We start from the raw sequence: 121,896 nt of genomic DNA, 5'->3' as shown, positions 1-121,896 counted from the left end.
CTGGGAAACGAAGGGAGGTCCAAGTCATTGGAGGAATAGTAGAGCATGTCACAGGGTGATGGGGATTTCTGGCTGCTTTCCAGATTGGGTCTTGCCATGTAATCAGAACGAGGCTTGAAATTTCCAGCGCCCAGTCTCAGCCTCCTACTGGGATGAAAGAAAGGGCCTGGCTCACAAAGAGGAGTTGTAAAAGGCAAGAATTCTTTAGAGACTTGTAGAGGGACTGGATGCTAGATCAGACCCAGTTTCTGAAACCAAATCATCTACTTCTACCTTTTTGTTGTTAGTTAGCCTAACTAGCCTTTCATTCTAGAAAGGTGAGACCCAGTACATCTGGGTGGGGATAATTTCTGTCTTTCACCCTCTGATTTCTTCTACAGACTTCCTCCTCCCACAACTGCTAACTCCTATCCTTTTCATGTGACTTTAATCTGCTGTCAGCTTTCAGCATTTCCCAGGAAATCTAGGGAAAAACAAAATCCACCAGGAAAGTCTCATGATACTCAAGCGTATCATGATACTCATAGACCCAAGTGCATTGCCTAACAAGTAAGGTAAGTAAGCAGGGTAGTGAATATACTACTTCTTCCCAGACTGCTTACTTCTGGATGATGGTGTACTCAAGACACTTCCGTTTTTCGATCATTTCATAGATTAAGGGAAATGTAAGATATAACTGTCTGAAATGCAAGCAACATTAAGAGCTTGAACAGGAAGGGCATAGCTAATGAGAGGCTAGGAAATTAGATAATTTCTTTTATAGAATCATCTGATATTAAGGAAACAGGGAATTTACAAAGAAGGGGATACAATGAAATTAACTATGTGGAACCATCCTTGGAAATCAGTAACCTTTAGACCCAGACCTAACATGACTGGATAGATGAGTGCATTAGGGCTGACCTCTCTAGAGGTTTATTTATTCATTTTCCTCCACATTTGGCCTGGGGATATAGTTCATAACTCAGTGATACAGCACTTGTCTATCTGCAGAAAACCCTGGGTTCAATCTCCAGCACTGCAACAAAGAGTTCTTCAAATCTAGTCTCCTAAGCTTAAGTCAAAGAACCAAAGCTCTCCTGTTTCAGCTTTTCTAAATGCTGGAGTTATGGCCAGATGCTAGCAAGCTTATCAGCTTATGGTGGTGGCATCAGATCCATAAAAAACAAAACAAAACAAAACAAAAAAACAGGTTGAAAAACAAATCAACTGCACTCAGGAGGTAGAGGTGGGTAGAGCTCTATGAGTTCAAGGCCAGCCTGGTCTGGTGAGTTCTAGGACAGCCAGGGCTACACACAGAGAGGGCTATACACATTGTATCTCAAAAATACAACGCAACAAAAATAACAACAAAAAGAGAGAAAAGAAAAGAAGAAAAACCAACCAACTAAAGTCTTGTTGATCTGGAGATTTTAATATATTTATTTGAAAACCAAATTCTGTGAAAGAGCACACTAACAGCTGTGTATCTTCTTCTCAACCAAAGACTCGGGACACAGGTTCTTTAGGTCAGCGTAGGCAATGATGCGTGCATTGAGTAGGTCTAGCGTGGGTTCCCTCACAGACATTTCAGTATGCGCCAGGATAGACATCTTCACTGAGCAGGTGAAATCCTGGAAAAAAGAAAGTGGCAGAAGTTGACATTCTTCATTATTCCCGAAGTTTTTTTTTTTTTTAAAAATTACTATTTGAAACCTAATCTCAGCTCCACTCAGCACCTACAGCCCTGTTACACCAGTTTGTGATGCTCTGCTCTCCAAATTCATAACACATAAGTATTTCGCCCTTTAAAACACACCCAAAAGCTACTTACTTCTAAGCCACTGTCTTGAACTATACAACAGGTTGGTCTCAGCAAGGCAGTAGGAAAGGCTGAAATGGCCACTGTGAGTCAGTCCTGAGATCACAGGACAAGCATGCTGGGCAGTGAAAAGCAGAGCACTCACTCACTACATATCTTCCACTCTCTGAGACAGAATTTTACTTTCTAAATAATGGCAGGGTGAGTCCTGTCATTAATTGCTAATTAACGCATAACTACGTTATATTTGCAACTTGTACATTTTGTGTGTGTTGCTGAACTCAGGACCTTGTATAGGGTTAATAAATACTCCATCACTGAGCTACAATCTCAGCCCTAAATATATTTTTTATACAACTGTAGCAAATGATAGAGCTTCTATTTTCTCCCCCCCCCCCCTTTTTTTAAACAAACGTTATTTATTTTGTATTACGTGGTACCTGTATGCACAACATGCCTATGGTAGTCAGAGGATTATATGCAAAAGTCCGTGCTCACCTCCCACCTTGTGGTCTTAGGGGTTGAATTCAGGCTGCCAGGGACAGTGGCAAGAGCCTTTACCCATGGCCATCTCCTTGGCTACCTACTTTCTTTAAAGAGTAAAAATAATTCCTATTTTTCTGGAAATGTCTGTTAGGTTAGTGAAACTAAAGAAGTAATTACGTATCTTTTATATGTGTTTTGAAATATGTGATTATAAAGGAAAATGAGAGATTAAATGAGTGACAGTTTCATATAATGCAGGCAGTGCTCTTAACTGCTGAGCCATCTCTCCAGCAACCCCCCACCACCTCCGTTTTAAACAGCTGGTGTAATCATCTTTGATCAGTCTGAGGTGTTTGTGGTATAGTTTGACCCCAGGGTCTTTGTAGCTCTACAGAACACGTGAACGTTGAAGCTCCAGTGCCAGAATCATTGCCAAGAGGACAAGGACAGAGGAAATCCGTAGGAGTATGTGTACACATGCCTTTAATTTCAGCATTCTGAAGGCAAAGACAGTAGGATCTCTGTAAGCCTGTCCTGGAACTCACTCTGTAAACCAGGCTGGCCTTGAACTCACAGAGATCCTCCTGCCTCTGCCTTCTGAGTGCTGGGATTAAAGGACTTTTAAGAAGAGTCTACAGACTAGTCACTCTGAGAAGTCAGCAGAGCACGGCAGCACAAAGTCAAAGTAGAAAGAAAAAATGCACATGAGAAGATGGGTTGAGAAAGGGGATTTTTAAAAAAAGATTTATTTATTATATATACAACATTCTGCCTTCATACCAGAAGAGGGCACCTGATCTCATTATAGATGGCTGTGAGTCACCATGTAGTTGCTGGGAATTGAACTCAGGACCTCTGGAAGAGCAGCCAGTGCTTTAACCTCTGTGCCATCTCTCCAGCCCGAGAAATGGGAAATTTTAATGCTATCTGGATAAATAAGGAGCGATGAAAAGGAGGAGAAGTGAAATAGCATTCTTACTTTCCTTCAAAAGTGACTGATGAATACTTACCTGATGTGGTATGTCCTTCTGTATGTGTTGATTTTATTGGTTGATAAATAAAGCTGTTTCAGCCAATGGTTTAGCAGAGTAAAGCCAGGCGGGAAACCCAAACAGAGATACAGAGAAAGTAGGCAGAGTCAAGGAGACGCCATGTAGCTGCCGAAGGAGAGAGAGGCTGGTGCCTTACTGGTAAGCCACAGCCTCGTGGTGATCACAGATTAAAAGAAATGGGTTAATTTAAGATGTAAGAGCTAGCTTGACATATGCATGAACCATTGGTCAAACAGTGTTGGAATTAATATAGTTTCTGTGTGATTGTTTGGGTCAGGGCGGCCAGGAAACTAAAGTCCAGTCTCTGTTTACACTTACCCCGATCCTTAATCGTCAATATATTCAAATGGTTCAGGGGGCTCTGGTTCTTGCTCCTCCTCTTCAATTTTTGGGCCGTGTGCTGCCACAGGTTCCACAAGTTCTTCAATGTCTTCACTGGTGTCTTTCAGAATTATGATGCCTCCAATGGAGAGCTGCATACACAGAGAGGAAAACACAGTAAGCTTCACTCACATTTCACAGTGCTCTGCCATCTAGAGTGGGTGCTCGGTAAGTCGACCCACAACACTCGCTGTGTAAGGTAAAGGCTAAGGAGAATTACACTAGCATAAAACAACTCCTCTTCACCGTGGGCCACAGGACTCTGTTCTATATGGATATTGCATTCCAACAGAAGTGCTTCCCACCCAAAGAAATGCTTACTAACCTCCGTCTGACTGTGGGTAGAATGTTTACTGTCCCAACAAAGCATTCTACTACCTTCCTACCCCACTCAAGACAGTGGTTCTGATCAGCAACTTTATTACCACTACAGAGTTTGTTTCAAATGTGGAAAAGCTAGCCCCAACCTGGAGACTAACCCCACTACCTTTTAAAAGATTTTTAATTTGTTTTTATTTTATGTGTATAGGTGTTTTGTCTGTATAAATGTCTATGCACCATGGGTATTATAGCTGAGAAGCCTGGAAGAGGGCACTGCATTCTCTGGAACTGGAGTGACAGACACTATGTAGTTACAGTGTAGGACTATAGGACTGCCCATTGGTTATAGTAGTTACAGCTACTATGTAAGTTTGGGGAACAGACCCCAAGTTGTCTGGAAGAGTGACAAGCACCCTTAGACCTTTTATATGAATGTATATTATAGTTTTTTTGTTGTGCTCCTACACACACAGCACAACATATATTGAGGCTTTAATTGCTGAGTCATCTCCCAGCCCTGAATTACAGTTTTTGAAGCACTCTTATTTGTGTGATTCAAGAAAATCTACAAATAATAGGTTGTTTTTTCCTCCGGCAATCCCAGAATGTCAGAGAAAATAATAAATATAACAGATATCTGAGTTTTCACTGTAATTTGGAAACTACTGTGATGTAAGTAATGAAAAACCAGATGGAAAGACAAAGGAAAGTAGACTGTAGTAACAATCCTATTAAGCCCTCTCTCAGCCTATTAGCTGATGGTAAATTCAAACACCAAACTAGTCAACCATCCCTGGCATGCTAATCTTATTCTATTTGCTTGCCTGTGTCAAAGGAAATGGAAAGTTGCTCTCTGTAATCAAATCAGTCAACAGTGGCAAGGCACATCTGGAAAAAGCATACTTCTACAAAGCACATTACTGGGAAGGAAAGAAGCACAAGACCATCAGTCAAAGGACTCACATGGGTGAGTATCTCTGCAGTTGAACCTAATCTGATTTGCTCATCAAGACTCTGCCTTGCTGTGCTATAAAACTGGTGTGCCTCCAAGAATTTCTAGACCATTTCCCCCATCTTAACACATGTACTCACACCAAAGAATCTACAGCTCTCTCCCTTAAGAAGTTTGCTTTTCTTGTAAAGAAGCTATTCTAAGAATGAACTATCTGCCTAGGTCACCAACAGCCTAAGAACAACAGAGAATATGATCACTGTCCTCATCATTCATGGCCTAAACGTTTATGTAAATTCCTAGTGGAGCAAATGGAGATGAACCTCCAAGCAGAATAAAATAACCATTTAGAAGAGAACTTACAAGATTCTAGAAACCTCTAGCTATGGGTTCTAACTTCTCATCAGTGTGCTCATCAGAACTAAATGATCTCATATTCTGCAACACAATCCACCCATCTAAAGAGTTATTTATGCTGTATTTTAGATTGATTAATGCTTCTCAAGCTGGAGAGAAAGTTCCTTTGCTATTCTGCTGATTAAAACACCATTAAGAGGGCTGGAGAGATGGCTTCCAAAGGTCCTGAGTTCAATTCCCAGCAACCACATGGTGGCTCACAACCATCTGTAATGGGGTCTGGTGCCCTCTTCTGGCCTGCAGGCATACACACAGAATATTGTATACATAATAAATGTAATTTAAAAAAAAAACACCATTAAGAAAAAAAAAATAAAACACCATTAAGCACCTAAGATGGCGAATTCTTGATGAAGCAGAGTAGGGACATTATCATAATACTTTTTTTTTTTTTCTTGAGGTGGGCATTGAGACAGAGTCTCAGTATATAGTCAAGGTTGGCCTGGAGCTCAGACTCCAACCCACAGAATTCACCTGCCTCAGTATTCCAAGTGCTGGGATTAGAGGAATGAAACACCAATCTTCAGAGTTTCTTTCCAATGTACCATCTGGGAAACATGTTGATGACCTTGTCATTGAGAGTATGGAGTGGGTTAAAGGGCAATTTCTATCTTCAATGTAAATATGAAGAAGTGATCTTTTATTAAGATGAGAAATAATTCACACAATATAAAGGAATGTAAACATCCCTTTAATGTATAAAACTTAATACATTCACAAATGTGTGTAGTCACCTTTAATAAACTTGACAGCACCTGCATCAGCCTGAAGAAATCCACCTGGGACTGACCTGGAAATGCCCTCCCTCACTCTATCACTAGGGTAGAGGCAATTATTGTACTAATTTTACAGATGAAGAAAATGAAATACAAAGGAATTACTAAGTCACACCACTAAACAAAAGGGCCAGGATACAAACCCAGCCATGTTTATCTTCAGCTTGAAACAACCACACAACAATATCCATTTCTTGTCTTTGTCTCTGTAAGCTGAAAATCTAGTCAGGAACACCTTGGCTCCGAAACAAGAGTTGTTTTTAATTTTTAATCATTGGATTGATTAAAAATAAATTTGATTAAAATTGATTAAAAATAAATTTATTCCCATATGATGATTCAGAAATCTCATCTATAATATTTCAAACCACAGACTCAATATCTGGATATCTTGTATGGGTTGGTCTATTGGTAAGTCTTTCTAGATTTAAGAAATCTGGGTCAGGGGTAGCATTATAGGTTCATGTCTTTATCTTAGCACTGAGGAGCCCTAGCCAGGGTAATGTCCCCCACAGGCTTATGTGTTTAAACACTTGGTGCCCAGATGTTGTTACTGTTTTGGGAGCTTATGATCCTTTGGAATGTAGCGCACAGCTGACAGATATAAGGGCAAGCCCTGGGAGTCATATCCTGGTCCTGCTTCCTGATTCCACTTCTTAGTCTTCTGAGATGTGAAGAGCCCTGGCCACTCACTCCTGCTGCAACAAACTCTATGACTGACTATACTGGTGCAGGAGAATTGTCTGTATTCTGTCAATCATGTCCTAAATAAATGCTGATTGGCTAGTAGCCAGGCAGGGAGTATAGGTGGGGCAAGGAGAACAGGAGTATTCTGGGAAGAAGGAAGCTCTTTCCCTAGTCCTGCCCAGACCACTGAAGAAGCAGGATGTGACCTGCTCTGCCGAAAAAGGTACCGAGCCATGTGGCTAACATAGATAAGAATAATGGGTTAATATAAGCTACAAGAGCTAATAAGAAGCCTGAGCTAATGGGCCAATCAGTTTATAATCTTATGGAGACCTCTGTGTGATTTTCTTTGGGACTTACCAGCTGTGGGAACTGGGCAGGACATAAACCCCAACAAGCCGGCCCTCATGTTAGATTATACCCTCTCAAATCCTAAGTCAAAATAAAACCTCCCTTGAGTTCTGCAAGTGAGTCTGTCACAATAATGAGAAGGTAACCAATATACACTTGTTCCTAATAAAAAAACATTCTGGCGTAGGATAAATTGACTATCACAAAGATTCTCTTTTTAAATTCTAAAATTCAATGTATTTATGACAACAGTGTGATTATGATGGTGATCACTTATTTGGCAGGGCCCAGGTCTTGTTCCTAGTTTCCCAGTGCCTGTAAATAATTTTATGTTTTCCTTTCTGGTTTCTTGTGACAGGGTTTTTCTGTGTAACCACCTTGGCTGTCCTAGAACTTGCTTTGTAGACCAGGCTGGCCTCTGCCTCCCAAGTGCTGGGATTAAAGGTGTTTGTGTCACCACATAAAGCTGCATATTAAAGTTTTTGATCTGTGACTATTAGTTAAGAAGATAATTCTGATTTTACAAGTGGAGGGAACAGCAACATTTAACACTTAAAAAGCCTATGATTTGGAATATTAAAATTCAGCTCAGTGTGTCTGGCTCTGTAGTCATGTGCCTAAATCTGTGACACAAGAGGGAAAACAGTTCTTAAGAATTACTAGAGTGCACATCCCAGCACTCGGAAGGCAGAAGCAGAGGGAGATCTCTGTGCGTTCAAAGCAAACCTGATCTATAAAGTGAGTTCCAGGACAGTCAGGGCTGTTACACAGAAAAACTGTTTTGAATCCCTTCCTCCGCCTCCTCAAAAAAAAAAAAAAAAAGTTTTTAGAGAAAAGAAGAATTCTCCACAAATCTATGCGATGCTGAGCTGAGGGGTACGTTCTTGTTTTTGTCAGGCACATTCTTTCTTTTAAAGACACTAGTGGCCTTGCTCTAACATACTCTGGGGATTTATCCTCTTCTGTCAGTCTTACCGAGTCCTACAGACTGATACCGTACCAGCAAATACAGCGAAGAGCCATTGGTAACTTACTGGTTTGAAAGGCTGGTATCTGCAGGTCTCTGTCATTGTTAACACCTTTAGCTGGGCAGGCATAACTCGTGCTGGATTATCCAGCAGCTGAAAGTTTGGTTCAGGTTCTTTTTTCTTTTCTTTCTCTTCCTTCTTTTCTGCTTCATCCTAGGTTGGGAGAAAGACAATCAACAAAGGACCACTTTTGGCCCATATACTTGAGTCTGTCAGCTAAATTTGTAGAGCACTGTCAGCTACAAGGCAGTGGCAGATACACAGTACAACTAAAATGACAGCAGACTCCACTTAGCGGTGGGAATGGTATAACTCGTTTCAAAGGATGACAAAGGTTTTCTACCAGCAGAGATCAGAAGAGGGTCATCCACTGAACTCACTCCTGTTTTGTACTCATCTATCGTTCCCACAAATGGACACTGTTTGTGAAATGCCCTCTGTAAGCTCATGGATGTGAACATTTGGGAACTTTCTGGACATGGGGTCTCATTGGTTTAAGGGATGGGCCTAAGGGACACAGAGTGGCTGTGCTGCCAGCCTTAACTCTCTGCTTCCTGATTAAGGTATAAGTAAGCCATGCTGTACACTAACACGGTCAAAGATGAAGCCCCAGCCACCATGCTTCCTGCCCCGACAGACTGTATCCCTTAAAACCATGAGCCCAAACGCTCTCCTTACTAAAGTCACTTTCAGTTAGCTACTGTCATAGCAACAAGAAAAGCAAGCTAACACAGACATGGTTTTTTAGGGTTTCTTTTAAATACAACGATATGATTCTGTATGCTGAAAGCAGGACAAATAATTGGAAAAGCTAAGCACAAAGTACAAAACAGTCTTCAAGGAATCTGGCCACAACAGGATTAACACGTATGACCACTGAGTTACACTTACCACTTCCATCTTCTCCTCCTCTTTTTTTTCTTTTTCTTTTTCTTTCTTTTTAGCTTTGGCAGTAATAGACAACACAGCAGTGGAAACCTAGAAACAGTCAAATGGTAACAACTGTAATCTCTCACCTACATACTAAGAAACAGCCCAAAGAAAACAATCCTAGAGTGTCTATATCCTGTCAGTAACCACAAACAACAAAACCCCTGGAGAGAAAATGGGACAGCAAGCAGGACATTAAGGTACATCATTTGCTGCTACTATCATCTTTAGCTACCGGTGCTGAGTCCAAAACAACCACTCCCTCCCTTTCCGATTCTTCTTGGGTGTGAATCTGCTTTCATCTACTTCTGAGACACACACTTAAGTGCTATGTTCTTGTTGGCTTTATGGGGAAAGCACTGGGAAATTCTTGGCTATAGAGATGTTCTCATAACTAGATATCCTGAAATGGTAATACACAATAGTTAGCTAGGAGAGGCCTTCCTTGATCAACCTCACTTGAAATCAAAGGGAAAACAAGACTTTGAAAATGGAGTAATAAAGGTGTTGTGAAAGGCTACCTTGAATTTGGTTAGTTGTAAAATTAACTCTACTTATACACAAAACTTAAGGCAAAATCAACAGATAGTCAATGTGAAACATTATCTTAAAATAAAGAACAATTTTCCCCACATAAGCATCATGAAAAGGCTGCTTGTTTTACTGAGTATAACACCATAGCCAGTGTAGCTCTGTAAATGCATTATTCCTTATGTATCAATGAATGTGCTCAAAACCAGTGGTGAAGTTAGTTTTATTCATTTATAAAAGGCAAATTAGGTAATATGCATGAAAATAAATATCAGGGCTGGAGAGATGGATCAGCGGTTAAGAGTACTGACTGCTCTTCCAGAGGACATTGGTTCAATTCCCGCCACCCACAAGGCAGCTCACAACTGTCTACAACCCCAGTTCATGGGGACCTGACACCCATGGCAAAACAACAATGCATATATATATATATAAAAAAAAAGAAAAAAAAATAACTTGAGTTACTATTCCCCTCCCCCCAGGTTTATCTGTATAACAGCCCTGGCTATCATGGAACTCAATTAGTAGGCCAGGCTGGCCTTGAACTCACAACTCACAGAGATCTGCCTGTCTCTGCCTCCTGAGCGTTGAGATTAAATGTGTGTGCCACTACCACCCAGCAACATGAGTTACTTTTGACCACACAATTCCTACCTGCTATTCTAAGTGACAGACACACTTAAACAAGAACACAAATATGTACACAAATACTTTTATTGTAGTCTCATTTGTAGTGTATCGAATAAAAATGTACATCAGATAAAAGAAAGAATATAAATAAAGATATACAGGTGCATTAGATAAAAGAAATAATATAACTATATATATATAAAACTATATATATAGCTATATATATATATATATATATATATATAAACAAATAAAATATAGATATTAGGTACCGACAGAACAGAGCAAACCCGTGCATCACGGGGCTGGGATACCAAAAGAAGAGTCCCTTTACTTTACATGTAAGTCTAATGTTAGCTATCACTACAAGTTTGCTTTTAAAAACCAAACAAGGTTGGGGCTGAGAGATGGCTCAGCAGCTAAGAGCACATACTGCTCTTCCAAGAACCTGAGTATGATTCCCAAAAGCCATGTCAGGCAGCTGATCTCATGTCTCTATCTCCATGGGTGTCTGCACTCAGATGAATATCCTCCCCCCACACAATTAAAGTTGTGTGGCATGATGGTACAAGGCCTTAATCTTTGTACCTGGAGGCAGAGTCAGGTGGACTCTGTGAGTCTGAGGTCTATATGATATACTACCAAGTTTCAGGTTAGCCAGGACCTCATAGTAAGACCCTACTCAAACCAACCAACCAACCAACCATCCCACCACCAACCAACCAGACTTAAAAACTCTATATTTGAGGGGAGGGAGAGGGAACTGGGATTGGTATGTAAAATAAGATTGTTTAAAAAACAAAAAACTCAAACAAAAACAAACAAAAAGCCAAAACGATATCACTTAAACAGCCTAATAAGAACAAATAAATAATAATAATCTCTAATAAAAACAAATGTTACTTAATGAATCAAATAACGTACCTTTTCCTTTTCTTTTTCTTTTGGTACTTCCAGAGGGGCAGGATATGCAAATGTGGATGGTTTACAATTTGATTTATATTGAACTTTCGGCATCTGAAGAAATAAAATACTCTTTTGTTCTCTCCATGGAAATAATATCAAGACTTATGCACTGTTTTTAACAAGCATATGGACACAAAGGAAGATGGAAAGGTTTCATGCAAGTTAAATGTTCAACAACAGTGCTGGGTCCATGTCAACGCTCTATGAAAAGCGCTGTGAATTAATTTTGGTACTCAGTTTCCTACAGATCTTAAAGCTTGCCACTGACCAAGCATCATTTTCTTTTCTGTTTTCTCACAAACCACCCAGTGTTAGTGGGCTAAGCCCTCTTCACACTGTGAGCATGGGACAACCGTTACCTACTTAGTGAAGTTTATATATTCCTTCTGCTCACTAAACCCCCATGATGACTCCTTTTACCATACTTACAAACTTACTAGTCGGTCCACACAATTATGCCATTTTAGTTTGCATTAGTTTTCATATCACATAATCATGCTTTCTAACATGGGCCTAATGGAAAACTAGCTTTATATTACTTATGGAACAAACCTGCTCTCTAGCCTGCATCTTTCTTTACTTACCTAATTTGCATTCATGAAAAAATGGTAATAATCACCACATTTGCTGAGACAGGAACTTATCCTGTTCACTTCACTTTTATTGTGAAGAATAAAAACAGTATAAAATTGTTTGGCAGACTGCAAGTCTCTAAAGATTACAGAGGAGGTTTAAAGACAATGTCAAATATTAGGGATTAGGAAAACAAAATACTGTTGTTTTGAGAGATAAAGATGCTGAATATTTGCAACTGTGAGCAGTTTTAATATTGAAATACTTAATGAAGAATAACTAGTTGTACAGCTTAAAGAAATATTAATATAAGGAATTTTTAATTAACACAAATTTGAGTTTACAAAATTTTCCATTCTGAAAATTTAACAAAATGTAACAGGTATTTAAAGGTTCAGAAGCCTTTGACCTTTAAAGAACAAGATGAATCACCAGGTCACAAGACTGAGAAACACATAATCACAAACCCCATTAAAAAAATGTGATTAAAACTTGTGATAACAGGGCATGTAGCCCCTAAAGCTTTTAACCTTTGTGATCAGTTCTGTTCTGCCAGACTTCCTGATTCCTCCTTGTCCATCTTCTTTTCTGCCACTACTGAAGGGATAGAAGCAGGCAAGGTCTTTGTGATCACAGATAAGCACTAGGGGACCAGTCATGTTAAACACACAGTTGTCTAATCTGTTTTCTACCCAGAAGTCTGGGAACGGATGTGGTTAATAGCCTGGTGACCTCTGCGCTGCCTGTGTGCCTGTGTGGCTGGATCCTCCCCCAGACACTTATCATGTTATTTCTTCTTTTCATTCTATAGACTGCGTCTTTATGAAAGATACATACTTCACTAAGAGTTATGATGTAGTCATAGCTTTGTTGTACAAATGAGACTGAGTTAATTATTGCCAGGAAATTTTTCATCAAACTGTGCTATGCTTAAATATGCCTAAAATAAACGACTCAGGGTTAGACTCTCAAAGTTTGAACCAACACTGGCTACTGAATTGTGCTGAACCTCTTGCTGTCTTTGGATTAAAGTGGCCAAGCATGGTGACACAGGCCTGGAATCCCAGTACTCTGAAGACTAAGGCAGAGGGATGGTAGCATATGCCTTTAATTCAGGTATTCTAGAGAAAAAGGCAGGCAGTTCTCTGTGAGTTGAAGGCCAGCTTGGTTTACATAATGAATTCCAGGCCAGTCAGGGCTACAAAGTGAGACCCTGTTGCAAAACAAAAACCAAACCAAAACACCCAAAATACACAGAACGGCTTATAAAAATCTCTTCGTATTTTTGTACTAAGTACCCCACCCCATCATTTCCTGTCAAAAGATGTGTCCATGGGGGCTGGAGAGATGGCTCAGAGGTTAAGAAAACTAGCTGTTTTCCCAGAGATCCTGAGTTCTGTCATAAAGGTGTACATGCAGATAGAGCACTCATGTACATAAGAATAAATAAATAAATCTTAAAAAAAAAAAGACGTGTCCAGCTAGTAAACGTTTCCTTTCAAAACTTCTACAGACACACACTCTTCTCTGTAAGGGTTCAGTCTGACTGAACGAAAACATGCTACCCGCAAGTCACAGGAACTTATGAATGTGGGCTGCTTTGACAAGGATATCCCACAAGTTCAGAACTCACAAACATACCTTTAAGTCCTTGTTAAGGCCAATGACACAGGTAGGGGTATAAGCCAATGACAAGAAATGTGAAAGGGGAAACCAGAACCAGAACTGGGTGAAGACAAGGACGCCAACCACAGAAGGCATATGAGTGTGCCCAGTCCGGGACTGTAAGGAGATTGTGACATTATGACCACCTGCAGAAAAAGAGAAAAAATATTAGCAAAACAACCCATTAAGATGGAAATAAGTATTTCTAGGTACTGTACTGGTGAATCAGCTGGTGATCTACTTTTTTGTTTTTCTTTGAGACAGGGTCTCAATATTTAGTCCTGGCTGTCCTGGAACTCATTATGTCCTGGAACCAGGCAAGCCTTGAATTCAAAGAAATCCAACTGCTTCTGCAACCTGAGTTCTGGGATTAAAGGTGTTTACCAAAGCACTTAATGGTTTATTTTATGTGCATGAGTGTTTTGCTTACATGTATGTATATGTACTATGTGGGTGTCTGATGCCCACAGAGGTTGAAGAGGGTGTTGAATCCTTGAAACTCAAGTTATAGGTGGTTGTGACCCACCTGATGTGGGTGCTGGGAACGAAATGAACTTGGGTCTTCTGCAAGAGCAGAAAGTGCTCTTAACCACAGAGCCATCTCTCCAGTTCCACAAAAGGAAAATTATAACGTTTAATTCTTGATTCAACACATTTTCTGAGGAAGAGTATGATAAAGAATGGAATAAGCTGATTCTGATCCTGAGTTTGTACTGTGAGAGAGTGAATGGACTGAATTCCACCTGCTATGTCTCTTGCCACACCTCTAGACTACCCCTTTGGGGAATACAGAGAAATACAGCTTGAAAGCCAGTGAATTAGAATTCATCAGGTAAAGAATTGGATTTCTGCAGGATGTAGTGGCACATGACTATCTATGTTTTCAGTGCTCAGGAGGCTGAGATAGGAAATTTGGTTTGAATTTGAGGGTAGCCTGGATTACATAGTGAACTCTCCCTACTCTTCCCACAAAAGAAGCCCCAGCTGAAAGTCACTGAACACTTTACCAAGTGAACAGAACTGTTCTAACTTCTCTCCAGTATTTCTAATGCCACCAACACTACAAGGTAGGCCTTACAAAATAAGAAAGAGGAACAAAAAGAGAAAATAACTTGAGCTTATACAGTTGTTATATAAAAGGATTAAAACTTGCTGAGCACTTGTGTCAGCTACTTGTAAGAGGATAGTAAGTTCAAGGCCAACCAGGGCAACTTATAGACTCTGCCTCAGAATAAAACATAAAAAGGGTGATATGTAGTTACTCAGTAGTAGAATTACATTCCATGTGTGATGTTCTAGGTTCAGTCTTTAGCAGGGAGGCAAAAGGGAAATTGTGCATGTGAGTGCAATGGAATGATTACTATTCAAACATTATGTTTGTGCTTGAATAAATTAAAATTACCTCTGGAAATTATATACTCCTCAAGTTCTACCCAGGAATTATTTGCTTCAGACTCAATTTCCATGATGTCATACAGAACATTAGATTAACTGTTTCATTAGATTTATATAATACATCTGGAAGACCTAAGAACATTTACCTGCATCCAGTATGCCTTGGGCCAGAATAGCGCCAAATTTGGCCATGACATCATCATGCTTGTCATTGATGACTTTGGAATACAGCTGCCTGAACTGATTAACCTGAAGAAACAAGAAAAGAAATTATGGTCTGTTCATTTGTTGTGCTACTGAAGAGCACCCAGTAAACTGAGCTAATGATACTGAGACTCAGTTCTCACTCATTTCAAGACATTTAGAAGAGGGAGATGGACCAGATGTGAAGGCTGACCATTGAGATCAGTGTTCTGACTTCCTGTGTGGGAGCACTGGCTACTCTCAGTCCTCACTCCACAGAGGGCGATTCAGACTCAAGGGAGTGCTGACTAAGACTTCACTTTGCACCAGTCAGTCAGCAGGCCCACAGTCCTCGCAAACACTAGAATTACAGCTATGCAGATTTCCTAACAGGCATGGCCCTTCAGTTCTACCTTAAGCAAATGAGCTTTCACTCTGAATGTGAGTACATACAAACATTAGAGACGTGCATTCTGAATACACACCAGTTTCCGAAGACTTGTCAGAATCAGTACTCTTATGACCCAACTCAGGATGAGATCCCCAGTAATTCTGTATGCTTCAGTGTTTTCCTGAAATTAATATATAGTACTTCCACATAAAAATGTTTATAAAATATTCTTAATGAACACTGATTTTTCTTTTAACTGTCTGGGTAGAGATAGGGCACTATCTCATGCTTCTTCCATGTCTTACACTTCCTTGTTTTCCCGACAGTGCTTTCAAATGGTAGGCACTCAGGAAGAAGTCTGATGTTCAAGAAGTACATGATCATGGAGCTCCCCAAATCTGCCAAAAGCAGAAAACACCAGATTTGAGTTTCCTAATATAATGAGCTTTGCACACATTCTTTCAGAATTTCTTCTCTGTATTGGTCTGAAGGCTACAGTGTGACACTGTGGCTGAGTAACAGAATTAGGTAGCCCTGGAATAGGACTCTCTCTGCTTTTAATAGCCATTTGGGTAAATTACTAGTCTGTCTGTCCGTCCTGTGTCCATTTTCTTTTCAAACGGGTCTTCTTGTAAGGTGGCTCAGGTCTCGAACTCCTGAGTGCAAATGATCCTTTTGCTGAAGTCTCCTTAGTGGCCAGGACCACAGGTAAGCATCACTATATCTGACCACTTACCAGCTTTTCTGTGCCTTAGTGTTCCCCTCTGAGGATTATAGTATCTACTTCATCCATGTTCTAAAGACTACCGAAAGCAACATGTGGTCACATAAATATGAGGCATTTCACACTTCAGTATAAATGAATGTCTTATGGAGGCAGAATCTTACAACCCTCTGGACTATCATCAGCTCTGCCACCTTAATACGGCTAACAAAGTAACACTCCCTGAAGATGGCTCTTGGTTTTATTGACAAGCAGCAATAAACTGTACTGCGGGAATAAAATGCACACAATCACTACTAAGTCATGCACTTCCAGCCTTTTTTTAAAAACTATAAAATCCAGCATGATTAAATCATCACTGAACTCACAACCAGTTTGATGTTTTTACTCTGGCTCAACAGGTCAAATTCCTTTGATTCTGAACTTATTTTAGATGAATACTTACATTACCTTATATAGGATGGAAATTTTATGTGGTAAAGGTTAAAAAATATTTTATGAACTTGTAAAAATAAACACGAAACAAAGCACTGAATGTACATTACAAAGGAGAATTTAATACAACCTTACCATATCATGGTTTTCTAATTTAACTTCACTGTTCAGAATATGTTGGCGCCAATGCCAGGAAAAAGTGGCACAAACTTATAACCCTGTAACCTGAGAGCAGAAGCCAGCCTAAACTATACAAGGAGCCATCTGTCTCAAAAAACAGTAAAACAAAAAGAATGGTAACACCACTCCCCCCTCAAGTAGAACTTGTGGAAAATATTAACTTTTCTCTAGAGCTCTTTCTTCTGCAGAGCACACTCCCTTCCTTCATTCTGGCTACAGAAATTATCTCCGTGCTGGGTGGTGGTGGCGCATGCCTTTAATCCCAGCACCCGGGAAGCAAAGGCAAGCGGGTCTGTGAGTTCAAGGCCAGCCTGGTCTACAAGAGCTAGTTCCAGGACAGGCTTGATAGCTACAGAGAAATCCTGTCTCGAAAAACCAATGCCCCCCCTTGCAAAAAAAAAAAAAAAAAAAAAAAAAAAAAAAAAAAAAAAAAAAAAAAGAAAAAAAAAGAAAAAAGAAAAAGAAATGATCTCCACATATCAGGAACCAGTTTGGAAGTTTTAATATTTTTCTTTGACATCTGTGGGCTGGAGAGATGGCTCAGCAGTGAAGTGCAGTAGCTGCTCTTTCAGAGGACCTGGGTTTGATTCTGGAAGGGGAAATGTCATTTTTTGATCAAGGGAAAAGGATTAAAATTCTTTAGATTCATTTCTGATGAATCATGATAGTCAACAAAAACCTAATGTCTAACAAAACTGTAATTTCATTTTAGAAGTAAGGAGTTTAACAAGTTTGGCTCAACATGACCCTACTTCTAAAACAGGTCGTTGCCAAAGGGGGGGAACAACATGTATTTGTCAGTGGTTGGAGAAGATTCTTTGCACCAGACATAGGCTAAATGATATAAGATAAAGAAGAGCACTAGGTTTCATTATCATCAGTTCTAAATTTGCTTTATTATTTATTTATGTGTCTGTGTATATCCTCAGAGGCCAGAAAAGAGCATTGGATATGCTGGAGCTGGGTCACGGCAGCTAGTAAGTTGCCTGATGTGGATGCTGGGAATTGAATTTGGATCCTCTACGAGAACAGCAAGAACTAATTTTAATGAATGAGCCATCACCTCCCCAGCCCTAAGAGTTTATTTTTATATTGTAATTTTTCATCTTTTTATATACTATATTACTATATAAATGTTCAAATAAACTGCTAATGGTGGATTTCATTTAAGAAGACATAATAGATGATTCATGAAGAAGGGAGTTAGGTTTTGGAGAGAAAATAGCTCAAGAACCCATTAAAAGGTTAAGTGTACACTTAAAATTTTCTAAATTATGTCTGTAATAATACAGAAGTGTGCCTATGATCCTGGGTTTATGTTTGTGGGTGTGAACATGAGAGAAACTGATATAAACAAGGCAAAGACATACTGGAATTACTTAAACCAAGAGTACAATGTGCAGGCTAAGTGTTAGAACTATGACATAATATTACACAAACACTGCAGATTTCCATTATGAATCTTACAAAATATCCAAGGTCATTTTCTTTTGCATTTCTTTGAGGAAGGAGTGCAATTATTCTCTTTTTAATCATTTTTATGTATATGGATGTTTTGCATGCATATAGATCTCTGCACAATGTGTGTGCCTGGTGCCTAAGGAAGCAAGATGAAAGTATTAGATCTGCTGGGACTGGAGTGGTTGTGAGTGTGTGGGTACTGGGAATTGAACCTGGGCCCTAATGGAAGACCAACCAGCGCTCTTAACTACAGAGCCATTTCTCCAGCCCCCTAGGATATAATTCTAAATTCCCTGATGTTTGCGTTTGAGATGTTTTCATTAATTTCATGTACTGATTTGAAAATGTAGAATTATGGGGATTTGAGAATTTTATTCTCTTTAAAAACATAGACATTATTATAGTTTTGCTTTTGTAGTCAGTATGCAAACATTTACATTTGATCCCCGATTTATATTAATTGTAGAGCTAGCAGCTATAGGTGCATTTAAATTTTTATTTTTATTAAATAGCATTTGCTTATGTGTCTGTATGTGTGTAGGTACATGAGTGTCACAATGCACATGTGGAAATCACAGGACAACCTGTAGGAGTCAGTTTTCCCCTCTACTATGTAGGATCCAGGGACAGAACTCAGGCTTGCTAGTAGCTGCTTTTATCCACAGAGCCATCTTGCCAGTACTACTTAAACATTCCTAATTAGTATTCATTATTCTGATACAACCTCAAGATAGCAGAGTACTTTATTTGTTCATACCAGTTAAGACTCCATTCAAGTTCATAACAATTTTTTTTAAAAAAATCAGTTACTTAAACTGCTGTACCCTGCCTGTTTTTCTAAATATGACATTTCTTAGAGTCAATTTAAAAATGAAAAACTAGATTACCCTATTCTACTTCAAAAGGATTCTGCCACTGTTAGTTCGAGGTTGTGACCTCTAAAAAGTGCTGAAATTATTTTTCTTTTCTTCTTTTTTCTTTTTTTTAAAACTTGTTTTCTGAGACAGGTTTCTCTGTGTAACCCTGGCTCTACTGGATCTTGCTCTGTAGACTAGGCTGATCTTGAACCCAGAGATCTGCCTACCTCTGCCTCCCAAATGCTTTGATCCAAATGATCAAAGGTGTGTGCCACCTTGCTTGGATCTGAAATTCTGAAATTCATTCATTCTTTTTTTCTTGGCTCTGAAATTCTTTCTTTCTTCCTTCCTTCCATTCATTCATTCATTCATTCATCCATCTATTTATTTATTTATTTATTTATTTATTTATTGAGATAAAGGATCTCATGTAGCTCAGGGCAGCCTCAGACTCACTGATGTAGGCTGGCCCTGAGCTTCAGTTTCAGTAACTTCTTTATTGTGTGTGTACGGCATACGCATGGAGGCCAGAGAAGAGTGCCACTCTTTCACTCCTTGCCTTGTTCCCTTCATACAGGTTTCTCACCGAACCTGGAGCTAGGCTGGCAGCTGTAATCCCCAGAGACCCTCTTGTTTCTGTTCCTCACAGTGCTGGAGTTACAAGTCCATTTGTGGCCAAGTGTGACATTTACACGGTGCTGGGGTCCAAACTCAGGTCTTCATTACTATGTTGCAAACATTCTTACCTGATTAGCCATCTCCCCAGCTACCATACATACCTGGTTTAATTACTGAAATTCTATAGCCAGGATATGAAGATGGCTAAATTTTGTCTAGCTGACAATAGAAGCAGTGTAAAAGCAATATGTGAGGTCTGAGTGGATAAATATTTATATATGACTATTTGAGGAGGTACATTCTTTAATGACATTGCTCAGTTGGAAAACCTCCAAACGCTCAGTGCAACATCAACAGCAGAAATAAAAGCTACTCATATGATAGCTGCTATATTTAAAGCATGAAGAAATGTAGTCTGTGTTTGCAAAGATGTTTATGTTCTAGAAGACACAGCATATTAAGCAATTCTTGAAAAAAACAAGATGAGAAGTCAGAGTCTACGTGCAATAATACAGCTTTCAGAAATACTAAAAATGATTTTTAGAGAAGCACTGGGTAGTGTGACAAAATGACAGTGACTGCTTAGAAACTAAAGGTTTGTCAAACCAAGCTTTGAAGAGGTAGGACACTGCAGAGTCTAGCAAGTGCACCCCTCTTTCCTGACTCTCCTCTGCTTAAAGTAAAGATGCTCCATGCCTGCTGCTGAGGCTAAAAAAAGACCCCTTTCCTCTCCTCCTTCCCCTTTCTCTCCTATTTTCTTTTTTAAGGATACTGACTTACTATGTTGTCCAGGTCAGGATTAAATTTGTGACACCCCTGCCTTAGCCCCTTAGGTGCTGCAACTGTTTTGCTACCACACTCGGCATCAACATTTTTTTTTCTGCTAGTAATGTTTTGCTTTTAACTGCATCTCAGATATACATAACATTTCAAAGCTGCTAAGTGCTCTAAATATGATATTATGGGCACGGGCTAAGTATTTTTCTTTCTTTTTCTTTATTTTTTGATAAAGAAAAATCAAAGAGATTTTAATTTGGAGATTAAGCCAACACATATAACTTTACCACTGAGCCCCACCTGTCCCTGCCTCATCTGTTTTAATACTGAGTTAGGGTTTTACTGAATTGTCTAGGCTGGTCTTGAAATCCCCTGTAGCCAAGGCAGAGCTGAAACTTGAGGCCCTCCTGAGAAGCTACAATTACGGGTAGGTATCACTTGTACACTATCAGTGGCTACATTTCTACTGAACACATCAAGCAAGATAATTTCAGAATATACAGATAATGCATATACACTTTCTGTTCTCAAGAGAATGAGAGGTGCTGGCTGTGTTCAGAAGCACTGTACAGTAAAGACTAATATGAGGTCTACTATAGCAGACTGTCATGAGGGAAGTTTTAAATAAATGCCTTAAAACCTGTTATGGTTAATCCAGAGAAGGTGCAGCCTAGAGGACCACCTCCTTGAGGAAAGTTGGGCTGTCTTTTTCTCTCAGCACAGATCCAGAGAAAGAGGATTCAGAGGGACCACTTGGAGGACTCATGATTGGAGGTCACTATGCACTGAATCTGACATCTAAAAGTGACAGGTATTGGTCATTAGCTGAGACACTATCACCAAGAACTACTTTAAAAACTTCCTGAGCCACTGACACCCTTCCTAGGATTGTCTAGGAGGGTAAGAATGTAGTTGCATTTTTTTAAGACCGACGTTGGATATACACATAACATGAAGTGGGATTTTTCAGTGTCTCAGAAGGCTGGAGCAGAAAAGCCAGACTGTTTGAATTTGCATTCTCTAACAGGGTACTGAGTCAGTCCTGTTGTATCTGTTTAAAAACAAAGAGGCAAAACCAAAATACCAAAACAAATAAAAAGCACATTTTATCATTTTTTACCCCATGAGTTATAATTTCTTAAGTATGTTATATGCTTAACAAAGTCACCTAAGTTTATAAAACACACACCAAGGAAAATTATATAATTACAACACTCTAGTCTGTTGCCCTTAAATGTGCTTTTTCTTACTGTCAGTGACTAAAATAAATTACTAAAGTAAAGCCCAAACTACCTCCCTTCTAGAGTTTCTTTGCTCACCTTTGGACAAGTGATTTCGGTCTGTTGGATCATGATGAGAGCTGACGCTATCAGAGCCCCTTGCCTCACGTAGTTCACAGGATCATTTGTCATTGGTTCTAGTAAATTAATTGCTTCCTGAAATCATTACAAACAAAAACACAAACAAAACTTTAGTGAAGTTGAGATGGCTGTATTTTCAAATCAATCACTTTCAAAGGTATATTTTAAATTAGGGTAATGTTTAAGATTTTTTGTTTTGTTTTTCTTTTTTGAGACAGGGTTTCTCTATGCCCTGGCTGTCCTGGAACTTGCTCTGTAGACCAGGCTGACCTTGAACTCATAGAGATCCACTTGCCTCTGACTCCTGAGTGCTGGGATTAAAGGTATGTGCCACCACTGCCTGGCTAAGTTTCCTAAATAAAAGTAATCAAATGCCAAATCTCTTTCAGCTATGTACAGATACCTAGGTCATACAAATTATCTAGAAATAAAGCAGACTTGTTTAGTATGAGCAATAAAAATTTTTCATTGTATTAACTTGTCAGATGTCATGTTTCAAAGAACATTTGCTCCTAGATATCATATTAAGTTTAGAATAATATGGAAAGAAAAAGATCCAATTTATATTTAACTTATGAGCTGACAAAAATGTAAATTAAAAGCCTAAGAGGAAAAATACTTAGCAAAATGTCCAACTGTATCCTTCCTGTGTTTACAGAACAGATGTATACAAGAAAAAGAGGCAGCTAGTGAGCCAGCTCAGCAGGTAAGCAGCCTGCTGTTAAGTCTGAGAACTTGAGATTGATTCTCAGGACCCACACACAGAGAGAACTGACTCCTGCAAGCTACCCTCTGACCTTGACATATGTGCGGGTACATGTGCAATCCCTCCCACCTATAAGACAGAATTCTTATATACACTTAATGATCGCTCTAATAAAATTGAAGATACATAATTTTTTTTTTCTTTTTTTTTTCAAGACAGGATTTCTCTGTGTAACAGCTCTGGCTGTCCTAGAACTCATTCTATAACGCTGGCCTCAAACTCAAGAGATCCACCTGTATCTGAATTCTGAGAGCTGGGATTAAAGGTGTGCACCATCAAAACTGTGTGAAGATACATATTTTTTAAAAAATTATTTTAATTATGTGTATGTGTGTGTAAAGGTGGAGACAGGTAGTATGTGCACATGAATTCAGGTACCTTTGAAGGAGAGAGGAAGGTGTGGGATTTCCCAGAACTGGAGTTAAAAGGTAGTTGTGAGCTATTTGATATGGGTGCTGGGAACCAAATAATGATCTGCTGCAAGAGCAGTCTGTGCTCTTAAACATGGAGTCATCTTTCCAGTCTCTGATATAAGCTTTTTTTTTTTAGCTCTAGCTGGCCTGGCACTTGGCCTTGAATTCACAAAGATCTACCTGCCTCTGCTTTACAAGTGCTAGGACTAGAGATATATGCCTGTCTTCACAGATGTTTACCTAAGAAATTCTCTCCCTAATAAATCAAGTGCCAAGACGATTGCTGTCCTATCAGTGAACATTTTGCTCACAGGCATCTTATATTTCAGTAGAGGGGACACAGATATTAAGCTAAATAGTGGTAACAGTATGCAAGGTGGCAATAAATGCTTATAAAACACCAGGAGAGAATGAAACAGCTCTAAAAATCCTTTTGAAAAATATTTATTTTCTTTTTATGTACATTGGTGTTTTGCCTGCATGTGTGTCTGTGTGATGGTGTCAGATCCCCTTAAACAGGAGTTATAGACAGTTGTGAGCTGCTATGTGGGTGCTGGGAATTGAGCCATCTCTCCAGTACCAGATCTAAAATTTTTTTTTTAAAAAAATTAGTTTATTGGTGTGTGGTATATGTGCATGTGTGTGCTTGATCTCGTATGGGCATAAATACCATAGTGTGCTCATGGAGTATAGCCTGTGGGCACTGGTCGTCTCTTTCCACCATCTAGGTCCTAGAGGCTGCCAGGTTTGGTGACAAGTACCTTTATCTGTTGAGCTATCTTGCCAGCCCAAAGGAAATTCAGAACCTTTATTGCATTAAATGATGTGTTTGTGTGTACAAAGTGAGTATCAATGATGTGTGTTGGGGGGCGGGGGTGTATCTAATATGACACTCTTTATTAGAGGAAAAAGTCAAGAAAGTAGGGCCTGAGAGATGGCTCAGTGGTTAAGAGCACTGGCTCTTTCAGAGGACCTGGGTTCAATTCCAGCACCCAGGCACAGCTCATAGCTCACAGTTCACAACTGATCTGTAACTCCAGCTCCAAGGGACCTAGTGTCCTCTTCTGGCCTCCACAAGCACTATGGTGTGGGTGATATGTATACATACAAGCAGGCAAAACATATTTAAGAAAAAAACTGAGCTAAAAAAAAGGGCCACCCAAGGGTCCTACAAACATGTATGCTATTCGAGGTAAAGTATGGTGACTATATCAATGCTGTGAATCAAGACTGTATGTTACAGCCATCTGGGGAATCTCATGTCTCTGGTCTCCATGACATCTTCACTCATGTACACATACACATGCATATAATTAAAAATAACAAAAAAAGAGTTAATTTTGGGTGGCTTCAAACAGCAATCTTAATTTCCACAATACTAATTAAACAGAGAATAAGCATGTAACATGACAGAGCAATTCTCAATAGCTGTCCACGAGCATTGTTGTTTGTTCTAGGAAGCCTCAGACACGTAAAGAGTGGGGAGCACTATGAAGCTGTGTGCCAAGCTCAGTCTCAGAGATCACACTGCACCTGTATTTTCATACTTTTCTGCAGCAGAAAAGCCTGGTGCCAGGAAAGAACTGACCTCATTGGTTTGAGGCCTTACCTTGTTTCCTGTGCCAGCACAGCAGATCCCCAGGGCCATCGCAGCTCCATAGCGCACATGAGGGTTGTAACTCTCCGATAATAAAGAAACAACACTTGGACACTGTTCAGGCGTCCTGATAGGAAACAAAGAAAAAGACAGTATTATAGGCAATATGTTATAAACCAAAATGGAACAGCTTTAATTGTCTTTTTCTAGGATACAGGAAACAAAGTAATATTTAACAAATAAGTTGTAGACTTACAAATCTTCCACAGAACAGGATGTGTTGGCACAGACCTACAATTCCAGCACTAGCAAGGATATCATCACTTGAGCAGAGCCTGTACTACATAGGCAATTCAAAGCTATCAAGGAACACAAAGTGGTAAGACTCTTTTATGGGGAAAAAAATGGAATGAGAGTAGAAATATATTTTCTACATTCAGAAAACACTCAGAGAAAGGACTACATCAGGGATTTCTTAAGCAAGCTCTCTGCATGCTGGCTATTTCCTAGTACCTTTCAAAGTGGACAGTCAGGCACACAAAGCATATTCCTCCTCTGTGCCCCCTTTCCTACTTTCTGGGCACTATGTATTTTGTTACATTAGACAAGGCATTTACAGAGTCTTTTAGATGTTTCCAGAGTAGCACATAAAGTATAAATACTCCAATTCCAGCACTCTGGAGGCAGAGAATACCTGTGACTTTGAGGCTATCCTGGTCTACATTTCAAACTAGCCAGAGTTACATAGTGAGTGAGTGGGGGTGGCTATGGCACACTGAAATAAGTAACAAAATTCAGATATTTTATTTCAATAAAAAGTTCTTTGCTTACACCTAATAGTTATCTTACCAGTGTTACTATTTGTATAAACCTTCCAAGAGCAAGAATTGAAGAAGGGATTGCACACAAATCACTAACATCATCTAATCATAAATTGCACATATGAATTTCTTTGTTTCAACACTCTGACTTCTAACTACTATTTCTTTACTGAGTATTTTCTACAACGATCACATTACATCATATTAATAAATCAAGTGCTTTCAGAATATGGAGTCTTTCCCCTCTACTCTCTAGCTCTCTCTACTAATAGAGAGAAAACTAGTTATATTTACACAGGCAGAAACACTGTTCTTGGCAGGGTCACCACAAAGTAAGTTTTAAAGGCATAAAATTTCACGATATTTCTCTGGTAGAGTTACAAGTTTATGATTATCACTAGGCGAGTGCCATGACATCAGAGACTTAGCACAATGAACAGGAATTAAGATATATTAGCTCCTGTGAGGTCCTTGGCTTCCCTAAGATCCAAAACCCACCCTAAATAGAATCTAAGGGCCAGCTAGATGTCTCTAACCAAAGACATCACTGACACCTCCGCCAACAGAAAGAGGACTAAAGAACATTCGCCTCCCTTAAGCCACTTCTCTCATGACCATTCACCCATGCAATTCTATTCTACTCATTCCCTCAGATCCCTCAACCGATCTGCCAGTAAAGCAAGCAAAACTCTTAACTCTGATTTCTGCTTTTAATTATTAACTTATTTGTGTTTAATTCATTGAGACAGAGGAAACAGATGCTCAGAATCAGAGAGATCTGGGTTCTAATTCTAGGGTGATTGATTATTTACCACCAGGGAGACAAGCTCTGAATCTTACTGAGCCTTAATTGTTTCACTCACAAACACCTGCTCCTTGTTGTGCATGCTACGAGAGCTGTCATGTCTCTATGCTCTCACCACCGAAATCCTAATGCAAAACCAGAAATTGGCTTTGGATCAGAAATAGGCATTTGTGTGCTAATAGCTGTAGCTGGATCTCTTTAAAGACAGTGTAACTCACAGTCAAAGGTTCTTTCAAAAAAGAATCAAACAAGCTAGATTTGCTAGGTAGCTTGTGATACTTAAGCTTCTCACTTTCAGATTTCCTCAGCAACTTTTTAAAAATTTATTTAAATTGATTTTTATTTTCTGAACATAGATTTTCGCCTGCATGTATGTTTATGCGAGGGTGCTGGCTCCCCTAGAACTGGAGTTACAGACAGCTGTGAGCTGTCATGTGGGTGCTGGGAATTGAACCCGGGTCCTATTTGGAAGAGTAGTCAGTGCTCTTAACCTCGGAGCCATCTCTACAGCCCCTCCTCAGCAACTTTTTAGGCACTAGTGGCCCACAGAATTTTACAGTTGTCATTTGGCTGCAGTAAGGGCAGGGATGTTCCAGGGAAAACTGATGCACAGAAAAGCGTTTACCTAAGAGCCTATCTTAAAACTTCACCTATTTTATAGTCTCCACTTGAAAGTAGAAGGAATAAATAAGATCTCCCAACACTATTCTTTAGTCAATGCCTCACGTCAACCTTAGTTTTCCTCCCTTCCTATCCACTGCACAAAATTCCAGGTTTCATCCTATTTTCATGCATGTATACAATGTACTCTGACCTTCCTCACCCCACCCCCATCACCTTTAGTAGAAAATCACCTGAAAGAGAATGCAACTTGGACATGTTTTGTTTCTCAAATGGCATTATTATTTTATGAGATTTAGAAAAAAAAATTCTCCCTGGGAACACAAATCCTGGGAGTTGTTACAGGGCTTAACTAGCTCGCTGATTGCAATTAAGACTGAAACTAGTAGTAAGGGCTGAAACGCAAAGCCTTTTTATTAAAAACAAAAAAAAAAACCTGTCAGTTTTAGTCTAATAACATTCCAGCTCTGATACATTCTTTAGAAAACCTAAGTGTTTAGACAAGGAAAGACAGCCTTTAATAAACTAGCTTAGGCATTTAATCTCTTTTGAAGAGCACAATAAAGCCATAAGCTCTTCACAGGCTTGTCAGTGTCTCAGACAGTTCTAATGGACAAAGGAGTTTCTAAGCAGTGTCTGCAATGCAAACACATACCGAAAACAAAACCTGCATAGTTATCTTCGCACATCACATGTTTATAATGACTTAAAGTAGCAGTAAATGAAGTCATGATACAACTGTATAATCACTTTGCCTTTATAAAGAATCAAGGGATCCCAACATGATTATCAATGAGTACTAATACATAATGAAAACAATGAGACCATGTGTAAGTCATCACTCTGAGATCTTAATTAGGAAATGAACAAATAAATAGGGAGAGAGAAACAGAATCTGAATGTTATCAAGCTTCCAAAAACGAATAATCAGGGCATATAAAATAGGGGTCAGTGAGATGACTTGGCAGGTAGGGCACCTGCTGTCAAGCCTGACCACCTGAGTTTGTCCCTTGGGATCCACATGACTGAAGGAGACAAATGTAAGCTGTTCTCTGATATATGTGCTGTGGCATGCATTTCCTCCCCATACCACGCGCGCGCACACACACACTAAATAAAATTGTTAACAAAAATTTAAGATGAATTTTACGAAGTACAGAAAAGAAAATAATACATTATATTTTAATACAGAGATGCAATCAACAAAAAGTACTATGAGGAACCAAACAAGAATAATGACCCAAAAGAAGCAAAAATGAGAAAAAGAAAAAAAAGAAATAGATCTAGAGGACTGTCTGCAGCTAATGTTGGATGGGGAAGGGGAAACCACTTTCTTCAGTGTTATAGCCATTGGTAAGATGCCCATGCTCTGTACACGACCTAATGAAACAATGTGCTGGGATACAGACACAAATGAATGTCGAAGCCGGATAGCTGAGAAGAGGAAAGCAATGAACGGGAGTGGGAGGAGAAAAGGGAAAATATGATGGAAATAACTTTAAAAATATTATAATAAAATATACACAAATCCTGCCAGATAGTGGTGGCTTACGCCTTTAATCCCAGCACTCCGGAGGCAGAGGGGAGGCAGAGGCAGGCGTATTACTGTGAGTTCAAGGCCAGCTTGGTCTCCATATGAGTTCCAGGACAGTCAGGGCTGTTACAGAGAAACCCTGTCTTGAAAAACCAACCAACCAACCAACAAAACGAAACTCACAAATTCCATCACTAATCTAGATATAAAGAAGTAAATAAATTCCAAAGGACCTATGAAGACCCTTTAAAGAGAAAACCCTGAGAATTCTAGAGTTTTAATACTAAGCAAGTTTTATAGTTTAAATTTCAAGAGCATAATTGTAAAGACTTATACATTGCCTTTCAAAAATGGGCAGAAATGCATTTTTCTATACATTATACACTCTTCCTAATTAAAAATCTGTGGGAAAAGAAGTTGGCAATGAAACAGCTCCAAAATTCAGAGGCTGTTTAGAAATGAGCAGTGACAAAGTTTCTGCCAAAACCTATGTATACAAGTAGCATGCAGACCTTTCTGTGTGCTCTTCTATATAAGGCAGTGACATGAGCAAATTAATTGTGCTCCACCGCAAAGGCACAACGCTGGATAAGAATCTTGTTTCATTGCTAGAAATTACAAGTTCCAAACCCTCTAGATTATATCTTTTTTCCTCAGAAGGGAAAAACAGTGGAGGCTTAATTCCAAATAAAATCATCTTATGCTAAAGTAATAGCTTACTACATTTCCTCCAAATATCAAAGACAATGCATAAGAATGTAACTTGAATAAGGGTCATGAACTGGTTGGCCACAATTAGCGAGTGGTTTTATGAATTACAATGAATGCAGCTATGCTTTAATAATGACAGTATCAAAGAGGAAATAACCTCTCTGGCAGGCGTACAGCTGCTTACAAGTGCCAGTGCTGGAGGCTCAGAGTAAGTCAATGGGAGGAGGATGTCAGAAGGAGCCCAACTGAACAGACACAAGGACGGCATGCTTAGGAAACTCACATGCAGATAAGAGGTAAGTAGCTAACAAATATGTATGGAACTATAACTTATGTTTTTGCTGTTTCCATCTTAATTTCAGGAGCTTTGTTTCCACAGTCTTTTCTATCCATTCAGTGGATTAAAGTTTATAAATACGAAGGGCTAAATTGATATGGGGATTGTGAATATAATGAACAAATAACTTCATCTTCCTCTTAGAGTGCTTCCCAAGGGAACTGGGAAGAGAAAAGAAGTACTTAAAAAAGAATGGTTCAAATTTGGCAGACTTACGTGATCACATTTAAAACCTTGTAGAAAGACGCAGTTATTACTAAAATCAAATACTTGGCTAGTAATACTTTGGACTACTTTCTCTCCAACTAAAGGAATTATAAAATGAGTCATAAAAAGCATTTAAATCAGCACCCATCAGATAAATGATCACAGCACTCAGATTCTCAGCGGGTAAATCCTAACTCAGCCCTTAGGTGGGCTTGAGTCTGGGTGGGTGGGTAGCAGTACTTACCGAACCCCTCACTTGCAACTCTTTAGAGCTCTGATCACTGCTCTGCGTGTTTTCTAAAGTTAAGGGGAAAGTACCCAAGGGTCAGAGAGCATATGGTGTGCTATCTCCTCTAGCACTGCCTTTGTGGCAAATCAAAAATACAGTATTTTTGTGGGTACTGGCTGAACTATCACAAATGCATACTAACCTATCAAAATAAGAGGGGGTACTTAGTTAGCTCTAGTATTTTTTTTAACTGGTATTTGGAAATAACACAACCTCTCTGTGTCTAGGGGAAACTCTCTGATATTTAAGTTCAAATTCATCTCTTAAAATTACAGAAAAAAAGGATGAGAAACTAACATCTTCATTCTTCCACATCTATTGATACTTTTCATTGAATCTTCTGAAATCTAAGCTTCTAGAAAAAAGACTAAAAATGTGGATGTCTTACCAGCAAACATGGACGGATGTATACACATTCCCACCTTGCAGAATCTGAATCTTTAAAAAGGAATATAAGTCAGCCTTGGCTTTGAATGTCTGGCATGGGTACAACGCCTTGAAAAAGCAGATGACAAGTTTAGCTACTGACCATGCTGACCACTGTCTGGAACTGGACTGAATCACAGAACAGCGAATGGTTTGCTCTTATAGAATGTCGGAACAAAGTACAACTCCTGAGCACATTTTACAGAATATATGTGATCATTTGATCTTGTCTAACCATTCTGGATTAAAGACAGAATCAGTAGCAAAGGAGATGAAGCTGGTTGCTGAGGAACAGGGGACTAAAGTGCACTGGGCAGCTCTGCTGATATTCATGGTGATAATACCCACTATCGGGGGGAACATCCTTGTTATTCTGGCTGTGTCACTGGAGAAAAGGCTGCAGTACGCTACCAACTACTTTCTAATGTCCTTGGCGGTGGCTGATTTGCTGGTTGGATTGTTTGTGATGCCGATTGCCCTCTTGACAATCATGTTTGGTAAGTATTTCCCTTTGTGCCTGCCATTGAACCCCATCTACTAAAGAACCTGACATTCGTTTCATCTTTATTTTCTTTGAAATAAAAGATGGACCTGTATTAAAGACATAGAAGGGAACATTCCCTCATTTTTTTCTATGATTTGTAATAAATGTGAAAGGACACAAAAGTAATTTCTTAGGAACAATTTTACCCCCCTCAGCCACCTTATAAAATCATTAATTTGGCAATATTCACAGTTTCTGCATGCATTACCTAAAAATTATATTAAGTAAGAAACCCACACTGTTAAAAAAACGTACTCACTTTCCCTTTAACAAAGTAATTAATACCTTGCAAAATTCTGGGACTTTAATAATAGAATCACTGAATCATTGAGTCCCATTCCTATTATACAGTTCTTGACTTGAACCTTTAAGAAAAGATGTTTAGTTACAAAAGGAAATGGTCTGGCTCAGAGTACCTCAAGAGAAGACCCATCTGTTTAACTTTTTTATGGTTTCTGACCATCTGTGTTCCCAATAAACCTGTAAGTCAATAAAATAAGTGGAACAGATCCTGAGTTACTGTGTTAATAAAAATATAGTTTGACTTTCAGATCTTTGTTATAATAAAAAAGAGATACTATATTAAAGTAGGCAAAGGAGTTTCTTCTGTGTGTATATCATTCCAAACTATGTTAGCAAACACAAATGATTTTACTGAGGAATTATGAGGGCTCCTAGTTTCAAAGTCAGCACTAAAGAACATTTAATTAGTCAATGTTTGGGATAAACTGATATTCCACTAATAAACCACTTAAGAAAATTATAGATGCTCAGGCTTCCAAGAATTGTGCTTGTATATGGAGAATAAACACACAAGTTATAGAAGTAAAATTTATTAACCCAGAGCACACTCGTTTATTAAATTAAAAAGTAAAGAAAAACTACTATTGCAATTATTTTTTATAGGAAACAACAGGGAGACATATAAAATGAAGAAGCTGTGTCTTTACATGTACTAAGATGGTAAGAAGTTAAAACTTCCTATTGCAAAGCAACACTCACCCAACTTTAAAGGATAAACAAGCTTCTACCGCCCTATTAGATTCTCTAATCAGTAGTACTGTTTTACTCTCTTTTCCCTTTCCTTTGGTGATTCTGTAATCTCTTGAATATCCCAACGGTATGTGTTAATCACATAAGAAATGACACTCTAGTAACAACCTGGAGCTCAAAGAATTTAGGAAGGATGATGCAGGGATGTGTGCGGAAGGACCTCACAGGATTAAGATTCCAATTCTTAACTCCATAACAACAGCTTGCAGAATAAAACTGTACTCTTTGGTGCTTTGCTAGGCATATAGAAAAATATCAAAATGCATTATTTTTGTTTTACTAATATAATATTGAAAATATTGAATAAAGAATTGAAGGAATTTTACAGAAGTGAATTTTAACTTGAAAGCTCAGTCCATAACTACCAAGCATCTACTATATGCAAAATTCTGAGCTAGGTACTTAAATCATTGCATTAGGATAAGGAAAACACACAGAAAAGTTTATAATGTTCAAGTTAGCTGATAAACACTCCACAAGGAGTTTTCAAATAGCAGGCATCCCATGAGATGAAGAAATTGCTTATACAGAAAATTATTGCTTAAGATATTACCCCCCCCCCCCAGCAAGGTTTCTCTGTCTAGCTTTGGAGCCTGTACTGGAACTCACTCTGCAGACCAGGCTAGCCTTGAACTCACAGAGATCCGCCTGTCCCTGCCTCCCGAGTGCTAGGATTAAAGGCATGTACCACCACCTCCTGGCTATAAAATACAGCAGAAAACTAAACATTTTAACATAAAATATATAGAACACCTATATACTTATGCCTTAAATTATAACCCTTCTTAACAGCATTTCATTCTTCAAATACTTTAAAACAATTATCATAAAATGTCTCATAGTCTCAACAATGTTGCTACCAAATTATGCTGTACAAAGGAGTTATTAGATTGGGGGGTGGGGAAGCAACCCTAACTAACCTGGGAATGTAATCACCATATAAAATATCACAGTATGAATTCATTATTTAAGACATAATCTATGACCACAGGGCATATGGACAGATGCTACCCTTGAAAAGCATCAAATGAATCTCTAGTAACCACCTGAAGTGAATGGGTGGGGACCTGACTTCAAATAGTAAGATCTTTATATATCCTTTTCCAGCTAGATAAATACTAAGACTTTCTAAACTAACACATTTGCAAGAATTTTTGATAATTTTTAAAAGTAGTAGTAAATGATGTATGATTTTCTCTAATTATATGGGAAATCTTCAGAACTTCTGAACAAACCAAACCAAAGTGTTCTTGGTTATATAATCATAAAAGATTAATTACCATTATGAACAATTTAAGCTATTACAAGAAGCCACTAAAAACCTTTACAGCAGTTATGCAGTCTAATAAAGTCAAACTTTAAAAAGACAGAGCTAGAAATAACAAAGTGGCTCTGGTGTTCTTAAGTGAGGGATATTTTGTTCAAACATTTATTTGTAATATTTAACTCCATATTGTCTGAATTTCTGTTTTACCAAGACTATGACACTCTTAACACGATATTTTTAACTTTTCTGCCAAATCTTCTTTGGGAACACTGGATGCGACCATTTCAGGTTTATTTACTTATTTATTTTTATTGTTTTATCTCTTATTTTTAAAACCCATGATCACAATGCAATAGCTTTTAACACAAGCCCTAAAAATACCTACATTAGAAATACTTGGGCAGGGAAGTCTGAGGCAGGAAGACTGAAACTGGATGCGAGCCCTATGGTACACAGCAGTAATGAGTAACAACATATTCCTCTTCTACGCAGAAGCATGGACACAGCCCAGTTACAATATACACAGGCTATTAGCGTTTTGGGGCAATAACAAATAGCAGTAACGTTCAATTTTACTAAGACACTTCTATGATAAATTTCAGCGCTGCAGTTAGGTATGTTCCCACTGTGCGCTCTGCCTCCTCCAGTACAGGCTCACATTCACGCAGATGTACTGCACTCTTGCTCTACTTGGACAGACAGACACTGGTTTTACATGGGTTGGGTGATGTGGTTTGTTTCTGAACACGTGTGCCTTCACTGCTACTTGGTTGACTATAGTCACTGTTCAAAACGGTAACAACTGTTATTCTGAGTGCTCTCTCTGAATACACACTGTCCCAAATATTTCGCAATATTATTTTACTGTATTTCAATGCTTTAAATACAATAATGTAGCAAGTTTATAAAACAGGTAATGGCACCACCGTAGACAAGATCTACAACAGTTAACTTAATTCTTAGATGATAAAATAAGTGGCAGCAATATGTGGATCCAGGACTGATTCTGGAAAATTCCTATGCTCAGTCCTTATTGCTCTACTATGCCTTCTCAAAGACAAATGTTGATTCTACCAACCCAAAGTATTATGTTCAGCATATGGGACTAACAAGAAAGCCCATAGAATTTTGGGAATGGTGAGGCAGAACCCTGTATCTTTCAATTAAAAATGTATTTCACATAATGTGATAGAATACTTAGGCCTCACCTAGTACTTGTACAAATCCTTGAGATGACCAACTGACCTATTTTCTGAGGAAGGTACTAGAAACAGGCAATGCCTATGAAGTTGCTGAACCTTGCTGGGAGGCAAACAGGAACTTAGGCAGCCCGCGAGAGTGAGTACCCTCCCAGCCACAGTCTCTACAGCATGCAGTTTCACAATGAACAAAGCACCGTCTTACTAACAGCTGAGTAAAACATCTATAAACCAAAGACAAGTTTTGCTTCTCAAATATCACTCTATGACATTTAGCCTACAATTACTTTGGGTACCCAGAGAAATGCCATTACTCAAATATTACTTTTTTAAGTTTTAGTTCAAAGGCAATAAAGGAAGAAAGTTGAAAATGGGATTTGTGGACTGGAGCACAGCTTAAAGGCATAGTGCTTGCTTAGTCTTAAGGTTCTGGTTCACTTCAGGGACAGTGGTGGTGGTTAAAAGGTTTGAAGAAAAGAGGACAGGGTGGGTAGAATTTGTTTGTCAGAAAAATTTTATGTGAGAGTCCAAGAAAAGCAGTTACTAATCTACGTGCCAGATTAACTTCTCATAGGTACCATTTTTCTTTTCTTTTTAAACTCAAATCTTTCCTGTTTCACTTGATTATTAAAAATTTAATTAATACCCAATCCAAGTCTTGCTGCAAATAGGTGGAACATACGGCATTACAACAAATAAATATAATTATAAATCAAACCTGATGCTTCCTATATGCTACATGGGTGCCCCACCATCAGATTACATTCCTCGCTCCTTTTGTGCTTTTCTACACTGTTGCATCTTTGTTTTAGAGATAAGGTTCTTGTTATGTTGTCAAGGTTGGCTTTCATCTTACTATGAAGTTCAGGCTAGCCTGAAAGTTTTCATTTTCCTGCTTCAGCCTCCAAGTGCTGGGATCACAAGCAAGTGCTACCATGCCCAGAATTACATTTTTGCTTTCTCCACACCCCTTTTAGATCTTATTTTATGTGTTATTTGGCTTGCACATATACCTGTGCACCATGGGTGTGCCCAATGCTTGCGAAGGCCAGGATGTCAGATCCTCTGGAGTCATGGCTGTAGATGGTTGTGAACTGTCATGTGGTGCTAGGAATTAAACACAGATCCTCTGGAAGAACAGCCAGGCTCTGAACAACTTTCTTGCTTTTAATAAAAGGTTTCTATTAATTCAGTGACATTATATTGCTTTCATAAGTCTATCCATTAGTATTTCATGAAAGGTGGGATCTTAAAGATGTATCTCTCTTAATCTTATGTAATCCTGTTCTTTCTTCAATCTATACCACTGCCAGATAGTTCTGATTAAAATAAGAATGTTCTAGTGATCTGCACCGATTTTTAATTCCCACTTTTCCAAAACTGGTGTTCATAAGGTTAACAGGCTTCACAGGCCTAATGAAGTCAGCACTGGAAGGCTTGCCCTTTTAGCCTATAAAGAGAAATACCATGGGTCAAAGAGTCAAATTCCAAAGACATGTAGTTTTTATGTGTTCCCTGTGGCTTACTGCTCACGGCTACAAGATTTATGACCAGAATTTTCCAGACCTTAATTTTCAAATGTAGAATACATAATTAAGAATAGCTAAGTAGGCAAGTTTAAATTGGTAGCAAAGTATTTTATTTTAAAAGTTCTACAGAGACTGTATGCACGTGAGGATAAAACATAGCCAGGTGTGACAGAAGGGTTGCATATTTTAGGTCAGCTTGAGTCACATGGTGTTATCTCAAACAAAACAAACTCCTAAACCAAAAAACAAAACAAAGCAAGCAACAGAACAGCAGTAATTTCAGTGGAATAAAGGCTGCTTTGCATAATTCAGGTCCTGGCTTCAATCTCTAGCAACATACATGCTCTTAAAGTGTTTTTATTTTTGATGAGGATCTTGCTATGTTGCAGGCTGGATTAAGGCCTGGAATCAACCGACCTTCCATGTCTGCTTCCACAGTACCTGGGACTATAGGGACTACACAATCCTACAGTTCAGACTTGAGTATTTTTCTATTTCCCTACTCCTAGCCCAGAATCTAGGGTATTGCTTCCCATCAGTTTCCACTGTGAAACTCTCTTAATCATTGACTCTTTCCCTTCTTACACTGTTTGTCTTTAATGTTGGGTGGTTAAAGAATGCACTGCCATTTTCCACTGACGACAGAAAACTGGAACACTACAGATAAGATTCAACTGCTTAGGTTCTATCTATAGGTCTTTGTTCTGAGAGGCTCTCATGAGGTTTCGTGTGTGTATGTGTGTATGTCAGGAGTCTTCTTCAATCTCTTTCCATCTTATTTTTTGAGATAAGCTCTCTCAACTGAACCCAGAGCTCACTGATCTGACTAGCCTGGCTGGCCAGCAGGTCCCAGAGACCCTTCTCTGTCTCCCTAGCACTGGGGATTACTCCAGTATGAGATCGTAAGTGCAGACTGTCACACGAGACTTTTATAAGGGTTTCGAGGATCTGACCTCAATACTCATGCTTAAATGGAAGCACCAAACTAGTCTCCTTAGCTCCTAAATGTTCCTTTCTAGGAGACATTCTGAGTGTCTTTTAAGACTAAAATAGCCTTTCCTACAAAGTCTTCCTACAGAATAGATGTTTAAACTTTCATTTCCATACAGATCATGTGGGGATTGGTTTACTGCACTCTCATACAATGCCTGTATGTATCAGATGGAACCTAAGAGCCTACTTTCCCAAACAATGACCCAGGTGATATTCATCTCTATTCACTATTTGTAATCAGGGTACACAATGTTCTAAAGGATGTTTTCAATTATTATTTCAATTTTTATAAATGCTCTTCCCTCCATATACTCATATTCAAAGACTTAATTACATCTGAATTGACTCATCTGAAACATCTCCATGGTCATTTTAAGAGGCTAAAAAATATGTACTAGCGTTAAGAAAAAAGATTAATCTGAAGACTACTATTCTATAAGCAAAAAATTCTTTTTCTTTCAGAGGCTACATGGCCCCTTCCGTTGGCCCTGTGTCCCGCCTGGTTATTCCTTGATGTTCTCTTTTCAACTGCCTCCATCATGCATCTCTGTGCTATTTCGGTGGATCGCTACATAGCCATCAAAAAGCCAATACAGGCCAATCAGTGCAACTCCCGGGCTACTACATTCATCAAGATTACAGTGGTATGGTTAATTTCAATAGGTATGTGGGGAATGCCAAAGGTATCGGTGGAGTGTCCAGTCTTTATTTCCATATGGCCAGAATGCCAGGTCTGGTACCTAGAAAAACTCAGAGGCCAAGGAAATCCATTGATATCCGAGAACTTGCACACCACATTCACTGTGTAGCTTCTAAGCCATTATCAGTAAAACCTACATCAGTAGTAAGTCTATGCCTTCGGAACCAGTTAGTATTTTCTGAGGTCCCATCATACTTCGATTTTGATATTCAGGAAATTTAAGCTGCAAAGTGTGTTATATTTGCCAATAAATTATTAAGTTCTAACTAGCATGAGGAATCTAACAACCAAAGTAAAGCAGCAAAAAGTGAAATGCATCTTAAATCACATCTAACAGCATAAACCAGAGAGGAGAAAAAGACAACCAAGCCAAACTTTGTAAGCAGGCACTAAAGACCATAAATTCACCCAGGAAGTTATGTTCCAATGTGTACAGACTGAAAGCAGTTAAATATCCACTTTAGAGTCTTAACTGTCAAAAAATCCAAGATAGATGTTAAGCTAATGTTTAGAAATGGTTTATAGAAAAAAATCAATTTCCTTTAAACTGTTCTATGATTCTGCACTAATCTTTTTGATATTTTTAAAGATTTGTTTTTTTATTTTATGTATGAGTGCTTCGCCCACATGTATATATGTGTATCTTGTGTGTGTCTAGAGCCTGAGGAGGCTACATGAGGGCACTGGACCTCTTGGAAGTGGAATTTCAGCTGGGTGTGAGCTGCTTTTCCAGTCTGCTGTCATCTTTAAGGCTCAAGGCTAGCTGCTATCAGAGTGCCTTGAATGAAGTGTGTCGTCCATTCAAAGCTCTCTTAAGATAGTGCAAAAAAACAACCTTGCAGATTTGGAACAAATGATCTGATCAGCACATTCACTGCTTTGCAGTAGAAAGAAAAACTTTTTTAAGAAAACAATTATGAAAAAAAGAAAACAATTATGAATCCTGAAGTATTAGAAGGGGAGTGAAAACAAACAAACAAATAAAAACTATTGCTTACTTCTCTCTAACCAGTGTAAAAATGTGCTCAATAAATCAAGAAAGACATCAAGATTATCTTCACATTCCTGAAATAATGGCTCTAGAGCCCAAGCCTCTTGGAAATGTCTAGGAGTAAAAGTCAAGGCAAACTACTAGCCTGGCATGGGAAGGAAGAAGAGTTAAAGAAATGTCTGTTCAGAATAGAGTTTTTTTTTTTTTTTTTTAAACCAAATAGTAATGACTAGAACGAGAAAGTGAAGTGTCTGGTGACGGAAAGAAGAGCACAAATAAAAAGATAGGTCAGGGTCAGCAGACCTTTTCTACAATGGGCAGGAATGTGGTGACAGTTTGTTGGTTAGAGGGTATCTAAATTAAGGCTGGATAACATGACTTTATCAACATCAAATTTCTACTAAAAGTAATTTTTAAGCTTGTAAGAATACATGGACAAAAAAGAAAAAGTGCTCAGCAGTTATATGCGGTAAGTAAATATTTTAGGTTGCAGGCTCTAAGGACTTAACTGTTCTGTAGAAGAATAAAAGTGCATGCCCCCCCCCCCCCATTCACTTTCACTTTTGCCTCTCTGACTATCAAACCCAAGTTGTTCTGGGTAAAAGAAGCTACAGTTAATACAGTACTAATGAGGATGGCTGTGTTCTAGCAAAACTTACAGAAACAGAATGCTAGCCAGTGTTCCTCTAGCTACAGACACTGATGCTCTGGCGCAGAGCACACAAACTCTTCTTTTCAGTGGTAAATATGTAAAGGATGGCAAGGGTAGAGGCTGCTACTGTAAAGGGTTGAGACAATTGCCTTTGTTAAAAACTGTGGGGTATTAGAAATAAGTTGTGAAGACGACAAGAGTGTTTTTGGACTTATAAAACAATATAAAAGATTAATCAGCTTGGGTATGGAGAGATGGCTCAGTGATTAAGGGTACTGACTTTCCCAAAGGACTCAGGTTCAGATCCCAGCACCATATGGCAGCTTACAACTGTCTGTAATTCCAAGATCTGACACTCTCACACAGACTTACCTCTGCAGGCAAAACACCAACACACATAAAATAAAATTTTACAAAAAGATAAATCAGCTCACTTATTTAAACAATATCTGCTGCTTTGAAGCTGTGACTCTTGTGTTATTCCCTTTTCTAATAACTACTTCACTGATCAACATCATATTTAAATACTTACTTTATAGTACTTAAAGTATTAAATAAATAGCACAAGGTATACCATATTATTAACTATTAGAGGAACTCTCAACCTTGAAAACAAGTTTTATAACTTGTACATTCTTGTTTCTTAAGTAGAAATTTTTAAAGAAAGTCCATTTTTTTCTCTATAAAGTAAGGATTAAAATACATTCACAAATACCAAAAGATAAAACTCTTAAGTGAAACTGTATAACCTCAAAGCTAATAGATAAATAGATACCATTCGAAAATGAAGACACTGAATCTCTAAATTCTCTCCAAATTAACTACTCTGCATATTAGCCTTATCTTCTGAGTTCTTTTCCAACCTGGAAAAGGCAGATTTGCTCATTTAGAGTCCTTTGTTTAGATTCCATTTGTCAAAAGATCTGTTGTTAACACCCGGCAGATTTGAAGCTGAGGGTTTCAGAAATTATAAAGAATTCATCAGCACAGAATTTCTAAAATTTATCTCAAAACAACTAATTTAAGAACAAGAGGTCATGAAAATGACTCCATTTATCTTGCTTCCTCTTCCTTAGGCATTGCCATCCCAGTCCCTATTAAAGGGATAGAGAATGATGTGATCAACTCAGACAATATCACCTGCGCGCTGAAGAAGGAACGCTTTGGTAGCTTCATGCTCTTTGGTTCGCTGGCTGCGTTCTTTGCACCTCTTGCGATCATGATAGTCACCTACTTTCTTACTATTCACGCATTACGAAAAAAAGCTTACTTGGTCAAAACCAAGCCACCTCAGCGCCTAACTTGGTGGACTGTGTCCACTGTTTTCCAAAGAGAAGAATCATCCTTTTCCTCACCCGAAAAGGTTGCAATGCTGGATGGTTCTCACAAGGATAAAACTCTACCTAACTCAAGTGATGAAACTCTTATGCGAAGAATGTCTTCAGTTGGAAAAAAATCAGCACAGACGATTTCTAATGAACAGAGAGCCTCAAAGGTTCTTGGAATTGTATTTTTCCTCTTTCTACTTATGTGGTGTCCCTTTTTTATTACAAATATAACTTTAGCTTTGTGTGATTCCTGCAACCAGGCTACTCTCAAAACGCTTCTGGAAATATTTGTGTGGATAGGTTACATTTCCTCAGGGGTGAACCCTTTGGTCTACACCCTCTTCAATAAGACATTTCGGGAAGCATTCTGCAGATACATCACTTGCAATTACCGGGCCATAAAGTCAGTAAAAGTCCTTAGAAAATGTTCCAGTACAATCTACTTTGGGAATTCAATGGTAGAAAACTCTGGATTTTTCAAAAAACATGGAATTCGAAATGGGATCAATCCTGCCAAGTACCAGAGCCCAATGAGGCTCCGAAGTTCAACCATTCAGTCTTCATCAATCATTCTCCTAGATACACTTCTCCTCACTGAAAATGATGGTGATAAAACTGAAGAGCAAGTCAGCTATGTGTAGCAGAATGGGCAGTCCTCATCTAGCTCAAGTAAGGGGATGAGCACGATGCTAGTGCACCAAGACAAATGTACAGAATAAAAAATTATCTCCTGAAAGCAGGAGTTTATATTCAGGTAGTCCAATTTCCTTATCTAAACAAGTCAAAACATGAATAAAGTAGTTTTGTATGGCTACAAACAAAAGCAATTCCTACTCTGGTTTTCAAATGAAATAAAATTATATAAATCAACAAATTTTAGTCTTTAAAAAAAATCAATGTCATAAATTAAGTTCCTAATTGTATGTAAAATTGGGCTAAGAATGAAATAAAATGTTAACTCTCTAAGTTGTTTTTTGGTTTGTTTGTTTTGTTTTGTTTAAGGGAGAGTTTCTCTGTGTAACAGTTCTGGCTGTCCTGGAACTTGCTTTATAGACCAGGCTGGTCTTGAGCTTAGAGATCTGTCTGCCTCTGCCACCCGGGTGCTGGGATTAAAGTGCTGCAAAGGCCTGACTAGTTTTTTTTTTTTAAAAAAATAGATAGATTGATTGGTTATGTATGCAGTGTTCTGCCTCATTATAGATGGTTGTGAGCCACCATGTGGTTGCTGGGAATTGAACTCAGGTCCTCTGGAAGAGCAGCCAGTGCTCTTAACTGCTGAGCGATATCTGCAGTTCAACTCTCTAAAATTTTAAAAGCATAAGGCATAAACAATAGTGCCATGATCAAAAGACAAAAACAAATGACTGAAACAGTGATTATAGAATAGGGAGATGATGGTTCAGAGCTCACTATGAAAGAATGAGAGCCTGAGTCTGGATCCCTTACATCCACATAGAAAGTGGGTATAGAAATGCCTGTCTGCAATCCTACTGCTGATGAGGACAGGAGAATCCCTGAGCTCAATAGTCAGCAACTCTTGCTGAACCAATGAGCTCCACATTCAGTGAGACCTCCCTCAATCCCAAAAAATGATACAAACTGGATTTTCTTCCCCCCAAAATATACATATAAAACCCAAAAACCAAAACAAACAACAAAAAACTTATAAAAAAATCATATTTGGAGGTAAATGAGAGTGGATTTAATGGTAAGACAGTTAAATTTTCCTCCTCAGGAAGCTATCTTGACAGAAGGGACGGAGAGCACAGTAGTTAGATGTCAGGCAATGTAACAGGCCTTAGCAGTGGAACTGCTAACAGGCATTTTGTCAGCGGAAGCAGGTCCATTGGAAGAGGAGGAGGAGAAAGAAAATGAAATCACCCTTGGGTACGTGATCCACATTGTGCTCCTTAAAGGTGTGAAAACAACATGCTAAAACTGGAACTATGGAACCCCAATGCAGAGACCTAAGTAGTGAGTGATCTCATACAGAGGTTACACCTGCTTGTATTTATCCAATTGATGTGGCTGAACTTCTAGTACAAAATTTTTCACTTACTGTTTGTTGTTTCACCTTGCACTGTTAACAGTTGGAAATGAGTCCAACCTGTACCGGATAGCTGACTGAACGTAGAAATGATCTTTAGTTTAGCTGTACCTCAGGTTTTGTGTCTACATTTTGTGCCATCCTTAAGAGGGATCAGCAAACAGTATCAGTTCTACTGACTGTGGGGGCATTCACTCAATGCAAACAAATCTAGGCTGGAGGAGGTGGCCATAAAGATGAGCCCATATCTTGGCTTTGCCATCTAAAGCTGAGCTGTACACATACTTTGGCCTCTTGCTCTATCACTGAGCCTTTCTAGGCAATTGAGTTTAGGATAATTACCTTATAAAATGTGTGGGATGGATGGATAATCTCAGTGTAAGTAAATCAAACACATCTCTAGAGGAAGAATCTTTTCCAGAACATGGATGTACAGACCCCAATATATACATATATGTATGGGCTCTGAATCATCTGCCAGGCAAAGTATATCTCAAATTTTAATTAATTTATCATGAGAGCACTATGCACTTTCCCCTAGTGGTTTTAATACTTTTTAAAAACAGGATACAGATGTAATAGTTTAGTTAAAAAACAAACAAATAACAACAAAAACCAAAATAATTTATACTTCCCAACCCCCAAAATAGATTAAAAAAAACAAAAGCCAGACACAGAGAAAAAAATCATCCTGTTTTGGTTTGAGGTTATAATCTGATGAGTCTGTCATATGTTAAGATTTATATTCTTGTCACAGCAAACAGATTATTTCCTTCCCCTTCCTGATGCTATAGATTAAAGTCAGGGACTCATGAAAGCCAAGACAAGTGTCTTACTGCAAAGCCACCCCCCTAACCTAAGGTGGCTACTGTCAGGCATCACACTGATAATACTCTAAGCTGTACATTTTATACACCCAGAAGCACACACAGGTGTTTCAGAAACTCTGAACTCTAACTGTAATACTACCAAGCACTGCCCAACATGCTCTATACTGTTTGCAGATTTCCATTACTGCACACCTACAAAAGCAATAACAGAATCTATAAACTAGCTTCAGCTATTTCTTAAAGAATCTTTGACTTTATCTATAGCTAGTGAGATGATTCTAGCATTTCCAGATAGTCTATTGATTAAAATATAACATTATTATCAACTACTTGTGAAAAGGAACAACATAGTTTCAAAATTTTACTGCTATTTAATTGAAATTTCTATTTTATGACTTTTTTTTTTTTTAAAAAGGCAAGTCTCAGTATATGTAGCCAAGGTTAGTCTTAAACTTATGATCTTCCTGAAGATGGGATTACAGGCATATACAACCATGATATCTATCAACTTTTTAAAACCTACATTTTGCTTATTTGGTTTTGGATTTTTGTCTTTTCATACAGCGCTATGGATCAAATTCAGGGTCTTACAGATGACAGAAAATTGCCCTACCACTGAGATCAACCCCCAGGTTTACTTTGCCACTGATCATCATAATCATTATAAGCGAATAACAGTTTCTAAATCTGGAGAAAGACTGAAAATAGTATAACTGCACGGTCATCTTGTGAAGAAAGGGAATAATACAGATGAGAATTATACACAAAGATAATTTCATTTCAATTGAGGAAGAATAAATGTTTTTGATATTTATGTCTAATTAACATATCTAAAGAGTTTGTTTTTGTTTTTATAAATCAAGGTATAAGCTAAATGACTGAAAGGTTATTTTAAGAGATCAGAGATGATGGTACACACCTGTAATCCTAGCAGGATGATTATGAGTTGGAAGCCAGCCCGGAACAAGAACCTGGTTCAAAAACCAAACCCTGACTATCAGAGGAAAGGGAAAGACAAAACAGTGAGCTCTGGAGAGATGGCTCAGCAGTTGAGAACATGTGATGCTTTTGCAGAAGGACTTAGGATTCACTCTCAGATCCCACATCAGTGGCTCACAACCCTAAGTAGATCTGATACCCGGTTCTGACCTCTGTGGTTTCTACACACATGTGATGCACATATATACATGCAGGTAAAACACATAAGGAAAAAAAATTAGAGCACAATACTTGAAAGTAAATGATGTCACATGAGGAAACATAAGAATTTTAGACAACAAGACAGACACTTCTCAAATATTAAATGCAACCAGGAAACTAAGAACAATATTCTATTAGCACCTTTTCAAGGAAGACAGAGCTCTGGCAAAAGCACAGGGAGAGAAAGCTAGATTTATCATGAGACTATTTGGAATCTAAGGTTCATCATTTAGCTCCACAATGCAAACTTTGTGAAATTTAATAGTCTCAGTGTAAAAAAAAAATATGTATTTAATATGGGCCAACAAGATGGCTTAGTAGGGAAATGCACTTTGCTGCCAAGCCTGATGACTTTAGTTTGATCTCTGGGACCCATGTGGTACAAGAGAATTGACTCTTACATTTTTCCTTTTACTTTCAACAAGTGCATGGTGGTACACACATTGCCCACAGACATACATATACAAGTAAGTAAAAGTAATAAAAACATTTAAAAAGAGTATTTACTGATTTCTAAGTTCCTTTCACCTTTAAAAATTCATATTTGGAAAAAAATGCATTGAAGTGAAATTTAAAGAACTTACTTCTAAACTCTTGTTCCCTAAACTAATTGACCACATTCAATTTTCTTCATCTATAAAAATGTTTTAAGCAAGATACTCAACAATTCCTAGCCCCTATCTCTTCAAGAAGGTATTCTGGAAGACAACTCATTGAGGTCAATAAGCCACACACAGGGCATACACCTGTAACCTCTGCTACTTAGGAAACAGAGGCAGGAAAACCTCTTGAGCCCAAGTTCAGGACCAGCCTGGGTAACACAGAACATGCACACACATCATTTGACTCACTAGCGCCACCTGACTATCATGGTGTGAAAGGAGTTTACTAACAAAAGATGGCTCACAGGTGACACCTGCTGCTGAAACTGGGATTTAGCACATTGTATGAGCTAGTAAGAGCCAAAAAAATTTAAAAAGCAGGTATTACAGAAAACTGAACAGAAAAATGTTGTTTTAATTCTCAAATCCACAATGTTTTTCTTTCAGACACACAGAAGCAACCTTACTGGCATCCCTCTGAACTTTGATATGTTTAGGTATTTAAACTTTTACATAAGAAATAGAATACAAACAGAATCTGAAGCTAAAAATTATTACCTGAATAAAATGAAGCCAAGTGATTCTACTGCTGCTCTCCTGACATCATCATTAACATCACTTACCTAGGGGGAAAATTTAAGATGATTGTAACACACATTATAATACACATTCCATTAATACATTGATATAAACGCCATCACTCAAATGTAAATTAGGCCTTAATAATATTTTTGATAAGTTTTAACTAAGTATATAAAAACATATACCTCAAATATATACAGTAAATAAATTTAAAAAATAATAACACATGTAGTTTTTTTTGGTTTTTTTGTTTTGTTTTGTTTTTTTTGGTTTTTCGAGACAAGGTTTCACTATAGTTTTAGAGCCTGTCCTGGCACTAGCTCACGTAGTTTTTAAAAAGTCTTTCCTAGCTCTCTCCTCCAGCCCGGCAAGATGCCCAAGGGAAAGAAGGCCAAGGGGAAGAAGGTGGCCCCGGCTCCCTGCCGTCATGAAGAAGCAGGAGGCTAAGAAGGTGGTGAATCCTTTGTTTGAGAAGAGGCCTAAGAACTAGAAATGGCTTAAATTAAAATGTAAGAGTTAGCCAATAAGAAGCTAGAGCTAATGGGCCAAGCAGTGATTTAAATAATACAGTTTTTGTGTGATTTTTATGGGAGCCTGGGTGGCCAGGAAACAAACAAGCAGTCCTTTTTACAACAAAAATCCAGCAAAATACAAATGTTTACAATATAATGCACACTATGCTGACTATGGTGGTCTGAATGAAAATGGCCCCCAAAGGGCTCATAGGGAGTGGCACTATTGGGAAGTGTGGTCTTGTTGGAGGAAGTATGTCACTGGAGGTGGGCTTTGAGGTTTCAGAAGCCCAAGCCAGGACCAGTGTCACACTCTCTTCTTGCTGTCCACAGAACAGGACTCTCAACTACTTCTCTAACACTATGTCTGCTTGTATACCACCATGATGACAATGGAACTCTAAACAAACCCTAAATGTTTTCGAGTTGCTGTGGTCATGGTCTCTTTACAGCAATAGAACCTCAATTAGGACAAGAATTTGCCAAATGGTGGTGGCATATGACTTTAATCCCAGCACTCAGGAGGCAGACACAGGTGGATCTCTGAATTTGAGGCCAGCCTGGTCTATAGAGTGAATTCCAGGACAGCCAGGGCTACACAATGAAACCCTGTCTCAAACAACAATAGCAACCACCACCACCACTAAACAAAAAGAGAATAATCAAGCACAAATGCTAATAAAGTAGGACAAGAGTATATCTTAATAGAGATAAATATCCTCTCTGCACTGCAAGTGATGCTGTTTTTCCCTTTCCCATTGTCAAGATGGTAGAAATCCATGAAGTTAAATGTGGAATGAAAACTATTTGAGCTGGCAACATTATTCTTAATGAACTACAATCTAGATTGAGAAGACTGAGGAAAAGGCTGTTGGCAAGGATAGGCATCAGATGTACTGTGCAGGAGATCTCTTGAAACAGAGCATGTTCCCAGTTAGTGGTACCCAAAGCTAATTTCATTGGCTATAAAAAATGGTTTCTTGACAGTCTTTAAATCAGCCTATTTTAGGATGATTACATAGTCTCATGATCTTGTCTCTTACAAATGAGAATGCTCCTTGGGGTAGAGTTTCAGAAAATATATTTGACTGCCTTTGAGGACGATTCATGCTAACAGTACTATTCTATTCTGAAAATCTACTGCTGAATTATGGATTACTATGTCCAATAAATGAGAATCTAAACTTGAGACCACTGATGATGATCATATACATGATAATATGGCATAGATAGCCTAAACCTCTACTGTCCACCTGCAAGCTTTTCCTTCCACTTTACCCCTAAAAAATCAGAGTACTTACAGCAACATGCAGCAAGCGTCGAATAGCTTTGTTGTTACCAGAGCCACAGTAAGCCATGGCTACAGTATACATTCCAGACCTTCGAAGAATTGGGTCCTGAGAAAGAATAATTCCAATTAATCCTCAACTTACTTCCAAGAGTGGCTGTTGGTGGGCATTGTGAAGCAAGCCTGTAGTCCCAACTACCTGGGAGGCTCAGATGGTAGGTTTGTGCCCAGCTATATTGCAGGACAACCTGGGCAATGCAGTGAATTCCCCTCTGAAAACAAACACCCCAGATTTAGTAGCACAGACCCCAGGCAGATTTGTTTAATGTAACCTTAAAACTATTCATTTGTGATTGGTAGTTTGCAAAGTGAATGGGGAAAATAAGCCCCCAATAAAAGAAGAATTGGTGTATTTTTTTTGTTGTTGTTTTTTTCAAGATAGGGTGTCTCTGTATAGCTCTGGTTGTCCTGTATCTTACTCTGTAGACCAAAATGGCCTTGAACTACCTTTGCCTCCCTAGTGTTAGCATTAAAGGCATGTACTATCACCATATTCTAATTTGTTTTTTTCTTATTCTTGAGCATGGAGCACTGCGTGGAAGAAATGTGGAATCCAACAGATTTACTCAAGTAAGTATAGAGAATGCCAGTTTTCTGATGAAAAAATAATAAACATTATATCTTATTAAAGGACTATTAAGCCAGGCAGTGGAAGTGCATGTCTTTAATCCCAGTACACAGGAAACAGAGACAGGTGGATCTCTGTGAGTCTATAGAGCTAGTTTCAAGACAGCCAGGGCTATACAAAGAAACCCTGTCTCGTACTGGTGCATGCCTTTAATCCCAGCAACTGGGAAACAGAGACAGATGAATCCTTGTGAGTTCAAGGCCAGCATGGTCTATAAAGTGAGTTCCAGGCCAGCCATGTCTGTTACACAGAGAAAACCTCTCTCAAAAAATAAAACAATAAGCCTGTCTTAGGATGTGGGGAGGACTATTAAAGCATACAAAAAGGTCATAGAATAAGAACGCAGGGGAGAAAACAAATAGGATCTCACCTTATCACGACAGAGAGATTCAATGAGAGCATCAGCCTCTTCCATCCTTCCATACATCACTAATGCAATGCCAACTGCTAGACCACGCAGAATCTTCTCATGCTGAGTTTCTTGAGCATAGCCAACCATATCCTCAATAGCCTGGGCATTTTTAGAACCTAACATAACCAAACCTAAGGCCAGGCCAGCTGCCTCCCCTGGAATAAGAAGTAAAATAACGAGCAACAGTAATGTTTATAGAGCCAAAAACCATATCCAACTGAAAGAAGCACCTATTTGCACCAATTATCAAAACAACCATTAGCCTAACCTCCTGATAGGAACTAAAAAAATCTTGAGGTTTAATTTATGCAAGTTCTGCCTGGATGTATATATGTACAACCACATACTGCCTGGTGCCTAATTTAAAGATGATATTAAAATTCCTAGAACTGGAGTTATGAGCAGTCCTAAGATACCATGTGGGTGCTGGGAACCAAACCTAGGCCTTCGGTAAAAGTGACAAGTGCTTTTAACTACTGAGTTATGTCCCCAGCCCTTGCCACCTTAAAAAATAAACCCAACTTTTTATTATTATCTGTTTATTTGTATGTATGTGTGTTTGTACATATATGCACATGTCTGAGAAGGTCAGAGGGTGTTGTATCCCCCAAAGCTGGTATTACAGGCAGTTGTGAGTGCCTGATGTGGGTGCTCAAAACTGAACTTAGGACCTCTGTAAGATCAATATGAGCTCTTAACTGCTGAGTCATCTCTCTCCAACAGCAATTTTTTAAAAAGGGAGACATCTTTTACAGCTATTTTTCCTTTTAAATGCAGCATCAAATCTTGTAATAAAGTCAAGAGATATCATGGCAACTTTTTTTGTTTGTTTTAAAACATTACCACCAAACACCATAGAATATTCTCAGGACACAAATAGCTCTCTTTAAAAACTTTCTATTTGCACAAGTTACTTCTGTCAGAGCACTCTGCATACGCCCCTTTAGAAAGTCTATGTCAGAAAAAAAAAATAAGATAAACCTGCTTAAAGGAGCAAAATCTGCTCCTTCTTCAGCAAGAGAAACCCACTAAATTTTTAGGACAACACTAGCCTTCTCCATCCTGTCCAATGCAATGCCAACTGCAAAACAAACAACAACAACAACAAAACCCAAAAACCAAAAACAAAAAACCCCAAAAACAAAAACCTAGAATTTCCTCATCTTCAGTTTTTTAAAGACTATAAAAGACAAAACAAAAATCACAATTCTATTAATCATGAAGACTGTTGCATCAGTAACCAATGTTTACCTGTCACAGCGTCATCCTGATAAAGGTTTGTTTTCAGCAAATCATACACATCTTGACGAGCAGTTCCCATTGCAGCCAAACCAAGGCCCAGGCTGCCTCCATGTCTAACAATCTAGGGCAAAAAGCATTGGTTCCAATAATCTAGAACACATTACTTAAAATCCAAACTTAAATTCTAAAGTACACATGCGCGATAACCTAGGCTAGTTTCAAACTCAGAGTAGCTAAGGATGATCTTGAATTGTTTGATCCTTCTACTTCTCAATAGTCAAAAAATATTTTGACAGGAAACATACAGAGGATGGCTCAGTAAGAAAGATCAGAGAATCAGGAGTTCCATGGTAACTTCAGCAATTTTAGTTATGATGTCTGCTGGTGCACACAGTGACTAGAGAAGTGCATGAGAGAAAGAAATAATAGTACCTCCATAAATTTACATGAGAAAGACTGAACAATACTAGAGGCAAGTACGTGAAAGAACAGGAGGCGGGCAGGTGAAATCTGCTGATGTTTGTGGCCTCTGGAGAAGGAGGCAGCACAGCAGATGCTAAGGACTGAGGAGAAAGCACCTACTGAATACATTTGTCAAGCAGGGAGATGGGGTAGAGCACAAAGCTCATCTTCATCTGAAAAAGGCTTTGCAGGTTGTTTACTGCAATATACAGTTTGTGCTCACTGACAGCAGCACTCCAGCACTCTTTGGGAACATTCCTTCCCCACTGACTGACCTTGGTAAATCACACCCTGTCCTAACTGACATGTGGGTGCTGCTGAAGCCAGGGCAATAGACATTCCACCTCTAGAATTTTAATGTTTTCAACTAAAGAAATTCAAGGACAAAAATGTTTCAAGTTTGTTCATCTTGACAACAGGTTCCCTGAAGACATAACGCCATTAGTTCCTATCTATGTGTAATGCATCACCCAGAGTTACTCAGCTTTTAGGAAAAAGCTGGTTCATCAATATTCTCATTAATTATGTAAGATACTTCTGATTACAAACTTTTGCTTCATTCAGAAGAGGTCTCTATTACTAGCGTTTTGTTGTTGTTGTTGTGTGTGTGTCTGTCTGTCTATCCATAAACTACCTGAAAGTGAGGTAAAGATGTGCATATATACATGGAGTGTTAATCAAGACACACCATCTTCTTGGTTCATTTTTTTCCACAGACGTTTGAGGCTAAGGTGTTCTGGTTCATTTAACCATTATCCTAATAACTTTCTAAAAATCCACTTGAACCTGAAAGCTAAAGTCTAACATCTCATTTCAGAGTCATTTAAAATAACTACTTAATAATTTTTTTAAAAAAAGTAACATTGAAAAAACTTATTTATGATTAAAATAAACAATAATTCTGACCTCTCAGAGCATATGCTACTTTGGAAGCCCTGCATTTCCTTTAAAACGACAAGGTTAAAACAAGTGAGCAGTAGGATCAATACAGTAATAACATCCCAAGAGCACAAGTGAGACAACAGTGTGCTTTAGGGACACTCAGAACTAAGTATGTCTTATGTCACCTGTTCTTAAAGGACATAAAAGCACAATTTTAACTTCCAGAAAAAGAAAAGGAACTTAGCTCTAAAAAAAGAAGAAAGGAAAAAAAGTAAGTGTGATGATTCATTTCTGTAATTTTGACACTCAGAACGCTGAGGAAGGAGAAGGCCTGAGTTGGAGTCTACCTGGGCTAAAAAGCAAGACTCTATCACAAGAAAACGGAACCTTCCACCCCAAAAAGCAGTATCAACATAACCTCCCCTCACCAAATTACTACGGAAAGTACTCTTTTTGGTATTACCAAGACCTAAGAAATCTTTCCTGTTGTGAAATATTATTTTAAGATGTGTTACATTCGTTTTGTTAATGCTGTTTAATATTTAACGATGCTAAAATGTGTTTCATTCTTTTATGTTGCATTTGTTTAATTCTGTGAAGCTGTGTTAACTTTGCCTGACTAAACACCTGATGGTAAGGGCTGGGTGGTGGTGGTGCACACCTTTAATCCCAGCACTTGGGAGGCAGTCTGAAAAAAACAAAAAGAGAACTGATGGTAAATAGCTAGGCAGGAGAAAGGATAGGAGAGGCTGGCAGGCAAAGAGAATAAATAGGAGGAGAAATGAGGAAGAGAAGACTGAGAAGCAAGAAAAGGAGGAGAGGGCCAGCCACCCAGTCAGGCACAGAATAAGAAAGAATGTTAGGAAATATTATTATTATTTTTTTTAGTTTTTTGAGACAGAGTTTCTCTGAAGCTTTGGAGCCTGTCCTGGAACTAGCCCAGGCTAGCCTCGAACTCACAGAGGTTCGCCTGCCTCGGCCTCCCAAGTGCTGAGACCTCTGCCCAGCTAGGAAATATTATTTTAAGGTATGTGACTTTTGTTTATGCTGCATTTGATTAACTGTGAAGTTGTGATTCGTTGCCTGTTTAAAACAGGCTGAGAGTCCTAATAAAGAGCTGAATGAATAATAGCAAGGCAGGAGAAAGGATAGGTGGGACTGGAAGGCAGGGAGTATAAATAGAAGGAGAGCCAAGGAAGAGGCAATGAGAGAACAAGGAGAGGAGGATGTCAGGGGCCAACCACCCAGCTATCCAGGCAGCCACAGAGTAAGAATGAAAGAAAAATATACAGAACTAAGAAAAGAAAAAGCCCAGAGGCAAAAGTAGTTAGGATAATTTAAGTTAAGGAAAGCTGGTTAGAAACAAGCCAAACTAAGGCTGGGCATTCTTAAGTAATAATAAGCTACTGTGTGTGTGTGTGATTTATTTGGGAGGTGGGTGGTGGACCCCCCTCAAAGAACCAAAAGAGTAATATATTACACAACAAAGAAAAGAAAAGGTACATAGAAATAGAAAAGGGTGAAAGCCCAGAGGCAAAAGGTAAACAGGATTAGCTGAATTTAAGAAAAGCTGGCTAGAAATAAGTCAAGACAAGGTTGGGCATATGTAAGTAAGTATAAATCTCCATGTGATTATTTGGGAGCTAGGTGGTGTGCCCCCAAAGAGTAAAAAAAGAAAAGAAAAAAAACCAGCTATACTATCCACTAAAATACTAAGCTGATTAATATAACTGATTAATGGTTCTCAACCTTCCTAATGCTGCGACCCATTAACACAGTTCCTCATGTTGTGAGGACCTCTAAGCACAAAACTATTTTATTGCTACTGCAATTTTGCTACTATTATGAATTGTAATGTAAATATCTAGTATGCAGAATATCTGATACATGACCCCTGTGTTGAGAACTACTGTCCTAGATTCTCAAATAATGGAAATTTGGTTTCTCATTCCAATACTTACATCATTGCTGGCATTCTTAAGCTGATTAAGGAGATAGTCAATTATGTCTCCACCATGATTGGCATGAATGAGACCCAATGCATAGAGACCTCCACCTTCCTGATAGGCTGATCCTGGAGAAGTATCCTTGGGAAGGTATGTTGCCATTAACTGTAATGCTTCCTTCTCATGGCCCTGTCACAAGAGGTAAGAAAAAGGTAGAGGAACACAGATGCACCATCTTCTCCACAGAATGTCTCTTTGCTGATGCAGGTAACAGAACATGCTCTCATCCAAACAACTCCATTATTCAAATATGAGTCTTTAAGAGAACTAGGTACACCTTGCTTTAAAAACATGGTGGCTAGATCTACTTTTTACTTTGTTTTATAATGTTTGTTCAGATTAACTTAGACTACACAACATTTCAACTGAACTGTGTGGTAGTTTGAATGTAATTGGCCACCATAGCTAATAGGGAGGGGCACTATTAGGTGGTGTGGCCTTGTTGGAGCAAGTGTGTCACTGTGGAGACAGGCTCTGAGGTTTCCTACGCCTAGTTCAGTCCACTCTCTATTGCCTATGGATCAAGATGTAGGACTTTCAGCTCCTTCTCCAGCACCATGTCTGCCTGCATGCCACCATGTCCCACCATGATGATAATGGACTAAACTATAAATCATCCCAGTAAATGGTTTTCTTTATATCAGTTGCAGTGGCCATAGAGTCTCAGCAACAGAAATCCTAAACTAAAACAAACAGTTGCAAAATAGATTAGTCATCCCAGGAAAAGGATTTCTGTTAGAATACACTTATTTTAGTGCCTTCTTTACTGTATCTTTCCCTGTCTGAGGACTGAGCTAAGCTGACAACATATACCTGTTGATGAATTACAATAAATTTACTCTTCTTAGCCCCGGAAAAATGGCTTCTTCTCTGATAGTTAGTCACAATGAATAAGATATGTTACCTTATGTATTACACCCAAGCTGGCAGTTGCAGTAAATTTGGCCCAGTTAGTGGCTCTGGCCAACCATTCCAAGTTATCTCTGTAAGAAAAAAAAGCAACCCGAGCATTATTAATACTAACTGTCCTAAGTAAGTTGTTCCCTTTTTGAGAAAGAGTCTAGCATTGTAGCCCAGACTGGTCTTCAACCAGTGATCCTCCTGCCTCAGCCTCCCAAATACTGTTATTACATATATGTGTTAATATTCTGAAGCTTTTTTGCTTGCTTATTTTTTGAGACAGGCTTCTCTGCAGAGCCCTGGTTGTCCTGTAACTCATAGAGATTCTCCTGCCTCTACCTCCCCAGTGCTGTGATTAAAGGCATGCACCATCAATGCCCAGCTCTGAAGATTCTTAAAATGGATGATATATAATTTACTTTGAAAAGGAAAATCATATATCTATAAATAATTTATATCAATTTTTCCTTCAAGTTACCATAGCAACTAATAAAATAAATTTATTTTTAAATAAGTAAATGTAAAACAAACAATATTTGTAACAAGCAAACATACTTAAGATTCAAGACTACTGAGAGTATAGTAAGAAGTGCTATCATTGTAATCTCAGTTACAAACCACTTGGTGGGCTGGAGAGACAGGTTAGTGGTTAAGAGTACGTACTATTCTTTCAAGAGAACCCAAGTTCAGTTCCCAGCACCCAAGTCAATGGCTCACAACCTCCTGTAACTTCAGCTCCAGGGGATTTGACACCCTCCTCTGGCCTCCAAACACAACTGTACATACCTACCCTACCCCCAGACACAGGAATACAGATAACTTATTTAAAAAAAAAATCCACCACAATGGAATTCTCCAGGCATATTTACCTAAGAAACTGGTCACTGGTAGTACCACAGTGCATGAATGAGTTTGCTATTACAGTTGCTGTATGACATACAGAATTTCGAACTGCATCCTACAAAAACAAGTACACACTTCTTTATCACTGGCAAAATATTTATACATACATAAGCTCACACACATTCAGAAGCCGTATTTTGCAGTGAAATTGGAAAACAATTGAGATGGGATTTTAAAATATGATTCTGGGAGCTGGGCAGTGTCCCAGCACTCGGGAGGCGGAGACAGGCAGAACTCTGTGAGTTCAAGCTCAGCCTGGTCTACAGAGTGAGTTCCAGGACAGGCTCCAAAGCTACAGAGAAACCCTGTCTCGAAAAACAAAAGAAACAAAAACAAAAGAAAAAAATTAATCTGGAGATATTTCTTTATATAAGGATTACATAGCTAGTCTGGAAAAACAAGACAATCAAATAGTATTATTTGTGGTATTATTATTATGAACTTAAGGTCATGATCAGATTTTTGTTTGTTTTATGGGACAGGGTTTCAAATAGTCCAAGCAGGCCTGAACTTGCTTGAACTCCTGAGATTTCTGCTTTCTCCTCTTAAGTCTATCAATTCTAGGCCATATTACAACACCTGGCTCAAACACAATTTTTTTTTTAAATCACAGATTTAATGTGTGAATTACAGATTTCCTACTCTTCTCCTGAATAGCTTACCTATTCAGTTAACTACTCAAATTTCTGTTTCTCTTTAGCATCTTGCCTAAGGGCTCCAAGGTACTGGGATAACTTGAGTAGCAATGCTATTTAACTTTTCTGGCCGCCACCTCTGGCAGTCACCAAATTATAAATACATCGATGTAGAAACATAGTTATAGTGCTGGGGATAGAACCCAAGGCTTTTCACACTTCAGGCAATCACTAAACCCTAACCTACTTACAAATTATGTGAGTCTGTAACCTTTTGCCATTTGTAAACATGAATCTAAGGTTTCAAAAGGCACCTTATAAATGATTAAATAAAACACTGTTTAGCCACTGAACAGTACATGGCTGTAAGAAAAGAACAAATGTCTCTGGGAAGGGATACTGAGTAAGAGAAAAGATTTTTTTTAATGCTATTTATCTTTTAACATGAAAACTTTTTACTCCCAAGAAAGAAAAGTTTATTTAGCACATTGTAAAGAGAGCAGTGGGCACAGCAATACAGATGAACTACTGGCCTTGAAAACACCATGTATGCACATATGTGAGTGTTCACGTGGGAGCACGTGTATCACCTCAGGCGTCACTCCTCAGGCGCTAACCATCTTGCTTTTTGAGATGGGGCTTCTCTGGAGTTCAACGGATTCACCTGACTCCCCATCACATTTGCCATATTTTGGGTTCCTGGGACTGACCTCATGCCTTGTTTTGAAAAACAACTGAACATTTACCAACTGAGCTACCACTGCAGCCCTTTAGAAAATTTTTGAACCTATTCAAAAATTAAAATCTGGTAGGATCAATATCTCAATAATGCAACAGCAAAGTCTTGATTATGCTATCATATTCAACTGTTATGTGAATACAATAAAGACAGAAATGTTTTAAGAATGAAACAAAAAACTCACCACACTTCCCAACAAGAGACTAGCACAAAAAACAGGAACTCAATCTTTGTTAATTCCCTTCCCTCCAGAAAGTAAGCGTGTTCCCCACTCACTGATCTTTTTTAGTACGGGGGAGTGAATCCAGGGACACATTATTCACACATGTTCAGTAGCTGTTTTTGCACTGAGTTTAGTCACATTCATTGTTATTTTTACAAAAAGTTAACATTTTCATGATTATAGAAAATAAAACAAAGGCTTCAACAAGGTATTAAAGAATGTTCCACTATGGACAATGTCTACCTTTGTGTTTTTCAGGATCATGAGGTCTGTGTTGTTATTTCGTATGAGAAACTGCAGGTGTAATTCAATAGCCATTTCACCACTTAAAATTTTAATCATTTTCAATGTCTGGTCCTTGGGCTCTGGACTCTACAAAAACAAAAAAGAACAAAAATCCAAATATTAGTGAAATTCACTAAGCCAATCTTATTTCATCAGCCTTAAACCAGAAAGCAATAATACACATGTAAGTGCATGCGTGCGCGCATATGCGTGCGCGTGTGCGCGCGTGCGTGCACACACACACACACACACACACACACACACACACACTTAGACTTATGTAACTCATACCCTCCTACACCCTTCTTCCCTTATATTTTAATAAGATCTAGAAAATTCAACTATCAATGTTTGGAAGAAACACAATTTCCTTTTTTAATCACATTCCACTGAGATAGGTACACTACAAATTCAAAAGAAGAATGCAATTTATCCCAAGGTAGTTTTTTAAACTAGGATTTATGATTTTTAATTATTTGTATGTGTCTGTGTTTGTGTGAATGTATGCTATGTGTGTGTAGGTGGCCTCAGAAGTCAGAAGAAAGCATCAGATACGCAGAGATGAGAGCTACAGGTGGTTGTGAGCCTCCCAACATGGGTGCTGGAACTCAGCTAAGGTCCTCTGAAAGAGCAGCATGCACTTCTAACTGCTAGGCTACCTCCCAGGCCAGGCCCCCATGGCAGCTTCTGTCTGTCTGTCTGTCTATCTAGCATCCATCCATCCACCCATCCCTCCCTCCCTCCTTCTCTCCATCCATCCATCCATCTATATTTTTGAAACAGTGTTTCTCTGTGCAGCCCTAACTGTCTTGGACCTGTAGACCAGGCTGGCCTTGAACTCAAGAGATCGGCCTGCCTCTACCTCCCAAGTGCTGGGATTAAAGGCATGTGCCACCACTGCCTGGTACTTTTATTTATTTTTAAAGACTTGCTTACTTTTATTTTTTTCTAAAGATTTACTTATTATCTATACAATGTTCTGCCTGCATGCCAGAAGAGGGCACCAGATCTTAATACAGATGGTTGTGAGCCACCATGTAGTTGCTAGGAATTGCACTCAGGACTTCTGGAAGAGCAGCCAGTAGCGCTCTTAGCAGCTGAGCCAACTCCCCAGCCCCATTTATTTTTATTTTATGTGTATAGGTATTTGCCTTCATGGATTGGTTGTGCATCACTCGCATGCCAGGTGCCTGCCTATGAAGACCAGAAGGGGGCATAGGGTCCCTTAGAGTTAGAATCACATACAGTTGTAAACCACAATGTAGGTGATGGAATTGAACCTGGGTACTCTAGATGAATTTTTAAAACTACTTTTTACAGAAAACACAAAAAAAACTTTCAAAAACGCAAATATATATCATGTATTTTAAAAATGTGCTGATCATGGTAACGACCACCATTAATCCCAACACTTGTCAGGCTGAGCTCTAGTCAAATCTATTACCGTCAGTTTCAGCCGGGACTACACAATGACAGTCCCCTCTGCTGCCACCCCCCACCCCCCAAAAGAAGAAAAGAATACTTTGAGCAGTCCACTCACTGTATCCGGCGTCTTTCCTACCAGTGCACTGCCTGTCTTCTCCTCCGTTTCCATAGGGTCACTAAAATGAAGAAAGCCAACAATCAACACTTCAATAAATCTCTTAAAATAGAAGGTGCAGGCAATTTAGTTATAGTGTAGATTTGAACTATGTCTAAAACATTTTACAAGAAAATATATTCACTTTGTGGGTATTATTCATTAAGAATTAAGATTCTTGTATCTCTAGGATGGAGAAAATAGATATTGAATCTCCCCAAATAAACTCTTTAAAACAAACAGAAGATGAATCCAGATTAGCAAACCTTGTGAATAATAAACACAACAAAAACAGGGACAAAAAAAAGTATCTTGTCCATTCCCAAAATAGTCAGGTGAAGATGAACCACCCAAAGCTAAAAACGTAAACTATCTGGGACCCCCACAACTTTAAACAGCCAATACGTCCTCTGGGTCAATCACAATGTTGTAGAGAGAATAGTGGGCAGAGGAAATATTAACACAAGAGAAAGTTTTAGGGAACACTGAAATTGGAAAAATGACCTTTAACAAGCTACCTCTGTAAAGGTTTTAGAAAGCTAGTTTTAGTAAAAATAAATCACAGAAAATGACTAAAGTAAAATCTTATACAATATGAGAAAATTTATTTCAAGTAATGGACATTTTATAGGTATAGTGGTACATGCCTTTAATTCTAGCATTAAGGAAGCAGAGACAGGTGGAGTTCTGTGAATCTGAGGCCAGCCTGGTCTATACAATGCGTTGTAGACTAGCTAGAGGCCAGCTTGGTCTACACAATGCGTTGTAGACTAGCTAGAGGCCAGCCTGGTCTACACAATGTGCTGGAAACTTGCTAGAGGCCAGCAAGGTCTGCACAATGTACTGTAGATTAACTAGGGTTATATAGCGAGACTCTTTCTTTAAAAAAATAAATAAAGAGAGAGAAAGAGAAAGAGGGGGGGGAAGTGATTTAAGATAAAAAAGAGAATCAGATGGGCTAAGGATGTAGCTCATTTGGTAGCACAGCACACATCAAAATTCAATTCCTAGCATTACACAAAACTGGTCACAGCGGATAATGCCTATATTATCCCAGTATTCTGGCCAGATATACTCCTATATCTGGGTAGAGCTCCTATATCAAAACAAAACAAATTAGAATTAGAAAAAACTCAGAAATTAAAATACAACTAGTAGAAAGATACAAATGAGAGAAAAAACTAATCATTTCAGAAAAGATTAACTCACATGACAGCAAATAAACATAGAATGACTTTTAAAAAGAATTTAAGAACAAAGAAAAAATTTCAATCAAGAAGAAATTTCTAGTTGGGCAATGGTGGCACATATCCTTAATCCTAGCACCCAGGAGATAGAGGCAGGAGGGTCTCTGAGTTTGACACCAGCCTGGTTGACAGAGCAAGTTTCAGGACAGCCAAGGTTACAGAGAAACCCTGTCCTGAAAACACCCTCCCCACAAAAAGAAGACATTTCAAGGGCTGGAGAGATGGCTTAGCAGTTAAGAGCACTGGCTGCTCTTCCAGAGGTCCTGGGTTCAATTCCCAGCAACCACATGGTGGCTCATAACTATCCGTAATAGGTTCTGATACCCTATTCTGGCATGTAGAAATACATGCAGCATATTCATCCATAAAATTAAATAAAGTTAAAAAATACTTTTTTAATAAACAGGTGTAAATATGGGTGGGGCAGTAAACGAAACTAAATGCTATTCCCCTAACATCAGGAACAAAGGAGATTTACTTTCATTACTGCTATTCTAAATGCAATGAGAATCCTAGCCAGTGTAGAAAAAAGAGGCAGGTAGGAAGAGTGAAAGAGAGAAGCAAAATGGTTTCTATTGGCAGATGCATAATTCCTATGTTGAGAATTCTACAGAAGGCTCTGTTTTTAAATTTTTCTAAAACTAAAAAGTGATTTAGCAACATTACAGGATTAATACATAAAAATGAGTATTTCCATATAGTAGCAACAAAAAACTGGAAATAAAATTTAAAATACTACCTAATAGCATCAAAAACTATAATACACTTAAGAATATAAAGACTTGGGGCTGGAAAGATGGTTCCTGGGTTAAGAGTACTGACTGCTCTTCCAGAAGACCCATGTTCAATTCCCAGTACCCACATAGTGGCTCAAACCTGTCTGTAACTCCAGTTTCAGGGGACCTGACACCTATGGGAAAACAAAACAAAACACACCAATGCACATAAAAAGAAATTTAAAAAAAGAATATGAAGAATTTAAGAAAAATGCAAAGAACACACCACTGAAAAAAAGTAAAGAAAATGTAAGTAAATGATGAAAAGTACCATGTTCATAGATTATGGGCTAAATATTGCCAGGGTTACAGGTTCAGTATTATAGAGTTCAGTGAAGAGATTCAACACAATCCCAGTCAAAATCCCCACAGGCTCACAGAAATGCAAAAGATCTACAATAGCCACAATAAAAAAAGAATCAAACTGGGGGAGGGGGTTGAGATGTATCTCAGTGGTAGTGTTTGTGTGGAATTTACAAGGATCCCCAGCACTAGGATAAAAACATCCTATAGTATCTGATTTGAAGACATAAGTCTTTGAAGTAATAAAGGTAGTCCTTCATAAGGAAAATCAAATAGATCAATGGGAAAGAGAAAAAAAAATCTTTCAAGCATTCATAGAACCCATTAAGTTCTAAGCATTCAATGGCTCCTCGCACCAAAACTTCAAATACTTAACAGTCCTCTCCAAAACAACATGGTCAGGTACTTCACAGCAATACCAAAGAATTCCTTCCTTCCTTCCTTCCTTTTTTTTTTTTTCCTCGAGACAGGGTTTCTTTGTGTAGCTTTAGAGCATGTCCTGGAACTCACTCTGTACCAGGTTGGCCTCGAACTCACAGAGATTCACCTGTCTCTGCCACACGAGTGTTGGGATTAAAGGTGTGTGCCACCATCACCAACCCAGAAAATTTGTTTTCTATTGCTGTGATAAACACCATGACCAAAAGGAAAGGGTTCACTTGGCTTCAATGTCCCAATTTCAGTTCATCATGAGGGGAAGTCAAGAAAGGAAGTCATGGCAGGAATCAAAGTAGAACTAAAGCAGAGGCCATGGAGGAACACTGCTTACTGGATGTTCCCATGGTTTTCTGAGCTTGCTCTTTCACACAACCCAGGGCCACTCGCACAGGGGTAGCAATAACCACAGTAGACTGGGCCTCTCCCACATATATCATCAATCAAGTAATTGCCCCATAGATTTACCTACAAGCAATCTGATGGAGGAAATCTCAACTGAGATTCCCTCTTCTCAAATGACTCTAGCTTGTGCCAAGCTTGCAAGAGCCATAGCACACTATCTAAGTAGTGACTGTACTGTATTGTCTAGGGACTGGCCCTCCCTAGTCAGTCAGTCTAACCGGCCAAGGCAGAGCTTGTAGATATAACCGTGCTGCCTCAAAGGATACTTCCTATACACAGAATTCTGTTTGAAATGCATGAGGAAGGTATTAACAGTTGAGAGGGAAGTAAGATCTTAATAGGTTTCAAAACAATGACTCTTACTGCTAAACAGACAGTTATGGGAGAAAAATATACTGGAACAGTCAAGATATAAACATTTTAAAGAGCTGGTCTGAATGTATAAGGATATGCAGGGGAAAGTGCATATTGTACGAGTCTAAAGCATTATTTATTTGGCTTTAATAAAAGCGCAAAGCCCAGAACATTTCTTTCTAAATTTCTATCTCAGATGGATCTGAGACCAATATCTTGGCCCACCCACTCCACATATTTTAATGCAATAAAGTAGCCACATATTATCTGACATGCTTGCCCTACCACCTAATCCTTTCTATTTCTTTTTAGAAGGATTCACTTTGGTTGTCCTTACTTTGCCTATTATAGGGCAATACCATAAGACCTTACAATCTATAGAAGTTAATAGTTAAACTTATTTATTCTTAAAAATGTACTACCTATGAATATTTTATGTAGTCCCCAGATTAAAAAAAAAAAATCTTTTGTGCAGTTAACGGTGATGAAGAAGATACTTATACCTGTCTTTCTCTGATCCTGGCACAGTACCCGTATTAGTAGATCCAGGCACAGAAGCAATGGGGGTACCAACAGTTCGAAGATTCTGGATTACAGATGACAAAAACTGCTGGCTAGCACTTTCATACAAATCAAAACAAATCTGATAGGCCATCAGCAGGTTGTCTTCCTTTACCAGCTTTTCTAAGATATCACTCACGGCCTGAGGATCATCTAAGAAAATTAAGCACTGAAACGGAGATAAAGAATAAGCATACAGTAACTGAAAACTTCTTATACAGGTACTTAGAGCAAGACACAGTTCACAATACAAACTGGAACAGACTTATCTAGTCTAGCTTTCCATTTCAGAACCCAACACTAAGTAAATGTTTCCTAAAAACCACATTCACAGTCCTAATATTGTGCCTTGTGGCTAATAGTATTCAATATCAGTTGTGGAATCAAGTTCTCTCTCTCTTTCTCTTTTTAAAGACAGGATCTCATTGTGTATCCCTGATTAAGTTGACTGGCCTGGAACTTGCTATGTATGTAGACCAGGCTAGCCTCTAGCTCAGATTATCTGCGTGGCTCTGCCTCCTGAGTACCGGGACTAAAGGTGTGCACTACTGCACCCAGCAATCTTCACTTCTTTTAATCACATCCATAATTTATCCATGTACTTGTCTACTTATTTATTTATTTGGTTTTTTAGGACACAGTTCCTCTGTGTAGCTATGGCTATCCTAGAACTCTGTAGACCAGGTTAGCTTTGAACTCAAGATCTGCTTGCCTCTGCCTCCAGAGTGCTGGGACTAAAGATGTGTACCACCGTTGCCTGGCCATAATTTACATCCAGTACTTTTTAATCTACACTTTCTCTATTGCCATAAAATGTTAAGAATCAATCATTCATTTAACACATATTGTACTGTCTGTGCTAGAATAAGAGTAATCAAATTATCATTTTAAAGCATTTCTTTGCTTCTGTTAAAAATCTTCCATGTGTTTAAACAAAACTAACTTTTCAATAATTCAGTTTAATTTTTTAAAAACTCAGCTTAAATGTTATCCCCTCATAAGTAGCAAGATATTCAATTTCAAAGAAACCATAGTCAAAATTATTATAAATTAAGAACAAGAATTAATGGAAACAAAGTAAGTGACTAGTAAGCAATGCTTAAGTAAGGCAGACTTAATGTACTGAATATCCACAATAAGTCATTAAACATTACCAAAGAGAGTAAAACACCTAAAAGAATACAATTGTCTATAAGAAAAGAAGTTGAACCAGAAGAAAGGGGCAGAGAAATATTATATATGAGCATTAAAAAATAATAATTTAGAAACACAACTTCAAAAACATCAAAGGAAAGTAAAAAAAAATACAATGTTAAATATTAAAATGACTTTGGGTGACATAAAAAAAAAATCAACTTAAAACCCTGTGTTGACTTGGAGTAATTTCAACATGGCCATTTTTTATCCTGGTATTTTCTGTCTCAAACTGCATTCTGAATCATTTTTTAAAGGGGACATATATGCATGTACCCCCCCACACACATAAAATTATATATATAAAATTGTATTCATTACAATGAATATGAAATACTATACTCGTAAGCAGTATACAAAAGTATATACAGTGTATCAAATTGCTTAAAAGCAAACCATGTATATCTTCTGTCACTGAAAGCTGCAGAGACACTGAGCAGAGATTTAGTAGATCTAAATTGCAATAAATTGGGGAAACATCTACCATTAATTATCTTTAGGGAAAGGCCTCCAAGAAGAGAACGGGGAAAAAAAATCAGGCTTTATTTCATATATTTTCTATGCTACTTGAAAATTTTAAGTGGTACAGAGATAAAATATACCCAATGTTTAGTTGTATTTTGAGTAATGAGCCCATAAATCATACTAAACTAAATAAAGAATATGCATGAATACAAAGAATACAATGTAGGAAAATTATTTTTAAGTGTTATGAGAATCCACTTAGCAGTAAAAAGGAAAACAAATCATGTTATCTTATCCTCACAGGATGTGTAATAAATGGCCTGTATGAAGCCCATAGCAAGTCAGTGTAACAAACCAGTGACTATGCTGTACCATGCAGTGGTGCAGTGGTCGGGTTCGCATGGAATAAGGTGATCAGAGTAAGTACCTGACAAACATTGATGAAATCGGGCTTTTCCAAGTTCATGTAGATTTTAACCAGGACTCTCAATACTTTATTCCGAAACTGTTTATTCTGCATTAAAGACATGCAGAGCTTGAGGCTGTAAGCAAGCATTCCTGGGACATCATTCTGAAAGACATAATTTAAAGACATATCATTTTTAATTTAAAAACATATCCACTGTTTAATTTATTTGTTTATTTTGTGTTTAGAACAGCCAATGATTCAAACTCTTAATAAAAAACTAGAAAACTTAAACCAGTTAAGAGGTTTGTTTTTGTGATGAAAGGTATCAAAGTCAGGGAAAGCACTCTGCCACTGAGGTCCCTTCCCAGCCTTTGGCTTTCTCAGAGCATCTCACTGTGTAGTCAACCCTCCTGTCTTCCCATCCAAGTACTGGAATTAAAGGCATATACCACACAAGTGGCTTGGAGGAATCCTAAAAATAATTACTTATTTCTATATCTTTACGGAAAAAAATGGAATGAAAAACCAGGCACAGTGATATACATCCATGATCCCACACCTTGGGTGATGTAGGAAGAAGGATCAGGAATTCAAATTTGAGGCCAGACTGGCCTGCATGTGACCCTGTTTCAGAAAAGCTATAAAACCAAAACAGATATTAAAGAAAACAAACACACAAAAAAGGAGTAAAAATAATTCAGTACTACTTAATCATCTGTTATAATGATCATATAATAAAAATTATAAAAACCTGGCTGTGCAATGCTTTGTTTTATAACTACCTTCACCTACTTTGCTGCTAAAGCCCCTGTGACTTGCTGCCCACATTCACTCAAAGGTCACAAAACACAGTGTGATAGAGCTATCTCCATCTCTGACTGACACAAGCCTTTGTTTGATGATCTTGTTTTCGTCAATGGATATGTTGTCAGATACCTTCTAAATATTTATGTTTATAGCCACAGGTTAGTGGGGCTGTCAACTTTGGTCAGAAAGGTTTCTTTCTGCAGTAGGCAGTGATTAACACAGAGACTCAGGTTTAGTCAAAGTGCTGAGAATGAATCACTGGTGTTCAGCTCTAACAGGACATTTAGATAACCACTCCAAGGCTCAGGGAATACTAAAGAACAGAAAACATACAGAATATTAGAGCTGAAGGGTGAGGAAGAACAGGGAGACTGCAAAATGTGTCTTCCAGACACGTGACCTGAGTACATGTGAATTCCATTGTACTCAGGAATTCATTGCAGCCTTGGTCACCTGGACACGACCTGTACGGGCTCAAGCCAGTCAATATTCCAGTGTGGACGAGGAGGCTCAAGAGACTCTAGCTCTAGCAGAGTCGCTACTGACAGTGATAGCTACCGGGGAAGGGAAATCATTTTAATTTGGAGGTGTGGCAACCAGTGGACTATCATGTCAGCAGGAGGAAGCAATAATGAGACTCCATAAGTTATAAAAGAAAGGAAAGGTCAGTTCGGTGACTCAGCAGGTAAAGATGCTGGTTGCCAAGACTGATCTAAGCTCAATCCCCAAGACCCACATGGAGGAAGGAAAGAACCAATTCTCATTGTCTTCTGATTTCTCTGCACATACTGTGGCACATGTGTCCTCTACCCAAACAGACACACAAATAAATAAAATGCAATGGAAAAAAAAAAGGTCATAAGGTGGGGGACATCGAGGAGTGTGAAGAGGAAGGCTGAAGTGGGTATGACTTAGAAACACTACATACATGCATGAGATTGTCAGAGAATCAATAAGAAGTATTCTAAAAAATAAACATGGCTGGGAGGTGGCTGCACACACATTTAATTCCAGGACTCAGGAGGAAGAGGCTGGTGGATCTCTGTGAGTTCAAGGCTAGCTAGCCTGGTCTACAGAGGTGGTTTCAGGACAGTCAGTGATTGTAGAGAAACCTTGTCTTAAAAAACCAAAACAAACAAACAAAACAACAAAAAAAGAGTTTGTGTTTGGACACTTTGTTCTCTTGATTTCATCAATTCCAACCTCTAAATGACATTATCTACTTACAGATTCCAATATAGTCTTCTCAAAGACATCTAATCTTCTGGTCTCCAAAGCAATGCCAATCGCTTGCTTATACTTGTGGTCATCGAGACATCGCTGGAACATTTTGTTCACAATGCCTTCCAATCTCTGGTCAATCGGCTTTTTTTCTCCTTCAGGCAAATCTGCATTTTCTACACACTGTTTGGTATAATGATCAATGCATTTTGCTATGGAGAAAATAAAATAATTATTTTGTAAACTGGTTTAAACTACCAGAAAATAAATTACAATCATGAACACTATAAATAAGTACAAAGTAATAAGTACGATTTAAAACACTAGGACTTTCAAATAAGCCATTTTTATGATAATTACAATAAAGGACCAAACATCAAAATCAACAATGTTGGTATTATCCCAAACATTACTAATTATTTTTATAAAAATCATACTTATTGCCAGGCTGTGGTGGCACATATCTTTAATCCCAGCACTTGGGAGGGCAGAGGCAGGCGGATCTTTGTGAGTTCGAGGCCAGCCTGGTCTACAAGAGGTAGTTCCAGAACAGGCTCCAATGTTACAGAGAAACTCTGTCTTGAAAAACAAAAACAAAAAACAAAAAAACAAAACAAAAAATCATACTTATCAATTCAATTAATTCAAAAGAGTTGACTAAAAAAGTTGTTGCTTCATTTTTTAAAAAAATACTTGTCATTACACAGAATATTTAAAAAGACCTGTAACATTAATTACCACAATGAATATATTATACTTCACATCTGAAAGTAAGTATTTTGAGATTAGGAACTATAAGTAAATTATCTTCGTAGAATAATGGTACCACAGGTTCAAAAAGCAACTCCAAAGAATGCCAAATACTTTTCAAGTAACAACAGCAAGTCAGGAAAAAACAAAAACAAAACAAAACAAAACAACGCCATCTTAGCATGATATGGAAGCTATATCCCCCAGAGTGCCTGAAAATACATGCCGGAGCATGTATGCTCAATTTGACTTCCACATTTCAGAATGATTAGGGTGAATAGAGAGGACAGAGACATACTGATGGTACCAGTAACACACCAGATGAGAAACACTACATGAACAAGTTAGTTACATGTATTTGGAATCATGTTTTAGACATTCTAGATAAAACAAACAACAAAAAAAGGGGGGGGGGAATCTCCCCTCAAGTTGCCTTATAAGCTACCATCTCTTCACTGGTTTGCCATGCTCCTGCTCAAAGAGAAGTAAACATACTAGTTTACTAGTTTCAGATTAATTAGTTCCAAACCTTGGAAAACAGAAATAACCATCACACACAGACGGTCCATGCTAAGTGAGTCTATATGGGGAGAATAGGAATGGATCTTTATTAACTGAGTATACCATATTTAAGGTTCATCTAGGTAGAACCATGAAAGTTCAGGTCAGTTAATAAGAATAAAGTAGCAATCACAAAATAGATATCAAGCAATTCTCGTTGCAGAAAATGTTGATCATACTAAAAATCTCTGAAGAAAAATACCAAAATTTCTCCTTTTAAAGGTCTAAGCAGCAAATAATGCAACTACCCTCTTAATTAGCAATGCAAATATCTGCACCTACACGTTCCTGAACTCTCTGAAACCGTGATCCTAATTTTGTCATAAAGCTATGTCTGAAGAGCATGCAGTCCCTGTGTTCAACTTCCAGATAAAAATTTTCAATCAATTTTTTTTGAGATAAGGTCTCTCTGTGTAGCTCTGTCTGTTCTAGAATTCACTATGTAGACCAGGCTGGCCTTGAACTCACAGAAATCTGCCTGCCTCTTTCTCCCAAGTGCTAGGGTTAAGGGTGTTTATCATCACAGCCCAGCTAATTTTCAAACAATTTTTAAAGCTACAAAACCTTTAACTGAAAACCATATGCAGTTGTATCAACTTAAGACAAGTGAGAATCCAAAGCTTTGCCTGTGAGTTACCCATTACAATATGTCCTTCCAAGGCCAATTGTTAAAAGTGTGGTCCTTAGCTTGGAGCTCTTGTAAAACACAGATGTAAAGGTAACAAGACCCTGGTCTCTTCTTCTCTTTGGCTCTTTTATTTTAGACACGAGATGAACAGTTTTACTTTGTAATGTGCTGCCACAATAGTACTGCCTTAATGCAGGTCCAAATAATCAGAAACAGAAATCTTCAAAACCATAAACTAAAATCCCTTTTTTAGTAGAGCTGTGTTGGCGCACGCCTTTAATTGTAGCACTCAGTGGTCAGAGGCAGGTGAATCTCTGAGTATAAGGCTAGCTTGATCTACAAAGTGCAGGACAGCCACGGTCACACAAAGAAACCCTAATTCAAAAAAACAAAACAACAAACCACTTTCTCTTTAAAAGTGGATAACCTCAAGTCTCTGTTACAGTGACAGACTACCACACCAATATTTCTAAAATCAACAAATGCGCCAGACGTGGTGGCACATACTACAATCCCAGTACTTGGGAGGTGGAGGAAGGAAGATCAAAAGTTTGAGGATAGCTTGAGCTACAGAGTGAGTTTTAGGCTGTATTGGGCTATATACATAGCAAAACCCATCTCAATAAACCAACAAAAAATAACAATAAGGGTTTTAGAATGAGTCAATCTAGGTTTTAATTTCTTACCCTTTTAAATAGCCATGTCCCTTTTCATTTTAAACCCTAGCCTTCTCATTTGTGCAACATGGCTAGTTCCTTCTCACAGGTCAGCTGTGACAAATCAAGACTATGAAGAATAGCCAGCACAGTGTGAAGAGTGACTACAAACACTCCCTGTATTAGCAGCAATTATTAAGACCACTGTGACAGTTGCCTACAGTAATCTCAGCACTCAGGAGCCAGAGGCAAGAGTCCAGGACCAGACTGCGGGATATTGACAACTTGTCTCGAACAAACAAAAAGCAGACAACGTAAAAATCAGTATTATTTAACTGGTTACTCATAACAATCTGATGTCATCATTTCAGCAAACTGCTTACCAGACAGGAGATGACCATCACTGCTGAGGTAAGCTGCACTCAGTCAGAAGCTAATGTCTGTTTAATGCTATTAGATGATTATGAACTTCCAATTAAACTAAAATCTAGCAACACCAGATTAAAGTCAATAAAAAGGCTATATCCATTAGAGCAAGAAAGACATCTGCAAGATTAAAAACCTTATCAGATAGAAGATAATTACCTATAATAGTTTCCACATATTCAGAATTATCATTGACATTGAAGAGGTCACCTGCTCCAAGAGCATAATTCAGAGACTCTTCAAAAGCCCCTAGATGATAAAATACTTTAGATGCCACCAAGGCTGCAAACTGCCGACTCCGGAAACCTTCATCTTCATATAAAACTTCTCTAAAAGAAATAAGGAAAGGCAGGCGTCATTTAAGCTATGATCTTCCTTGAAAACTCAAAGTTTAAATATTCAAGCAACATATTAGCATTTGTAAATGAGTTAGTAAGCAAGTCTACTTTACATAAACTTATAGAAATAAGGTATTTTCTTACATTTTGTCTACAGACTCAGAAATTTCTGCCCAGAAGTCATTAACGACTGCATTCAATTTGTGTAGTGCAAATTCCTGTAAAATAAAACAAAACTGGATTTTAAAAAGACTTAACATCATGCTTCCTTTTATTATCCACCAATCGACCTGGTGTGTTGGTACATGTCTTTAATCTCAGCACTCAGGAGATAAAGGCAGGTAAATCTCCACAAGTTTGAGGCCATCCTGGTCTCATAGAGTTCCAGAACAGCCAAAACTATGTAGAAAGACCCTGTCTCAAAAAAACAAAAACAAAAAAATGCCCACAAATTTATGGGCATTTATCTACAGATTTCAGTGTCTGACAAATACATAAATTTAGAAACATACTTTTTCTTAGATTTACTCACTTTTTGGTTGTTTTCAAACACAAAATAGCAAACTATGCATGCAATATTACTTCTTATAATGAATGCTTCCTTTTTTGAAAATGTAAGACTCCAGCTTGCTAGTTTTCATTACACAGATACAGGTAGGTATGCAGAGCCACTTGCAGAACATTCTAATTTTTTTTTAACTTTTTTAAGTTTTTTTAAGTTTAAGAACAACTGTTTTATTACATTTATTTAGCTCTGTGTGTGCATGTGTGTGTATTCATGTACCACATGTGCTTGTGGAGGTAAAAGGACAATTTGTGGGGGGTCAATTCTCTTCTACCATATGGGTTCTGGGGCTCAAACTCAGGTTGTCAGGCCAGGCAGCAAGTGCCTTTACCTGCTGAGTCATCTTGCCTGTCCAGTATTCCAAAATGCTGTCAAGTGAAAACAGAATGGGACACAGAAGCAGTAAACTTTTGTGCTTACTGTTGATAATGAAACTGGAGGGTTACTCATGTGCCATTTTATAATTTATTACACTTAAATTAATTTCTAGTATCAAAATACTATCTTCTTGCCAGGTGGTGGTGGTGTACACCTTTAATCCCAGCACTTGGGAGGCAGAGGCAGGCAGATCTCTGTGAATTCGAGGTCAGCCTGGTCTACAAGATCCAGGACAGCTAGTACTGTTACACAGAAAACACTGTCTCAAAAATCAAAAACAAAACAAAACAAAATACTGTCTTCTCTAGTTAGAATTCAACGATTGGCTATAGGCTGATTACTTTACATGACAGGAAATATAAAGATATCACAAAACCAAAGAAGCTTCACAGAATTCACAGTAAGCTAGGTGACTTTCTTCAACTCATACCTTAAGCTGTGGCTCTTCTTCATCCAGAAGAGAAATAATTCCAGCTATAAGAAAAAAGACACACTATGATTAAGAAACATGCACATGCAGACAGACACTAACATTTGGTCAAAACCTAACAATGGGGCTGGTGAGATGGCTCACTTTACCAAGTGCTTTCTGCACAAGCATGAGGACCAGAGGTGGGCCCTCCAAAAAGATGGGCAGAATCCTAGCGCTAAGGAGGGAAAGGAAGAAACAAGCAGGTACCCTGTCTCAAAAATGATGGACTATGACAGAAGATGCCTCCTGTCAACCCTGACCTGAGTTCAAGCCCTAGCACCAGCTTAACAGCTAGGTGTAATCCCAGCACAGACACACAAGCACACAACACAGACACAGAGACCCAGAGCTTGCTGGCCAGAGTCTAGCCCACTGGTGAGCTCTGTGCCCAATGAGACCCTATCTAAAAACCAAAGTGTAGAGTGAAAACATATGACATTAACCTTTGGCCTCTACATTCACTGGCATATATGTGTGCATGCACACTCAAAACACATTCATACATACACTGCATATATACACAAAAGACAAAGAAAAAAGTACAACTTCATTAGGGAAACAACTATATTTCTTTAAAACTGTAGAAGTTAATGGGGTTAGGGATATGGCCAAGCAGGTAAAAATGCTTGCTTTTAAGAAGGCCGGAATTCAAATCTCCACATGGCCACATGTATCAACTATCCCAGCTCTAGGAGAATGGGGCAGAGACAGCAGGATCATTGAGGCTTGCAGACCTATAGCCTAGATCCAAGTTCAGTGAGAGACCCTGTCTCAGGGGAACAAGACAGAGAGAGCTGGGATTGGAGAGGGGGAGACAGAGAAAGCACGAGCAAGCATGTGAGCAGGAGGCTCAGTGTACGCCTCTAGCCTCTGTTTGTGTGCAGGAATATACACACCTGTGTATATACCTCGTACATAATATAATATTCTCTCTCTCATACACAGACACAAACACCAGCTTTTTACTGTGTGTGTGTGTAGGGGGGGACATGTATGTGCCATGGACACACAGTGTGGAAGTGGGTTTACTCTTTTACCACATAAGTCAAGGCTTGAGGCAAGTGCTTTACCCACTGAGCTACCTCAGTGGTTCATGAATAAAAATATTTTCAAAACAACTGTGGAAATTTATATTTTGGAGCTTTTATATCTAGCTGTATCAATACATAAAATCTCACCAACCTCCTATATATCATCTTTGCCTAGCCCAACCGTTTTCAAAGTATGGGTCTTGGTCCAACAGCGTTACTGTTTCTTGGAAACTTACTACAAGTGTAATGTTGGTCTTGTCTCTTGTCTCTAAACTTCTTTATCAGAAAATAAGGGGCTAAGACCCAGGGTTCCTGTGGTTCCTGTGCTCAATACAGCTCAATAAAACTCACTGACATACTGACCAAGCCAGAAAAAAATTTCTATACAACTTTAGAATAAAATAAACCACCAACAACTGTTGAGTGTGGTGGTACATGCTGTAATCCTAGCATGTGGAGAAGGAAGGAGAATCCAGTTTGAGGCTGATTTTGACTCAAAAAAATAAAGTAAAATAACTTAGAAAAAAATGTTTCAATTATTTCAGTGTGCCTTATTAAAGTACCCCCTTCCTACTACAAATAACAGATTACAAAATTTATTTTTACATTTATCTACTTACTGTGTTTGAGCACACATGCCACACTGTATACAACTTTCCTAATCTGTGTGAGTCAGAGCTCTCCTTCTCCCATTTGGGCTCCAGAAAGTGAATTCAGGCCATTAAGCCTGAAGGCGAGAGCCCTTACCCATGCAGCAATCTTGCAGGCTCACAAGTAACAAATTTACTAAATGATAACAGTCTTACCAAACAATGTTCTCCACATTTCTCACCTTAGCTTCAGAGCAACAGCAGTAACCAGAATAAAAGAATGCTGTCTTCTCCCAAGAACACAAGAGATTACTAAGAAAATGATAGTGGGAAATTCTGTCCTTGTACCATAAATAAAACCAAATTTTCTTAAGTATGTTTTCCATTGGTTATAAAATCATTCTGGAACACTGAAACTGGTTAATTAAAAAGTGTCCTTGTCATTTTAGTTCAAAGAGGTAGTTGTTTCCACCTGGAAAACACAGATTTGGGGAGCCATGAAGGAAAAGGCACAAAGTTTAGCAGCAAAACGAGGGCACCTCATTGCTCTAAAGGCCGAAGCCTTGGTGTGCTGGGTTGGCATGATACACCCAGAACAAAGAGGAGAAAAGATAAAATGAAATCAACTTAACCGTTAAATGCCTTGACTACTGAAACACTTTTATTGTTAAAATAAAAAAGTAACTAGTGTGTGTGAGAGAGTGGGTGTGTATATGTGGGACAGATGGCAGACCAGAACGGTAGACATGCAGAATGATTATACAGCACTTAAGCCCAAAGACACTATTGCCTACCACATGAATGTTCTACTGGCATGGCTTTTTTTCTTTACCAGAAGAGATGGATCTCTGGACTCTCACGTGTGGCTTTAGCTGCGATTGATCCCTTACATGGCTGTCCAGCCACAGAATGTCAGCATTCAGTGATGTAGCTCAGCCAAATCAAATATGCTATAAACTCCTATACTAATATTTTCTACTTAAACATGAAACAGAATCCAACTTTAGATAGGAGAAGACCAAGAATGTGTTTTTTCATGCAAAGACCTAAGAATGTGCTTTTTAAAAACTTGTATGGAGGGGCTGGAGATGGCTCAGAGGTTAAAAGCACTGGCTGCTCTTCCAGAGGTCCTGAGTTCAATTCCCAGCAGCCACATGGTGGCTCACAACCAACCATAATGAGATCTGGTGCCCTCTTCTGTCATGCAGGCAGAACACTGCATACATAATAAATAAATAAATAAATCTTAAAAACAAAACAAAAAAATCATGCATGGAGCTGGAGAGTTGCCTAGTGGCTAAGAGCACTGGTTGCTGCTGGGCGATGGTAGCACACACCTTTAATCCCAGCACTTGGGAGGCAGAGGTAGGTGGATCTCTGTTGAGTTCCCAGCTGGCCTGGTATATAAAGTGTATTTCAGGGCAGCCAGAACTGTTTCAGAGAAACCCTATCTTGAAACCCCCCCCCCCCCAAAAAAAAAACCAAAACAAAAAAAACCCAAACCAAACACACACACACACACACACACACACACACACACACACACACACACACACGGGTCAATTTTGGAGGTCAGAAGAAGATAGAAGGTAGAAAAGTATTGTTTCAAAGTTGTCAGCATTACTTCCTCTATTTGTTTGTGTTAAATCCAATTTACTCAATTTCATGTTTCCATTGAGTAATTAATAATCTCTGTCCCCCTTTCCTTATATGGTCAAATAAATCTCTTGAAAACAAAACACCAAAAAACCAAAATGGTATACATCAGTCTCTTACCCACACTGTTTCCAGGGACTGACACACGCAGAATATGTAAATGAGCAAATGAACGGACACACCAGAACCCTGACTCTGGTCCTTCACACCCGGGACAGATTTAAGCCACATTCTAAGCAACTTAAGCTGACAGGAAACAAAGTGACAAAAAGACTGGAGCAGAAGCTGGCAATTCAATAAACTTAAATGATAGCTATAAATGTACACTACGCTATCATCCCAGTATTTCAGGGCAGGACTCAAATCCTTAGTACTGACACCACAAAGAAGCTAAAATTACGTGTGTTCTCACCAAGTTCTCTTTCAGTCTGTCTTAAAAACTTGGGACTGATTTCTTTATTTGAGGCACACTTTTTAAACATTAGCCATACATTTCCTGCCCAAAATTCTACCATGGAGTTCAGTCTAACAGTATTAAGGCAAGTTAAAAAGGTCATTACAGAATTATGATGAGGAGGGGACTGCCAAGGGGGAGTCCGAATGTTTTGATAGAGCAATAAGGCTGAGATGAACATTTAAGACCGAAGATCTAAGGTACCTTGTGAAAGAAAAGAATAGAGTAGGGACAAGATCTGCAAGAACTCTCAAATAGGAGAGAAACTGAACAAAAAGTCTAGTGTGATCATGGTTTAAAAAAAACGAGAGTATTAGAAATCTGAATTTTATTCTAACCATCATTGATGTACTTGAGAAGAAATGCTATGCAAGGCTTCCAAAGCAATTCCAGGAACTAGAAGAATGGACTTAGAAAAAGTATTGGTGGAAAAACAAAAGTCTCGAGGCTAGTATAATAATGTAGGCAAGAGATGAAGAGATGAAGGTGGCCTGGACCACATTCCAAATGATACGGCTGTTTCTGGGTCTACTCCAACAGCAGTCAATTAAGCACCCAGAGATCAATGAAGCCAACACTCTGAAGACAACATCTACCAATAACTAAGGGAAATGGCTGGACCTAAGCCTATATTTACAAGTGGCAAGAAATCTAGAGTTTACCTCCAGAGCTAATTGGAAAAAAAAAAATGCTTCCTTTGATGGGAACTGAAATTCATCTGTAATCACCTGTATCCTTCAGGACAAAAGTCTAACTACATGTACAGGCAACACTTCTCCATGTGTTTGAAAATAACCATCACAGGGTGTAGTGGTGTACACCTTCAATCCTAGCACTTGGGAGGCAGCGGCAGGGGGATCTCTGTGAGTGTGAGTTGAGTCCAACCTGTTCTACATAGTGAGTTCCAGGACAGCCAAAGTTACACAGTGAGACCTTGTCAGAAAAACAAACAAACAAACAAACAAACAAAAAAGGAGGAGAGAACTGTTACAATTCCTAGCATCTCTACCAATTTCCTTACTCAATCCTCAAAAAGATGGTCTCAAGCTCCCCACCAAACAGATCACTGTCTATGGATAGACAACCTGTTTGTTCACAACAGTTCACAATACTTGTAGAGCAAGTACAGAATAAAAAGGACAACCACGCAAGGGTATGTAAGCAGCCAAGGTTGAAAAAGCACCAAGGCTGGGGACAGCTATATGCAAATCAATCTACAATGCGTGGGGTGGGGGGCTTGAAAATCTCCATTTAGAAGTTAATCTCTACATCCTCCCATTACAATCGACACTACAAGTACCAACGTGTAAAACTATACAGGTGGCCAGGGAGTGGTGGCGTTCGCCTTTAATCCCAGCACGCGGATCTCTGTGAGTTCGTGACCAGCCAGGTCTACAAGAGCGGGTTGTTACACAGAGAAACCCTGTCTCGAAAAACCGAAAAGAAGTAAAAAGAAAGGAAAGAAAGAGAGAGAAAAGAAAGAGAGAGAATGGAAGAAAGAAAGGAAGGAAGGAAACTATAGTGTATTGGAATCGCTCTGCAGCCCCGAGTCCCGAGCATCTAAACACACAGAGTTAAGGTGGCTCTCCATTCAAAATTGCTTTTACCAAATGAGGTTCTTAAGTGGCCCCACACCCAGCCACCTCAATCTAAATTCGGACTTTCAGGAGAAGGTATCTTAGCCCGAGCCAGAAGCACTTAGTGTAGCAGTTAGGCTGTCGGACCAGGAGCTGCTTTACGATGCTTCTCCCTGAAGTCCAAGCGACCGCCGAGGAGCCCGGTCCAGTACTGGCACGGGGGTGTGGCTGGAGCGGGATGCCTAGGTAGCCACCCGGTCCGATTCCTCCAAACTCAAGGGGCCTAAGTGGCCTGGCCAGCCTCCAAGCCCCTGTGCCCAGGGTGGGCCTCGGGCAGAGGGGCCGCGCAGGCCGGCGCTCGACCCGGAGGTGCCCAGTCACTCGCCCTGACTCAGCTAAATGCCGGCGCGGTGGCGGCTCCTCCCTGGGGCGCCTGCTCCCGGCCGCACTCACCGGCTGAAGTGATCATGGCTGCGCCCTGCACTCGCCCGTCCTTTAGTCCACAGTCCTGGCCAAGCCCTGGATCTGTCAGCTCAGGGCCCGCTCACTCCGCCGCGGCTCCAGGTTCCCGGGTGCGCTGCTCAGTCAGTCCCCTCCACAGGCCGCCGGCTCGCTTCTAGTCGAGGACCCCGCCCGCCCTAGGGCTGCCCGCACTTCCGCCTGAGACTTGGCGCAAATTCGCCTACGCGCCTGTGTCTTTTGGGCAGCTGCCGCCACTTGAAACCATGCAACACGGCAAAAACCATGCCGTTTCTTTTCTATAGCTCTCCGCGAGGTCATCAGAGCTCTGACAGGCTGGGAAGGAACATTGATCAGCACCTGTCATCAGGCTTCAAAATAGACACCCTTGCAAAAAAAAAAAAAAAAGAGGCCCATTCATCACCCGCCATTGCTAGAAGAAAGGGTTTAGGGAAGGTATAACTAATGCCCGCAGCGCCACCTATGGCTCTGGAGGTCTCACTGCGGTAATGCCCGCCCACTCAAGACGGTTGGGAGTGTAGCAAAGTACGTTCTTAGAAAGGTGGCTGAGGCAGAAGGATCTTGAATTCGAGGCCAGGCTGAGCTATAAAAAGAGCTGCTGTCTAAGAGGGGAAAGGTGGTGGTGGGTACGACCGGAGAAACGACTTGGTCGGCTCAGTGCCTGCCACGAAAGCACAAGCCTCTGAGGTTGAATTTGGATTCCCTGGGGCGGGTGGAGTCTCTGTGTTGGAAGAGGTGGAGACAGGCGCCTCTCTGGTGAGGCCCTGTCTTGGTGAGCTCCAGGTTCGGTAAGATACCCTGATTCAAGAAATGAAGTGGCTTGGTGTGGTGACTCACACCTTAATCACAGCACTCGGAGGCGGGAGGCAAAGGCAGGTGATTCTCTGTGGGTTCAAGGTCAGTACCGGCTGCTTAGAGAGTTCCAGAACAGCCAGAGTTCCGCAGTGAGACCTTGTAGCAAGGCAAACAAGCAAGCAAACAAACAAAAAAAGAGGAGAAGCATTTGAGGAAGACACCCAATGATAACCTCTAGCCTACTTGCGCAAAAACACATACTTGGCACAAATATACTTCCACGCCAGTGTCTTTTGTGCAGCTGCCACCTCCGGAGGACCCCCCCCTCCTCCCCCAAATATGAACACACATCCAAAAATAGAGTTCCCAAGTGTTAAACATGGCGGTACATGCCTTGGGAGGCAGTGGCAGACAGATCTTTGTGAGTTCCAGGCCAGCCTGATCTACATTGTGAATTCCAGTCAAGTAGGGGTTACATAAAGAGACCTCATTTTAAAAGGGCGGGGCTGGTGGTGGTTTGGAGAGACGCATTTAGTGATTAAGCCTCCAGTGGACCCAAGTGCAGTTCCCGGCACATACATTAAGCAGGTCATAATTGCTTGTAACTCCAGCTCCAGAGGATTTGAGGATCTCTTCTGGCCTCCACAAGGACCTGCACACACATACACACAAATAAATCCTTAAAATATATATAAAACAAGACTTTCTAATAAAAAAAAGTTTGCCTCCAAAATACAAAATTCTCATAGGATTTATTATGATAATGAATTAGCAATTAATCAGTCTATTATAGATAAACAATGAGGATTTAGGGGAATGGTCTTATATAATAGGTTGTCCTAAAACATATTATGTAGCTGAGGATGACCTTGAACTTATGACCCTCCTGCCACCAGTTGGGGAATGCAGAGATTACACATCTAGTATATACAGTGCTGGTGCTGGAACCCAGGGCCTCCCACATATTACATGAGAACTTTGCCGATTGAGCTACATCCATAACCCCACAAAGACCTTTAAAACTGCGCTTTTGGAACAGCTAATACTGTCCCTTTGCGTGTTTCAAAAAGCAGAAGTGTGGCTGGGTGTGGTGGCACACACCTTTAACCCCAGCGTTTAGAAGGCAGGGGCAGGGGGTTCTCTGTAAGCTCAGAGCCAGCCTGGTCTATAGTGAGTTCCAGGAAAGCCAGTGCTATGTCTAAAGACCCCGTTTCAGAAAACAAAACAAAAATCAGAAGTATGGGACAATATATAGGAAAAAGTATGTCAAAAGAAGAAACAGTGTCATATATTATTTCCTCCTACCTAACCGGTGCTCTGCTCTCCTCCTAGCAGTGGGTTCCTAATGTATCTTCAGAATTGTGAAGTGACAGCTGTGGCTTTCACTTACTCTCTTTGTGTGTGTGTGTGTGTGTGTGTGTGTGTGTCCCTGCACCATATGCATGCCTACTGCTCTCGGAGGCCAAGAGTGAGCAGCAGATTTACTTCAGTAGTCAATGCTGGGGGAATCTTGACAAAAGTTAGTGGTAAACCTAACAGCAACATGTCTGTAGGGGAGTTGCTGGGGACCAAACCCGGGTCTTGTTCCCCTTACCTTTTAGTCTTATCCCTGGCAAACAGTACTGTTGAAGCTACTGGCTTTGCACCACCAACCTACTCTTTGGATAGCAGTGACTGAAGCCTGTTTCTGTGGCCTTCTCAAAACAGTCTAATATAGTGAGACAAATCAATGTTTTGCAGTTGCCAGCAGATTAAATGATTGGTGATACACTTGAGTGTACGCGTGAACTTTTAGTAATTTGGTATTCTGAAGCCATGCTTGCCAAGAAACGAACTCCTTTGACGGGCCAGTGATTCAGATCAAAAGGCACTGGCCAAACAGGTGTGCATAAGAGATATGCAGATTGAACGTTTGGGGTGCAATTCTACAGAGGTACTCCCACAGAAAGACACTGTGAGTTCCCAAACTTCTAGAGAAATCACAGGCAACTGCCAACAGGTAATACAAAAGAGTAAATTGAAGAACCAGCCTGCCTCCACCTTGGGCTCAAAAGCCATCTTATAGTAAAGACCAACTAGGTTCATTCCTGTTTGTGATTAAATCTCTGTTTCTCAAGGATTGGGCTATGCCCTACCTGTAACCTTAACTACAAATGATTCTGTACTGCCTGTTCTAGTAATGACAATCGTGACTTTGTTTCAAAAAAGTTATTTATAACCAACTGGCAACCCTACCTTTGTTTCCAAAGATTATATGACCACCTTGCTATGCCCACCTTGCAATTATGTCTTTGTTTCAGAGGGGATTGAATGTTTATGTTCTGCCCCTGTAACTCTATTTTACCCACTGAATTCTCCATTTGGAAACCTCCCTACCCCCGAGCTATAAAAACCTTGTCTTGGGGCTGGAGAGATGGCTCAGTGGTTAAGAGCATTGCCTGCTCTTCCAAAGGTCCTGAGTTCAATTCCCAGCAACCACATGGTGCTTACAACCATCTGTAATGAGGTCTGGTGCCCTCTCTGACCTTCAGGCATACACACAGACAGAATATTGTATACATAATAAATAAATAAATATTTAAAAAAAACAAAAGACCTTGTCTTCTTCACATCCAAGGGTGTCCTCTTAAACCCCCGCCTTAGGGGAAGGAAACCCAAGTACTTGAATTAATTGCTTACTTTAATTAATTTGGCCATACTGGTTTGAGTTGGTGATCTTTCTCCTTCCATCTTTCAGATGAATGGAAGTAAGCTCTTAAGAAAATACTAGCTCAAGGGCCACTTATACAGTTCAGTGCTTGAGTCTTTGGGTAACCTGCATGAGGTCCCAATACCTCAGAAAAGTCCCAGTACCTCAGAAAACCAGAACTGGGGTGCTAGGAATACAGATTAGTGGCAAAGTTCTTGTTTACCGTGCTCAAGGTCCTACGAAGGATAAGGCGGGAGGGAGGACGAGAATACTATGTTAGGTTGTGACAGCTGTAGCATCAAAGGCAGTAATAGGGAGTAGAGGGGCCTGTGATAAACGAAGACTGCACGGTACGCGCTGCTTCTACGGAGCGTATAGCAATGACGTTCAAGAATGCAGGCTTCCACTGTGAAGCCGATGCTTTCCCCAAGAAAGTCAGAAATGACCATTTCATGTGCGATCGTAACATTCTTTTTTAAAAGCTACTTAGTTTTTAGTCAGTGTTAGGTCCAAAAGAAACGGGACCAATGGCTAACTATGGTGCCTATTAGCATACCAAAGCGAATGCGGGCTTCCAAGCCTGTGTGTACCTGTGGCTCTTTTTGGCTCCTCACCCTGCCCCTACCGTAACCTACTCTAGCTCAGAACAGCTCTTCCTCCAGCTTCTCATCTCTATATAACCCTGTCATTTCGGCCATTTGCTCTTTTGTCCCCCCCCCCCCCCCTTACCGCTTATCTTGGTCGTTTCTTTTGTCTTTCTCTTCCTCTCTGAACATTCCCTCTCCCTCCCACCCTTATGGCCGTGTTGGGTCTACTACTTTCTCTCCCTGCTCCCGACTCTTCCAGATGTCTCTGTCCGGACCCTCCCTCATATCTACAAATAAAAACCTTCCCTCCAACCGTACCTTGTAGCAACCACGTCCTTACTTTATATACAGTAATTGCAATGTTCGAAGGGAACCCACGGCTCCTTGCACAGTAAATGTGCACAGTGTTGACAACTAATAGAACACCATAGCTCCAGCTCTGGAATTTTGTATGTTGATAATTAATTAAAAATCTTTTGGGGGCTTAGGGTGTAGCTCAGTGGTAGAGCACTCGACTAACATGGGTAAGAATCAGTGTTTGAATCCCAACACGCAGGCAGGAAATCGTCAGGTCTTACAGCGCCCTCTGGTGGTCTCAAGGCCCCTTGCTTGTAGCGTGGCCCAGGTCCCCAGCCCTGGCATCAATCCTGGAGAGTGTTGGGCGGGAACCATAGACCTGGCGCGCCTCCCCAGCAGTAGAGTGGCGCAGTGACTGAGCGTCACTTGAGTCCTGCGGTTCTTGGTCTCTACTGCCGAATGGCGATCGACCACCGCAGATCTCAAGGCAAATCAACCACCTGGATAGGACTGTTTCATTGACGACCAGTGCCACGTGTTTTTAGAGATAAAAGTTTTTATTAGTGGGAGCAGGAATGTGAACCTCAGCTGATGGCACGAATCCCTCTGTGTGGATGCTTGATCTAAAGCCAAACGCCTGTCCACGGCTGAAATTGGTGTGGGGAGACTGAGGCACCTAATGATCATTGAAAGTGAGGGTGAGGGGAGGGAGGGCCACAGGGAATGTCCAGGTGGGATGGTTACGAGCGTCCACTCTCTGGTCCTTTCTCTCTCTTTCTGGAATGGTCAGCCACCTCCCAGGAATTAGGGGTTAGGAATCATCTTGAACTCCTCTGAAAGTCTTTTTTCTTTTTAATATTTAATTTTTATTTATTTATTTTTTATGTATATTGTTCTGCCTGTATGTCTGCTTGCAGGCCAGAAGAGGGCACCAGATCTCATCATGGGTGGTTGTGAGCCATGATGTGGTTACTGGGAATTGAGCAGTAGCTGTGTAACAACAGCTACTGCTCTTACCCCTGAGCGGTCTCTCCAGCTCCCTCTCTGTAAGTCTTTAGTGTCTTCCTGGTTCTCAGTGCTGTTCACACCAGGAACTACAAAAACAGTTGTCTTGCATTTTTAGGGTTTTGTTTTTGTTTTTTGTTTTCTGAGACAGGGTTTCTCTGTAATTTTGGAGCCTGTCCTAGAACTAGTTTTTGTAGACCAGACTGGCCTCGAACTCACAGAGATCCACTTGCCTCTGCCTCCCAAGTTCTGGGATTAAAGGCGCGTGCCACCACCCTGCTACATTGCATTTTTGTTTGATTTTTCAAGATTGAAGCCAGGACCTTGTGCTTGTAAGGCACACACCGTGAGGGAGCAAAACCATAGCTTGCATTTAATTTTAATCATTTAACATTAAATTTTTATTTTGAAGTAGAAAATTTATTGATTTAATGTAATCAACAGGTATGTCAAATGAACTTCAATTTATTGCATTTTTTTCCCAATTGAACAAATACTCAATTTGGTTACTGGAAAGCTTCATAGATGGAACAGTTTGAGGATGTGAATATTCTTATGACTAAATGTAATGGACTCTAAATAGAAATTAAGGGTTTTCAGTGCCAAGGTGTGCATGTGAAATCAGAGGATAACTTACAGGAGTCAGATTTCTCTCTCTCTCAGAAAATAAATGCATATGTTAAATAGATATTTTAATTCAGGGTTGAGTGTTTAGTCTGTATGCATGTATGTAAGTGTACCACATACATGTCTGGTGCCAGAAGAGGTTGTAAGAGGGCATCGGATTCCCTGAAACTGGAGTTATGGATGGTTGTGAATGATCATGTGTGTGCTGGGATTTGAACCGGGATCTTCTATGAGAGTAGCAAGTGCTCTTAACTGCTCAGCCATCTCTCTAGCCCCAGGTTCTCTCTACCATATAGGTCACTGGGATCCACCTCAGACACAAACGCTTGGCAGTGGTCGGTTTTACATGCTAAGCCATTTTGCTGGCCATGAATTAAGTGCTAAAGTTCTCACAGGGTTCAGTGATTTGGCAAAAGAGGATGGAAAATGCTGTGGAGACAGTGTGGGTGCTCACACTCGTAATGCCAGTACTTGGAAGGTGGAGGCAGGAGCATCATGAATGCAAGACCAGCCTGAGCTACACAGTCAAGTTCAGGGCTAGCTTGGGCTAAGTTGTGAGAGTTTGCTTTTAAACATGTAAAATGCTTTATTATTCATTTCCAACTGAAAGAGAATTTTGCTCTTAGGAAGTATATATGGGATGTGGGTGTAGTTCAGTTAGTAGAGTGCTTGCCTAGCATGTACAAAGCCCTGGGTTTGATCCCAGCATTGCCTAAATTGGGGTGTGGGGCTACGGAGATGGTTCAGTGGGTAAGAGAGCTTGCTGCCCAAGCAAGATGACCTGAGGTCATATCCCTAGCACCCACATAAAAATCCAAGCATGACCCCACACACATGTTACTTTAGCCCTAGGACAGGTAAGGAGATAGGATCATTAGGGTTTGCTGGCCACCAGCCTAGGGAAAAACTAATGAGTTCCAGGTTCAATGAAACACCCTGTCTTAAGGGATGATGAGATGAAAATGGTAAAGAAAGGGTATACCCACGTCCTCCTCTGGCCTCTGTGTTTGTGTGTGCATGACACACACATGATAGATACCAGGTGTAGTGTCACACATGTAATCCCAACACTAGGGTGGTAGAAGTAGGAGGGTCAGTTCATTCATGGTCATCCTCAACTACAAGCTGAAGGATAGCCTGGGATACAGGAGACCCTGTATTTAAGAAAACAAAGGTTGGGCCAGGTAGTGGTGGCACATGCCTTTAATTCTGGCACTCGGGAGGCAAAGGCAAGTGGAGCTTTGTGAGTTTGAGACCAGCCTGGTCTACAAGAGCTAGTTCCAGGACAGCTAAGGCTGTTACACAGAGAAACCCTGTCTCAAAAAACCAAAAAGAAAAGAATGAAAAAGAAAAAAAGAAAATGAAGGTTGGAAAGGTGGTTCATCAGCTAAGAACACCTACTGCTCTTGTGGGAGAGCTGGGTTCAGTTCTTAGCACGCACACAGCAACTTAAAACCATCAGTAACTCCAGTCCCTAGGGATTCAGTGCCTCTTCTGACCTCCATGGGCTTCTGCACACACATCCATGCATTTACGGACACTCAGGCACACACACACACATACACATAAGACTTAGTAAATGTGCTTTTAAAGTATATTAACCTGGGTGTGGTGGCTTCTGCCGTTAATCCCAGTACTTAGGAGGCAGAGGCAACTGACTCACTCTCCATGAGTTTGAAGACAGTCTGGTCTATATGGTGAGTTCTAGGTCAGAAAGAGCTCTACCTAGTGAGACTCTGTCTCAAAAAAAAAAAAAAAAAAGAAGAGATTGCTCATGATTAAAATTAACGTTACCTGTTTCTTTACCTTTTTACCCCAAGGTGGCTACTAGAAACCGGGAAGTTTCCCCTACACCTTGCCATAGATTCCTCTTAAGCCCGCTAATTCAAGTGTGTCCCTTCAGGGCCTTGCCAACTTTCTGAAGCTGTTCCTGTTTCCTGGATCTGGGTAGGCTGAAGCGGAGACACCCTCTTGTCGGGGACCAAGGAGGTGAGAGTAGCTGTCCCCCACATCTAGGGGTTCTGGAGCAGCCAGTCCACAGGGATCGCAGGTCAGCGTGAAGTTAGCCTGCAGTAAGAATCATGATGCAAGCCTCCCTCAGCATGAGGACCTCCTTCACTGGCGATGAAGAGAACCTGGGGCTAAGAGACTGTGGTAGTTGGAGTATAACTGGCCCCCATAATCACACAGGGAGTGGCACTCTTAGGAGGTGTGACTTTGTTGGAGTGGGTATGGCCTTCTTGGAGGAAGCGTGTCACTGTGGGGGAGCTTTCCCATGCTCAGGATACCACCCAGTGTCTTGGTCTTCTTCCTGTGGCTTGCGAAATGTAGCACTCTCTGCTCCAGCTCCTCTGACTGCACGGGGCCATGTTCCCCATCATGATGATGATGGCTGAACCTCCGAAACTGGAAGCGAGCCACTCCAGTTAAATGTTTTCTTTAAAAGAATTGCTACAGGCACAGTGTCTCTTCACAGCAATAAAAATCCTAACGAAGACAGAGATAGACCCAGTTTTTATAACTAGATCTCAAATCCAGGGCTTGGTCACAAGGACTAAGCAGGGTGTTCAAAGCCCTGCTAAGCATTTTGGGTAGGAGCCATGGCTGGAGATCCTAGGCGAGAAGGTAGATAGGGTTCTCAACCTTACCACAGCCACACCCACCTGGATGGGACCCCCAACACACCCTGTTCTCCCCTTCCAGTCTCACCCGTTTACTTCCTGTGGCTCTGAACCTACCTGCGACTCTGTCCTACAGGCAGCCATGCTCTTCTCCCAGGTGGCCGCCATGAGTGTAAGGCTGAAGACTTGGGTTCACAGTTGAAGGCAGACAAGGATGTGCATAGATTCCTGGTGGTCCAGGACCACCAACTTCCCCTAACCCAACACTAAGGTTATGCAAGTGACTGGCTGGCTGTCCTGGCTAAATTTCACCTCTGTCCCAATGCTTGATCCACTAACACACAAAAACAGGTCAGAGTGCTGGCGCAGCCCTCAATAAAGACAACTTCCTCCCCTCTGTGTACCATGCAAACAGGACAAAGTCCAGGCTACCTGTCCCTGTGAAGCAAGCCCTACCTTGTAACTGGCTTTTTTTTTTTCTTTTTGGCTTTTGGTTTTTGAGACAGGGTTTCTCTGTGTAGTCCTGGCTGTCCTGGAACCCACAGGCTGGCCTGGAACTCAGAGATCCACCTGCCTCTGCCTCCCAGGTGCTGGGATTAAAGGTGTGCACCACCACTGGTCAGCCGTCATTGGCATTTTAAAGCACAGATTGCCTTCGCATCTTCAGCGGTCAGTGGCCATTACCTTCTGGCTGAAGTTTGGTCCTTGTTTCTTGCAGAAAAAGAGGAGCTCACTGATATTGCAGGCCCAGGGCATCCACATTTGGTTCCTTTAGAGACTCTCCTGAAGATTTGCTTTGACAAACCAGGAACTCTTTGGAGGCAAACACTTGAACAGGAGAGAAACCATGACACAAATCTCACAAAGATTTGCCTGAAAGCTAGTGAAGGTCTGGGTTAGCTCTGCTTAAACACACACATATGCATACACATCCGCACCCTCTATTGTATATCAAAACCATGCTATCTTTCAATTAAAAAGAGAATCTCCTTTTAAATATTTACTTCTGGGATTGTAAAATGGTTCAGCGGGCAAAGGTATTTTGCTGCCAAACCATGTGACCTAAGTTGGATCCCTTAGGTCCACATGGTGGATGAATAAACTGACTCCCACAAGTCGTCCTGACCTCCATACATGTGTTGTGGTATGTATGCGCCACCATAAATAAAAAGTAAAAATAAATAAATAAATCTATTTAATACTGGCTTCCACTCCCCAGATATTTTCCAGTTCCAGACATGGACTGTGAAGAAATCACCTGGGCCTGGAGGACTTTTAAGGGTATTTCATTTGCTCAGACTCCCTCCTCCCCAGGGCCCCGTGAAGACAGTGTTAGAGAAGAAAAGGAAGACTCATTCTGCTTCTATCCGATACCGGTGAGGCACTGTCTGGTTTATTAGATCTAAGGAGCCAGGACTCAAGTCAAAAGCAGGGAAACTACCAACGCATTCCAGGTTAGAACCCCAGGACCCAGTGGAGCTGGTGGTTAGTTCCTCACACGTGGCTCCCAGGGACTCCTGGCTTCCTCCAGGTCTCCAACCTTCCTTCCTTCTTTCCTCTGAAAGGGTCCCACAAGGCCATCCCTGGTGAAACCCAAGTCTTGCTGTCCGCTGGGAAACAGTACTAAGACAGCAGGATGCTGTGTTGTGGCACCTGTTTTACCAGCTGGGAAACAGAACCCAGGCTCCGTACAACGACCTTTGCAACCAGTGACAAGACAACAGGCAACTCAAACCACAACTAATGTGAATGGTGTGTGGATCGCCCTTTAGAGCAGAGGCGACGAACTCAAAAGGCCCTGTGGGTGAGGTACAGTAGGGATGGGGCTCCAAGTGAAGGACGGTGAGGAAGGTACAGCCTTCCTCACCCAGGAAACTCGGCTGATTTAAATGTTCCTGTTTCCTAAGTTTCAAACATGGGTAACAAATACAAAAGATATTTAACTCTGTAACTTCTGTCTTAGACAAATTCCCAGTTTAAGCCCCTTTTCTTGATCAAATAATGGAACTTAACTGAATGATCACATAGGATTGCATAGGTCAACATTGTGACAAAAATATAGCAGCTTCAGATACACCAGTCTTCCGGTTTAAAAACAAAATCAAGCTGGGCTACGGTGGCACACACCGTTAATCTCATCATGAGAGGCAGAAATCTCTGGGAATTTGAGGGTAACCTGGTCTACAATAGCTAGTTCCAGCACAGCTAGAACACAGAGAAATCCTGTCTTGAAAAACAAAAACAAACAAGCAAAAAAAAAAAAAAAAGCCAATAAACCCAAAACAAGTCAAATTGATAATTCAAAATTGCTCTTTTTTTTTTTTTTTTTGAGACAGGGTTTCATGTAGCCCAGGCTGGCCTCCAGTTCATATTGTAACTGAGGGTGAATTTGAATTTCAGATCCTCCTCTCTCTACTTCCCAAGAACCAGGATTACAGGCATGTGTACTTCTTCCACTTCATATAGCTGTGGGGATCAAACTAGCACGCTAGACTCTCCCCAACTAACTGAACTACACCTCAGCCTCTAGCTCACACTTGAATAAAATATGCTAGCTGGACCACGGGACAACCTTGCATTGTTAAAATGATGTCTGCTTCCACCTCACACCGGGAAGATGCCAATCCCTCTGCACCTCATGCTCTTTGCATGAGACTGAGAGGGAACAGGATTAGGCTGTGGATCACCAAGAAGAAACTGAGGCACAGAGCAGGGAGGAGGGGACCCTCCCTTGGTGGTGTCACAGAAAGAGTTGAAAGGATGACTCAGAGGTACGTAGTTCCTCACAGGGAGCTACGCCAAACACAGCACAGTTGGCTATCTGCAGAGTGGCACAAGGATGAATATGTAAGTCTATCCACTTCCCTCTGACAGCACTTTTCTCACATCAGGGAAAACCAGTAGGGCCCTTTCCCTTCCAAAGACTGATTTCTCCAGGGGCAGGCAAGATCAAGAGGCAATCCCCAGTTGCCCCTGCGTGAACCGTCTGTGACTCAAAGCCTCAGAGGGAAGATTCCAGAATACTTGGGCTAGGTAGGACCTGAGTGCTAATAAAAGTCGGGAGCTGAACGCCCCAACACCCTGGCTTTCCCTGTCCTTGGTGCTCTAGGCAGCTCCCAGAAAACTTTTCCACAGAGGATTTGGCACAGTAATCAGTGTCTACACCGGAAAGACTGAGGCCTCCTTTTCTCACAGCATGCAAGGCGCTTTTGGTCCTGGTCCTGAAACACACAGGTCATATCGGCTCTGGCCTGACAGGCCCCCTCCCGGCAACAGTCAGGTCTTGATTTTGGCTTGTTCGGGGGGGGGGGGGCAAGAACCCAGGAGAGCCAAGGGGATCTCTTCACAAAATGACAGGGAGAAGGGACTGGCTCTTCCATCTCTCGAAACTGTCACAACTGGTATTCTGAGAAAATAGATTATTTGTGGTTGAACCGTCCTACACGCTGTGAGATGCCCACTAACTGTCCCCACACAAGTTTCCAGTGTTGCCTGGAGGTGCACCCTAGTTCCTGGGGTGGCAGGCCCCTGGGAAACAGAAGCCCCAGACAGAGCGGTATGTCTGCAAAGCGGTACAGTGTCTCCTTGGCTCCGAGAAATGAAGGCACAGAGAGACAGGATCACCTTGCTCACAGAGTGAAGAAACACTAAGTGTGGAGCAGTGAAAGCGGCGGTCCCCAAGCAAGCGGGGTCTCTGTAGTCAGTCAGTCACCAGCTGCTGAGGTCAACACTGTGGCATGGAAGCTCACTGAGAAGGTCCAGACCCCAGTGTGCAGGTTAGGGCCAGTCCAGGGGTCCGGCCTTCATCTTGTGTCCTCCAAGGGCTCAGGTGGCATGCGGACAACTCCATCCTGGGCTCTGGCTCCACTCCCTCGGTCTTCACAGTCTCCATTGGGACACATGGCTGTCAGTGCAAGCTCCTCCTCCAAGACCTGGAGGTGTTCTGGAACATTCAAGAATGAAAAGATCAAGTTTATGAGTCAATATCCAGCACTTGAAGGGAAGAAGTTGACCCACGATCTACGTTTAAAGCCAACATGGACTTTTTGGATGTCAGATGGCTCAGCAGGTAAAGGTTTTTGCTGCCAATGCCGACAACCTGAGTTTGAGTCCCAGGACCCGCATGATGGAAGCAGAAAACCAACTCCCTCAAATTGTCCTATGACCTCCACAAGCACACCATGGCACATGCACATCAGAAATGAAAATGCCAAGCAAAATACAGATCTAAAACTATTTTAGAATAGCAGCTCCCCCTTTGACCCAGCAAGCCCACTTTCAGCTGTGTAGGCAAGGACACATGATCTCCACACCCCTGCCACCATCTCAGTTCCGGTCTAAGGGTGAAATGATGGGTCAGCAGAGAGAAAGAAAAGTCCCAGGTCCTTATGAGGTCTGTGAGATCCTGGGCTGATACCGACCAACTCTAACACCAATGCCACTGTTTTTATGAGAGATAGCGAGGTCTCTTACAGCTTATACTAGTTGAGTCTTGGCTTCCCCACCTGCAGCTGAAACTGTTGCAACTGATCCTCAGTCGGCATCCAGAGAACTCACAAGGCGAACAACCTAGGGTTTCTATGTATGCTGGGGCTCTGCATTAAGAATGGGGTTAGGGACACAGCCCAGTCAGTAGAGTGCTTGCCTAGCACACATTAATCTCAGGTCTAAACCCTAACACCGCATAAACTGGGAGTGATGGTGCCTGCCTGCAATCCCAGTACTTGGAAGGTGAAGGAAGAGAATCAGAAGTTCAAGGCCATCCTTGGAAACATTTGAGTTCAAAGCCAACCTAGAATATATAAAACCTTGTCTCAAAAACAAAACAACATAAAGACTACATAAATAATAATTTAAAAACAAAACAAAATAAGACAACAACAAAAGGTTGTGCATGTAGATCAGAGTGAGATTGTAGGTTCATCTCCCAGAATCACAAAAAAGTGTTTTGTTTAAAATAAAAGATGTTGTATAAAATTCTATAAAACTAAACACCCCCCCCCACACATGCACTTAGCAGTAAAAAGTACTTGCTACTATTGCAGAGAATTGGGTTCAGTTCCCAGTCAGTAACCACATGGTGGCTCACATAGATCAGTAACTACAGTTTCAGTGGATCTAGCGCCCTCTTTTGGCCTCAGTGGGCACTATATGCACATGGTGCATATACATACATGGAGGCAACTCATATACATACATAAATACAGTATAACAAGTGCTCTCACAATGCTCACATTCTGTTAGGGATTATGTATAATCCAGAGATGACTGAGATGTACAGGAGGCTGTACATAGGCTAAACATACACAGTGTGCCCTTTCGTTTCTCTTGTGTGTGGTATGTGCACGTGTACATGTCTTTTCATGTATGTGGGTGCATTTGTGCCAGTACACAAATGAGTGTCTGCGTGTGCACACACACGCACACTCACATGGTGGCTCCCCTGAGGTTGATGTCAAGAGTCCTCCTCCATTGCTCTTCCACCTTATCCATTGTGGAAGGGGCTATCTAGCAAACCCAGAGCTTGTAAGTCTGACCAGTTTTGCTAGTTTGCCTGTTCTTGGTCCCTTTGCTTACTCCCTCTGAGGCTGGGACTATAGGCCTGTTGGCACACTCTCTTGGTCTTTAGTGGGTTTCTGGGGATCCACATTCCATCCTCATACTTGCCTGGCAATCAATTTAACCACTGAGACATCTCCCCAGGTCTGCTACTCTATTATTTTATATAAGAGCTTTGAGCATCTTTAATTTTCGCTTAATAAATTATTGGCCACTTAATAAATGCATGCCATTTTTATATCTATCTATCTATCTACCTATCTATCTATCTATTGTGTGTGTGTGTGTGTGTGTGTGTGTGTGTGTGTGTGTGTGTAGGTCAGAAGATGACTTGTGGGGTGTCAGTTCTTTCCTTCCACAATATGGATTCTGGGAGTCAAACTCAAGTCTTCCGTCCTGGTGGCAAGCACCTTTACCCACTCCATCCTACTAGACCAGTGTGTGTGTGTGTGTTTTAAGCCACTGTTTGTCGCAAATTATTAGGCAGTGAGAGAAGGCTATTAGGTCAGTGAATTGTCAGTTTTAAATAAGAGACACAATAAAATCTTACTCTGTGCCACCGCTCATTGTTTGTGCCCTGCTCTTTCCGTGCCTCCACTTACCAGCAAGATGACCCCACCCTGGAAACCACTCTAGCTGAGTTACCTCCTTTCTAGTCTCCCAGCCTCTGTGGGTCAGGTCACTCAGTATCCCTTTAGGGGCTGCTGTGGTCCCCTCTAGCTGGAATCTGTCTCTGATCTCCCTGTGTTTCCACAGGCTGCCATCTTTGTGCTTGTGTCTAAGACCCTGTGCCCCTGAAGGGCATCCTGGCCTCCATGTGGCCCAGATCTCCACTTCAAGGCCTTCCCTTGCCCTCTGCTCCTCAGCCCTGAGCACCCTTGAAGGGCTTCCTTTTCTGAATATGATATCTGCTAGCAACTGTTGCTCAGCGTGGTCTCTGAGTCTTCCTATGTCTGCCCACAGGAAACCCTGTTTCTCAGTTGAAATGCCGCTAGCTCCTTAACACTCACGTTCTTCGGGGGACACTGGCCTGCCCTCGCAGCCCCCACTATGCATGTGGAATTCTTGTCCTATAGCTCTCTTCATACCTTCACCAGGTTAGAGGACTTTTAGAGCAGGAACTCTGCCTGAGCCCTGCTTGGAGGGACAGGCACCCGAGTGCTCCTGTCATTCTCAGCACGGAGAAAGTGTGTCCTTAAGGCCCCTGTATTCGCGCAGGATCCAGGCAGCCAATGTTTTTACCTTGAGCTGGGCCTTGGGAGGAGGTGGCATCTCTGTGGTTCTTCCTCTGGTTCCGAGGACCCCAGGAAAAGCAAGTCAGTAGGCCAAGGAGGCCCGGTCTTTCCCAGGCAACTTCTGCTAGAAAGAGTCCAAATCCCCAAGGCAGAGGTCAGCTCGTGTCTGGAAACTTTCTTGAGCAACCCAGGAGTCTTGACTTTCTACCGCCCTGCTTTCATCTGTCTGGCTATCTCACTTCAGCCTCACAGATTTCATGTGAAATGTGCACATGCTGGGGAAACCATAGCAACAAAATGACATGAAATCAATCACGATCGCATACCACTAAAGAAACCTCTCAGAGAGCAGCCATTTCTCCTTCAGTTTTAGTTCAAACCCTGCCTTCTTTCCTTGATTCCCTACCCCAATTCTTCATCTGTCTATTCATCCATCCTTTTGTTTGTTTCTGAGACAGGATCTCACTATGTAGCCTAGTTTGTCCTTGAACTTTCCATCCTCCTGCCTCAACCTCCCAAATGCTGGGATTACAGGTGTGCATCATTGTGCCTTGCTTCAAACCATTTCAGAACACCAATAGATTAAATTTTTTTTTTAAATGACAGGGTCTCATTTCTTAGGCCCAGCTGGCCTGACACTCACTATGTAGACCAGGACGGCTTCAGACTCACAGAGATCTGTCTGCCTCTGCCTACTAGGTGCTAGGATTAAAGGCGTGGGTTACCATGCCTGACTTCCGTAACCTGTTGTAAAAAGCTGCAAGGAAGTGGATACACAAGGAGTTATAATTAACTCATGGCCTTGAAGCTTTGGTTTTTTCTCAGTGTGTTGTTATGAAAGTTAGCAAGAGTTGGCTATAGCAGAAGATGATACATCTGCTAAGGTGCCATTTTCCGGAGTGTCAGTGTTTATTTCAAAGCAAGGATTTAGTCATCCATTTTGGATGCCAGGCAGGGAGTTAGGAAACGGGAATCCTAGGGTTGTTAAAATCTCAAGAGAGCAGCGACGAAACCATTTGGTCATTGCTGAGAGAGCCAAAGATCAAAGGTTCTGAAATTTCACTACTGAGTTTGCCAGCAGGAGGGAGTGCAGGCTTTTCAGAAGGCCCCTTCCCCGTTTGAATGGAGGGGTGAGGCAAGCTATAGAAGGAAGAGAAGATAGGGCTCTCTGGGCTGGTCACAGTTAGGTGCACAAAACCATGACCAGAATTAAGCGTGCCTGGGGGAACTGAGAGCTAAGAGAAGGAAGGTTTAGAGTTTTCTAGGTGCCAGCTCATTAGTCTAGGGGGAATTTGTGTGAATTCCCTTCTTTCCCTCAAGGCCAAGTAAGGAATCGGCTGTCTGGATATGCTCAGAACAGGGGTATACATGGGGAATTTATTTCCCTCACTTTTCAGGATGCTGGAGGTTGTTCATCCTCCATCGAAGGCAAGTTGACCAGAAGCTAGGGGAGCCTCCAATGACAGAAATGACATTTGCCAGGCTGGCAGGTGCAAGTGTGACGTTTGGAACATCAGATAGTGTCTCCCGGCTGAGATAGGTCTGACGTCTCCCAGTGGCTGGCTAATGGCCAATAGCATTGATGCCCTGGAACACCCCCACACAGCCACTTACTAACTGGGAAGCTTACTACAGCAAAGAGTCAACGGAAGGGAGTTGAGCAGTGCAAAGATCTCCCAGTGTCTGCTCCAGCTCCACTGAAGGCCTACATTTTAATCCCACTATACTGCAGAGTTCCTGCAAAACCTGCTGCCCTGGGACACCTGACCTGTCTGTAATGGAAGATTCCCCGGCTGGGAGAAGCTCTCACTCCTTTCTACGCTTTAAGCGTGTGTGGACGAAAAAGGTGACCCTGCCACGCCTGGCAGCAGCGATCAGATCAGTGTAGGCGGGAAGCCAGGAATCACTGAGGTCACCATGGTCTCGGTTCCTTGCGCTTGCTTACCAACACTAGGTTCCTGGCACCTATTTCTTGCCTCTGCCAGGAACGGTGTCCGCCTTCCACCTTTCCACACCGAGTCTCTGGGCATTACTCATGCTCTCCCGTAACTCCTGCAACAACCATGCCTGCACCGTGCCCTAAAGCTCCGGTCACCCCCGCCTCAGCCCGTCTCAGTTCTTCACCATCCCCCACGCACACCACCCAAACTTTTGCACCCCGAGACGTTTCTATCTGCTTCCACTATCCTCAGTCTCCAGCTCGTACTGTTCAAAACAGTTCAACTCTATCCGCTTACTGACCTTCTGAACCCTAGGCTGCCATTTCACTGGCAATCTGGATCGACTCAACTCCTTTCCAGAGTCAGGTCACCTTAGGCTCAAAGGCCTTGTGCTAGGGACTTCTCTGCTCAGAAGAACTGTGGTCTCAGTTTACCACGGTGCACAACAGAGTTGGGTGGCCTAACGGGGTTCAACCGGACTAAAGGAACTGAAGTCTTCCCCTAAACGCCTTCACCGGTACCCAGCCCGATCCCGTGCAGCCTCACCTGGTCGACCTGGTCCGGCAGCTTGCAGGGCCCTGCAGGCCGCCTCCTGGACCTCCAGGCTGGAGGCCGGGGAGCCGGGACGGAAGGCTGCAGCTTGCACCGAACCCCCGACCTGGCTGCCGAACACCGAGCGCAACAGCGTCTCCAGCAGCTGCAGTCCCGACACCACCGCGTCCTCTGCTCCGGCGTCGGCCACCAGGACCCCGACCAGCGCTGCGCCCTCCGGTCGCCGGCCGCGCACATCCCGCAGCATCTCTCGCAGGAGGCGCCGCGGGTCCCGGGCGGCCAGCGACGAAGAGCGGCACAGCACGAAGACCAGCGGCGAGCGGATGGAGCGCGCTGCCTTTGCCCCCGGAGCCCGATGCGGCCCAGTGGCCGCCGCCGTGGCCGCGCTCTCGGCCTCTGGGTCGTGGCCCGGCTTACCGGGTTTCCCCGACTTGCCCGACGCTGGCTCCGGCTCTGGCTCCGGAGGGAACACGGCGCGGGAGAAGTCTCGCAGCAGCGCGCGGCTCTGCTCGCGCTCCCACAGCTCGCCCACCAGCAGCACCTGCCCGCGGCCGCCCGCAGCCTCTACCAGCGCCTGGAAAGGCAGCTCGGCCGGGCTCGCCGGGTGCTGGGTCAGCGGCTCCAGCTCGCTCTCCATGCTGGCCTCCGCGTCCTGCGCGGGGCCCGGAGCTCCGCAGCCTCCTCTACAGACACGCCCCCGAGGGCCGTGCCTCCCCGACCCCCTGGCTCACTGGCTGCGTCCTGCGCTCTCTTGTCCCAGTGCGCTGAATCATTCATTCATTCATTCATTCGTTTATTCAGACATCCAGTACACACTTCCTGAGCACTCAGTAGGTGCGGGCTCTTGGGGGGACTGAGGGTGAGTGTACGTTACCCACTCAAAGTAAGATGGTTTTGAACCCCAGAGCAGATTTATTTATTTTTCAAAAGACTTATTTATTTATTTGATGTTATGTGCATGAGTGTTTTGCTTGTGTGTATGAACACTGGCACCAGCAGAGTTGTGAATATGTTCTGGGAATTCAACCCAGTCGCCCCTCCCCCGCCCGCCCCAAAATATATCTCACCATCTTAGCCTAGAATCTGGAGATCCTTTAGTCTCAGTTTGGAATTATAAGCCTGTGCCACCGTTCCTAGCTTCTGGAGCTAATGTTTAATATAGAGGAGTCCTACAGGGTTTGAGGGTAGGGGCTACTTTCCCAATGGTGTAGGCTTTGGAACCGAGATGGAGCAGAAGAGTGAGTGAGGGAAGCGAAGCAGGGTGTCCTAGTTTTCGTTGCTGTTGCTGTGATAAAAATACCCTTACCACAAACAACTTAGGGAAGGAAAGAAAGGGCTTATTTTAGTTCACGGTTCCTGGTCGCAGCCGGTCACTGCAGGGAAGTGACAGAGGCAGGAGCTCCAGACAGCAGCTGGCCACCATCACACCCACAGTCAAGAGTGGAGAGCAATAGACTCTCCGTTTGTACAATCACAGCAAGGAATAGTGTCACCCACCTTCAGACTGGGTCTTCCCGCATCAATTAAGTCAACCGAGATGATCCCGGCCACCCCCAGACTTGCTCACAGGCCAACCTGACCTTGACAGTTCTGCACTGACACTGGCTTCCTAGGTGATTCTAAATCGTGTTGGCAGTTAGAATTAACCATCACCTAGGGCACACCTCCTCGACTGTACTCTCGTTTGCAACCACCGACACCTCCTTCAAATGGATCAAGGTCACTATTTCCACAAATACTTGTTGACTTCTGGGTACTGCCTGCTGTAGTGTGGGGCTGTTGTTCCCTATGGACCAGAATACAAGGCAGTGGTTCTCAACCCCTGGGGGTGGAACAACCCTTTCACAGGGGTCGCCTAAGTCCATCGGAAACCACAGATATTTACATCATGATTCATAACAGCAGCAACATTAAAGTAACGAAGTAACAATGAAAATAATTTTATAGTTGGGGGGTCACCACAACATGAGGAACTGTATTAAAGGGTCGCAGTATTAGAAAGACTGAGAACCATTGATTTAGAGTTAGATGTGGGATGCTGGCATGCTCTGGTGTTGGGGTGTGTATGTGTAGGTGTGCATGTATGTGTGCATGTATGTGTGTACTTATCTCTGTGTGTCTGTCTGTCTGAAAATCAGGTTAGAAGCAGGAACATATTTTCTATGATTTTCATGGACCAGAACAGCTTTGTCCAAAGGAATGCCCTGTGAAATGTTTTTCCAGCCCTGTGCAAATGCAGTCACCCCAGGCACACGTGGTTATTATGTACACAGGAGAGGAGCCGGTGCAAATGACTTTTACATGCTATTTAACGTCAATTTAAATTCAAAAGGCCTCCGTGGCTTGTATCTAGCCTCTCTGTTTCCCCTTCCTTTCACTACATAGTAATTGCCCCAAAGGCTGTTGGTGTCAAGACATTTTAATGCCCATATATTTTTAATTCACCATACAACCCCAATCCTCTCTTTAAAATACCTTGCTCCCTACCCTTTATAACTATGTTCCAACATCACAGAGGGGTTTTCGTATCCATAAAATGAATCTTTCATGGGTACCTACTGTATGCATAGAGCAGTCTAAGGTGCCCAAGGTGCAGCCCTTCCTTCCCTAAGACTCTAGAGTTGTTTTAGCCAGTATTTGGAGGAAGGCGACACATTTCTTCTCCTCCTTACCTCCGTTTTGGTTTTTCGAGACAGGGTTTCTCTGTGGCTTTGGAGCCTGTCCTGGAACTAGCTCTTGTAGACCAGGCTGACCTCAAACTCATAGAGATCCACCTGCCTTTGCCTCCCAAGTGCTGGTATTAAAGGCGTGCGCCACCACTGCCAGGCAAGACAGGGTTGCCTTGTGTAGTCTTGGCTGTCCTGTAACTCTCTTTGTAGGCCAGGGTGACCTCGAACTCAGAGATCTACCAGCCTCTGCTTCTCATGCTGGGATCAAAGGTGTGCACCACCAGCACCCACCTAAGGCAACATATATTTTTTTTATCTGGTTCTAATTAATGGGACTCTTGCCTTTGCAGAATGACTATTGAATTCCCCTGGAAGGGTGCTGTGATATTCAAAGCAGAAATTGGAACCTGGGTGGGAAAGCCCCCTGTTTAGAGACGGATGCAAGGTGGAGTTCCTTCACCAGGTCATTGCTGACCTGGTGACCTCTTCTCCTGTATAGACTGGGTACCCCTAGTTTCCACTGTACCCGGTGCTGGGGAGCAGCTGGGAATGGACAAGCTCATCTCCACAGTGATGGCAACAAGTGAGGGCCGGGGAACAGAGACAATAAACAAGTAAACACAGCAGACAACTTTAGATGGTGTTCTGTGCTGTGGGAAAAAATGTATTACTCACGAGATGACTGTGTCTCTGATCCATTCTGAGTGCACAACACTGACCATGCCCCAGGAGCAAGGCATAAGTGGATAAGGACAATGACCAGTTAATGTAACGCTAGTTCCAGGACAGGCTTTGGAGCCTATTTTCGAAACAAACTTTGTCTCAAAAAACCAGAAAAAAGAGAAAGAAAATATGCTTTTTGTCTTATAGATATTTGGAGGTTGTCTTAGCTAGGGTTTCTGCTGCTGTGAAGAGACACCAGGATGACCACGGTATCTCTCATAAAGGAAAACGTTCAACTGGGACTTGCTTGCAGTTTAGAGGTCCAGTCCATTATCATCACGTTGGGACATGGCGACATGCAGGCAGATATGGCACTAGTGCAGGGGCTGCACGTTCATACACCTTAACTTGCAAGCAACAGGAAGTGGTCTGAGACATTGGATGTGGCTTGAGCATATATGAGACTTCAAAGCCCACCTCCACAGTGACACACTTCCTCCAACAAGCCCACACCTACTCCAACAACAAGGCCACACCTCCTAGCAGTGCCACTCCCTTTGGGGACCATTTTTCTCAAATCACAATAGATGTATACAGGAAGTGACTAACAGAGAAGAGCTCTTTACTAGGTCTTTGGGCACTCAGTTTTTAGAACAGTGATTATTCTCTTATCATACCACCAGAATGACAGCCAAAGTTCCAGTCATCCGCGTCTCTCTCTGAAGAGCTTGATGACAGCACTGGAAAAGAACAGAAATCAAACACTCCATTAAGAGACTAGGGGTTGGAGGTATGTCTCAGTGGTAGCGTACTGGCACGTACAAAGCTCTAAGGGCCAGGAAGACAGCACGTCTGAGGGGCTTGGACAGCAGCACGTCTGATGGTTAATCTTCACTGTCTTGTTGACTGGATTTCAAGTCATTTGGAGACACACTCTGGGTGTGCCTGCGAAGGTGTGTCCAGAGTGATTTAAGTGAGTAAAGGCCTATCCTGTATGGGGGTTGAAACCCCACACACACCACACACATATCACACACACACACACATCATCACACATACATATCACACACAAGCACGCACGCACGCACGCACGCACAGCTCCCAGATGGAATTAAAAGGGAAAAGGATAAAGGGAGTGGAGCCCCCGTAATCATTTCTTTGCTTGCTCCCTGGAAGCAATGTGACCACATGCCTCGGGCTCCTGCTACGACACCAGAACGGCTCTTGCTGCTATGTCTTTCTGGGTGTGAGGGACTACACCCCCAAACTGCGATCCAAAGCAAATCTTCTCTCACTAAGTTGCTTTAGTCAGGTAGTTAATCACGGCAGCTAGAAAAACGATGGCTGTGGAAACTTGTACTAGAAAGGGCTGTTTCTGTGATCCACCTGACCATGTGGTTTGTAGATCTTTGGGATTCATTTTTGGAAGGGATGTGGACGAGTTTGGTGCTATGTGCTAGAGAAACCCTACATGCTCTGAGCAGAGTTTAGTGGCCCATTCTGGTGTGTGAGCAGAGAGCAGAGCTCTTTGAGGGTAGACAGTAAAGACTGCATTTAGAAGGTCCCAGAGGGAAACAGGAACTCTGTCACCCGTCAGATTAGGGGCTGTCCATGTGCTATTCTGTGAAAGGACATGCCCACATTCTGCCCATGCTCTGAGAACTTGTGCGTGGCTGAATTAAAGGGGAATGAACTTATCTGTTAGACAGAGGCTATTTTAACACAAATAGCACTCAGTGCCGTAGCTACTGATCACTGTTCTCATCCAGGTTTACAGTGAGAAAGAGCAGCAAGTGGGGCTGTTGGAGCCCAGATGACGTCATCAAGAACCCCACATTTGGGACATAGAGTTGAAGAACCTGGTGTTTTCCCTACTGGGTTTCCCTTAAGCTTTGCCTGGTTTTTCTTTTCTATGCCCCCATTTTTCCCTTTCATGGAATGGGAATGTTCATTTTGTGTCATTATACATTAGATATATATATCCAATGAAATATATAAAACAGGGTCTCACAGTTAAGAAATTGTGTGACTCTTAGAGAGACTTTGCACTTACACTTTTGAATAATTTGGAACTGTCAAGACCGTGGGGTTTTTTTTTGAAATAGGAATGGATGTACTTTGTGTTATAAGATTGCCATATGTCTGCAAAAGCCTGGGGGATGAGAAGTTATGATTTCAAGATGATGTGTTTGCAATCCCAGAGAACCTAGACAACAATGAGGACCTTAAGAGAGATATACAGAGATCTAATCTACATGGGAAGTAGAAAAAGACAAGATCTCCTGAGTAAATTGGGAGCATGGGGACCTTAGGAGAGGGTTGAAGGGGAGGGGAGCAGAGAAAAATGTAGAGCTTAATAAAAATCAATTAAAAAAAAAGATGATGTGCTTGGATTGGAAAGGTGGCTCAGTGGGTGGAGGCCTAACTTGCAGGCCCAATGACCTGAGTTTGATCTTTAAATCCCACGCGGTAGCAGAAGATACCAGAGAGTTGTTCTCTGACCTCCACATGCATGTGGTGACATGTATGCACCTGCATCTACATGCTTGTACCTACACTCCCATGTGTGTGGGTGCGAGCGCGCGTGCACACACAACACACGCACACACACACACACACACACACACACACACAAGAAATACGCTAAATAGCATTTAACAAAGTGATGTGTTTAGGGACAAAATTGACAAGGAATGGCCTTGTAATGATTAATTCGTTGTCAACTGATCCCCTGGGAAGCACATCTAGACACGTCTATGAGGGTGTTTCCAGAGAGATTTAATAGATGAAAGACCCAGCTTGAATGTGAGCGGCACCATCCCACTGGCTGGGGTTCTATACAGAGTGAAAAAGGAAAAAGTGAGCTGAGTACTGGCCGTCATTTCTCTCTGCTTCAAAGAAAAATTCTCTTGTAAAATTTTATTATTAAAAAACCCCCTTGCAACTAAAAAACAAAATCACATGCAGAAACAAACCAGACCCAAAGTCTACACATCTTAATGAACGTCTATACAGTTAGGGCAGCCTTTCTGAAGCTGTAGAGCTTCCTATTGGATTTTACACTTTCTGCTTTTGGGATATGGAGACAATGTGACCAGTTGCCACGTGTTCCTGCTGTTCCCTCTCTTGCTACCACAGTTGCCCCACCACAATGGACCGTGCTCTCAATCCATGAGCCAAAACAAACCCTTTAATCTTCAGCTTGCTTTTGCCAGAGCATCAAGAAAAGTAATTGCGTGTGCTGGCTAGGTTTTCGTCAACCCGACACACTCTTGGGTCATCTGGGAAAAGGAACTTCAGTTAAATAAATGTTTCTATCAGATTGGCCTGTACACAAGTCTCTGGGGGGATTTTCTTGCTTAATGATTAATATGGGAAGGTGCCGTTCACTGTGGGCAGTGCCAGCCCTGGGCAGATGGGGTTGGTGTAAGAAAGCAGGATGAGCAAACCACAAAGAGCAAGCCAGTAATTAGCACTTCTCCATGGCCTCTGCTTCTGTTCCTGCCTCCAGGTTCCTGCCTTGTGTTACTCTCCTGGCTTTCTCCCGAGGATGAAGTGTAATCTGCAAAATGAAATAAATTCTTTTCTCTGCAAGTTGCTTTTGGTCTTGGTGTTTATATAGTAATAGAAACCTAATCAGGACGTACAGCAAGCACAAGGGATTAAATCACTTGTCAAAACTTTGGCTCTCTCTCCTGGCCCCTGTTCTTTTCATCAGCTAGAATCCCTATGCCACGCAAGGAGGAGAAGGGAGTGCAAGACCTCTTTGCTGTGGCTTCTCATCTCATTCCTGGCTTGTACCCTGCTCTGTCTATCAGTGCCATGCAGGGAGCTGGGACTAGAGATGGGTAATGATGGGTAATGATTCCTACCAGACACCAGAGCACAAGCCTAAGATGTTCACTCGGCCTTAGTTCCCCTTCCCTTTTTATTTATTTGCCTTGAGGTGGAGGCCTTGTGGGTACTTCTCCTGTTTTTACATTAGCTTCTTAGCATCCTTCTTCCTCTTCCTCTGTAGCACAGTCAGGGTTGTATGCACAGAAGGGGTTCGCTTTTCAAGGACACTTCCACCTTGAAAGTGGGTGCAAGCTAAGAGGACAGTGGGGCCAGGGTGAGCCAGGTGAACAGAAAGGGAGCTGATTCCACTAGGTCACCTCTTTAGGGAGTATGGACACATCATGGAGCACTCCTGACCTGTCTACTCTCCTCTTGGGCTCTCAATCTCCTGGCAATAAATTCCCAAACTTTTCAGAGGTGGGGTGCGAGGTAGACCAGATAGAGGCGGGAATGTTAAACAAAGGTTGGAGTCCAGGGCCAGTGAGTTTATCTTTACCTGTGCTATTTACACAGCAAAGGTTCTGGTAGGAAATTAACAGGAAATTACAGAGACTTTAAAAACAAAAACCAGGCAGAATGCCAAGAATCTTTCGTCTTCCTAGTCATCCACACCCCAGGAAGCCACATAAAGCAAAGAGAGTTCTTCTTTCTGGTGTTCAAAGACTGTAATCGGAGACTGGGATTTCTGAAACCATTTGCCCTTTCTGTCTACTTCAGCAGGATTTCAGTGAGGATCAAGGGTAACAAGGAAGGGTTAGTTTGGAAAACTAAGGGCGCATTTTTGACCCCTTTTCATGGTGTCTCCTTCCTCTTCCTTGTTTCCTCTCCGCCTGTTTTTCTTTCATGGTTTTTTCCTTCTTCACCGTTTGTTCTTTTTTCCTGCTTCTCTCTTTCTCTGGGCTGTCTCTTTTTGCCTGACTGTTGTTTTATGGGCCATGCAGTAGTAGGTGGGAGCCAGAGACTGGGAGCTTCCTGAGTAGAAATCAGAGAAACCCCAGGACCCATAAAGGAATGAGGGGTGATAGAAGAAAGTACAGATCAAAACCATTCTGGCAGGGACAGTGGGTACTTAGTGATTCGCCCCAGGCTGTATTCTGTCTGCTGGATGGCCAGACAGGGCACCACTATTGGAAGAGTTCATTTCTTCATCTACTTGGCGAGGGTTGGTTTCAGTCTGGCAAAGGAAAACATTTCCATGCCAGCTGGCCTTCACTTGGAGGTAATCATCTCAGTTTTACTTGGTGAAGGTGTGTTAAAAAGACTGGACAAGGCACTGGAGAGATGACTCAGCAGTTAAGAGCGCTGGTTGTTCTTCAGAAAGACTTGGATTTCTTTCCCAGGTCTCACATGGCAGCCAACAATTATCTGTAACTCCAGTTCTAGGGAGACCTGACGCCTCCTTCTGGCCTCTGCAGTTACCAGACATGCATAATAGTGTATAGACATACTTGCAGGTGAAACATCCATACACACTGAACAAAAACCTGAAACATAGACAAATTAAAACAAGCATAGAATACTGCGAGACAGAGACCTGGCATACAGTCAGCCACTGGGGTGTGCTTGTACTGACAGAGGGGAGCTAGAGGGGACAATCCTATGTGCAGACACTCAGCATGCAGAAAGTGTATCAGCACTAGCCACGCCCACAGCCCTAAGGTGACTTCAGGGAAATCTGCTCCTCTAGGTGACTGGGCAGCTTTCTAGAACTCTCCCCCCTCGCCTAGTCACCCCTGTTTGCGGCTCCATGCTAGCTGCAGCTCTTCACAGTTCCTGCACTCAGTTACTCTCTGGAATTTTCTTTCCAGATACTGCTGTGTTATCTGGGACTGGAAGCTCTGGGAATTGCCCATTGAGACAGTTGAGTCTACCCTGAGAAAAGACCAGAGGTAGACCATGGGCTTTTGGGGAACCTCTGTTTTTGCACAGGGGAGACTATGGGAGGGAAGTTTCCCCTACAACTGCTCTAAAGTTGAGGAGAGCATTGCTCAAATAAATGAACCGTCTTCCTTTCTGTTGCTGCTCAAGTGCGCATGTGGTAGGTGAATGAAGAGCTAGAGGGCAGAACGTCTTCCAGGACTTGAGAGAGAGTGGAGGTGAGGAACAGGTCGCTCAGGTGGCAGTGGGGGTTGGGGAAGGTGGACTAGGCAGGCAAGCTGGAGTTCTAGGGCACAGATAAACTAAAGGCGCCTTTCTTGGTTTCCAGAAAAAAAAAAAATACTGGAACCAACACCAAGGAAAGCTAACAGAGGCCCGGTGGTAGTGGCACACACCTTTAATCCCAGCACTCGGGAGTCAGAGGCAGTTGGATCTCTGAGTTCGAGGCCAGAACCTGGCCTACAGAGTGAGTTCCAGGACCATCAGGGGTGCACAGAGAAATCCTGTCTTAAAACAAAAACAAACAAACAAACAAACCTATCAGAGGACATCATTGGCAAACTAAATAACACACAGGCAAGAGAAAGAAGGATACGTAGAAGGAAAGAAACAACGGACGCATAGAAAAGCCAGTGAATGAAATACTTCCATAAAAAAGCAGAGACTGACAGACGAAATTAAAAAATGCAGAGCATTCACCGAGAGACCGTAGGCTGAGCCATGGAACAAGTCTCAACTTTCAAAGGACTGACACTCATCCCTGCTCCCCGGCTGCAGATGCAACATAACTGGCTGCCACCATGGGCTGTACTCTTCAACACTGAGCCTAAATAACCCTTCCTACCTTAAAAAACAAACAAACAAACAAAAAAGCAACAAACAAAGCTTCGAAGATTCACCTCACACATGGTGTGAAGTATTAAGTCAGCAATCAATCATGGAAATATTAAGCTGTAATCAATCTCAGTTGGATATCTATAAATTCCTAGAATTTATGAGAATTGAACAATATACTTTGAATTGATCCATGGGACAATTTTTAAAAATCATAAATGACCTTGAAAAATATTTTTAATTGAATAAAAGTGAAAGCAGGGAGTTGAGGGGATGACTCAGGGGTTAAGAGCAGTTAATGCTCTTGCACAGGACCAGGGTTTGGTTCCCAGAGCATACATGGCGGCTTAACTCCAATTCCAGGGGATCTGATGGCCTAAAGGGCACCTCCTTGAACACCAGGCACATACATGGTGCACATACGTACACACAGGCCAAACACTCATACACATACAACAAAATACATAAATCTAAAATGAAGTGAAAATAAAATACCAGAAGTTGTGGGATGCAACTAGATTCATAAATAAAAGAATTTTTTCCTTTTTTAAATTGATTTTTATTGAGCTCTACATTTTTCTCTGCTCCCCTCCCTGCCTCTCCTCTATCCCCTTCAACCCTCCCCCAAGGTCCCCATGCTCCCAATTTACGCAGGAGATCTTGTCTTTTTCTTCTTTCCATTAGATTACATAGATTACATAGATTAGATCTATGTAAGTCTTTCTTAGTGTCCTCATTGTTGTCTAAATTCTCTGCGATTGTGGTTTGTAGGCTGGTTTTCTTTGCTTTATGTTTAAGAACCACTTATGAGTGAGTACATGTGATGATTATCTTTCTGTGTCTGGGTTACCTCATTCAAAATAATGTTTTCTAGCTCCATCCACTTGCCTGCGAAATTCAAGATGTTGTTATTTTTTTTTCTGCTGTGTAGTCCTCCCTTGTGTAAATGTCCCACATTTTCCTTATCCATTCTTCGGTCAAGGGACATTCAAGTTGTTTCCAGGTTCTGGCGATGACAAACAATGCTGCTATGAACATAGTTGAGCACATGTCTTTGTGGCATGATTGAGCATTCTTTGGATATATACCCAAAAGTGGTATTGCTGGGTCTTGAGGAAGGTTGTTTCCTAGTTTTCTGAGAAATTACCACACTGACATCCAAAGGGGTTGTACCAGTTTGCACTCCTACCAGTGTTCCCTTTTCCCTACAACCTCTCCAGCATAAGTTGTCATCAGTGTTTTTGTTCTTGGCCATTCTTATAGGTGTAAGATGGAATCTTAGAGTTGTTTTAGTTTGCATTTCTCTGATGACTAAGGATGTTGGGCATTTCCTTAAGTGTCTTTCAGCCATTTTAAATTCCTCTGTTGAGAGTTCTCTTTTTAGGTCTGTACTTCATTTTTTTTGTTGTTGTTGTTGGGTTATTTGTTCTTTTGATGACCAATTTCTTGAGTTCTTTTTATATTTTGGAGATCAGACCTCCGTCTGATGTGGGATTAGTGAAGAACTTTTTCCACTGTGTAGGCTGTCGTTTTGTCTTGTTGACCGTGTCCTTGCCTTACAGAAGCTTTTCAGATCTCCTGAAACTGAAAAGTTTCTGTAAAGTAAAAGAATTTTTAAAAACTGCTATGGACTAATGGTTATAATGAGCCCCCTTGGCCCTCACTCAACCTTTTTGAGTGGGAGAATTCTGTAGTTTTCTTGTTTCTGTCCCGCCATATTTTTCCTTTGTGTGCAGGGGAGGCAAACCATCTTTGTGGTTCACAGATCTCTCCATAGAGTAATAACCCTTGAAATATTTCACCTGACTCACCCTGGGATCTGACTTTGATGGTGACCCTTTGGACCTCAAACCAGAGTCCGATTGCTTTAAGATACTCTGGATAAAGTTTTGCTCCAGGGGAGACTCATTTTACAAGTAGATGTGAATCAGGGAGGGAGTCAGAGGCAGATTGTGATAGATTATTGAACTGGTGGCCCTTGAGGGAGCCACACCTTCTGCTATTAAAATTCTTATGTAGTTTCATAAAGACTCAGGCCATGGCCAACAGGACATTAGCCAAAATAAGGCAAGCCAGCTTGAGCCATGGATGAATGCTGGGGTGCGTCCGGTTGCAACACTGTTGGAATTCAGCTGCTGCCTGTGAAGAGACCCCAGACGACTGACAAGTGCAGACACTGTGGAGAGATACCTCGAGGTTGGAGACGTCCTGGGTTTCTTCTCAATTCTCCATCCAAAGCTTCATGAAGAGCCTCAGCTGAACTGTGTAAAGCATGGGGAATAACACACCGTTGTTTTAAGTTGTTAACTTTGATTTTTGTGTGGATGCAGGTGACCGAAACACAAGCAGCCTTGGAGCTGGAGTTAGGTCTCAAATTTAGGACAAATGGCTGACCGAGGTGCCTACTAAACACGTCAAAGTGGACGCTGGCCCGTAGGGCCGGTCTTTCTCAGCATAACCAATACCTGTTACAGGGTCCTGGATCCTCCGACTCCCTCCCTGAAGGACTAGGTTTCCCCTTCCCCCTGCCTCTGATTCCTATATAACCCCACCATTTTGGCTACAAGCCCCTCTTGGTTCTCTTGGTCTCTGGATTCCTAGATACTCTCTTTGCTCCCTCTCTCTTCTCTTTCTCTCTTCATCAGTGCCCCCTGCCCCCCACACTCATGGCATGGTTCAGTCTGGACTCTTCCAGATGCCTCTGGCTGTGCTCTCCCTCATAGTTACAATGAACCTCCTCCCTAACCCCTACCTAGAAACGGCCATGTCCTTGGTTCGTTTTGTTCTGTTTTGCTTTCCATTCAGTAGGATGGTCTTCCAGAATTATCCCAAATGAGGCCCAGATCCAGGCTTTTATTAACCACACCAGCTTTCTTTAGTTAAAACAATGCTCAGAGAGAGGTATCGCTTTAAATGGCCAGCAGTGAAGACACCAGGATCGCAGGTAGTCAGCTTATTTGTGGGCAGTATATTACCATATCCACTTCAGTCATATTTCTACAGACTTCTGTATTTTCATAGAATACAGGAAGGACAATTTATCTGATAACCAGAGAAATTTCTATCAATGTGCCTGGCTTAATGTGAGGTGTTAAGAATTAGATTAAAGACTCAAGGTGGTTGGGCCCATCCATTCAGAATTTCTGAGTTAACGTGAATTCTCTTTCATTGCAGTTGACTGTCTTAGCATAAGAATCAAATTTCAGATTGCCCAACCTCAGAAGGCCATCTGGACTAATCTGGGTAGGTAATGATAGTGAAGTATGAAGTAGCCTGCTTGAGGGGGGAAGAGTAGGTGTGGAGAGAAGTGTGGGGGCAACCTTGAAGAATTGGGCATGGACAAGGGGCAAGGTCTAGAAATCAGAGAACAGCGTTGAGAAGGTTCTTCTCCGAAATGTCTAGTGGAGGAAGCCCATTGCAACACTTTTCAGAAATGAGACACCGGAGAAGTCTCTAGATCCTTTGAAACAGAACATTTCAAAAGAAAAAAGAAATACTGAGAATTGACATATGTCGAAGCCCTCAGTATCCCAGGACTTTCTATTAAAATAATTGGGTTTTTATTCTAATATCCTGCCATCCTTCAGGTAGCCTACTTGCAACCAAGAAGCTGTGAGTGGCTTAAGCCTATTGAGTAATTCCAGTCATGGGAGTTCATGTGACCTAAGTTGATCCAAGGAGATTGAACTATAGAACTTTTGCTTGGGATGCTAGGAGACCGACAGGCTCACAGGCATGCTCTCTGGAATGGGATAAAGATCTATTGTAGCCTCAGGTACTGTTGGCAGCCGGGAGCTCAGCAAACAATACTGTAAAGTATGGTGCTTTGGTCTGCTCCTTTGAACTAAATAAAAGAAGTTCTGCCAGTCTCCTGTTTCTTGTTTGCCCCTCCCTCCCAGAGTCAGAGAAACCAGAATTCTTCCTCAAGGTGGGTCACAGGAACAAGAACCTTCTCCTAAACCATAAAAATCTGGAAGTCAGAAAACTTTCTCCCTTGAGGGCTAGCTATCATTCCAGATACTTCTGCCCAGTAGCCAAGAGGGAGGAATGCTACACCCAGGCTAACGAGAGTCTGAGAAGACAGGCCCTGCTGGGCTTCACCTTCCTTCTGTTAGCTTTATATTGTCCAGTTGCATGTCGATGTGGCTGTCCATGCTTCATCAAACCTAAGTCTGGAAACAGTTTTCCCTGGAGCTTGGTTCTTTGTTTGTTTGTTTGTTTGTTGAGACAGGATTTCTCAGTGTATCCCTGGCTGTCTTGGAATTCTGTAGACTGGGCTGGCTCTGAACTCATAGAGATCTGCCTTCCTCTGCCTCTCAAGTGCTGGAATTGAAAGTGTGTTCTCCACCCAGCTTTATTTATTTATTGTTTTTGAGATAGGTTTTCACTATGTAGCCTTGACTGGCCTGGAACTCTTTTATGTGAGCCATGCTAGCCTCAAACTCATAGAGATCTGCCTACCTCCGCCTCCTAAACGGTGGGATTAAAGCTGTGCTTCATTAGAGCTGGGGTCTCCAGTACCAAAGTAAAACCGAGGCAGTGAATGTATTTATTGGCCAGTCTTTTGTTGTAGGAGGGCAGGTCCTTATGATGGATGAGGAAGGAATCACATCTTCCTGTCCCAGCACAACCATCATAACCACAGGGTGAAACTAGCTCCACAGAGGGCCAAAGGGGAGCGGGGAAGAAGAGGAGTCTGAGGCGAAAACCTTCCTCAAAGCCGGCTACTTATGGATTACACAGTTACACAAGCCGTTAGAGTCCCCTTCTTGTTTAAAGCAGATGAGCCCGGTTTCCTCTCCTTTATTTGTGACTGTTACTGACATCATAGACAGAATTCACCGAGCAGTATGGTGAGCCAGATACTAATGCAAGCCTGGTCAACTTATGCTTGATCCATTATAAACCAGGCATATGCTGGAACATCATGCAACCGTGAGAAATTGGTTGGGTTTAGTGACACTCACCTGCTATCCCAGTACTAGTGGAGGTGCTGATGCAGGAGGATCATGAGTTCTAGGCCAGCCTGGGCTACCTAGTAAACAAACAAACAAACAAACAAACAAAATTGGACATGTTGGTACACATCCAAAACTCAGGCGGCAGAGGCAGGAAGGATCACTGTGGGTCTGAGGTCATCCTGATCTACACGGTGTACACAGGCTAGGCTACATAGTGATACCCTGTCAAAAAACAAAACAAAGTAAAACCAAAACACCCCTGCCCTGAAAACAAACAGATTTTGTAAAGAGATTCTCTTGGAAAATGGAAAAAAGCAGGTTACAAATCTTTGATATGAAATTCTACAGAATCCAGATGAAAAACCACCCATTTTAACCAAGTGGTTCTTTGGTGGGGCATGGGGAGTTATGGAGAGAAGAGAAGGAGCCGTTTGAAGCCTGAGAGGAGAGAGCACCTTGCTCTCAGGGAAAAGCTGTGGGGGAGGAAGGGATCCCAGGATACTGGATGGGGCCTGGGTCAGGAGCATCAGAGGAGTGGAGGGAGCCCAATCAGCCAGCCTTATGCTTCTTGACAGCCATTTTTAGAGTCTGGGGCGGGAGACTGCATCCAGAGCCTTCAGGTTCATGGGGCCCAGAGGAACATTTGGCTCATTTAGTGGCTGATCCAGTTCTCTGAATTTGAGCTGTAGATGAGCCACAGCTATGTCGAATTGAGTCCCTAGTCACCCATGATTAATGTGGCACCCAATGAAAGGAGGAAAGCGGAGGGGCTGGAGTCATCATGCAGCCCCGTCTACTGAGAAAGCCGGAGGCCGGGCACCTGCAGATCCCCAAAGGGGCGAGCCTCCTGCTTGGCTGCCAGCCCCAAGTTCTGCTTCCTTTAAATGCAGACATTAGCTCTTCAGGAGCCGCCCTCTTCTGGAAGTCCGGCTGGCTTAGCGGCTCTCATTGGGAATATGCAATGTTGGTGTTTGAAAAGAAGAATCCACTTCGAAGCAATTTGCATTTCCAGTAGTCTTTCAATAGCCGGCTTGTGAATGAGGTCTTTCTGTGTTTGTGAACAGTGAGGGGGCAAGAAGAGAAAGCACCCACACTGCATCTCCCCCAAGAAGCTGCCTTTGCCAAGAGCAGAGGATGCTGGGATGTGTGTGTGAGTCACTTCTCCCTGGAGGTTTCCAGGGAGCTAAGCTGTGAGAGGCAAACTCGCAGCCAAGGCCCAAGAGGGTTTCTTTTCCCAGCTTTGAGCCTCCTCTTGCTCAAGAATATGGCTTTGTACCGGGCTGAGCGCCTTGGTGGGAGGGGCCTGGCTGCTCCTGTTTGAATGGGGTTCACCTCCCTCTACATAAGGGTTTCCTTTTCAACCCTTTCACCTTAGGAGTCACCTGTGGGGTTTATGAATGGTGCCTTGGACTGACCTGACCCCCAGTTCGTCTTTGTTCTCAAGAGGCGGAAACAACCTGCAGAAGGAGGGCGTTTAACACGTGACGCCAAGCCTTCTCCAAAGGCTTTGGCCCCAGTACAAGAATGCATGGTAGGTCCTTGAGCCCCTGCAGGCAGTACCCCTTGGAGATCACTATGAGAAAGGCGGAGGTGTTTAGCTCCTGTCTGTCCTTACTCATGACTCCTCTCCTCAGGACACAGTTTTTCCCTCTGTAGTTTGTGGTTAGTCTGTCGGAGTGATCGCCCCCTCCCCAAGGTTGAAGACAGAGTGTCTGATGGTCCCCAGTACTGCTATCCTAGCTCTTGCTGCAGGCACACGGTGTGTGCACTTGGGGGGTCACAGAGCTGAGGAGTCCAGATGTTCGCTTTTGACACCCCCCCCCCCCCACCAGTATGCATTCAGCCATTGGCAGAGGATTTTATTCTAGGATCAGATGTCTAACCCCTGGACCAGTGGTTCCCAACCTTCCTAATACTGCAGCCATTTAATATAGTTCATGTTGCGGCGACCCCCCCAACCATAAAATTATTTTGTTGCTACTTTATAACTGTAATTTTGCTAGTTATGAATCATAATGTAAATATTTGGTATGTGGGATATCTGATATGTGACCCCTGTGAAAGACTAAAACTGGTTTTATTTTGCCTGGAGGTAGTTTATGGTATATTAGAAGGTACTGAGTGTTGTTGGGGGAACAACATGGGGGAACCATGGAAACTTGCAGTTTTCAATAGGGAGCTTGAGCAAGTGACTTTAACAGAGGCGAAGGCAAGGTAGCTAGGCGCTTTTAGACCAGTCTGGCCTCGAACTCAGAGGTCCACATGTCTCTGCCTCCTGAATGCTGGAATTAAAGCATATGTCACCACTGCCCAGCCACTGCAGATCTTTATAAACTAATAAACATGTTTCCTGGGGTCCCTAGAGTCATTCTAGCAAATCCAAAACAGAAGTGACCTTGGGGAAAACCCTGATTTATTGCCAGTGGGTCAGAAGTGCAGGACCTGGGTTTGGAATCTGCTGATGCGGGCAGTCTTGAGAACTGAGCCTCATCCTGTAGGATCTATCTCCAGGCAGGTTGTGTCGGAATTGGATTGGAAAGACCCAGAGGTGGCGATCACAGCATCAGTGTGGCTTACTGGTGGGGCGAGGTCTCCTCTCTTCCTGAGATCACAGAAGTTTTTCACAAGTCTTCAGTGTTGTGAGGCATGAGAACAAGGAGGAACTTTTTGGAGGCACAACTGGACTTGAGACAGGGTCTCCTGTAGCCCAGGCTGATCTTGAATTTGCTAAGCAGAGGAGGATGATCTCCATTTCTAATCCTTCTGCCTCTATCTGGAGAGTGCTGGGATTGCAAGTGCGAGAACATTGGTCTACGCTGTCCTAATGGTTGAACCCAGGACTTTGTTTGTGCTAGGCAAACACTCTACCAACTGAGCCACATCCCCAGCCCTGAGACCTGTTGTTTTTGTTTTAATAAGGGTACTAAGCTCATTTGGGAGGGCACCACCTTCATGACCTAATCATGTTCCAAAGGTTGGCTTAGGTTTTAACAAACAAATTTGGGCGCACGGGGTGGGGGTGGGGGTGAATGAAAAACTTCTTATCTAATTTGAGGGAAAAAAATCCTTTTCATTTACCCATGTTAAGTTTGTTGACTGTGTCCTCCAAAAAAAGGAAGGACTTAAAGAGCGGCTTTATGAGCAAGTTGTATGGTAGCCAACAGTAGAAGGGCACAAATGTGGGGACACTAGTGGCAGATGAGGCAAGATTTGTGTGGGGTGATTTCCCTGCAAGCTGTCTCCAGCGACAAGACTGTTCACCCCATCCTGGGGTGGGGTCATCTCACTGTAATAGCAGAAATTATGCTCTGTTTTTAGGTGGTGCAGAGAGGTTAAAGAGCTTTTTCTCAATGGCTTTTCAGCTTATGCAGTGTGGTCTATTTGGGGTGCTATGCCATGAACCCCTGAGGAAAAATGACCCACTATTCACCAGGTTCCCACAGCAATCAACCCATTTCAACTTCCTCTGAATTTCCACCATCTCCATACCCATAATATATATATTTTATAATATATATACATAATATTATATAATATATATATAATATATTATAAAATGCGTATATATTATACCCATTATATGCTATAATATATAAATTGTTTTTTATATTTATTAAAATTGATTTTATTCAGCTATATATTTTTTCCGCTTCCCTCCCTTCCTCTCCCCTCCCATCGTACCCTCTCTCATGATTTTCATGCTCCTACTTTGCTCAGGAGATCTTGTCTTTTTCTACTTCCCATGTAGATTAAATCCATGTATGTCTCTCTTAGGGTCCTCATTGTTGTCTAGGTTCTCTGGGATTGTGATTTGCAGGCTGGTTGTTTTTTTTTTTTTTTTTTTTTGCTTTATATTTAAAAGCCACTTATGAGTGAGGACATGTGATAATTGTCTTTTCTGGGTCTGGGTTACCTCACTCAACATGATATTTTCTAGTTACATCCACTTGCCTGCAAATTTCAAGATGTCATTTTTTTCTACTATGTAGTGTTCCATTGTGTAAATGTACCACATTTTCTTTATCCATTCTTCAGTCAAGGGGCATTTAGGCTGTTTCTAGGTTCTGGCTATGTCAAACAAAGCTGCTATGAACATAGTTGAGCACATGTCCTTGTGGCATGATTGAGCATACTTTGGATATATACCCAAAAGTGGTATTGCTGGGCCTTGGGAGAAATCCAAAGCAGCTGTACCAGTTTGCACTCCCACCAGCAATGCAAGAATGTTCTCTTTATCCCACATCCTCTCTAGCATAAGTTGTCATCAGAGTTTTTGATCTTGGCCATTTTTACAGGTGTAGTATGGAATCTCAGAGTTGTTTTAATTTGCATTTCTCTGATGACTAAGGATGTTGGGCGTTTCCTTAAGTGTCTTTCAGCCATTTTAGATTCCTCTGTTGAGAGTTCTCTGTTTAGGTCTTTACTCCATTTTTTTTTGTTGGATTATTTGTTCTTTTGATGACCAATTTCTTGAGTTCTTTGTATATTTTGGAGATCAGACCTCTGTCTGATGTGGGGTTAGTGAAGATCTTTTCCCATTCTGTAGTTTGCTCTTTTGTCTTGTTGACCATAGCCTTTGCTTTACAGAAGCTTTTTAGTTTCAGGAGGTCCCATTTATTGTTCCTCTCAGTGTCTGTGCTATTGCAGTTATATGTAGGAAGTGGTCTCCTGTGCCAATCTTTTCAAGTACTTCCCATTTTCTCTTCTATGAGGCTCAGTGTGGTTGGTTTTATGTTGAGGTCTTTGATCCATTTGAACTTGAATTTTGTGCATGGCAATAGATAGGGATCTATTTTCATTCTTCTACATGTTGATATCCAGTTATGCCAGAACCATTTGTTGAATATGCTTTCTTTTTTCCTTTTTATATTTTTTGTTCCTTTGTCAAAAATTAGGTGTTTATAAGTGTGTGGATTAATATCCAGGTCTTTGATTTGGTTCCATTGGTCCTCCTGTCTGTTCTTATGCCAATACGAGGCTCTTTTCAGTACTGTAGCTCTGTAGTGGAGTTTGAAGTCAGGGATTGTGATGCCTCCAGAAGTTCCTTTATTGTACAAGATTGTTTGGACTATCCTGGCTTTTTTGTTTTTCCATATGAAGTTGAGTACTGTTTATTTGAGGTCTGTGAAGAATTTTACTGGGATTTTGATGGGCATTGCATTGAATCTGTAGATTGCTTTTGGTAAGATTGCCATTTTTACTATGTTAATTCTAACCTACCTAAGAGCATGGGACATCTTTCCACTTTCTGGTGTCTTCTTCAATTTCTTTATTCAAAGATTTAAAGTTCTTGTCATACAGGTCTTCCACTTGTTTGGTTAGAGTTACTGCAAGATATTTTATGTTATTTGTGACTATCGTGAAGGGTGATGTTTCTCTGATTTCTTTCTCAGCCCATTTATCATCTGTGTTCAGGAGAGCTACTGATTTTTTTTTGAGTTAATCTTGTATCCTGTTACATTACTGAAGGTGTTTATGAGTCGTAGAAGTCCCTTGGTAGAATTTTGGGGTCCCTTAAGTAAACATATCATCAGCAATTAGTGAGAATTTGACTTCTTTTCTGATTTGTATTCCTTTGATCTCTTTTTGGTGTCTTATTGCTCTAACTAGAACCTCAAGTACTATATTGAATAGATGTCGAGAGAGTGAACAATCTTGACTTGTTCCTTCTTTCAGTGGTGCTGCGGAAGTACCTTCTGCTCCTTCAGCCAATAGTCGCTGAAGCACGAGCCCACGGTGCTGCAGGAGCGTCTTCCACTCCTTCATCCAATAGCCGCTGAAATAGCAGCCCACTGGAGTGTGGTATATTTCTCTTTAAAAAAGAGCGGCAAGCCTCGGCTCGGCCTCTTGGTTCCGGCGCTTGGTTCCAGCTCCTCCTCCAGCCACTAGGCTCCTTTCCTGATGGTTTGTGTGTATGTAAGTTTTACCCCCCAAAATAAATACCCCTTTAAAACCTAACTGGTGTGGGATTGATTCACCATTACAGTGGGATCTCTGTGAGTTTCTCTCCATTTAGTTTGATGTTGGCTGTTGGCTTGTTGTATATTGCCTTCATTATGTTTAGGTATGTTCCTTGTTTCCCTGCTCTCTCCAAGAACTTTATCGTGAGGGGATGTTGTATTTTGTCAAAGGCTTTTCAGTATCTAATGAGATGATCATGCATTTCTTTCTTTTTTTGAGTTAGTTTATATGGTGGGTTATATTGACAGATTTTTGTATGTTGAACCATCCCTGCATCTCTGGAATGAAACCTACTTGATCATGGTGGATGATTTTCTGATGTGTTCTTGGATTTGGTTTGCCAGTATTTTATTGAGTATTTTTGTATCAATGTTCAAGGGGGAGATTGGTCTATAATTCTCTTTCGTAGAAATTTGTCTTTGTGTGGTTTGGGTCAGGGTAATTGAAGCCTCATAGAAAGAGTTTGACAATGTTCCTTCTGTTTCTATGTGTGGAACAATTTTAGGCATATTGGTATTAGCTCTTTGAAAATTTTGTAGAATTCTGTGCTGAAACCATCTGGTCTTGGGGTTTTTTGATTGGAAGACTTTTGATGACTGTTTCTATTTCCTTAGCAGGTATAGATCTTTTTAATCTGTTTTATCTGGTATTGATTTAATTTTGGTAAGTGATATTTATCCATAAAAAAAATCCATTTCCTTTAAGTTTTCCAATTTTGTGGAGTACAGGTGTTTGAAATATGACCTAATGATTTTCTGGATTTCTTCTGTGTCTATTGTTATGTCCCAGTTTTCATTTCTGAATTGTTAATTTGGATATTCTCTCTCTTCCTATTGGTTAGTTTGGATAAAGTTTTGTCTATTTTGATGATTTTCTTGAAGAACCAACTCTTTGTCTCATTGATTCTTTGTATTGTTTTCTTTGTTTATATTTTGTTGATTCCAACTCTCAATTTGATTATTTCCTGCTGTCTACTCCTCCTGGGTGAGTTTGTTTCTTTTTGTTCTAGAATTTTCAACTGTTCTGTTAACTCACTAGTGTAGGATTTTTCCAGCTTCTTTATGTAGGCATTTAGTTCTGTGAACTTTGCTCTTAACACTGTTTTCATTGTGTCCCATAAATTTGAGTATATTGTGTGGTCATTTTCATTTAATTTTAGGAAGTCTTTGATTTTTTCATTTCGTCCTTGACTCGTTGATGATTCAAGTGAGCATTGTTTAATTTCCATGTGTTTGTGTGCTTTCTGAAATTAGTGTTCTGTTGAATTTTTAAAATTTTTTGATTTTTATTGAGCGCTACATTTTTCTCTGCTCCTCTTACTGCTTCTCCCCTCCCTTTCAACCCTCTCTCCCCATGCTCACAATTTACTCAGGAGACCTTTCTTTTTCTGCTTCCCATGTAGATTAGATCTATGTTTGTCTCTCTTAGGGTCCTCATTATTGTCTAGGTTTTCTGGGATTGTGATTTGTAGGCTAGTTTTCTTTCCTTTATGTTTAAAAATCACTTTGAGTCAGTACATGTGATAATTGTCTTTTCTGGGTCTGGGTTACCTCACTTAAAATGATGTTTTCTAGCTCCATCCAGGCTGCAAAATTCAAGATGTCATTATTTTTTTTTACTGTTTAGTACTCCATTATGTAAATGTACCACATTTTCCTATCCATTCTTCAGTCGAGGGGCATTTAGGTTGTTTCCAGGTTCTGACTATGACAAACAATGCTGCTATGAACATAGTTGAGCACATATCCTTGTGGCATGATTGAGCATCCTTGGGATCTATATCCAAAAGTGGTATTGCTGGGTCTTGAGGAAGGTTGTTTCCTAATTTTCTGAGAAATCACCATACTGACATCCAAAGGGGCTGTACAGGCTTGCACTCCCACCAGCAATGCAGAAGTGTTCCCTTTTATCCTACATCCTCTCCAGCATAAGTTGTCATCAGTGTCTTTGATCTTGGCCATTCCTACAGGTGTCGGATAGAATCTCAGAGTTGTTTTAATTTGCATTTCTCTGATGACTAAGGATGTTGGGCATTTCCTTAAGTGTCTTTTAGCCATTTTAGATTCTTCTGTTAAGAGTTCTCTGTTTAGGTCTGTACTCCATTTATTTATTGGATTATTTGTTCTTTTGATGACCAATTTCTTGAGTTCTTTGTATATTTTGGAGATCAAACCTCTGTCTGATGTGGGGTTGGTGACGATCTTTTCCCATTCTGTAGGCTGTTGTTTTGTCTTGCTGATGGTGTCCTTTGCTTTACAGAAGCTTTTCAGTTTCAGGAAGTCCCACGTATTAATTGTTTCTCTCAGTGTCTGTGCTACTGTGGCTATATTTAGGAAGTGGTCTCCTCTTCCAATGAGTTCAAGTTTACTTCCTACTTTCTCTTCTATGAGATTCATTGTGGCTGGCTTTATGTTGTGGTCTTTGATCTATTTGGACTTGAGTTTTGTGCATGGTGATAGATATGAATCTATTTTCATTCTTCTACATGTTGATATCCAGTTATGCCAGCATCATTTGTTAAATTTTCTTTTTTGCATTTGATATTTTTTGCTTTTTGTCAAAAATCAGGTGTTCGAAGGTGTGTGGATTATTATCCAGGTCCTTGATTCAGTTCCATTGGTCCTCCTGTCTGTTTTTATATCAATACCAGGCTGTTTTCAGTCCTGTAGCTCTGTAGTAGAGTTTGAAGTCATTGAATTCTAATTTTAGCCAAGGTGATTCAATAAAATACATTGAGATTTTCCAGTTTTTTTTTTGTATCTGTGGAGATTTGCTTTTTTACCTAGTATATGGTCAATTTTTGAGAAGGTTCCATGAGGTGCTGAGAAAAAAGGTATATTCTTTTATGTTTGGATGGAATGGTCTATAGATGTCTGGTAAGCCCATTTGATTCATAACTTGTTACCTTATTTCTCTGTTAATTTTCTGTCTGATATACTTGCCCATTAGTGAGAGTGAAGTGTTGAAGTCTCCCACTATTAGTGTGTGGAGTTTAATGTGTGATTTAAGCTTTAGTAGTGTTTCTTTTACATATGAAGTTGCCCTTGTATTTGGGGCATAGGTGTTCATAGTATTGAGTATTTCCTCTTGATGTATTTTTCCTGTGACTAATACGAAATGTCCTTCTTTGTCTCTTTTGATTTTAGTTTGTTCTATTTTGTTAGTACTAGGATAATTACACCAGCTTTTTTCTTAGGTCCATTTGATTGGAAAATTTTTTTCCAACCCTTTACTCTGAGTCGATGTCTGTCTTTGAGGTTAAGGTGTGTTTCTTACTGTATGCAGCAGAAGGATGGATTCTGTTTTCATAACCAATCTGTTAACCTGTGTCTTTTTTTAATAGATGAGTTGAGTTCACTAATATTAAGGGATATTAATAATCAGTGATTGCTAGTTCCTGTTATTTTAGTTTTCGTTGTTGGTGATGTTTTGTGTTTTTCCCTTCTTTGGGATTTGCTACTGTGAGATCATCTATTTTCTGTGGTTTTTGGATGTAGCTAAGTTCCTTGGGCTGGAGTTTTTCTTCTAGTACTTTGTGTAGTGCTGGGTTTGTGGCTAGGTATTGGTTAAATCTGGTTCTGTCATGGAATATCTTGTTTTGTCTGTCTATGGTGATTGAAAATTTTTCTGCGTACAGTAGTCTGGGCTGGCATCCATGATCTCTTAATGTCTGTATTAACACTTGACCAGAGGACCTTCTTTCATTATTTCTTTCTTTCTTTCTTTCTTTCTTTTTTTTTTTTTTGAGACAGGGTTTCTCTGTGGCTTTGGAGCCTGTCCTGGAATTAGCTCTTGTAGACCAGGCTGGTCTCAAACTCACAAAGATCGGCCTGCCTTTGCCTCCTGAGTGCTGGGAGTAAAGGCTTGCACCACCCCACCACTGTCCGGCTGACTTTCATTTTAATTGAGAAGTCAGGTGTAATTATGATAGGTCTGTCTTTATATGTTACTTGGCCGTTTACCTTTGCTGCTCTTAATATTCTTTCTTATTCTGTATGTTTAGTGTTTTGATTATTGTGTGGTGACGGAACTTTTTTTTTTATATCTAGTCTATTTGGTGTCCTGTAAGCTTCTTGTATCTTCATATACATATCTTTCTTTAGGTTGGGAAAGTTTTCTTCTATGATTTTGTTAAATGTATTTTCTGTGCTTTTGAGTTGGACTTCTTCTATCCCTATTATTCTTAGGTTTGTTCTTTTCATGGTGTCCCATATTTCCTGGATATTTTGTGTTAAGCTTTTGTTAGATTTAACGTTTTCTTTTACCAATGAGTTGATATTTCCTCTATTGTGTCATCAGAGCTTGAGATTCTCTCTCCCATCTTTTGTGTTCTGCTGTTTATGCTTGCATTGGTGGTTCCTGATTGTTTACTCATAATTTCCATTTCTATTATTCCCTTGGTTTGTGTTTTCTTTATTATCTCTATTTCGGTTTTCAAGTCTTGAATTGTGTCATCTGTTTGTTTTTTCTTGATTTTACTTAAGGGATTTCTCTATTTCTTCTCATGTTTGTCTTTTCCTCCATTTCTTTGCTGACATTTTGTTTGTTTTTTGAGACAGGGGTTCTCTGTAGCTTTGGAGACTGTCCTGGAACTAGCTCTTGTAGGCCAGGTTGACTTCGAACTCACAAAGATGTGCCTGCCTCTGCCTGCCTGAGAGCTGGGATTGTAGGTGTGTGCCACCTCCTCCTGGCTTTAATGAAACTTTTTATTCCCTCTTTAAGGGTCTCAAACATTCTCCTACATTTATTTTTTAGGTCACTTTCTTCTGCTTCGTCTGTATTTGGGTGTTCAAGTCTTGCTGTTGTAAGGTCACTAGTTTTTGTTGGTGTCATGTTGCTCTTTGTGGTGTTGAGTATGTTCTTACCTTGTCTACCCATCTTTTCCTCTGATTGGCGTAGTTGGGGCTGTATCTCTGGTGATCAATCTTCCAGGTGCCAGTGAACCCAAGGCTCACATGGTTAGTCCTGGTGGTGCAGTGACTACCCAGGAGGTAATCTGGTGTTCTGGGCAGTTGCTCTGCTCCCATAGAAGTTGCTTGCTTGGGGCTGATCCCGCTGAGGCAGCTGCCTTGGACCTGCTCAGGCAGAGGTCGCTGGTTCAGGCATGCTTTCTCAGAGGTCGTTCCCTTGTCCCTGCTCCTGTGGAGGATGCTGCCTCAGGCCTGCTACAGCTGAGGTCACTGGCTCAGTATAAATGATTATTTTAGCACTGACTATAAAACCACTCTCACAACTAAACATTTATTGCCATTCCTTAATAAAGGATCTAGACAGTGGGTCAGTAGAAAGGTTTTTGTTTGTTCAGAGGAGTACCATGTGCTGGTTAATTAAACAGCTAGGCAGTGTGGAGTCTCCAGAATTCTCACAGTTCTTTCTGGTAAACGAGGCTGAGATGGTACAAACACTTTAAAAAATTTCTCACCAAATCAATTAAGCATGTGCCCACCAAAAAAACCCAGCAAATTCTTTTCTAGATATTTAAATGAAATGAAAACTTTGCTCCCATTAAAAAATTACACAAGCATATTAAATTTATTTTAAGAACCCTAACTTGAAAAAATGACATTATATCAGTAGCAGATGAAGAAATAGATTGTGACACACTTAGAAGTAAAAAGAGAACAGTTGCTACATATAGGACTGAAATATAAGTTAAAAACGTTGTGTCGAATGGAAAGCAGCCAGGCTGAAGAACCCATTTATCTTGGTTCCTAGAAC

The 121,896-nt window shown here is 41.1% G+C and overlaps 4 protein-coding genes across 5 annotated transcripts in view; 1 reads left to right on the top strand and 3 right to left on the bottom strand.

The window, feature by feature from the left end:
- Positions 1 to 1,393: 1,393 nt before the first annotated feature.
- On the bottom strand, positions 1,394 to 77,608 carry Psmd1 (proteasome 26S subunit, non-ATPase 1). The gene is made up of 25 exons (XM_048428988.3): positions 77,442 to 77,608; positions 71,639 to 71,682; positions 70,410 to 70,483; positions 70,087 to 70,256; positions 66,913 to 67,118; positions 64,897 to 65,040; positions 62,753 to 62,979; positions 58,691 to 58,751; positions 57,109 to 57,237; positions 55,235 to 55,323; positions 54,370 to 54,448; positions 53,421 to 53,594; positions 50,125 to 50,236; positions 48,832 to 49,028; positions 47,787 to 47,882; positions 45,950 to 46,014; positions 24,718 to 24,832; positions 21,888 to 22,004; positions 15,089 to 15,191; positions 13,524 to 13,693; positions 11,268 to 11,360; positions 9,144 to 9,230; positions 8,259 to 8,405; positions 3,658 to 3,812; positions 1,394 to 1,613 (listed from the first exon to the last, which is right to left on the bottom strand). Exons 1-24 carry the CDS (start codon positions 77,455 to 77,457, stop codon positions 3,666 to 3,668), a joined length of 2,862 nt encoding a protein of 953 aa, XP_048284945.1. The 5' UTR covers positions 77,458 to 77,608; the 3' UTR covers positions 1,394 to 1,613; positions 3,658 to 3,665.
- Positions 29,068 to 41,678, top strand: Htr2b (5-hydroxytryptamine receptor 2B). The gene is made up of 4 exons (XM_048428990.3): positions 29,068 to 29,493; positions 30,258 to 30,953; positions 37,504 to 37,704; positions 40,461 to 41,678. The coding sequence occupies exons 2-4, from the start codon at positions 30,605 to 30,607 to the stop codon at positions 41,351 to 41,353; spliced, it is 1,443 nt and encodes a 480-aa protein (XP_048284947.1). The 5' UTR covers positions 29,068 to 29,493; positions 30,258 to 30,604; the 3' UTR covers positions 41,354 to 41,678.
- Positions 77,609 to 87,450: 9,842 nt separating the features above from the next.
- C1H2orf72 (chromosome 1 C2orf72 homolog) lies at positions 87,451 to 96,063 on the bottom strand. 2 transcript variants are annotated; one of them, XM_085697319.2, is made up of 3 exons: positions 95,370 to 96,063; positions 92,891 to 93,007; positions 87,451 to 90,032 (listed from the first exon to the last, which is right to left on the bottom strand). In XM_085697319.2, exons 1-3 carry the CDS (start codon positions 96,010 to 96,012, stop codon positions 89,893 to 89,895), a joined length of 900 nt encoding a protein of 299 aa, XP_085553445.2. In that variant the 5' UTR covers positions 96,013 to 96,063; the 3' UTR covers positions 87,451 to 89,892. The 2 variants fall into 2 exon arrangements, with proteins under 2 accessions (XP_085553445.2, XP_085553448.2); XM_085697322.2 differs by having other exon boundaries at positions 92,891 to 93,004; positions 95,370 to 96,061.
- A 25,620-nt stretch (positions 96,064 to 121,683) lies between these two features.
- Spata3 (spermatogenesis associated 3) overlaps positions 121,684 to 121,896 on the bottom strand; it is a 15,313-nt gene continuing 15,100 nt past the window's right edge. The window contains exon 3 of the mRNA XM_085697323.2: positions 121,684 to 121,896. This exon is cut by the window's right edge and continues 2,040 nt beyond it. The gene's annotated coding sequence lies outside the window, so the exon portion shown is untranslated.

The sequence above is a fragment of the Myodes glareolus genome, chromosome 1, assembly GCF_982192425.1.
Source record: "Myodes glareolus chromosome 1, mMyoGla1.1, whole genome shotgun sequence".
Taxonomy (NCBI): domain Eukaryota; kingdom Metazoa; phylum Chordata; class Mammalia; order Rodentia; family Cricetidae; genus Myodes; species Myodes glareolus.
The sequence above is the reverse complement of the archived record's forward strand: the minus strand, read 5'-3'. Positions and strand labels throughout refer to the sequence as shown.

What these genes read in the sequence shown, in the direction of transcription:
- Htr2b (XM_048428990.3), top strand. Translation starts at nt 30,605, where the DNA reads ATGGTTTGCTCTTATAGAATGTCGGAACAAAGTACAACTCCTGAGCAC. An exon ending in CCTCTTGACAATCATGTTTG is followed by an intron (nt 30,954 to 37,503) that starts GTAAGTATTTCC and finishes TTTTTCTTTCAG; the next exon opens with AGGCTACATGGCCCCTTCCG. An exon ending in GGTATGGTTAATTTCAATAG is followed by an intron (nt 37,705 to 40,460) that starts GTATGTGGGGAA and finishes CCTCTTCCTTAG; the next exon opens with GCATTGCCATCCCAGTCCCT.
- Psmd1 (XM_048428988.3), bottom strand. An exon ending in GCTTGGGTGTAATACATAAG is followed by an intron (nt 53,595 to 54,369) that starts GTAACATATCTT and finishes CTCTTGTGACAG; the next exon opens with GGCCATGAGAAGGAAGCATT. An exon ending in CCAAGGCATACTGGATGCAG is followed by an intron (nt 13,694 to 15,088) that starts GTAAATGTTCTT and finishes CTTTTTCTGCAG; the next exon opens with GTGGTCATAATGTCACAATC.
- C1H2orf72 (XM_085697319.2), bottom strand. Translation starts at nt 96,012, where the DNA reads ATGGAGAGCGAGCTGGAGCCGCTGACCCAGCACCCGGCGAGCCCGGCC. An exon ending in TGCCGGACCAGGTCGACCAG is followed by an intron (nt 93,008 to 95,369) that starts GTGAGGCTGCAC and finishes GACTCTTTCTAG; the next exon opens with CAGAAGTTGCCTGGGAAAGA. An exon ending in CTCCCAAGGCCCAGCTCAAG is followed by an intron (nt 90,033 to 92,890) that starts GTAAAAACATTG and finishes TGAATGTTCCAG; the next exon opens with AACACCTCCAGGTCTTGGAG.